At 43.2% G+C, this 130439-nt stretch overlaps 2 protein-coding genes, 2 long non-coding RNA genes, 3 other non-coding genes and 1 pseudogene across 14 annotated transcripts; 4 read left to right on the top strand and 4 right to left on the bottom strand.

The window, feature by feature from the left end:
• Positions 1–10573: 10573 nt before the first annotated feature.
• On the bottom strand, positions 10574–18515 carry LOC125754569 (uncharacterized). 4 transcript variants are annotated; one of them, XR_007409186.1, is made up of 4 exons: positions 18266–18515; positions 16592–17327; positions 11565–12883; positions 10574–11056 (listed from the first exon to the last, which is right to left on the bottom strand). It is a non-coding gene; the product is annotated as an uncharacterized LOC125754569 (long non-coding RNA). The 4 variants fall into 4 exon arrangements; XR_007409184.1 differs by lacking the exon at positions 11565–12883; XR_007409185.1 differs by lacking the exon at positions 11565–12883 and having other exon boundaries at positions 16592–17097.
• A 16-nt stretch (positions 18516–18531) lies between these two features.
• TAF1A (TATA-box binding protein associated factor, RNA polymerase I subunit A) lies at positions 18532–50490 on the top strand. 4 transcript variants are annotated; one of them, XM_049106975.1, is made up of 11 exons: positions 18532–18669; positions 20341–20517; positions 24291–24460; positions 29195–29308; positions 34482–34680; positions 38765–38895; positions 40468–40626; positions 44139–44205; positions 44922–45045; positions 47315–47469; positions 50030–50490. In XM_049106975.1, the coding sequence occupies exons 2-11, from the start codon at positions 20397–20399 to the stop codon at positions 50140–50142; spliced, it is 1353 nt and encodes a 450-aa protein (XP_048962932.1). In that variant the 5' UTR covers positions 18532–18669; positions 20341–20396; the 3' UTR covers positions 50143–50490. The 4 variants fall into 4 exon arrangements, with proteins under 4 accessions (XP_048962932.1, XP_025276736.1, XP_048962934.1 ...); XM_025420951.3 differs by having other exon boundaries at positions 18533–18668; positions 20395–20517; XM_049106977.1 differs by lacking the exon at positions 18532–18669 and adding an exon at positions 19007–19137 and having other exon boundaries at positions 20395–20517.
• LOC112643277 (U6 spliceosomal RNA) lies at positions 36560–36664 on the bottom strand. Its single transcript, XR_003125753.3, has one exon. It is a non-coding gene; the product is annotated as a U6 spliceosomal RNA (small nuclear RNA).
• Positions 45675–47279, bottom strand: LOC112642821 (40S ribosomal protein S11-like; annotated as a pseudogene).
• A 9198-nt stretch (positions 50491–59688) lies between the features above and the next one.
• On the top strand, positions 59689–86259 carry HHIPL2 (HHIP like 2). Of its 2 annotated transcripts, XM_025420954.3 has the most exons (9): positions 59693–60069; positions 62815–63467; positions 64368–64511; positions 67458–67789; positions 68842–68968; positions 75633–75778; positions 79843–79924; positions 84647–84729; positions 85623–86259. In XM_025420954.3, exons 1-9 carry the CDS (start codon positions 59749–59751, stop codon positions 85841–85843), a joined length of 2109 nt encoding a protein of 702 aa, XP_025276739.3. In that variant the 5' UTR covers positions 59693–59748; the 3' UTR covers positions 85844–86259. The 2 variants fall into 2 exon arrangements, with proteins under 2 accessions (XP_048962931.1, XP_025276739.3); XM_049106974.1 differs by lacking the exons at positions 84647–84729; positions 85623–86259 and having other exon boundaries at positions 59689–60069; positions 75568–75778; positions 79843–79930.
• Positions 66087–66191, top strand: LOC112643278 (U6 spliceosomal RNA). Its single transcript, XR_003125754.1, has one exon. It is a non-coding gene; the product is annotated as a U6 spliceosomal RNA (small nuclear RNA).
• A 4700-nt stretch (positions 86260–90959) lies between the features above and the next one.
• Positions 90960–91032, bottom strand: TRNAT-UGU (transfer RNA threonine (anticodon UGU)). Its single transcript has one exon. It is a non-coding gene; the product is annotated as a tRNA-Thr (tRNA).
• A 5713-nt stretch (positions 91033–96745) lies between these two features.
• Positions 96746–99588, top strand: LOC112642886 (uncharacterized). The gene is made up of 3 exons (XR_003125483.2): positions 96746–97114; positions 98833–98941; positions 99169–99588. It is a non-coding gene; the product is annotated as an uncharacterized LOC112642886 (long non-coding RNA).
• Positions 99589–130439: the final 30851 nt, after the last annotated feature.

The following is a 130439-nucleotide window of genomic DNA, read 5'->3' as shown; positions in this document are numbered from 1 at the left end:
AATTTGATGTTAGTGGAATCATACAGTATGTCTTCTTTTTTTGTCTGACTTTTTTCACTCCGCGAAAACACTGGAAATACATCCAGAATCTGACTGCTCTCACCGTCTCCGTTGTTAACACTGGATGACCAAGCCACCATCATCTCTCACCTAAAAGGTCACGATAGCCTTACTGTTGCGCCTTTGCCTCCCTAAGGTCGACTGCGTCAACAGCGGCCAGATAGATCATTTCATGATATAAATTTGGTCATGTCAATCCTCTGCTCAAAACCTTCCTACGACTTTCCACTTCCAAGTAAAATGCAATGATTTATGATGGAATACACTGTCTTATTTGATTGGACCTTGATCATCCCTTTTACCCCCACTTCTCAACATTTTCATCTTGCCCTACTAGTTCTCCTCAAACTCACCAAGCTCCATTCTTACAGTAGAACATTTGCAGTTGCAATTCTTCATCAACCTGGAACAGTTCCCCCAAACAGTCCACCTGACTACTAACTAGTTCCCTCAATTCATCAAGTGTCTGTAGACAGCATTTCTTGTTAGAGAAGGCTTTCTTTACCACTCTACATAAAATAGAGCTCCTTCCATGAATATCTGTTCATCATCCAGCTTTGTTTTTCTTTAGAGTACTTCCACCAGCCTTACATTTGTTTATCTATTTGACCAAATATAAGTTCCAGGGGAGCAAGGAATTTGTTTTGTTCACCACTATAATATATATGCCTAGAAAAATGTCTGGAATATATGAGATACTCAACAAATGATTTGTGAGATGAACCCATGATAATTCACATATTATATTACATCATTAACCTACACAGAGCCTCCATATGTAAATAGTACCAAGAGGAAGTATGCCGTAAAAAAGCATTTTGTTTCTTTCCCTCAGCAGCATCCTCAACACCTGGAACAGAACCTGAAATACATTGATTGTTGATTGAGGGCATATTTGTTATGGAGGGAGTGAATGAAAAAATTGCAGTGTATATTTTCCCTATGTATTACCAGAATAGATAAAGCAGATAAAGGAAATTCTAATTTTTCTTATTTCTATTTAGAGTAGAATTAATGACAATTCATTGGTGGAAAAGACAAGATTCCAAAATGATCTAATTCAATATTGCTTGACTTTGACTAATATTCAGATATGCTTTTATATGAAGGAAGAAAGCTCTCAGTTTCTGAAGAACTGGCTGCTTATTTTGTTGATTTTCCAGGGTTTTCATTCATCTGCATCTATTAATTATTATTATTACTATTGCCTTAAAAAGATATTAACAAATTCAATAAACAGAAAAATCTCAGCTGACCACAATAAAGATGGTGTTTATATATACATATAATTATAGTGGATGAATCAGCATTCATTTTTAATAGCATTTAAGGATATGGCCCTGATGTTTAACATAAATTCTAATCCCGTGTGTTATTTCTTAACACCTCACATGGAATTTTCACTAGGTAAAGGTTAGTGAGAATTTTAAAAATTAACGTGTCTAGGGACGCCTGGGTGGCTCAGTGGTTGAGCATCTGCCTTCCGCGCAGGGCATGATCCCAGTTCAAGGATCAAGTTCCACATCAGGCTCCCTGGGAGGAGCCTGTTTTTCCTTCTGCCTATGTCTCTGCCTCTCTGTGTATGTCTCATAAATAAATAAATAAAATCTTTAAAAAATTATAATGTGTCTAGTTGGGGGGGGGCGCATAAAAAATTAGACTTGGGGGGCAGCCCCGGTGGCTTAGCAGTTTAGCGCCACCTTCAGGCATGGGTGTGATCCTGGAGACCCGGGATCCAGTCCGACGTCAGGCTCCCAGCATGGAGCCTGCTTCTCCCTCTGCCTGTGTCTCTGCCTCTCTCTCTCTCTGTCTCGAATGAATAAATAGATAGAGTCTTTAAAAAAAAAAGACTTGGAGGGTTCCTGACCTTAAGGAATTTGCAGTCTGCCAAGAAGACAAGACAAATACGTTTGAAACAAATAGGAGACAGAATAATAACATATATTATTATAAGCTTCCCATTGTGCCTGCCCAGGAACTTCTAGAAGGCCTAATACTGAAGTTATCAGAAATAATACAGTCTATTGCCAATAATGAAACCAATTCAGAGCTCAGAGAATGGTGTAAAATAATTATTGAGGACTATGGCTTCCAGGTGAGATGGAGAATAGGGGCCAGATTTACCCTTCCATGTTAAACATCTGAAAAAATTGGGCAAAATATATGAATAACTTTTAGAGATTGGACAACAAGCCGTACAGGGCAATAATCCCTAAGAAAAGTGTAACAAATGGGAGTGCTACGATTCCCTCACCTTACTCTCTGGATGAAGTTTCCAGGCCACAGTCAGAGAAGGGATGCTCAAACAGGTGATCTCCTTGAGTGGAGGAGACAGATTTTAAAGTTTGGGGAGGTCATAGAAGCTGGAATTTGCAGGGAAGAGTACAGGAGAGAAGAGAGCTATATGGAAAAGACAACTGCAGGAAAATGCCTGGGTGGCTCAGTGGTTTAGTGCCTGCCTTTGGCCCAGGGTGTGATCCTGGAGTCCCAGGATTGAGTCCCTTATTAGGCTCCCTGCATGGAGCCTGCTTCTCCCTCTGCCTGTGTCTCTGCTCTCTCTCTTTCTCTGTGTCTATCATGAATAAATAAAATATTTTTTAAAAAAAGAAAGAAAAGACAACTACACAGACAGAGCGCCAAAGATCTGTAGAGGGTTCCGTCAAGTCTCCAACTGAACAATGATAAACATCTTTACGTGTGTAAAGAACTACCTGAGGCCAGGTAAAGAACCACCAGAGAGGGCAGGAAGAACAATCGTTGGAGTAAAGGATAGATTATGCTGCCATCAGCTGGAATGGAAAATCTGAATAAACAGAGCATCAGGTAGATTGCTTAGTAAAGGGGAGAATGTCATACAAAGATTGAAAGCTACTCTAAGAAAGCTTTTAAAAAGCCTTGAAAATATAAAAAATGTGGGGGCCTGGGTGGCTTAGTTGGTTAAGCATCTGACTCTTGGTTTCAGATAGGGCTGTAATCTGTGGGTGGTGAGATCAAGCCTTGCATCAGGCTCTGTGTTCAGCAGGGAGTCTGCTTCTTTCCCTATCCCTTTCCCTCTCCTACTACCCCTGCTCATGAGTGCACACACTCTCTTTCTCAAATAAATAAAGCTTTAAAAAGAAAAAAAAAAAAGAAAATGTTTCCAAGTAAATTCAAGAATAAAGCTGAAGAATATTTAAAAGAATACAAAACATCCAACACCCAACATGGTAAAGTAACAATGTCTGGGATCCAAGAAAAAATTATAAGGCATGCAAAGAAGCAGGATAATATCCATGTTGAAAAGAAAAATCAATGAACAGAAACTTTCACAAATGACACAGATGTGAGAATTATTATACAAGGACATTAACACAATTCTATTCCTTATATTAGAGATGCTATAGAAAAGCATAAGCATGCAAAGTAGAAATATAGAGGATATAAAAGTGATCGAAATTAAACTTAGGGGATCCCTGGGTGGCGCAGCGGTTTGGCGCCTGTCTTTGGCCCAGGGCGCGATCCTGGAGACCCCAGATCGAATCCCACGTCGGGCTCCCGGTGCATCGAGCCTGCTTCTCCCTCTGCCTGTGTCTCTGCCTCTCTCTCTCTCTGTGACTATCCTAAATAAATAAATAAAATATATTAAAAAAAAGAAATTAAACTTAGGTGAACAAAAAAATGGTTGAGATGAAAAATACAATGGTTGGGATTAAGAACAGATTAGACACTGCAGAAGAAAACATTACTGAACTTGAAGACATGGCAGTATAAACTCTCCAATAAGAAATGGAGAGAAAAGAGACAGAAAGAAATGACTAGGGCATCAGTGTGCATGCATTAGTTCAGACATGTGTAAATAGGGGCCCTGAAGGAGGTGGGAGACAGAAAATATGTTTGAAGAAGTAATAAAAGTGTTCCAAATGTGCTGAAAACTCACAGATCAAGGAGTTCTAAAAACCTCAAGCACAAGAAACATGAAGAAAACAACACCAAGTCATATTAAATTGCTTAAAATCATTTAGAGAAAGCAGGCACACTGTGTACAAAGAAGCAAAGATAGTGACAGGAGGTGTCTCGTTGGAAAAATGGAGGCAAAAAGTCAGTCATTTGACATATTTAAAGTGTTAGTGGAAAAATGACACTCGAGTTGTATTATCAAGTGAAAATATATTTTTCTTTCTTTTTTTATTATTTATTTACTCATGAGAGATACAGAGATATGGACAGAGACATAAACAGCGGGAGAAGCAGGCTCCTCATGGGGAGCCTGATGCGGAACTCAATAGCAGGACTCCAGGATCAGAACCCGAGCCAAAGGCAGATGCTCAACCACTGAGCCACCCAGGTGCTCCTGAAAATATTTTTCAATGATGATGCTGGGATATCTGGATATCCACATGCTAAAGAATGAAATTGAACCCTACCTTACACCACAAACAGAAATTCAAAATGGATCACAGACCTGAATGTAAGAGCTAAAACTAAGTCTTAGAAGAAAACATAGGGAGAAATCTTGGAGTAGGCAATGATTTCTCAGATATGACATGAAAAGTGCAGCAATCAAAGAAAAAATAGATAAATTAGACTTTATCAAACTCAAGACTTCTGTGCGTTGAAGGATATTGTCAAACTAGTGAAAAGAACCACACAGATGGGAGAAAAATATCTGCTATTCATATGTCTGATAGGGGATATGCACCTAGAATATATAAAGAACTCTTAAAATTCAATAATAAAAAGACACATAATATAATTTAAAAAATAAAAAACCAAGGCAAAGAATTTGAATAGACATTACTTCAGAGAAAATATGCAATGGCCAGGTGTGTAAAAGATGCAGCCACCTTGGAAAACAACCTGGCAATTTCTCAAGAGGTCAAACATAGAGCTAACATATAACCAATTAATTCCACTCCTAGGTAAACAAACAATAGAAATAAAAACACATATCCAAACAAATATGAATAACAAATATTCATAGTATCATTACTGATAATAGCAAAAATGGTAAACAACCCAAATGTCCATCAAGTTAATAAATGAATAAAATGTGATACATCAATACAACAGCAATAAAAAAGGAATGAAATATTGATACATGGTAAAACAGAAATGTCCCTTAAAAACATTGTGCAAAAAAAAAAAAAACATTGTGCTAAATGAAAAATCTAGCTACAAAAGACCATATATTATATAGCTCCATTTATATGAGATGCCTAAAATATTTAAATCTAGAGACAGAAACTAGATTATTGGTTGGCTAGGGCTTGAAGAGATAGGAGTATTGGGAGGAAACAGATAAAGAGTACAGGATTTCTCTCTGGGGGTGATAAAAATGTTCCAAAATTGATTGCGGTAATGCAGAAATCTGAGAACATATGAAAAACCATTGAATCATACACTTTAAATGGATGAACTGTTTAGTTATGTTAATTATATGTCAGTAACACTATTACAAAAAAAGATTCCAATCACAAAAAGCAAACTTCTAAATATGGAAACCAAAGCAAAAAGATGATTGAATATATTTTCAGACACACAAAATCTAAAAGTTCATTTTCACTGTATTTATACTGCAAGAAATAGTGAAGCTCTTTAGGCAGAGAGAAACTACTGGATGGAAACTGAATCTATCAAAAGAAAAATATAAGAAATGTATATATGTGGGAAAATATGGAATATATATCTATTTAAAGTACATAAAAGCAAATAATGTAAAATAGTTTTTTCTTATTTAAAAAATCTCTTTAAAAATAATCAAAGCAAAATTAAATACATATTGTGAGGTTCATAACATATGTGCAATTAAAATGACTTCTCAGATATGACATCAAAAGCACAGCAACCAAAGAAAAAATAGATAAATTAGACTTTATCAAACTCAAAACTTCTGTGCTTCAAAGTATATTGTCAAACGAGTGAAAAGATAATCACACAGAAGGGAGAAAAAAATATCTGCTATTCATGTCTCATAGGGGATTTGTACCTAGAATAAAGAACTCTTAAAATTCAATAATAAAAAGACACATAATCTTTCATGGAATTGTAGTCATACAATTGACTACAATTGCATGAAAGTAGAAGAGGAGAAATGGAAGTATACTGTTGTAAAGACCTAAGGCTACAAGGGAAGTGATAAAATATCACACGAAGGTATACAGTAATAAGCTAAAGGTGTGTATAAGCTAAAGGCGCTATAGCGATACAAACAATAACAAAATCCCAGAGAGAGAGCTAGTAAGTCAACAGAGGCGATAACACATAATTAATCAAAAGGGAGACAGAAAAAGAGTAAAGGGGGAACATAAAACAGAAGATACAAACAGGAAGAAAAATGGAAGACCACAGATTTAAACCTAATCATATCACTAATCACATGAAATGTAAATGGTCTAAAAATTCCTTTAAAAGGCATAGATTTTCATATTCAATTTTGAAAAGGCAAAACTCGGGGTGCCTGGGTGGCTCAGCTGGTTAAGCATCTGACTCTTGAGTTTGGTCTGGGTCATGATCTCAGGATCATGAGATTAAGCCTCCCACTTGGCTCCATGCTCAGCAGGGAGTCTGAGATTCTCTCCCTCCCTCTCCTTCTGCCCCTCCCCTACTGTCTCTCCCTCTCAAAAATAAATCTTTTTTAAAAAATAAAAAAGCAAAGTTCAACTATATGCTTCCAATGAGAAAACACAAATAAAAAAGATAAGCCAACCTAATACTAATCAAAAGAAAGCTAGAATAGCCATATTAATATCAGACAAGGTAGGGATGCCTGGGTAGCTCAATGGTTGGCCCAGGGTGTGATCCCAGGCCCGGGGATTGAGTCCCAAATTGGAAACCTGCTTCTTCTTCTGTCTATGTCTCTGCTTCTCTTTCTCTGTCTCTGTGTCTCATGAATAAATAAATAAAATCTTTTTTAAAAAATCAGACAAGATAGATTTCTTTTTTTAAGTTTTTATTATAATTCCAGTTGGTTAACATACATTGTTATACTAATTTCAGGTGTACAGTATAGTGATTCAACAATTTCATACATCACCTGGTGCTCATCACAAGCGCATTTCTTAGTCCCCATCACCTTTTAACACATCCTCCCCAAACCATCAGTTTGTTCTCTATAATTAAGAATCTGTTTCTTGATTTTACTATCTCTCTCCCCCTTTAAGTAGGCAGTTCTCATTTTCCCCTTTGCTCATTTGTTTCCAGAGAAAATAGATTTCACAGCAAAGAATGTTTATCAAGAGTAAAGGGAAACATTTCATAATTTAAAGAAATCAATTCATCAAGAGAATATAACAATTTTAAATGTTTATACACCTAATAGGAAAGCTTCAAAATACAGGAAGCAAAAACAGAACTTATGAACATACTGCACAAATTCACAATTATAGTTGGAGACTTCAATATCCCTTTCTCAATAATTGATAGAACAAGTAGACAGAAAGTCAATAAGACGATAGAAGACTTAAACACCATCAGTTGACTTAATTGATGTCTCTAGAACACTCCACCCAACAACAGCAAAATATACATTTTTTTTGGACTATGGAACATTTACCATGATCATGGACCATGAAACAATACATTTAAAATTTTTCCAAACAGGTGAAGTATGTTTTCTGACCACATGAAATTAAATTAGAAATCAATAACAAGGATGCCTGGGTGGCTCAGTGGTTGAGCATCTGCCTTCGGCTCAGGTCATGATCCCAGGGTACTGGGATCTAGTGGCACATCAGGCTCCTCACAGGGAGCCTGCTTCTCCCTCTGTCTATGTCTCTGTGTCTCTCATGAATAAATCAATAAAACCTTTAAAAAAAAAAAAAGAAGTCAATAACGAAAAAACATCTGGAATATCTCCAAATTTTGGAAATTAAGTAACAAATTTTTATTTTTTTAAGGATTTTACTTCTGGGTCACCTGAGTAGCTCAGTGGTTGAGTGTCTGCCTTCAGTTCAGGGTGTGATCCTGGGGTCTTGGGATCAAGTCCCACATCAAGCTCCTCATGGGGAGCCTGTTTCTCCCTCTGCCTGTGTCTCTGCCTCTATCTGTGTGTCTCTCATGAATAAATAAATAAAATCTGTAAGAAAAATATTTTATTTATTTATTATTTGAGAGAGAAAGAGAGAAAGTGGGGGAAGGGGAGGGGGAAGAGGGTCAAGCAGACTCTGCACTGAGTGTAAAGCCCAATATGAGGATCAATCCCATGACCTCAAGATTATGACCTGAGCCAAAATCAATATTCAGACACTTAACTGAACCACCCAGGCAACCCTAAGTAACACACTTTTAAATAACCCATGAGTTAAAGAAGAAATCAAATAGGAAAATAGGAAGTATTTCACAGTGAATGAACGTGAAAACACAACATATCAAAATTTGTGGGATACTATGAAAGTACTTTAGAGGGAAACTTAAACCTAAATGTCTATATTAGAAAGCCAGACACGTTTCTAAATTAACCACTTCAGTTTCTACCTTAAGAAACTAGAAAAAAGGGCAGCCCCGGTGGCTCAGCTGTTTAGCACTCTCTTCAGCCCAGGGAATGATCCTGGAGTCCCAGGATCGAGTCCCACATCAGGCTCCCTGCATGGAGCCTGCTTCTCCCTCTGCCTGTGTCTCTGCCTCTCTCTCTCTCTTTCTCTCTCTCTCTCTGTGTCTCTCATGAATAAATAAATAAAATTAAAAAAAAAAGAAACTAGAAAAAGGAGAGCAAATCAAAACCCAAGCATAAGGGGCGCCTGAGTGCTTCAGTCGGTTGAGCATATGCCTTCAGCTCAGGTCGTGATCCCAGGGTCCTGGGATCAAGCCCCACATTGGGCTCCCTGCTCATTTGGAGCCTGCTCCTCCCTCTCCCTCTGCTGCTTCCATTGTTTGTGGTCTCTGTCAATACAATAAAATAAAACTTAAAAAAAAAAAAAAACAAGCAGAAGAAAGGAAATAATAAATATCAGGAATCAAAAAAATAGAAAACAAAAAGAAAATAGAGAAAATCAATGAAGCCAAAAGTTTATTCTCTGAATTTCAATATTAACTGATGAACCTCTATTCAGAGTGAGTAGGAAGAAAAAAAAGAGAGATGACACTAATTATCAATATCAGAAATGAGAGAGAAGACAGGCATTAGAAGAATATGAAGGGAATATTATGAATAACTTTATGCCAATAAATGATACAACTAGGATGAAATAGACAAAGTCCATTAACCTAGACCCTTACCACATAACATATACAAAAATTGATTGGTAATACATTATAGGCCTAAATGTAGAAACTAAAGCTATAAGACTTCTGGAAGAAAACATAGTTCTTCTATGTTTCTATGTTTCCTATGATCCTGACATTGGGCTTGACAAATTTCTAAATACACAAAAAACATAAACTCTAAAAGAAAATCAATAAATTGGGACTTCATCAAAACCAAAACTTTTGCTCTCACTCCTATATTCACTGTTAAGAAAACAGAAAGGTAAGCCGCAGAGTAGGAGAAAGGTTTGCAAAACATGTATCCAAAAGAAAGAAACCTAGAATATCTAAATAAGTCTTACAACTTACAAATGAGAAGATAACCCAATTTCAAAAAAGTGGATGAAAGATTTAAGTAGACACTTCACCTTAGAAGATACACACATGGAAAACATGTATATGAAAAGATATTCAACATCATTAGTCATTAGGAAAAAAGCAAATCAAAACCACAATCAGTATCATTGCATATCCACTAGAATTACTAAAGAAGGCTAATCATGCAAGTGTTGACAAGGATAAGGACAGTTGGATTTCTCATGACACTGCTGGCTATAATTGCAATTGGGCAGTTTCTTTAAAAATTGAACCACATCTACCATATGAACCCAGTTTTTCCACTCCTGGGTATTTACTCAAGAGAAACAAAAGTTATTTCTTCACCAAGACTTTTCACAAATGTTCTTATTAGCTTCACCTGTAATAGTAAAAACAAACAAATCAACCAAAACCCAGGTGTCCATTGAGAGATACATAGGTATTAAATTTTGGAATATTGTTCAGCAATAAGGAGTTCCTGGGGTTCCTGGCTGGCTCAGTCGATTAAGCAGGTGACTCTTGATTTTAGCTTAGGTCATGATCTCAGGGTCCTAGCATCCAGCCCAGCATCTGGCTCTGTGCTCAGTGCTCTGTGCTCAGTGAGGAGTCGGCTTGGAATTCTCCCTTGTGCTCTGTCCCCCACCGCACCCCCACTTCACACATGGGCGCTCTCTCTCACTCTCTCTCGAAATAAATAAAATCTTTTTTAAAAATAATAAAGGAGCTATTGGTACTACTAATGGCAAGGAAATTCTGAGTGAAATAAACCAGACCAAAAAATATATACTTATAATTCAATTTACATAACATTCTGGAAAATTCAAACTAATCTATAATGACAATTGTTGCTTGGTAACAGGACAGGGAGGCAAGGAACACAAAGAAAGTTGTGGATGATGGTTATGTTCCTTCCCTTGTGGTGATGGTCTCAGGTGTGTAAGCATATGTCAGAACTCATAAAACTGTATCATTTAAATACTTAAATAGAATTTATTTATTTATTTATTATTATTTATTTATTTATTTATTTATTTATTTAGTTTGAAACAGCATTTACAACTCAAGAAAGTTGTCAAAAAATTATATGGGGAAAAGTAATTTGCAATCATTGGCAGAAAGAGATAAAATATGGTTATCCTTAAAGGTAACTGAAGAGTTATAAGTCAGGTTAAACATGAAAACACTATGATTGGTTACAATATAGTGAGAAGAGCAAGAAACACATTTTTGTTTTACTCCATCCGGTCAGCCTGCATGGTATCATTTCCTGCTGGGCACCCTGAGATCTTCTCTCTTGCCAGATTTCTGACTTCTCGTGTCTAACGTCATCCTTTGTGGCCAGTGTCTGAGAGATAGGTCCACTTGTTATACCTGTGCTAAAGGAGGCCCAATCTTGGCTCCTACCCTCAAGAGTGCAGGAGGACTCTGGATTCTATTATATTCTTCAGAGTGGAAACTCCTAAAAGATAAACAAATCTCTCTTGTTAATGCCAACCACTTCTCTCTGTAACTTGGGGGTGCGGGGGATGCAGACACAGAACCCAGCTACACAATAAGTGCTAAAATGAAAATACATTTTCACATTCAACACAGGTACAAATTCTAAGCACTAAAGATAATGGTAGGATTTGAGTTAGGGCTGGGTGAGTAGATAGGAGTCAGATTGTAAAAGGAAAAGGAAAGGGCAGGGACACCTGGGTGGCTCAGTGTTTGAGCATCTGCCTTTGGCTCAGGGCGTGACCCTAGGGTTCTGGGATCAAGTTTAGCATCAGGCTCCCCACAGGGAGCCTGCTTCTCCCTCTGCCTGTGTCTCTGCCTCTCTCTCTCTCTCATAAATAAATACATAAAATCTTAACCAAAAAAAAAAAAAAAAGGAAAATAAAAGAAAGGAAAGGGCAGGTGAAGAAAGTGACATAAGAGAAAAGAGAGCAGAATGTTCAAAGGACAATAAGGGGATCTAATCTTACCACAGTGAAATGATTCTAGTAAAGAGTTGTGGGAGATAAATTCAGGCAGCTAGAATAAGTCAGGTTATATAAAGCCCTTGAAAATCAAGTACAAGAATTTAGACTTAATAGAGTAAGAAACAGAAAGCTATCAGATTTTAAGTAAAGTGATCATATAACTGAAGTGGAATTTAAGCAAATATCCGGTTCCAAAAGCCAAGGAGGATGGAGTTCTGTGTTGGGCATGGACAGCAGGGTTAAATTCTTCTTGACAATCAAAAAGCCATGTCAAGGTCATGTCAAAGGGTATGTTGTACGGGGAGTGAGTCATATACAAGGTTCTATATCTATCAGCATGCACTATTTGTCTAGTCCTGACAAATATTATCCCAATTTCTACTGTACAAAGAAAGAAACTCAAACATCTGAAATTGCCACTGGTATACAGACTGATATATAAGTTCCTGTTTCCGGTTATGCCTAATTTACCTTGGCACTATATTCACAGAAGTCAAATATTTGAGCTTTGAAACAAATGTGTAACAGATTCTAAGGTGAGGTGGGTAGAACTCAATATCCACAGTGTAGACTGTTCGGCTTTATCCATTTACAGTTTTCAGATATGAATTACTTCCTTGCTAAGACAACAGCAGAGGCAAGGAAAGTAATCAAAAGCACTAACCTAGGTACCAGAGGTCCAATTGTGTGACCTTAGGCAAGTCATTGATTTTTCTGAATCTTAGATTCTTCATCTATGAAATTGGGGCAAATGTTAAAACCAGAGTGTTCCTTTAAAAAGCAAATGATATATTAAAAGGTTACCCATTCGTGTTGTTTAAATAATTAAACAGCAATGTATCTGGCTCTTAGCCAACAGAGATGGTTAATGGTACAAAAGTCTCAGTAAGTTAATGACTGTCACAAAGGAGACCTTTTTGTTTTTTAAAAGATTTTATTGATTTATTTGAGAGAGAGCGCGAGAGTAGTACGGCAGCTGGCACACAGACAAGTAGGGGAGGGGGTGATGGGGGAGGGTGCAGAGAGAGGGGGGAGGGTGCAGAGAGAGGGGGGAGGAGAAGGGGAAGGGGTAGAGGGCGAGGGAGAAGCAAACTTCCTGCTGAGCAGGGAGCCCAACATAGGGCTCGATCCCAGGACCCCAGGATCATGACCTGAGTGAAAGCAGTCGTTTAACCGACTAAGCCACCCAGACGCCCCAAAGGGACACCTTTTTTTTTGACAACTACCTTCCCTAAAAACTTCCCTTTTAGTATAAATCAGCAGAGCAGGTAACATCTTCCTAAGCTATGCCTGGTAGGTTCAAAGCGACTCCTGGAGGTAACCTTAAAAATTAAGAAGAAAATATATTCTTCAGGATAACATACGATCACAGTAGACCTCTGTTACAGATCACACAACAAGACAAAGCAAATTTCCTGAATCTTCAGTATTTTAAATAATACATGTAGTATAGAATTAAGAACAGGAACATAAGTACCATTATGAAGACTATTCAAGTGTGAAAACCGATCAATTGTATACAGAAAGAGTAAGAGTTCCCTGCACATATGAAAGCTCGTTCCATTGAAATCTACATGAGATGTGAAAGGTATGGAATACATAAGAGGATGAATTAATGATATTAAACCAGAATGATAAGGGCACCTGGATGACTTAGTGGTTGAGCGTCTGCCTTTGGCTAAGGTTGTGATCTGGGGGTCCTGGGATCAAGCCCCACATTGGGCTCCCTGCTTGGGGCAGAACCTGCTTCTCCCTCTCCCTCTGCTGCTCCCGCTGCTGTGGTCTCTCTGTCTCTCTGTGTCAATACATAAAATCTTAAAAAAAAACCTGAAGGCACAATAGACATTTTTAGGTAAATGAAAACAGAAAATTCAACACTAATAGACCTGTATCATAAGCAATGCTAAAAAAAATTCTTCAGGATTAAAGATGATGACATACTTTATGGAAACTAAGAGATACAATGTTTTAATTTTCTTTACTGTGTAATACATTTAGTGGTTTTTTTTTTTTTTTAAAGATTTAGTTTATTTAATCATAAAAGACACAGAGAGAGGGAGAGAGAAAGGCAGAGGCACAGGCAGAGAGAGAAGCAGGCTCCATGCAGGGAGCCCGACGTGGGACTCGATCCTGGGTCTCCAGGATCACGCCCTGGGCTGAAGGCGACGCTAAACCGCTGAGCCAATGGGGCTGCCCTATTTAGTGGTTTAAAATTATAGTCATTTATTATTTCTCCCTATTCTGTGCCTTATCTAGACTTAACTGGTTGGTTCTTCAGATTTGGGTGTTATTGACCTAGGTCACTCATGTGGCTGCACTAAGATGGGAAGTTAGTTAGGGCTGAAACTTCCAAATTGGTTTCATTCACATGTCTGGTGACTCAGATGTGGTTCCTGCCATGGCTGGGATGGGCCTTTTTCATTCCAAGTATTTTTTGATATTTAGTAATCTAGCCCAAACTTACTTAGTTGCTGGCTATATTTCTAAAAGATAAAAGTACAAAATGCAAGGCTTCTTAAGGTCTGTGTCTAGAACTGGCATGACATCACTTTTGGCACATTTTATTCACCAATGCAAGTCAAAAGACCCACCCAGATTCAAGGGATGGAGAAATAGACTCTACCTCTTTTTTTCCCTTTTTTCTTTTTTTTAAAGATTTTATTTATTTATTCTTGAGAGACACAAGAGTGAGGGAGGCCGAGACACAAGCAGAGGGAGAAGCAGACTCCATGCAGGGAGCTCGATGTGGGAGTCCTAATCCCCCAATGTAGGGCTCAATCTCATGATACTGAGATCATAACCTGAGCTGAAACCAGTTGATGCTTAACCAACAGGACCATTCAGGCACCCCTGGACTCTATCTCTTAATGAGAGAAGCAACATGTACATTCAGGCAGGAATGGGAAGAATTTCTGACAGCTATTTGAAAATAATCTATTAGAAGGAATGATAGTGCTAAAAATAGTAAACAGGTAAATATAAAAGGCAATATATAGGGATGCCTGGGTGGCTCAGCAATTGAGCATCTGCCTTTGGCTCAGGGCATGATCCTGGAGTCCGGGGATCGAGTCCCACATCAGGCTCCCTGTATGGAGCCTACTTCTCCCTCTGCCTATGTTTCTGCCTCCTTCTCTCTGTGTCTCACATGAATAAATAAATAAAATCTTTTTTTTAAAAGGCAACATATTGGGGGATCCCTGGGTGGCTTAGTGGTTTGGTGTCTGTCTTTGGCCCAGGGCATGATCCTGGAGTCCCGGGATCAAGTCCCGCATCGGGCTCCCTGAGTGGAGCCTGCTTCTCCCTCTGCCTGTGTCTCTGCCCCCTCTCTCTCTCTCTCTGTCTCTGTCTCTCATGAATAAAAAAAAAAAAAGGCAATATATATGTTTCTTCTCTTAATTTCTTTAAAGTACATTATGACCATTTAAAGCAAAAATGACAATGAATGTAGATGTAGCACATAAGACAATAAAGCACAAAGGACTTAGGAGTGGTGGTAAATAAAGCCATACAAGGTAAGCCTCTTTTATTTTATGTGAAGTATCACAATTTTAACTCTAAGTAGATATTAGTAGATATAACTTAAATTACCAAATTTAAGAATGCATATCATAATTCCTTACAACTTTGCTAAAACAATAATGCAAAAAAGGCATAGTTAAAAGCCAATAGAGGAATTCAAATGGAATACTAAAGCATTTGATTAATCCAAAGAAATGGCAATAAGTGAAGAAGAGAGGAGAGGAACATAAAACTAATGAGACAAACTGGAAAAAAACATCAAAATGATAAACTTAAATTTGACAATATAAATTATTACAATTAACACAAAAGGATAAAGCACATCAATTAAAAGACTGGAGATTGTCACATTAAATTAAAAACAGGAAGATCCAACTAAGTACTGTCTATAAGGGAATCACATTTAAAAAAACATATATAGGTTGACCACATAAAGATGGAAAAAATATAAAACCTACAAACAGTAAGCTAAGAAAGCTGCAATGACTGTATTAATATAAGAGAAATTTCATTTCAAGATAAGAAGGGTTATCAGAGGGCAGCCCCGGTGGCGCAGCAGTTTAGCGCCGCCTGCAGCCCAGGGTGTGATCCAGGATCGAGACCCACATCAGGCTCCTTGCATGGAGCCTGCTTCTCCCTCTGCCTGTGTCTCTGCCTGTGTCTCTCTCTGTGTGTCTCTCATGAATAAATAAAGTCTTTTTTTTTTAAAGAAGGGTTATCAGAGACAAAGGATTTTTCATAATGATAAAATGGTTATATCATCAGAAAGACATAAGAGCTATCAGTTTATTTTTTTATTTATTATTATGATAGTCACACACAGAGAGAAAGAGAGAGAGAGAGAGAGAGGCAGAGACACAGGCAGAGGGAGACATAGGCTCCATGCACCGGGAGCCCGACATGGGATTCGATCCCGATTCTCCAGGATCGTGTCCTGGGCCAAAGGCAGGCGCCAAACCGCTGCGCCACCCAGGGATCCCAGAGCTATCAGTTTAATGTGATCAATAAAACTTCCAAATATGTAAAGGAAAACCTGATAAAACTAAAGAAGAAACGAATCCACAGAGTGTATGCATTTTTAACTCCCCTATCTCAGAAATTAATAACAGCACTATATGTGAAGTCAGTGATAGAAAATTTGAACAAAACTATCACCTACCTCAACCTCATTGACACTGATGCTCAACAACAGCAGGGCACATTGCTTTTTCACTGCCCATGGAACGTTTACCAAGATAAATCATATTTGGGGGGATAAAATAAGTCTCAACAATTCTTATAATATTGACATCTGACAAAGTTTGTTTCTGATCACATCATAAATAAATTGGTAATCTCTAACTAGACTGATGGAGAAAAGAAAGATGGAAAATACAAATGGCCGATATCAGTATTTTAGATATCTATTGCCATATAACAAACTATTCCATAATTTAGTAGCTTCAAACAACAATTTTATTGCTCATATTTTGGAAGCCAGAAATTTTTAGAGTTCAGTGGGAATAGCTCACCTTTCCTTCATGTTGTCAAGTAGACTCACTCAAGCAATTGCATTCAGCAGTAGACTGATCTGGGTCACAAGGTCCGTGAAAGTTTGCCTCAGATGTATGGAATTAAGATGTAGACTGTGGGCTTCATGTGGCCTCTCTCCATGTGGTTGTTTTACCCATTAGGAACTTTTTTCTTCATGTGGCCTTTCCTGTACAATTGCTTGAACTTCTTTATGAGGGATTTGGGGCATCAAATGGGCAAAAAAAATGGAGCCATGCCTTTGAGAATACAGTTGCTTGTTTTTTTCCTCAATTCTGAGCCTGGGGTGGGATCTTCATCCATGTACTTTATAGAGAGTTTATAGTTAGATAGTATCTTCCTCTATATTATTATGTAAGCTGCCTTTGTTTTATCTTTTCATTTTTGCTACTTTTTTATCTCGTCCATATTATCAGCTGTGATCTAGTATAGACTGTTTATGATGATGTCTTTCCAACTGGTTGTCTAAAGCTTGTTCTTTATTAGACTGCGGGGAATAAAATAGAGTGTTTGTGGCAATCACTGAAGGGTTTGTGGAAACAATATTTTCTAAATAAGTTTGCAGTTTTTCAAAAATGTTATTTTTAAAGATTTTATTATTTATTTGAGAGAGAGGAAGAGAAAGCACAAAGAGGAGGATAGCAGAGGGAGAAGCAGGCTCCCAGCCCAGCAGGAAGCCTGATGTGCGGCTCAATCCCAGGATCCTGGAATCCTGACCTGAGTGGAAGGCAAATACTTAACTGAGCCACCTGGGCTGCCCTTAAAAAAATGTTATTATTATATTAAGTTGTTCTTCAGCATAACACAATTGTAAAGATATCTTTATGCTTCTTAGAATATGTTTTCTTCTAGATTGGAGTCTAGAAACCTTCTGTATGCTTCATTTTGTTTTATATTTGCATTTTTGTCATCTTTTTTTTTTTTAAATCTTGTTTAACTATTGGATGAGTTGTTTTCATTTTACTGTCTTCATCTTTTTTGTTTTTTAAAGATTTTATTATTTATTCATGAGAGACAGAAAGAGAAAGAGAGAGAGGCAGAGATACAGGCAGAGGGAGAAGCAGGCTCCATGCAGGGAGCCCGACGTGGGACTCGATCCGGGGACCCCGGGGTCACACCCTGGGCCGAAGGCGGTGCTAAACCGCTGAGCCACCGGGGCTGCCCTGATCGTCTCACTTTTGACGCCTCTCTGCCTCTCTCCCGTATGTTCATCAACATTCTTCAGGAAAAATGACCCCAGACGTGTCCCCAGAGCCATCTCTGCCGAGAGGGCAAAAACACATTCTTGCCCAAAATTTGGGGACATATATAAATTCAAAGTTAAAACTTTAATCAAAGAGAAAAACAAGATTTCGAGGAAGCGGTTAAGAGGTTATGCAGATTAGGGGCTGCCTGGGAGGCTCAGCGGTTCGCCCCCGCCTTGGGCCTAGGGCGTGACCCCGGGGTCCCGGGATCGAGTCCCGCGTCGGGCTCCCTGCGTGGAGCCTGCTTCTCCCTCTGCCTCTCTGTGTCTCTCATGAATAGATAAACAAAATCTTTAAAAACAAAAAAACAAAACAAAAAAAAAAGAGGTTCTGCAGGTTTATCTCGGTCAGGACCCCGTCCCTTTCTCCGCCCCCCCGCCCCGCCCCCGCCCCCGCCCCCGGCCTCCTAACCCTTAGGCCGAGCAAAACTCTAAAGGCCCCGGTTCCGTGAATCACTCGGTGCGGTGCAATTCCGCTCCTCTGACTGCTCCCCTCGTCCATCATCGCGTCGTCCCGGTCTCCAGAGGCACTTAGAGTCCCGCATTCCCCCACCGGGACCCACCCCGAGGGAGGGCAGCGGCCCGCAGCCACTTCCGGGGTCGAGCCGCCGAAGGCGACGCCTCCGCCGCGGGAGGAGGGGTTAGGGGCGGGGCCGCGTCTGCGCACCGCCTGAGAGCGCAGGTGTGCGAGGGGGCGGCTTTGCGCATGCTCGCAGCGAGGCGTCTCTAACTCCGCTTCCGGTGGCGGTTGGCTCTCGCTGGGCCCCAGTCGCGGGGCTGCGTTAGAGCCGCGGAGAAGTGTGGGCGTCGGGCAGGTGAGTGCCGCTGCGTTTGTCCGTCCGTCCTCGCCGCCGTGCAGAGTAGCACCCGAAGGGCTGCGCTAGGATTCACCCTTGTTCTGCTGATGTTTTTTTTTCTTGATGTTCTGAAACCTTTATTGCTGAGAACGAGGCGGAAGGGGTGGAGAAACTATGATGGTTACCGTGGCAACTGCGGGGGGCACCCACTTAGTTTTTGAGAATTTGGGAAGGGAGAGTTTCTTCTGTAAGGGCTCGTTAAAATACACGTGTTTCGGGTGTTATTTCAAACCCATGCTCCTAAACCGCAGAATTTGATTTTTTTTTAAAGATTTTATTTATTTTTTTCACGAGAGACAGAGAAAGAGGCAGAGACACAGGCAGAGGGAGAAGCAGGCTCCATGCAGGGAGCCCGATGGGGGACTCCACCTGGGACCCAGGTCACGACCTTTGCAGAAGGCAGACGCTCAACCGCTGAGCCACCCAGGTGACCCTCAGTCCTGTCTTCCTACCCCCTCCTCTACATGGACCCAAGACTATTCATGCCAAGTAGTTTGATGCCAAGTTTGATGTCCTGGAATATTGTCTTCACTTTTCTTATGTTGGCTTAACTTAATTAAGCCCCTCAGTTTTTTTTCAATATGAACGTGGAAGAAAATAATCGTAGTTTCCTCTGGATTTTTATAGGAATTAACGAGATAATTTAAAAGCTTGGTGGTATAGATAGAGACAATACATATTAACCATTACTACTGTTATTGTGGGTGTGTGGTTTTATTATTATGTATCATTTTGCTGTTTCTTCCTCTAAGCTTGAGCTGTTATTTTTATGTGTGTATTTATTAAGGTGCACTATCTTATCTATCTTTGTTCTTGTAACATAGTAAAGATTAAAAAGTTTTTTTGAATGGATCATTTTTTTTGGCTGTTGCTGGCATAATTTTACTCCTTTCTTTAAAGGAGCTACCTGGGGATCCCTGGGTGGCGCAGCGGTTTGGCGCCTGCCTTTGGCCCAGGGCGTGATCCTGGAGACGCGGGATCGAATCCCACGTCGGGCTCCCGGTGCATGGAGCCTGCTTCTCCCTCTGCCTGTGTCTCTGCCTCTCTCTCTCTCACTGTGTGCCTATCATGAATAAATAAAAATTAAAAATAAATAAATAAATAAAGGAGCGACCTGGGGGTGCCTGGGTGACTCAGTCCGTTAAGCATCTGCCTTCAGCTCAGATCGCAGGGTCCTGGGATCCAGCCCCTAGTGAGGCTCCCTGCTCAGTTGGGGGGGGGGGTCTGCTTCTCCCTCTGCCTCTTCCCCGCTTGTGCACTGGCTCTCTCTCTTTCTCTCTCCCTCCCTCCCAACCCCCCCCCTTGCTCTCTCTCAAATAAATGAAATCTTTTTTTTTTTTTTTTTAAAGGAGTGACCTAGGGGATCCTTGGGTGGCACAGCGGTTTGGCGCCTGCCTTTGGCCCAGGGCGCGATCCTGGAGACCCGGGATCGAATCCCATGTCGGGCTCCCGGTGCATGGAGCCTGCTTCTCCCTCTCCCTGTGTCTCTGCCTCTCTCTCTCTCTCTCTGTGACTATCATAAATAATAAATAAAATTTAAAAAAAATAAAGGAGTGACCTAGTAGATAATTAATTTTGCAGATTGAGTGTTATTTATTAGATAAAAAGATGGCATTTTTTTCTGTTTAAGAATTCTGTGAAATAAGATATACAGAAAGGAACTGATAATCTCAATTTGGAGCAGGTATGAGTGATTTCAGTGAAGAATTGGTAAGGTCCAAGACAGAGGACGAGCAAGAGGAATCATGCATGTTCTCTGGTACAGGAATGTCCTTTCCTTGGCTCCAGAAGCATATAGAGACTGTGGGTAAGTAAAATCACATACAGCCATTTTAATTGTAATGCAGAGAGATGATAAAACTCTGGATACAAAGTGAATAACCAAACTGGTTTACTCAGTTTTCAGGATGGGACTATATAAGGGTTTTTGAGGCTGTAAGAAAAAAAAAATAGATCCTTTTTTCTATTTTTCCTTTGAACTAATAGCAGTCTGTATTATGGTAGGTACACTTTTTGTTTGTTTGTTTTCTCTAGCAATACTTACTAGGAACTGAGCAGATAGGTGTAAGTCCAGAACTTACATATTTAGAAATGTTTCATAAGTTATGGATAGCCTGTTAAACCCAAAATACATTATGTCTGCAATGAGAAAATAATTTCAGGTAATATTGACATTGTAGAGATTTAAAAAAAAATAGCCATAATAGGAAAACAGAATTGCCTAGCAATTGCTTATTTTTTATTCTAGTAGATATCTTTTGGGGTTTTGAAGGGTATGCCCCCTAGAATAAAAACTTCGAAGACAGAGGCCAATCTGGATTAAAACTGAATGTTGAGTACCTTAGAATAGTACTTGGCTCAAAATAGTGCTCAAAAAATATTTGTTGACTGACACATTTCCAGGTTTTTTCAGGGGCATTAGAGATAGGTTGATGGCACTTGTTCTTTATTGTACCTCATTCTGTACATTTTTGTACCTCAAAATTTCTTTTCCTAGGCAATTAGTTTTGAAAGTGTATTGGCAACAAATAGGATAATCTTTTGCTCATAAAGAATGAAGTGAGAGATATTAGTAGGGTAACTAGGCTAATTTGGAAGACAGAAGGAGAATTTTCCAAGGATGTAAGGACACTAGTCTAAAGTCCAATTTCCATTCTGAGTAGTGAAAACTTGAGGGGTAGATGGGAGCTTGGCCTGAGGTCAGTCCTCCTTTATGTGAATAAATGAGTTTTTTTTTTTTTTAATTTTTATTTATTTATGATAGTCACACAGAGAGAGGGAGGCAGAGACACAGGCAGAGGGAGAAGCAGGCTCCATGCACCGGGAGCCCAATGTGGGATTCGATCCCGGGTCTCCAGGATTGCGCCCTGGGCCAAAGGCAGGCGCTAAACCGCTGCGCCACCCAGGGATCCCAATAAATGAGGTTTTAAGGGAGAGGTGTTTTGTCATTTTCCCAGACTACCTCCCTGGTGTTGCTATTAGTCCTGGGCAGCTTGTGTGTAGATCTTGCTAAATGTAGCTTCTTATTCAGAGAGCTGGGTGGGGCATATTATTCTGCATTTCTGATAAGATCCCCAGGGATGGTAAGGCTTTTGTTTGTAGGAGCACACACTGAACAGTAAGCATCAGGATCGCCAGGTGATCTGTGTGTATTTTTTTTTTTTTAAGATTTTATTTATTTATTCATGAGAGACAGAGAGAGGCAGAGACCCAGGCAGAGGGAGCAGCAGGCTCCATGCAGGGAGCCTGATGCAGGACTCGATCTGGGGACTCCAGGATGACGCCCTGAGCTGAAGGCAGGCGCTAAACCACTGAGCCAGGCAAGGATCCCAGATCTGTGTTTTTTTTTTTTTTTTTTTTTTCTGTGTGTATTTTTAAAAAGTTTGAGAAGCACTATTGTAGAGCAGTAGTCTTCAAATCTGTTTTGCTCCCATATCCTCTTTTTTAAAAAATCACATATTGCTTTGCACGGTTTTGAGATACCATCTAAAAATTGTAAGTTTAAAAAAAATAAAACAAAAAAAATAATAAAAATTGTAAGTTTAATAGTCGCAAAAGATATAATTTCCACTATAGGTTGCCATTTTTAAATGAAATTCATTTACTACTTTTACAAATATATCCAGTGAAATCTAAAGAACATAGGAATGTGATATGCCTTTCATCATCCATTTAAAAATATTTATGAAAAAGATTTTAAGTGATGGAGATTTTATACTAGTTTATTTTCCTTTCATATTTTTATCTTTGCAATAAAGCTATGTATCTACTTTTAATTATTTTTTGTTAATATCCGATAAGGCTTAAAGTATTAAAATTTTGTCTGGGGTGAGACATCGTAATTAATAATTGTACACAGCTGATGAAAACATAAGTATTAAAAGTTGTGTTAAAATTTGATTAAAAGTAAATTTTTATTGCTTCTTTATTTTAATAAAATAAACAAGGTTGGGATGCCTGGGTGGCTCAGCAGTTAAGCATCTGCCTTCGGCCCAGGGCATAATCCTAGAATTTCAGTATCGAGTCCCACATTGGGCTCCCTGCATGGAGGCTGCTTCTCCCTCTGCCCGTATCTCTGCCTCTGTCTCTCCATGGCACTCATGAATAAATAAATTCTTTAAACAAATAAAAATTTAAAAAATAAGGTTATCATTTTTTTCCAATTATTTTAAATATCTGTGAAGGAATATATGTATTTCCAGAGTGAGAAAAGATTTAGCTCTGGTTCTATTTTGTTTTCATTGATACATTTCTGAGAACTCTTAGTTACATAAGTAAGTAGATGGCACCAGATAGAGTGTAATCATAGCAGTGTATAAGGTTTTTGAATTTTTGAAGAACTCATGATGAAATTGTGTAGGGATCTATTATAAAGAATTATTCGGCCCTTCCACACTTAAAAAAAAAAAAGATTTATTATTTTAGAGAGAAAGAGCGAGAGAGAGCGAGCTGAGCGTGCACCAGGAGAGCAGGCCAGGGAGAGCCTGAGGAGAGAGGGAGAGGGTGAGAGAGTCCCCAGCTGAGGGCAGAGTCTGATGCTAGGTTTGATCCTAGGACCCTTAGATCATGACCTGAGCTAAAATCAGGAGTGCAATGCTCAGCTGACTATGTGCTCGACTATGCCACCCAGGTGTCCCCCACACTTTTGATAGCAAAGACTTGGAAACCACCCGACTTGCAAAAGGGTGTGTTGTAGTCATTCACTTTCTCAATATTTACCCTTATATTCTCACCTTAAGGTAATATATAATGATTTCAGTTGTGCAGCCTTGACTGTAGAACAATTCTCTAGGAGATTAATTTTAGGAAAGAGTATGAGGAAAGTGAAGATCTGCAAGTTGATTTCTCTCAAACTATCTTTGCACAGTGCCTCTATGTGTCTGTGTATTCCCAGGGGTCAGGGTACCCTTGATGGAAGACCTGCTGGCCTATAGGGGTCCTATGGTGGTGTGGAAAGAGAAGAAGAGGTGGCAGTGTGCAACCAGTCACTCCTAAAACGGGGTTGTAACTAAGTCCAAATATTCTTAACATGAAGATTGTCCATACTTTAGAGATATAAATGCTAATGTCTATAACTGTTAAATCCCATTTGTATTTAATATCATTAAATGTTAAATATCATTTCAGTTACTGGGAACTTGAAAAATAAAAACTCTACCTTTTGGAGTTTTTAGAACGCTGCTAGGTAGTAAAGACCATGCTTGTCTAGGATAACCTAATGATTTTTACCCATTCAAAATATTTGGGTCTTGCTTTTGGGGCCCTCTTTGGGAGATATTATACAGATTGTTGAGTGCAAAGATAAAAGGATGATTGAGTCAGATTTGGAGCCTCTGGTACTCTGGTAGCCCAAAAATATCAAATTAGGTATCTCCAAATTAGACATTTTTTTTCATTTGCTAAGACTAGTCAAAATAGTGTGGAAAAGTTTGTTTCAAGTAAAGCTTGCTTTGATATTAGGGATGGCCTGTTAAGTTATAACTGCTGTTCCACTCGATAAAACTTCTGCTTATCAGAAGTAAGTTTTTTAAACTTGAATTGGAATCACTGTGGTTAAAGACTTTTCTCTTTAATCTGTAGCAACTGGAGGGAAAAAAGAGAAGGATTTTGCTCAGACAACAAGTGCTTGTTTGAGTTTTATTCAAGAAGCTCTGCTGAAGCACCAGTGGCAGCAAGCTGCAGAATACATGCACAGTTATTTTCAGATCTTGGAAGATTCAGATAGCTACAAGAGGCAGGCCGCACCTGAGGTAAGTGAAGTGTGAGTCTGCTGGAGGAGATCACAGATACTTGAGTTTCTGCCTAAGCTGGTCCCTGAATGGCATTTGCAGGATCTCAAATTCTTCTAAAAGCTATTAAAAGTAGTTTTGGGTGGAGAGTTTGTATTGGAACATTGTTTCTCACACTTCTTTTACTTATCAGGATTTTTTTTTTAAAGATTTTATTTATTTATTCATGAGAGGCATAGAAAGAGAGGTAGAGACAAAGGCAGAGGGAGAAGCAGGCTCCATGCAGGGAGCCCGATGTGGGACTCGATCGGGGGGACTCCAGGATCACACCCTGGGCCGAAGGCAGGCACTAAACCGCTGAGCCACCCAGGTGTCCCTACTTATTAGGATTTTTTTTTTTTTTTTTTTTAGATTTTATTTATTTATTCATGAGAGACACATAGAAAGGGAGGCAGAGGGAGAAGCAGGTTCCATGCAGGGAGCCCGATGCGGAACCTGATCCTGGGACTACAGAATCATGCCCTGGGTCAAAGGCAGGCACCAAACCACTGAGCCACCCAGGGATTCCCAAAATATTAAGATTTTAAAGGAAACTCAAAAGTGTGAACTCTAAACTCTCATATTCCCCACTATTCATATCTTCCAATAATTCTTCTCTCCCTGTATCATTTCCCCCCCTCTCTGTAGAATGTTTCCTATCCCCATACAAACATATTATGTCTTCCATCTTAAAATCATCTCTTGACCCCCACTTCCTCCACAGGTGTGCCCAATTATCCCATTTCCACTTTCAGCAAAACCCCTTAAAAGACTGAATACTTGTTCTAAGCCCTCTCCAGTTAGGCTCCCCTGATCACCAGCATCAACACTTCTTCCAGATTACTTTGTCAAGGTCAACAGTGCCCAGTTCTCAGTGCTCATAGAACTTGCTCCATCAGCAGTATTTAAGACTGTAGATCACTCCCTCCTGTGTGATAAACTTTCTTCATCTGGCTTCCAGTACACTACAGCATCTCTCTCAGTTTTCTCTCACCTCACTGGCTTTCCTCAGCCTCATTCTGCGAATGCTCTTTGTCTCTCGGCCTTTTGACTCAATCTTTAGTCTTCTTCTCTATCTGAACTCACTTCTGATGATCTCATTCAGTTTCATGTCCTTAAATTTAGTCTATATGGTGGACGATTCCCAATTGTATATCTGGCCCTGACATCTCTTCATGTCCATGTTCCCATATCCCAGCATTCATATCCCACATCACCACTTGGATAGTGAACAATCCTGTCACAATAACATAAAATAGGTCTTCTGATCTTCACCATCAAACCTAATTTTCCTCATCTCAGGTGATGGTTATTTTATGTATCTAATCACTGGGGCCAGATTCTTTTTATTGTTTTGTTTTTGTTGCTTTTTTTTTTGGGGGGGGGGGAAGGGCGGCAGATTCTTAAGTTCTCTTTCTTTTATGCCCCCTTATCCAAACCATGAAAAAGTCCTGTTGGCTCTACTTTCAAAATTCAGTCTGAGGGGTGCCTGGGTGGCTCATTCAGTTAAGTGTTTGACATCAGCTCAGGTCACGAGCCCAGGGTCCTGGGCTTGAGCACACACGTTGAGCTCCCTGCTTGGTGGGATGTCTGCTTCTCCCTCCCTCTGCCCCTTCCCTACCTCATGCGTGCTCACTCACTCGCTTCTCATTCTCTCTCAAATAATAAAATCTTTAAAAAAAAATTCAGTCCAAATACCTCTCACCCCTGCATTGCCGCATGCTGATCCAAGCCACTGTCCCCTCACTTAGATGACTGCTTGCCATCCTGTGCCCCCCCCAGTTTCTTTTCAACATAGTGACCAGGGTGATCCTTTTAAAAAAACGGTTTTATGATTAACACATACAGTTCACACATTTAAATTGTACAATTCAGTATTTTTTCATATATTCACAGAGATGTGCAGCCATTACCACAATCTGAATTTCAAACATTTTTGCTCCCTCCCACCCCCAAATAACCCTATGCTCACTTGAGGTCACTCACTATTCCTCCCTTCGTTACCCCATTCCCTAGCCAACCACTAATCTACTTGCTATTCTGGATATTCCATGTAAGTGAATTTTATAATATACAACCTTTGTACATGACTTTTTTCCTCCAGACATAATGCTTTCAAGTTTAGCTTCATTGCAATATGTATTAGTATTTCATTCCTTTCATTTTCTTTTGTAATTTATTTTAGAACAAGAGAGTCCATGTGTGTTGGGGTGGGGGGAGGAAAAAAGAGAGAGAAGCTTACTTCACTCTGAGCAGAGTCCAGTGCCGGACTCGATCTCATGAGAGATCATGGTCTGACCCAAAATCAAGAGTTGGATGCTCAACTGACTGAGCCACCCAGGTGCCCCAGTATTTCACTCCTTTTTATTGCAAAGTAATATTCCATCACATTTTATGTATCGCTTCATCAGTTGTTAGACATCTGAGTTGTTTGCACTTTTTGGTTATGATTAATGCTGCTATGAACATTCACGTGCACACTTTTGTTGGGGATGTTGGTTGAAATTTCTCTTGGGTATGTACCTGAGAGTGGAGTTCTGGGTCATACAGTAATTGTGTTTAACCTCTTGAGGAACTACCAGATGGTTTTCCAAAGTGGCTGCACCATTTTACATCCGCTCCCTACCCCCCAGCAATCTGTGAGGGTTCCAATTTCTCCACAGGCTTGCCAGCTTTTGTTACTGTGTCTTCCTGATAAAGGCTGTGCTAGTGGTTGGGGAGTGGTATCTCATTGTGGTTTTGATTTGTATTTCCCCAGTGGCTAATGATGCAGCATGATCCTTTTAAAACACAAGCCAGATCATGTCACTTCTGTTCTGGAAACTGTAATGACTTCCCATTTCACTCAGAGAAAAGCCAAAGTCCTTATGACTGCCAGCAAGTTCTGTATGGTCTGCTCACTCCCTGTCCCCCTTTGACCTCTCTGACCTCATTTCCTGTTACTCAGATATTTGTTTTATTTTTTCCTCCAAACTCACTAGCTCCTTGTTCTTGCTTGAACAGGCCGTCTGTACTTTTGTCTGATTGCCTTTGCCTTAGCTGTTCCTTTACTCGGAAGGGTCTTTCTTCAGATACCACTATTGGTTATCCATCAAGTCTCATTTTCAGCAAGGCCTCCAGGGACTGTTTAAAATTGCAGCTCCATACCACCTCTCTCCACTTTCCAGCAGTCACTCCTGATTCCTTTTGCCTGCTCCATTCTTTTCCCACAGTACTTGCAATTTAATTATTCTATTTCTTGGTTATTGTCTCTCTACAATAGAATGTAAATTTCATGAGAGGAGGGATCTAGAACAGGGCCTAGAATACACTTATAAATTTCTTCAGTAATACACAGTTTACCCATAAATAACTTCACATGAATATCTCAAGTAGCTCTGACTAGTACAGTAAGCATTGCATCAATTAGATAATTTAGTGGAGCCAAAATAAAATCTGAGAGAAAAAAAATTAATTATTGGTTAAAAATTTAGTTTATGGACAAAGCTACTGTGCATCTATTAAACACTGGGCAAGTTTATAGGTTAGGTTCTTTTCAAAATTGTATTATAAAATGAAGGATTTGAATCCTTGGTTTTCAGACACTTGTCTGCCTCTTTTTTTTTTTTTTTAAGATTTTATTCATTTTGAGAGAGAGGAGAGAGAGGGAATATGAGTGGGGGGACAGGGGGAGGGAGAAGCAGACTCCCTGCTGAGCATCATGAATTCCCCCCCACTCCCCACCCCACCAAAGTGGGGCTTGATTCCAGGACTTTGAGATCATGACCTGAGCCAAAGTCAGCCACTTAACTGACTGAGCCACCCAGGTGCCCCATCTGCCTCTTTTTGAATTAGCTAGGGCTTTTGTTGAAAATACAGATTCTTGATACTGAATCAGAATATTTATATTTAACAAGTGTCCTCGGTAATTCTTACACATAACTAGGTTTAAGAACAGCTGTGGTAGAAAATCTACAAATTTTCTTTAAGCTCCAGAGACTATAGTTTGGTTATTCTACAAAGGAAATCTTAACCTCTTTTTTTTTTTCTGAGTTGGGAAGGTAAGTATTATGATTATACCAAACAACTATTATGTCTGTTCACAGAAAGAATTGATTTAAAATTCTCTTAAATTTACTTTTAAGGTCAATAATGGAATACTTTAAATTGGGGCAAAAGAAATAGACTTTCGCCCCCATGAAAAAGAAGGGCTCCAAGTTCTATCATCAAAGTTCTGGTGCTCTGGAGAGAAAACATACTTTATTAAAATTTGGCTGTAGCCGATGACAAATTTTAAGTTGTAGTTCTAAATATAGGTTAAGTATAGTCAGTAGTTACAGAGCTTAATGATGTCTCAGGAAACATCTAGTCTGTTGCTCTCATTTTGTGGATAATAAAGATGAGACCAAGAGCAGTGAAGAACCAAGTTTTCTGACCTTAATATTCTTGCCCCATACTAATTAAAAATTCTGTCTTCAATAGACTACCTTCTTTAGACTACTACCTTTAAAGTGGCACTAGTATAGCCATCTGGTATTTTAATTTAATTGGAAAAAAACTTTCTTGCGTAAGATAAAGTATTTAGTTTTATTGGGTGAAATAAAAAACAGTAAAATGTTGACAGGAGTGTTATTTGGGAAAATGAATTATAGGTTGTAAACAGAACAAAAATAGCATTCTTAGAAATTTGTTAAGGTACGGATTTTACATTTTTATTAGTAACTTCTGTTTTGATAGATTATTTGGAAGCTTGGAAGTGAAATTCTGTTTTATCATCCCAAAAGCAACATGGAGACTTTCAATACCTTTGCTGACAGGATGAAGAATATTGGTGTCATGAATTACTTAAAGGTGAGAATGCAGGCTTTGTGAATTTACATTTGCAATGTTCATTTTTTAAAAAATAGTTTGAGGGATAGGTAGGTAATAATGTAAAAGGCATGGAAATGGGTGAGACACCTGGATAAATAAAGGAGGCTGAAAGGAAGTCACATTTTAAAAGCCATTTGCATCTCAATTTCCTGCTGCCTACCTTGTTCTCTGAGAGAAAATACCTTCTCTTTGTATATCTCTGGCTGCCAAAACCAGTCCTTGAGAGATGGCACTTGTGTTTCATTATGGCGCTGGGCCAAATTCTAACATCTCTGCTTACGTCATTTCATTTCTCTAGGAACTGATGCCTTTGCAAAAAGGAAAGAGCTAAAATAAATTTGGAATTTGAATTTGGAAAATAGTATATATTGTGTGAGCTTAGGGTGTATAGTGTGATGACTTGATCCATGTGTATATTGTGAAATGTTTACCACATAAGGTTAACACGTCCTTCACCTCATGTATACCACTTTATTGTTGCTATGGCGAGACCATTCAAGCTCTACTGTTACAGTAACTTTCAAGTATATGATCCATTGTTACTGATTATGGTTACCATTCCATACATTAGATCTCTGGAACTTACTCATCTTTAACTGTAAGTTTGTACCTTTTGACCTACATCTCCCATTTTCTCCACCCCTTTACCACCATTCTACTCTCTCGCAGTCTGATGTTTTTAAATTCCACATGTAGGTGGTGAGATCATACAATATTTGTGTTTTTCTGACTTAATTTCACTGAACGTAATGCTCCGAGGTTCCATTCATGTTAAAATGGCAGGATTTCCTTTTTTTTTTAAATTACTGAATAATATTCCATTGTGTTTATGTAGACCTATATGACATCTTATAGACCCCAAGTTTGTTTCCATGTCTTGGCTATTGTGAATAATGCTGCAGTGAACATGAGAGTATAGAAATCTCTTCAAGATACTGGTTTCATTTCCTTTGGATATAGACCCAGAAGTAGAATTGCTAAATGATATGTAGTTCTACTTTTAGTTTTTTTGAGAAGCCTGTATATTATTTTCCTTGGTGGCTGTATTTACAGTCTCACCAACAGGGTATAGGAGTTATATTTTCTCCACATCTTAGCCAGCATTTGTTACCTCTTGTTTTGTTAATAGTGATATCTGATAAATGTGAGCTGGTATCTCATTCTGTTTTTTTTTTTTTTTTTTTTTTTTTTATTTTTTATTTATTTATGATAGTCACACAGAGAGAGAGAGAGAGGCAGAGACACAGGCAGAGGGAGAAGCAGGCTCCATGCACCGGGAGCCCGATGTGGGACCCGATCCCGGGTCTCCAGGATCGCGCCCTGGGCCAAAGGCAGGCGCCAAACCGCTGCGCCACCCAGGGATCCCTCTCATTCTGTTTTTGATTTGCATTTCCCTGATGGCTGGTGATGTTGAACAGCTTTCTATGTACTTGGCCAATTGTGTTTCTTTAGAGAAATCTCTATTTAGGTTCTCTGCCCATTTTTTAAATTGGATATTTAAAAATATATATTTAAAAAATTTTTAAATTTAAGTGATCTCCACATCCAACACGGGGCTCAAACTCAACAACTCTGAGATCAAGAGTCTCATGCTCCACTGACTGAGGCAGCCAGGTGCCCCTGGGGTTTTTTGCTGTAGAATTGTATGAATTCCTTACTTATTTTGGATATTAACTGCATATCAGATATATAACTTATAGATATTTTTTCCCGTTTCATAGACCACCTTTTCATTTTGTTGATTATTTCTCTTGCTGTACAGAAGCCTTTTAGGCTAATATAGCTTCATTTGTTGACTTTTGCTTTTGTTGCTTTTGTGCTTTTGGTGTCATATTTAAAAAAAAATCATTGCCAACACCAATGTTGAGGACCTTTTTTTCCTGTTTTCTTCTTGGAGTTTTATGATTTCATGTCTTAACATTTAAGTCTTTAATTCATTTTGAGTTAGTTTCTGTGAATAGTATAAGATACAGGACCAGTTTCATTATTTTGAGAATATCCCATTTTCCCAGCACCTTTTATTAAAGAGATTTCTTTTCTCCCTTGAGTATTCTTGGCTTCCTTGTCAAATATTAGTTGACCATAGATGTGTGGTTTTATTTCTGGGCTTTTTATTACAGGCTTTATTTGTTGGCCTGTGTGTCTGTTTTTATGTGAATGCCATACTGCTTTAATTACTATAGATTTATGATATAGTTTGAATCAGGAAGTGTGATGCCTCCAGCTTCTTTGTTCTTTCTCAGGATTGCTTTGGCTATTTGGGGTCTTTTGTGGTTCCATACACATTTTAGGATCGTTTTTTTCTATTTTTGTGAAAAATGCCACTGGACTTTTGACAGGATTATGTTGATTTTATAGATGGCTTGCATAGTATGAATATTTTAGCAATATTAACCCTAATCCATTCATAAAAATGTGTTAATATTCCTAAGGTGTAGGTGGAACTTCGTCTCCTAATTTTTTTTTTTTTTTAAATTAGAGTCTCATCCAAAAGCATTGAGATGTTTCCAGTGTTAGATATCTCCCTCTTTATGGTATATGTTTGACTAAAAGAGCACTTTTTCAATAAGATTTTAAATGCTTTACTTTTTTTCCCCCAATATCTCTACATAAAGTTATTGAAACATAGCCACACCCATTCATTTCATAGCTGCTTTTAGCATGACAGATAACTGAGTTGAGTAGTTGTGACAGAGGCCATATGGCCTGCAAAACCTAAATAGTATTCAGTGGTTCTTTTTTTGTTTTGTTTTTATTTTTCCTATTTTCCAATTTTTTTATTGCAGTAAAATACATATAACATAAAATACCTTATTTTAACGAGTATAAGTGTACAACTCAGTGGCACTAATAAACTCACAGTGTCATGTGACCATCACCAGCATTTCCAAAACTTTTTCATCATCCAAATGTAAACTTTGTACCCATTAAGCAATTACTCCCTGTTTCCTCTTCCCAACCCCTGGTAACCTCTAATCTGTTCTCTGTTTATGAATTTACCTATTCTCAGTATTTTATGTAAGTGGAATCACGTAGTATTAGTTCTTTTATGTTTAGCTTCTTTTGCTTAACATAGTATTTTCAAGATTTATTTATATTTATATTGTACAACTTTTTATGGCTTTTTTTATGACTTATTAGCATTCTGTTGTCTGTACCTATCACATTTTGCTATCCATCTGTGGTTGGGTTGTTTCAACCTTTTTGCTATTGTGAATAGTGCCAGAGTGAACATTGGTATACAAGTATCTGTTTGAGAGGGATGCTGGGTGACTCAGCGGTTGAGCACCTGCCTTTGGCCCAGGGCGTGATCCTGGAGTCCTGGGATCAAGTCCTGCATCAGGCTCCCTACATGGAGCCTGCTTCTCCCTCTGCCTCTCTCTCTCTGTGTCTCTCATAAATAAATAAATAAAATCTAAAACAAAACAAAGCAAAAACAAAAGACAAGTATCTGTTTGAGTTCCTATTTTGAATTCCTTTGAGTATATACATACCTAGGAGTCGAATTGCTGGGTCATGTTTTATACAAAAATGTATATAGAAAGATGTATATAAGTAAATATAAAATATAAAAAGATTAACTCTACATTTAACTTTGCACCATCTTACATTCTCACTGCTTGCTTAATTTGAAGAAAGGTTTCCCCCAGATTAAGATTCTTATTAGAAGAAATTTTTCTGAATTTCCACTTATGTGTCACATGCTCTCTTATGATCTTATTCTCTAGTAGCCCAGGTATACTATAAGTAGAATTTAAATGGAAGCGGCTTAAGGTTCTGCTTAACGAAGAAATTTCCAACTGAGCAGTTGGAAAAAGGAATGGCCTGTCTTAATGTATGTTCCCTTCTGTTCTTTCAAGAACAAACTGGGTAGCCATTTGACTGGGGAGGGAGGGTCAAATCTTAACTATATTATTGGTTGGGTTCTTTGAAGCCCATACAATCTATTCAATTGAAGTGAAGAAATCTGAAAGGAACCTTACTTCACACTTTAGGGTCTGAGGGTGATAATTAGGATAGGCAATGAAGCATTTCTTGTTAATAGTTTTAAAAAAAACACTTACTGCTATTTTCCAGACATATTCCTTGCTGTAGAGGGAGACAGGCATGTACATGGAATAAATTGTGGGTACAGAGTAGAAATGCCAGATGCAGTGAGAAGGCAAAAGAGGGGAATGATCAGCTCTCTAGAATCGGGAGAGTGCTGTGAGCAAATGAGTGATGCTTCAGATGAGGCTGAAAAAGCAAGTGGGTGTTACCTGGGCCTATTAGGAAAGAGGGTGAACAGGCATGGCAGGCATTGATGAGAGTTTGATAGCCCTCTATCCAGTGCTTTCGTTACTTTAAAAGTCGATTGAGTAGAAGCCAGGAGGAGTCAGCTGGACCCTCTGTGCCATCCCTATGGAACTTAAGATTTTATCCTGTAGGCAATGGGAGCCATTGAGGGGTTTTATATAAATGAGATTTCTTTGACAACCACGTGGAAGGTGGATTGTAGGGGGGACAGGGTTGAAGAAACCAGTTGAGAAATTGTTGCATTGGTTTGCGATGAAGGCCTTGAACTCTGACTTTACTCACATGATTAGCTGTACTTCCATTATTCCCCTTCTAAGTGTCCTCCCGACCTTTGTGTATTTAATCTTACTGCTTCTGTATCAGGCATTCACTTTTCCATCTGAACCAGTGCCATTCTTTGGTACTCCTTCTTAAGATGTTTTCTCTGAGCTTATGTGACATGTATAAAATCAGTCATTGATCACCTGCTATGGGCCAAAGTAGGTACTAGGTAGTATGCAAATATTATCTCATTTAGTCCTCATAACAGCCTTCTGAAGAGTTAATAATTGTTCCCTATAACCCATAAGACTCACAAAAGCAAGTAACATACTCAGGTTTATTAACTTTAGGTAGTATCTGAGCCAGGACTGTCTGTCACCAGATCACACTGTCTTCTGTAAATTTATGTAATTTAGCTTATTTACATAATGTTATTTCATGTATCTTTCCTCTTTGCTAAATTGACATTTTTGATGACAGTGTTGTTATATCATCTGTGCCTTACCAAGGTCTTAGCCTAGCATATATATTCACTGAGTTTTTGGATAATGAATATCTAATGACCTATTTGGGCTTTTTCTTATTATTGTTTCAGATCTCCTTACAACATGCATTATACCTTCTGCATCATGGAATGTTTGAAGACGCAAATAGAAATCTCAGTCATGCGGAGACATGGAGATACGGTGAAAAGTCAGCTTCCCAGGAAGTGTTAATCAATCTTATTCAGGCCTATAAAGGGCTTTTACAGTATTATACTTGGTCTAAAAACAAGATGGAATTGTCTAGGCTTGGTGAGTGAAGAGGAGTGTGCTTCTTGTGTCGATGAGACTGTTAGGATTTTTTTTTAATTAATCATCCAGTTACCCCATCCCTCCACCTCCCTCCCACAGCCCTCAGTTTGTTTCCTAGAGTTAAGAGTCTCTTATGGTTTGTCTCCCTCTCTGATTTCATATTGTTTTATTTTTCTCTCCCTTCCCCTATAATCTTCTGGTTTGTTTCTTAAATTCCACATATGAGTGAGATCATATAATTATCTTTCTCTGATTGATTTATTTCACTTAGCATAATTCTCTCTAGTTCCATCCATGGTGTTGCAAATGCAAGATTTCTTTTTTCTTTCTTTCTTTTTTTTTTTTTTTTTTTTTTTTTATGGCTGAGTAGCATTCTATTGTGTATATATACCACATCTTCTTTATCCATTCATCTGTCAATGGATATTTGGGTTATTTCCATAGTTTGGCTTTTGTGGACATTACTGCTATAAACATTGGGGTGTAGGTGCCCCTTCGGATCACTACATTGGTATCTTTGGGGTAAATACCTAGTAGTGCAATTGCTGGATCATAGAGTAGCTCTATTTTCAATTTTTTGAGGAATCTCCATACTGTTTTCCAGAGTGGCTGTACCAGTTACATTCCCACCAGCAGTGTTAAGAGGGTTCCCCTTTCTCCAAATCCTCACCAACATCTGTTGTTTTTCCTGACTTGTTAATTTTAGCCATTGTGTGGTAGTATCTCATTGTGGTTTAGATTTGCATTTCCCTGATGCTGAGTGATGTTGAACATATTTTCATGTGTGTTGGCCATTTGTATGTCTTCTTTGGAGAAATGCCTATTCATGTCTTCTGCTCATTTCTTGATTGGATTATTTATTCTTTGGATGTTGAGTTTGGTAAGTTCTTTATAGATTTTGGATACTAGCCCTTTATTTGAGAAGACATTTGCAAATATCTTCTCCCATTCTGTCAGTTGTCTTTTGGTTTTGTTTGCTGTGCAAAAAAGCCTTTTATCTGGATGAAGTTCCAATAGTTCATTTTTGCCTTTGTTTCCCTTGCCTTTGGAGAGAGATCCCTAGTAAGCAGTTGCTGCGGCTAAGGTCACAGAGATTGCTGCCTGTAGTTCTCCTTTAGGATTTTGATGGATTCCTGTCTCTACATTTAGCTAAGTCTTTCATCCATTTTGAGTCTATTTTTATGTATGGTGTAAGAAAATGGTCCAGTTTCATTCTTCTGCCTGTGGCTGTCCAATTTTCCCAATGCCAATTTTCCCAATTCCATTTGTTGAAGAGTATCTTTTTTCCATTGGATATTTTTTCCTGCTTCATTGAAGAATAGTTGACCATAGAGTGGAGGGTCCATTTCTGGATTCTCTATTCTGTTCCATTGATCTATATGTCTGTTTCTTGTGCCAGTACCATACTGCCTTGATGGTTACAACTTTATGATAGAGCTTGAAGTCTGGAATTTTGATGCCACCAGCTTTGGTTTTCCTTTTCTTTCTTTTTTTTTTTTATTTTTTTTTATTTATGATAGTCACACACACAGAGAGAGAGAGAGAGAGGCAGAGACATAGGCAGAGGGAGAAGCAGGCTCCTCGCAGGGACCCCAGTGTGGGACTTGATCCAGATTCCGGGATCACGCCCTGAGCTGAAGGCAGATGCACAACCGCTGAGCTTCCAGGCGTCCCTGATGTAAAATTCTTGATCATCCTTTGTAGTATTTCTGTTTTTATCAAACTTTTCAGACATAAATTAGATAATTCATAAATTAAGTCCATCTTAGATTTATTGCTTTTTAAAATTATTTCTAAGAAAGATTGCAAATTTGTTTCATTAGATATTGCATATAAGAAGTATTTCTTCCCATAAGTTTAGAATGGAGTTTAGTTTATGATTTTTTTTTATGATGTTTATTTATTTGCATGTCATCCTTGTACAGGGGCCATGCTAATCTCTGTGTCATTCCAATTTTAGTACATGTGCTGCCGAAGTGAGCACAAGATGTTTATTTATTTTTAAGTAATCTCTGCACTCACTGTGGTGCTCGAACCCATGACCCTGAGATCAAGAGTCTCATGCTCTTCTGACTGAGCCAGCCAGGTGCCCCTGCTTTATAATGTTATTCATCAGAATAACATGCTTAGAGAATAGGATAAGGTAAAATTATTTTATTTCTATACAAAGGTCATAACAGTTTTCTTGATTGACCACACCAAGATTGGTTGTGTGTCCTTATTTCTCAAACAGAGTTCCTTTTCTCTTACTTCCCATGGTGGTGTTATCCTCCTCTATCCACAGATTTGTATTTGATTCTCTGCATTTTCCTTGTTTTGTATAGTTTTTCTCCATTGCATCTCTAGAACGAACCCTTTTCATTTTCTCATCCTCCATCCAAATCTCAGTCCCTATATATATTGGGTCATAAGTATGAGCAGTGATTCCATATTAACCTTATGTTTGATAAGTAGTATTTCCTCTGTCTCCTGGGCATGTAGCTTTACTAATCTTAAAATTCCTTTCCCTCTGAGTAGGCTCTCTCCCAGGACACTTCTGATATGCTATCTTATGATAAGCTTGCCTCCTCATCTAGAATGCCATCTGCCCTGCAGGACTCATTAGACCTGTGATTTCCATGCCACAAACCTCATATGTCAGCTGCATGTTCAACCCATATTGTTCAGCTCTTTCTCTCTTTTTAATTATCCAAGTTTTTTCATGTCTATTTTATGTTGTATTTCTTCTAGATTAATTGGTCTTCTGAGGTCACAGATCTCTCATGTCTTCTGTTAACATTCTGTTAACCTTTCCATAATGCTTGGTGTAATATTTCTTTTAAAAAAGGCTTGTTGATATATTTTTTTTTGGCTTGTTGATATTAATTGATTGGATGAGTTTTAAAATCAATATTTACCTTTTTCTTACACCTGGGTGGGTAGAACTCAAGCAAACATTGATGACTAAAGCAGTTGGAACATGGCATTTGTACTGTCTCTTCCATGGGCAGATGATTCAGTACCTTTCTGCAGCTGACACTTTGTTCTGTAACAAGAGATAAAGATGGAGTAATGTGTGGAGCCCTTTAGATGATCTTTAACCTTGAATGTCTGTTTAATAAGAGAAAAAGGTTAGGACTAGTTCTGTATAACCAGACTCATGAGAACATAACACATGAATGTATGCTCAGTGTTGGCTTGGGATTTTTCTCATGGCTATGGCCTGTCCTGCTTGGGTTTCATGCACTTGGTGACTGGAAATCCCCCTTCCATGGTAAATTCACACTCAACTTATTCTGACTCAGGGGTCTGCCTTTTTTTCTTTTTTTTTTTTTTTAATCTCTTTCTTTATAGTTCCTTACCTACTTTCCCTTTATGATTTCATTTCCAAATCCATATTTATATTTATTTAGTTGAGCCTCTGGGAAGAGAACACCAGTGCCTTTCATGGGAGGGGAGAGCTGGGTTTTTTTGGCCAAAAAGTGGCCAAAAATAAAAAGATTTTGTTTCTATCAGCTGTCTCTTTTTTTTTTTTTTAATTTATTTATTCATGAGAGACACAGAGACAGAGAGAGAGGCAGAGACACAGGCAGAAGGAGAAGCAGGCTGCATGCAGGGAGCCCTACATGGGACTCGATCCTGGGTCTCCAGGATCACACCCTGGGCTGAAGGCAGTGCTAAACCGCTGAGCCATCTGGGCTGCTCTATTAGCTGTCTCTTTTGAAGGACTAACTTTCCTTCTAAACCTTTAATAGTGTGAAACATAACACGCAAAAAAGTATATAAAACAAATGCGTGATAAGATGAATAATTTAAAACAAATATCAGCGTAGCTACCAGCTAGATTCATCCTTGAATTTCCCCGTGTGTGCACTTCCTCCCGTTCTGTCCTTTGGGGGGCGGGGAGTGGGGAAAGTTTGTGAAGAATTAGTTTTATTCTTTAAATATTTAATATTATAAATTATTCTTTAAAAGTCTCTGTTAGAATTTATTAGCAAAGCCATTGGAGCCTGAACTTTCCTTGTGGATAGTTTGTTGATTGCTTTTACCGTCAGCAAAGCCCTCAGTACTGAATAACTTTGAAAAATCTTTTATCTTTGGACAGATAAAGAGGATTATGCTTACAACACAGCATTCCAGAATATGCTCAACCACAGCGGGAAGATGTCTGTAAACCTTTGTACATTGATTCAAACTCCTGGAGTTTGGGACCCTTTTGTGAAGAGTTATGTAGAGGCAAGTAGGCTTCGTATAAAGTTTTCTTAGTTTCATTTTGTTGTAAACCGTATCTTTATTGATCAAAAGGCAACTAAACGGAGAAAATTGTTTTTTTTTAAATTTTCTATTTTTAAAAGATTTATTTATTTATTCGTGAGAGACTTACAGAGAGAGGCAGAGACACAGGCAGGATCCCCACAGGGAGCCCGATGTGGGACTCGAACCCGGGACCCTGGGATCGTGCCCTGGGCCAAAAGCAGACGTTCAGCTGCTGAACCACCCAGGCGTCCCGAGAAAATTGTTTTTAAAAAAGAGAGAGGGATCCCTGGGTGGCGCAGCGGTTTGGCGCCTGCCTTTGGCCCAGGGCGCGATCCTGGAGACCCGGGATCGAATCCCACGTCGGGCTCCCGGTGCATGGAGCCTGCTTCTCCCTCTGCCTGTGTCTCTGCCTCTCTCTCTCTCTCTCTCTGTGTGTGACTATCATAAATAAATAAAAATTAAAAAAAAAAGTCATGATCAAATACAGTTTTAAAAAAAAAAAAAATAAAAAAATAAAGAGAGGGGCGCCTGGCTGGCTCAGTCAGTGGAGAATACAACTCTTAATCTCTGGGTTGTGAGTTTAAGCCCCGTGTTGGGTATAGAGATTGCCTAAATTAAAATCTTTAAATAAATAAATAAACAAAAATGTTTTAAAAATTAAAAAAAGAAACTATGTCTCTTTTTGGTCTGAATAATTTTTATTTTACTAATATACTGTAAATGTTACTGTTTTTTTTTTTTTTCCTTCGCCACTGGGTAATGTGTCATGGTCAAATAGTTATAAATAGCAATATAGTTTATAAATATTCATCCTATATAATTCTTAATAAACTTAGAAGAAAAGCAGGGAGATATTTTATGATTTAGTGGAATAGAGAAGACCAGGGGCCAAAAATCTGAAAATAGGTCATAATTTGTGGGATGAAGACTAATGGCTTTTAAGAAGTTTAGAGTGCGCTGCCGTGTCATCCCCGAGTTCGTGTGAAAGGACAGGGAGCCGTGGCAGGGGCACTAGGCATAAGCCTTCAAAATAATTGGCTTTCTGGAAGTTTCATGAATGCTACCATGATATTTATGTTGTCAAAAGATAATCTCTGAAACCACATGCCAGTGAATTGGAATTCCCACGTACGGATGGGAACGAAAGGAGAGGGGTTCTAGTTCCCATGCACTCCGTTTGTGGCTGCAGTTTTGTCGGGCCTGAGGTCAGTTGCTTCATGTGGTCTTTTTCAGTTGCTAGTGTGCCCTGCTTGGAGGACTTTATTTCTTATAGGAATAGTTCCTAGGTTGAAGTTGCTGCATTTTTCAGTAACAAAAATGTGGTAAGGAAGAAATGGAAACCCATGTAGGCCTTTGTTGTAAGTAATCTGTGTTCCACAGAAGTTGTAACATTCTGGTGAAAGCAAAAACTGGCATGACTGTTGTTCCCTTTATAGTAAGTACTGTTTGTCATTTTAATGAATTTTTGTACCCCTCAAGAAAGTTGTGTATTATCTTTCATACAGTTGTTTTCAAGAATTTAGCCAAGACCTTATGACTTATTTTATATAGATGCTGGAATTCTATGGAGATCGAGATGAAGCCCGAGAGGTACTCACCAATTATGCCTATGATGAAAAGTTCCCATCAAATCCAAATGCTCATATCTACTTATACAACTTTCTAAAGAGAGAGAAGGCACCGAGAGAGAAACTGATAAGCGTGCTTAAGGTATAAAATGTTCATTTCAAAGTTTGAACAGGGTTGGGGATCTACTTTAAAATATCCTTAGGGCTGCTTGGCTGGATCAGTTGGTGGAGCATGAAACACTTGATCTCAGGATCATGAATTTGAGCCCCGTGTTAGGTGTAGAGATTACTAAAGAAAAAAAAAAAGTAAAATTTGAAACATCCTTAGGTCATGCTTTCCAACTTTCAAATTCTAGCATTCATAGAAAATGACTGTGTGTGTGCCCTGAGGTGGACAGAGCAGGCTGGCTCTGGGTGGCCCTCCACTGTCATTCTCTACCACTCTGTCCAAGTGAGCCTGAGAGCAAAGGGTCAGAATTTTGGAAACCCTTTGCCACCCTTGTGGGAAAGTTCTGCTTTGATATTTTTTGAAAATCAGCTTTATTGAAATTTAATTTACATATAGTAAGACTTATTTTAAATATACACTTGAATGCATTAAAATTTTTTTTTAATTTTTATTTATTTATTTAGAGAAGGAATGGGGGTAGGGAGAGAAAGAATCTCTCCCTGTGTGGAGCCTGATGTAGGGCTGAATCTCACGACTCTGAGACCACAACCTAGGCTGAAATCAGGAGTCAGATACCTAGGCGACTGTGCCACCCCTGGGGCCCCAGGAAAAAAAAAATTTTTTTAAGACTTTATATATTTATTCATGAGAGACACAGGGAGACAGAAAGAGACACAGGACAGAGGGAAAAGCAGGCTCCATGCAGGGAGCCCGATGTGGGTCTCGATTCCGGGTCTCCAGGATCACGCCCTGGGCTGAAGGCAGCATTAAACAGCCACCTGGGCTACCCAAAAAATTCTTATCTAACAGTCTTCTTTTAAAAAGTCCATTAGCTGGGGTGCCTGGCTGGCTCAGTTGGTGGAGTATTAGGGTTGTGAATTTGAGCCAGACACTGGGTATAGAAATTACTTAAAAATAAAGCCTTAAAAAAAGATTCCATTAGCTCTAACGTATACTTATGTATTTATAAAGTTGATGTTATCAAAACTTCATATGTGGAAACTATACATTTTAAAGTTTTCAACAGGCTTTATTTCACTGGATAATATTTTTAAAGTTGGTATTTTAATGTCCAAGACTTATTTTTACCCATTTTGCAACAAAATATTGAGTATAGTTATTAACAAAATAAAAAGCAAGTTGGTGACTTCCTAAATTTAGATTGTAAATCACTAATGGTATTTTTGAAAATATTTTAATAAAAAATGTAACAGGGGCCCTGCTGGTTCAGTCAGTAGATAGAGCCTGTGACTCTTGATTTCAGGGTCGTGGGTATGAGCCGTACATTGGGTGTAGAGATTACGCAAAAATAATATCTTTAAAAAAATGTAACAGAAAACAACTATATTGAATACTTAATTAGGTTCAAGATAAAATGGATTTAGGGAACTTCTGTTTTCTTTTTTTCTCTTTCTTTTGTATATTTTTTTATTGGAGTTCAATTTGCCAACATACAGTATAACACCCAGTGCTCATCTCCGTTTTCCTATTTTAAAATGCAGTGTTTGAAATTAAGAACTCAGTAGATGGGTTTGATAGCTGATTGAACATAGCAGAAGGGGGTAAATGAACTGTATAAAAAATATCAGGCCAAAGCCCAGAAAGCAGAAAGGATAAAAGGGTGTACAGAGAACTCGGTTAAGGTTCCAGGGAGAGGAGAGAGAACAGGGCAAAAGCAGATACACAGAACCAATATTTGAAGAGCTAAAGGCTAAGAATTCTCCAAAACTAACTAAAGACTATTATGGTTCTGATAATGTTCTAGTTTTTGATCTGGGTGCTGATTATATGAGTGCGTATAACTTTTTAAGAGTGTGTTGAATGGCACACACAATTTATTTACTGCAGAATTCTATAAATCATAAGACAAATGTGATTTCATAGGAACTGAGGTTTAAAAATACTCTTTGATATTGGTATATTGATTGTGATTGATCTTCACTTAAAAGAGTAATTAATAAAATTAATAAAATTTATCTTTCATTTTGTAGGAAATAATTTCACTCTAAGGTCAAAGGAGCCCAGCAAGCAGACAGAATAAATTGATTTCTAATGAGAAATATATTGAAATGAAAAATATGATTTTACTTTAAATCATGTTTTATGTATTCATAAAAATAGTCTTTCTTGGGTTGCCTGGGTGGCCCAGTTGGTTAAACATCTGCCTTCAGCTCAGGTCATGATCTCAGGGTCCTGGGAATCGTGCCCTGTATTGGGCTCTCTGCTTAGCAGGGAGTCTGCTTCTCCCTTTCCACTGCTTCCTCCCCCTGCTCATGCTCATGCTCTGTCTCTCTCTCTCTCAAATAAATAAGTAAATAAAGAAAAATGAAATATATGTGTGTATGTGTATAGTATTTCTTATTCTTAGAAGAATAAGAATTTTTTTTAAAGATTTTATTTATTAATGAGAGACAGAGAGAGAGAGAGAGAGAAAGAGAAGCAGAGACATAGGCAGAGGGAGAAGCAGGTTCCATGAAGGGAGCCTGATGTGGGACTTGATCCCGGGACCCAGGACACGCCCCGGGCCAAAGGCAGGTGCTAAACTGCTGAGCCACCCAAGGATCCCCCATAAAAAGGTTTTAAAAACCTTTAATTTCTCCCTATTGTGTAAAATGATAAATGGTAGAATGGTGAAAATATTTTCTTGAACACTCTTACTGGGCTGTGTTCCTGAACACAATCTTCCAAAGTAGCCACCCCTGCTTTTTTGGGCTTTTTTTTTTTTTTTTTAAGATTTATTTATTATTCATGAGAGACACAGAGAGAGAGGTAGAGACACAGGCAGGGGGAGAAACAGGCTCCATGCAGGGAGCCCAACGTGGGACTTGATCCCGGGACTCCAGGATCATGCCCTGGGCTGAGGGCAGGTGCCAAACTGCTAAGCTACCCAGGGATCCCTTTTTTGGGCTTTTTAATTTATATAAATAACCTGTGACATTTTGTGATCAATAAATATTTATTGTCTTTTCTCTGTGATTTTGATTCTTTCTTTCCTTTTTTTTGCTCTCTATCTAGGCTTCTCAAATAAATTAAGTTTTTAATGTGGTAGACAATATAAAAATGTATAAGGAATAAATAAAAAGTTCCTGTCTACTTCTCCTACCCTCCCCCTGACTATCTTGTTATTAACAGGGATTTTCTTCTTTTAAAGATTTTACTTATTTATTTGAGAGCGAAAATGAGAGATCACAGAGGGAGAGGTAAACTCCTCACTGAACAGGGAGCCCAACATGGGGCTCGATACCACTACACTGGGATCATGACCTGAGCCCAAGGTAGATGCTTAACCGACTTAAGCCACCCAGGCACCCCTAGAACACCTTTCTGTACCCAAGTTAAAGGTGGACAAAAGCAAGATATCTTTTTAAATCCTTGATTGATTTACTGAGGGTTTATTAGATAGTAAGAACTATATTTGAAAGTAAAATGAAATTTGGGAAATGCTTTTATAACGTATCAAAATTATGATTATTTTTTTCTTTTAGATTTTGTATCAGATTGTACCATCTCATAAACTGATGTTAGAATTTCATAGGTTACTGAGAAAATCAGGTAAATAGTTTTTGTTTTATATCTCTTTGTGTAGACAAGCTATAAACTAGCAGACTGTGTCCAGTGGGGCAAATCCACCCGTCACCTGTTTTATAAATCGAGTTCTATTGAAGCATTTTTGTGTTGTCTATGGCTGCTTTTGCACGACAACAGCAGAGTTGTGTAGTTGTGACAAAGACCATATGGCTCACAGAGCTGAAATGTTTACTTTCTGTCCCTTTATAGGAAGAGTTGGCTGACCCATGCTATAGAAATTAGGCAATAGTTAGCACAAGATAAATGGCTTCAATTTATATAATTCACCTTTGAATCTCTATTGCATTTCAGTTCAATATAAAAAAAGAACATACTTGTTCATAGAAGGAAGTCAGCTTAAGTCCAGTGGTACTCGGGCTACGTCAGTCCGTCTCCTGTTAGAAGAGAACATATATGAAATGCCCAAACAGGGCCGGTTCCTTAAATAATGTCCTCCCTCAGTAGAATATAGTAGAATGATTTAGAAATCAGACCCACCACTCTAACTTTCATTAGCAGGGACTAAATTACTGAATTTTCAGATTTATCACAGCAAAATATGAGCATAATGAATTATTTTAAACTGTTAACCAAACTAGAAGGCTTACAACTCAGTAATATTTTATCAACTGAATATGTATTTTTAGCCTTGTGCACTTCAATACCTCGTGTAAACTCTTTAATTGTTCTGCCCATTGCAGACAAAGAAGACCACCGTAAACTGGCATTGGAGGTATTATTTGGAGTCTTAGATTTTGCTGGATGCACGAAAAATATAACTGCTTGGAAATATTTGGCAAAATATCTGAGACAGACTTTAATGGAGTAAGTAAAAGACACAGTATTTATTCCTGGATCAGTGTCAATAAAATTTCCCAGTATTTTAGCTAATATTTCTCAGTGTTTAAGTTCTTTGCTTATGTTTTTAGATTTCTTGAACTGTGTCTTCAGCTGTTCTGAGTATATCAGAAGCAAGAAAATACAGTCCCAAGTAAAACATGCAAAAATTCTATTAAGATATTTTATGCTGTCAAAATAAGTACTGTACCTTACCGCTGAAGTACTAGGGAATATGTATGTTTTCAAGTTGGAAATAGTGGCAAAAACCGGTCATTCCCAGTCTTCGCTAGACTCTTTGTAAAGCTCTTGGTGACCTGTGTGTCGTCATCTTACAAGACCACATAGGAAGCAGCTTTTCTCCCAGCTGTTTTTCAGTAATTTTTAGTGAGGCTTTGAGGGCCCCAAAGATCTTTGTAGGTTATTCATTCAGCGAATATTTGTTAAGTCCATTGTGAGCTAGATACCTAAAACTATAGCTGTGATCATAATATTATTAGTGTCACATTGCAAGTGAAAGCAGGAGTGGTCCTTGACATTTTTACTTTGAGAGAAGAGAGATCACAAAATTAAGTTTCATTTATCATATCTATCTTAGTTGGTTAGAAGCTTCCTCGTCAGTGGGAACTTGGGTCAGGCTTCAGATCTGACTTGATCTTGGAGACGGAAGAATGCTGCTGATAAAATGTTTTTGGTGTGGTAACTGTAAACCACCTTCCACATTTACAGCAGCGTATAAACCCCAGCTAGCTGCAAGATTCGTGAAGGCAGAGAAGTTTACTATTCAGTTTTTTAACCTCTGGAAGTTCTGCCACAGGGTCAACATGGGTGTTAATAAATATTTGCTCAATTAAATTATTGACGAACACATAGTGTTGTCTGGGTTCAACTGTCAAACCTGTGTGTTAACAATTTGTGTAATAATGGCATCTTAATTTGAGTGGTAGAATTCTTTGTGGCATATAAAGTAAGGTTTTAAAGTAACTTTTAAGTTACTTAATAATCATAATAGCTAATATTTATTGAACAGTTACTATGTACAGACAACATGCAAAGAGCTTTACATGAGACCCCTATACTCTTGGACCAGTTTTGTTTTTTTTTAAGATTTTATTTATTTATTCATGATAGACATAGAGGCAGAGACACAAGCAGAGAGAGAAGCAGGCTCCATGCAGGGAGCCCAATGCGGGACTCGATCCCAGGACTCAATCCCGGGACTCCAGGATCACGCCCTGGGCCAAAGGCAGGCGCTAAACCCCTGAGCCACCCAGGGATCCCCTCTTGGGCCAGTTTAATAACAATGCTGTGAGATGGGTACTGTTAATAGCTCTATGGAAATTGAGGCTCAGAGACGTTAAGCAGCTTGCTCAGGAGCACATAGGTAGTAAATGGAAGATCTGAGATTTGAATCCAGGATCTTGAGTTCAGACTGTGTGCTGTTAATCACTATGTGTATCCAACTGGCTATTTATAAATGGATAGCAGAAATCAAAGAGAACTAAAAAGAATTTGCTTTCATGCATGTGCCATACCATGGATAGCGGCACTCAGAAATTACTTTGAGAACATCTTCCTTGTCATCTTTCCACGAATTCTTTTTTTTTTTTTTTTTTTTTTGACTGGGGAAAATAAACTGTTTTCTTTTGAGGGTGTGGACAAATGTCTGTCTAGTCTCAGAATTTCTGAACTGCTTCCTGGTGCCGGTGGCCTTGGTGACTTTGAGCACATTGAAGCACACAGTCTTGCTCAAGGGTCGGCACTCCCCCACTGTGACCATGTCACCTATCGGGACGTCCCTAAAGCAGGGGGACAAGTACACGGACTTGTTCTTGTGGTGTTTCTCTAATTGGTGGCACTTTTGGATGTAGTAGACATAGTCTCAGCAGATGATACTGGCCCTCTGCATCTTCATCTTGGTCACCCACCACCCCAGACAGAATCTGTGCTTGGACAGAGATATTACCAGGAAAGGGGCATTTCTTGTAAGTAAAGGTGCCCTCTGTGGCCTCCTTCGGCATCTTGAAGCCCAGACTGATGTTTTGTAATATTGTAGGAGCTTCTCCTTGCCAGTTTCTCCAAGCAGGACTCTTCTCATTTTGAAAAATGGTTGACTGCTTTTGGTAGGCCCGCTCAGTCTGTCCGCCATCTTCTCAGCTGCCTGAAAAAAGGACTTCACAGACTCTTAGGTTCAGATTCTGGCAGTATAGGTTCCCCTCCATCATTGACCTTCCCTTTTGATATTTTTCTTTTCTAGGAATCACCTTGCTTGGGTTCAAGAAGAATGGAACTCCAGGAAAAACTGGTGGCCAGGCTTTCACTTCAGCTTCTTTTGGGCAAAAACCAATTGGAAAGAGGATAAAGCTTTGGCTTGTGAGAAAGCTTTGGTAGCTGGAATATTGTTAGGAAAAGGTACCAGGTTTTGTTTTCTTCTTATCTAGACACAGCTTTTGGATGATTTCGAAATTACAAATTGTGACCATTCATTCATGCCACAGCCCAAGGACATTAGAGACTGGAGACATAACTGGCAAATGGGAAAATGAATCTTGAGTTTGGCCAGGTGATCTGCTTGTCAGGACTGTCCGTAGGCTAGAAACAGTGATTTTGTCTTGTTGATTGTGGTGGTTGGTTTGTATGCTGTAACTTGAGTATCCTCAGCAGCCAATCAAGGCAGAGGATGCAGACTGTTTTCCCAACAACGATGTAGAAAGTTTCCTGACATTGTCTACCTTACAGTATTAGAAATAGAAAAATACCCTTTACCGGACTTCATTGTTTTATAATCACTCTCTATAATATATACTTATCTGTTCCTATTGGATGAAACATTTCTTCCTGTAAAAAAAGTATACTTCCTATTAATTTATTTAAAAATCCTCTTTTTTTAAAAAAAGATTTTATTTATTTATTCATGAGAGACACAGAGAGAGGCAGAGACACAGGCAGAGGGAGAAGCAGGTTCCCTGTGGGGAGCCTGACACAAGAGTCCATCCCAGGACCCCAGGATCACGACCTGAGCTGAAGGCAGACGCTCAACCACTGAGCCACCCATGTGCCCCTTAAAAATCCTCTTAAAACAAAGGGAAATTGATCTTTTCTTTGTGGATTATTTTGGCTGTTAAGACTCTGATTGTGCCACTGCTATATGAGGACAAAGATGGGACCACTGCTGGGTCTGCTCAGAGATGAACTGAATGTCTCCGTGTCCATGAGTAAGGAGTCTGTTGCTAGTGAATTCAGAGTATCCTAAACAGATTCTTCAGTGTGGTTTTAAATATGGGTGCTATTATTGTGGAATTAGTATTCTCAAGTGAGTGTTTCAGGTGGTTACTAAGGTTAATAAAATGCTGGCCTCTAAGAGGGACAATTAAATATGAAAGCAGTTGTAACATTTCTCAACCCACACCAAGGAATAGAAATAGGATTCAGATGGTGATTTCTCACTTAGGAGCAGGGTAGATGCATCTAACAGATATCTAAAGGTGTTTGTATTTGAGCAGAGTCTGGAGACCTGGGCTGATCTTCTGGTTCTGTCACCTTTCCCTGTCACTTAGGTCAAACAGTTAACCTTTGGGAGCCTTCTCTGGGAGTGGGGTTTGTTAACACCTGTCCATGTTGCTTACAGGATTCTTGTAAGCATCACGTGAGCATCACATCAAAGTGCTTCATAGATTCAAAACTGCTCTATGAATATCAGGCATAATCATGCCTGAAAGTGGGTACATCTCTTCTTTGGGGCTGTAGTGTTGGTTGAGTCAGTCCGTTCAGGAGTTGAGCTGGGTTTTGTCTGGGCTCTGGTTACCCTCTTTAAATCACAGGATTCAAATTCTGGTCATGGCCTGCCTTTGCTTCATGCTAACAGTAGGGCATGGTACCTGCCTTTCTTCCCATGCTCTTCTAAGGCAAGCCAGTCCCACCCCTCGAGACTTCATGAGGTCTGGTGGCTCATGATAAGGTAGGAGTTCGTAGTTACTTGGCTTTTTCTCTGTGTTAGGTGGGAGCGAAGTTCTTTTCATCTTTCTGTATTCTAGATAGAAGCAGAGGTCTGGGTACAAAGCATTTTATTTATGCTAAAGTAGTAGAGATGTGTTTAGAAATACAGGTTATAATATTAACACCACAGACACCACTGCTTCCTAGCTAATGAAATTTTAGTGACTCTGGCACACTGTTTTCAGGGATAATAAAAATGGTTAGTAGGTACAGTATATGTCCTAGCAATTTCCCAGAGAAGATGGATTTATACATGCTGAGATTATGATGAAATTAGTTTTTCTTATGTGATTTATGGTCTCGTTCATTTATCAAATATAAAAAAAATCGCTTGTAATACCCAGTTTACATTTTTTTTAACAGAAATTTGATTCATCTCTGAAATATTTAACCAGTGATCCGCTTAGCGTTGTAAGATTATGAAAAGCACTTCTGATGAGCACTAGGCGCCCTGGTCAGAGCTGCACGCTCACCACCCAGCTGCTCTGCTAGGTGCTAGAATGACTGATAGGTTCTGCTCTCTTCTGACCTGTGAGTTGTTTATTCTGATCCTTCACATCGAGGTTTCCTTATAGAGAACTTTCTTATTGTTACAGATGCCTCTTTGGCTGTGTGACGAGCTAACATTGAAAGAGAAGCTGCAGTTGTTTGCTTTTGGGGGAGGGCTCATATAATATATGAATGTGTGTATAATACTCATATCACCAGGGCTTGGGAGGCAGGTGGAAAACCAGTGGAGGTATATGCTCTAATCATGACGGATCAGAAACATTTTCATATATAGGAAGCGTACATTTCACTGGAACAGCTCTTAGAGTGTGTTTAGGACATGTTGGTATACATAATACAGATCCCCCCATTTTCATGATCATTGGTGTGCCAGAGTTGAAGCAAAATTTTTAAAGTGTAGAAATCTACTTGAAGAATTGAAAAGTAGTGAAACTTACCATTTATTTTGCTTTGTTTTGTTTTTTAGGTTGCAGGTATTTTCGATATATTTCCAAGCAAGATGATCAAGTCATAAAGAAAAAAATTAAGCGGATAAAGAAATCAGTGAAAAAATACAGTATTGCAAATCCCGGACTGTGATCTTGAATATTAGTTATCTCAGATGATAGCCACAGAATAGTAGCTCTGGGGGTAATTATTGAATGCATTTATTTACTGGATGTTTCTAGGAGGTCGTTTATATGGCTACAAAAAAGTTATTTTTATATTTTTCTATATTTTATTATAATTGTAGCTAAAGAAACAGTCTCACCGCCTTTGTCCTTTGTAAATACATTTTTCTTTTTTTTGTACTGTGAAATATATTTATTAAAGAATAACTCCCATGTAAGAAATATATTTGTTTAATCAGAGAATACAGTTACAGAGCAGTTATTGCCATTTCCAGATAATTTGCTCTATGTAATAAAACATAACTTGTAGTATTAAGTGAATCTGTATTCTTTTTTTGAGATTCTGAATGATCTGTGTTAGGTTTACCTTCATAAAGAATACATTGAGGGGTGTCTGGGCGGCTCCATTGGTTGAGTGCCCAGCTCTTGATTTTGGTTCCGCCCAGGTCATGATCTCAGGGTCGTGACATCGAGCCCCTCAGCAGGCTCAGTGCTCAGCAGGGGAGTCTTCTTCTCTCCCTCTCCCTCTCCCTCTGTCCCCTCCCCCATTTGCAGGTGCATGCAAGTGCACACGCTCTCTTTCTCCAATAGATAAATCTTTAAAAATGTATATATATTGGTCATGAGTCCTGTCAAGGAATTTTGGGAACAGAGAAGGAATTAAAGGACTCCTCTTTCTTATTTGATATTAAGACATGGCAGTTTGGGGCCAAGTGACCTTCTGCCAGAGAGCTACCTTTGACTCTAGAAGACTCATTTGGGTCAGAGACAGTAGAGGGGTGGCCTAACTTCAAAGGGCTCTAGTTTGTTGTTGTTTTGCTGAGCACAGCAATAATCTAAGACATACCTTGAATCCTGTGTCCCTCACCTTTCTTTTGGAGCCTGGGATGTGGCAGTAGGCAGCTGGGCAGTGGAGGAGATTGTGCCAGTGAAATAGTGTCCCCAGGTCACCCAGTCAGCCCAGTGGGAAAGCGTGCTGCAAAAGCCAGGAACGGCCTTCCTGGAATAGAAGCCGGAGCTTTATAGTACGTTGTGGTAACTAGTAGAGCGAGTGCTTCTTCCAGACTGTCTCAGCTCTTACACCTTTATGGTGCAGATAACTTGTATTTGAGTTCCAGGAAGGCCCACTTAGCCTTAGAGCAACTCCTGTATGTAGATGACAAACCACCCATTTTCCCTGTTGCTTATGTTCTCTCTAATTAGAAACCATCTGCAAGAAAATTGAGGGACGAGTGATGCTTTGTCAATAATTTGATTTAGTATTTTGTACTTAGTGAGATGACTATCAACAAATAACCACTCATCCTTATAATATACATATGAAACTGGTAGGTTCCCTGCAGACTAACGTAAGCCAGGTTCAGCTACCACATGAGTAGGGCCAGCTTTACTGCTGGGAGTTGGTGAGTGGATTATGTAAGTTCTGTAGAAGACCAGCACTGGGAATGAAATCCCCAGACAATGTGGACAAAATCTCAAACCACAGGCTGAGTTTGTCAGGGCATCTGCTCCCTGAAACCTTTAGTCAAAAGCTATTAGATAGGATTTATGAGTTCTCATGATCTCTGGCAAATGGAGGTGGGAATGAAAGAGAAATGAGTAGATACGATTCTTGGTGTCTACGGAAAGCTTAGTTTCCTATAGTTTTTATATCAAATGGTCAAATTTCATTAGGCAGAGCAGTGTAAATCAGCTGTGAAATTTGCTTGAGGTCCACTAAAGTCAGTTTCATGAATAATAATGGCTGAAGCTGATCAAGTACCTTGGGCTTTACATTTCGTCTTAGTATCACCACAGTTCTATGAATTAGCCCTATTTTATCTAGAAAGAAAGTGGGGGGTCTCACAGATTAAGTGACTTGACCCAGGACCTCAGCCTGATGTGGATTCGAAAGATCACACTGTCTCTGTCCTATCTGTACCTCCTCCTCACTTAATGTTTATAGCCTGCAGAGCACTGAGCTAGGGAGCAAGGAAAACAATAGAGGGGGGTTCATAACCCAGAGCCTGTCAGCTCAAGCAAAACCTGTCCTCCCTGCCAGGCTTGGTAGGTTCCCTCTCTGTATCCTCACTGGTCCCTCCCTATACAGCCTCTTATTAAATTACTACATTGTTACCTTGACTTTGTACATTTGTCTTTTTTAATAGTATATTATCTGGGCTTGATAATCTATTGTCAGCCCCTACCTATTTACCAATTTCTAGCTCATTAAATAATGAGTAGAACTAAATGAAAATTCATGAAACATACTGACCTAGTCTGCCTGTGTCATAGGGAGTGGTATCTTGGGGTGCCTGTGCCAAGTGGGAGGCCTCGGGAGACTGTTAGGCTTGAATTCTGGGTTTATCATTAGGTAGTTCTGTGACTTCTTGGGCAGGTTACTGAGCTTTCATAGTTCGTTTACTTGCAGGTGAGGGAGAGTAGAATTTATCTCATTGGATTGCTTTGAATAATGAAAGATATAATGAATGCCTAGGAGTAATTCCTACTTAACAAATCTTAAGTGACCATCCATCATGATTGGTCTTTAAACACTAAATAACAGGAACTAAATAAAGATAATTTAAAATCTTGTTTTCTCCTAGAAACCTCTGAAATATAGAAATTGTGTAATAGTTGAGTTAATACTTCCCATGAAAACATACCCATCTTTCAGTCTGTGTACCATCTAGCCATTAACCATGGACTGGAGGGCTTCACACATATTTGAGATTACTCAGTCTGCATAGTTCTCTCCTCGCTCAGCTGCCCCAAACTCTGATCTTGGGCTCACCAGCTTCGTGGGATTGCCATGCTTTGCTTGGACTCCTCCTCCATGCACTGCTCATGAGAAGTTGTCCTGAGATAGGGAAGTTAGGCTATTGTAGAACTTATTTTAAGAGATTCACTTCAGGGACGCCTGGGTGACTCAGTGGTTTGGTGCCTGCCTTCAGCCCAGGATGTGATCCTGGACTCCTGGGATCAGGATTGAGTCCCACATCGGGCTCCCCACAGGGAGCTTGCTTCTTCATCTGCCTATGTCTGCTTCTCTTTGTGTCTCTCATGATAAATAAAATCTTAAAAAAAAAAAAAAGATTCACTTCAGTAATCCCTGTCTTGTGTTGTCTGTCCACTACCTTAAAAACAGTTGTCCCATATATTCTATCTAGATTAAATGATATGTAAACTAACTAAATTAAAATTAGGACTTTTTGCCTATCAAATGTTACCTTTAAGAAAATTAAATACAGTCTATTAAAAGAAGTATCTGTGGGTCACCTGGCTGGCTCAGTCAGTAGAGCATGTGATTCTTAATTTCCGGGTTGTAAGTTTGAGCTCCACTTTGGGTATAGAGATTGGTTTTAAAAAAAAAAGTATTTGCAACATGTAAACTGACAAAAGAATAAGATAAATTCAAAATAGAAAGAAATGGGCAAAGCCCATGAACAAGTATTTCACAGAAGAGGGCAAATATGGACCATAAGCACTTAATTCAGGGAAATGCAAATCAAGAGTGTAGTGGACTGCCAGTTCAGACCCATTCAACTAGCAAAAAGTAAGATACTAAGGTTCAGGAGGATGTGGGTCCACAGGGTCTCTTGTACATGGCTGGTGAGATATAAAATATTGTAGTCACTAACCTATCTCTAGTTCTCTTAAAATGTTTGAAAATACGGATCTCAGTTTTCTTTATCTGAGGAATGATTTGCTGCTGCAGTATTGAAACTGAAGAATCAATGCTAGAAGAAAAATAAAGTGCTGTTGGAGGACTGGAATCGGCAAGCATGTTGTGAGCCAGTGCTTACTTGGTTCTAGAACGCTGTTGTCCTCTGAAGTAGAGTGTACTTACCCACGTTTGTTTTGTTTCTTTTTTTAAACATTCTATTTATTCATGAGAGACACAGAGAGAGAGTCAGAGACACAGGCAGAGGGAGAGGCAGGGTTCCCACGCAGAGCCTGATGCGGGACTTGATCCGGGGACTCCAGGATCACACCCTGGGCCTAAGGCAGACACTCAACCGCTGAGCCACCCACGCATCCCCATACCCATGTTTATTTATTTATTTATTTTAATTTTTATGTATTTATGATAGTCACAGAGAGAGAAAGAGAGAGAGGCAGAGGGAGAAGCAGGCTCCATGCACCGGAAGCCCGATGTGGGATTCGATCCCGGGTCTCCAGGATCACGCCCTGGGCCAAAGGCAGGCGCCAAACCGCTGCGCCACCCAGGGATCCCCATACCCATGTTTAGTACGTTTAGTGTGTTGATGTCAGAAATCAATAAAAAGGGGAAATTGTGGGGGGAAAATTGTTTTAGGGAACACTTTCTTTACCATTTTCTAATACTCTCCCTGAGTATTCACTTGAGAAATGCTTGTACATGTATGCCAAGGGACAGTCGCACTGTTCATAATAGAAAAACTAGAAAAAAACCCACAAATGTCCATTGGTGTGTGACTGGATAAATTGTGGTAGAATCATGTAAAGAAAAATGAATAAACCATAGATTTATACACCAACATAGGTGGGTCTCAGTAACATACCAAGTGAAAGAAGGGAGTCCCAACTTACTACTTTGTGGCTACGTAGAGATCAGACTTCATAACGTTCAAACTAATGACTAAAATATTTGTAAATGCATACAGGTTGTGATGAAACTGCATATAAAAAACCAGAGAAGAGTGAACACAAGTACTTACCTCTGAATGGGAGAAGCAGAGCCGTAGGATGGCAGAGAAACACAGTAGGGACGTGAATTACTGATAGTGGTCTAGTTTCTTTTTTTTTTAATATTTTTTTGTTTTATTTTATTTTTTTAAGATTTATTTATTTATTTATTTATTTATTTATTTATTTATTTATGATAGACATAGAGAGAGAGAGAGAGAGGCAGAGACACAGGAGGAGGGAGAAGCAGGCTCCATGCCAGGAGCCTGACGTGGGACTCGATCCCGGGACTGCAGAATCGTGCCCTGGGCCAAAGGCAGGTGCTAAATCGCTGAGCCACCCAGGGATCCCCTGTGGTCTAGTTTCTTAATTAAGCAGCAAGCTCTTCATGGACTAATGTTGACAGTGAATTATGAGCCAGGGATTGTGATTTATCCCATCCTGTGCAATTCAGGTCACTTTATTTTATTTATTATTATTTTTTAAGATTTTCTTTATTTATTAATGAGAGAGACACAGAGAGAGGCAGAGACACAGCAGAAGCAGAGGGAGAAGCAGGCTCCATGCAGGTAACCTAATGTGGGACTCGATCCTGGGTCTCTAGGATCATGCCCTGGGCTGAAGGCAGACGCTTAACACTGAGCCACCTGGGCATCCCTACTTCAGGTCACTTTAAACAATAAAAAGGACTATACAATATATGATTCCATTTATAGGAAATGTCCAGAATAAGCAAGTCTACAAAGATGAAGAAAGTAGATTAGTGGTTGCCTAGGATGGAGGGGGGTGGGGGGTAGGCGGAAAGAAGAGGTGGGAGTGATACCAAAGGGTACAGGGCTTCTTTTGGGGTGATGAAAAATATCCCCAATTTGGGGTGATGGTTGCACAATTCACTCTTGAATATACTAAAAAGCATGCACGAAATGAGTCAGTTGTATATTGTCTGAATTTTATCAATGACGCTTAGCAAAAAGAACCAACCAAAAAAAATAATCAGCAAGCTTTATGGAGTCAGAAAGGTCTGGATTCAAACAAAGCACCTCAAGTTTGTGCTGTAATTTAGCCTCAGGTTTATGCTGTAATGAGGTGATCTGAGGAAAGGCAAAGAATATTTAGCATGAGTCTTGGTGTATTGTTTTTCTCTCAGTAAGTGGTAATATTTACTATGAACAAAAAAAAGGTAAAGAAACTAAGAAATGAATACAAAACCAGATCATTCTTTAATGAAGGGGTAAGTGGCCTCTCTGGATTGAGTTATTTATCCATGGATGCATCCATGCCTTGTGCATCCAAAAAAGCACAAGGGCTTTTTCTGCTGGATTTAATTAGAATATATTTTAAATATTTCAAAAATAAGCAGACCCTTGATGGATGTGACCTACAAATCCTAGAGCTAGCATCTCCTAATAAGTTCATTTTTAAAAATTCATCTATTTGGGATGCCTGGCTGGCTCAGTTGGTAGAGCATGTGACTCTGTATCTCAAGGTTGTGAGTTTGAGTTCCATGTTGGGCTCCAAGGTTGGAGCTCAAGTGATTTCAGATACCCAGTCTGGTCCTAGCTTGTAGCTCCAGACTTCTAAGTTCATCTAACAGCCAAAACTTGTTTCCTGTTCTCCACCTGTACCTCATCTGAACACCCTGGGCAACCCTTATTAGGATTTTCTTAGCCACTCCAGCCTGATGCCATCTTTCCCTTCGAGGGATTTCTAGTGGCAAGTTTGTTCCTTATTGTTATCCTAATATCATCTGCCTAGTATTATTTGGACTCTTATTTTTAACCTTTCTTCTCAGAGCACAAACTCCTTGAAAAAGTGTATTTTGTGCATCTGTTTTCTGTTAAACATTCCTCTTTCAGCATAATGCTTTGAGCATGATAATAACATATCCGTGGTAAAATTAGTAACTGCATAATTATTATATAATCACATGTATTGGGGATCCCTGGGTGGCTCAGCGGTTTGGTGCCTGCCTTTGGCCCAGGGCATAATCCTAGAGTCCTGGGATCGAGTCCTGCGTGGGGCTCCCTGCATGGAGCCTGCTTCTCCCTCTGCCTGTGTCTCTGTCTCTCTCTCTCTCTCTCCCTCTCCATCTCTCATGAATTAAAAAAAAAAAAACTTAAAATCACATGTATTATGTAATTATATCTAAAATATTATGTAGTCCCACCTGAAATATTGCATCTCTTAATAGTCAGAAATTTATGCCATCACTGTGTCTGATGGGACCTGCTTGCTGATGTTTTCCTGCTAATTTTGAAATCCCTTTTTGCCTAAAACAAGAAGATCTGATTTGAATTTACATGTCCTGGGTGGATAGAAATTATTATGTCTAATATTTTGTTTTGTTTTTTTAGTGCTATGCTGTATTTTTTTTTTTTTTTAGGATTGGGTTGTTTTTGGTTTTTAAATTTTATTTATTTATTTTAGAGAGAGAGTGCTTGTTCGAGCATGAGTTGAGAGAGGGGCAACGGAGAGAGGAAGACAACCAGATTCCCTGGGGAGCCGGGAGCCTGAGCCCCTGAGCCAGAGACAAGAGCCAGACAAAGGGCTCAATCCCACAACCCGTGAGATCATGACCTGAGCTGAAACCAAGAGTCTGGTGCTCAACCGACTGAGGCAACCAGGCTCCCCTGTGCTGTATAATTCTTTTTTTTTTTTTTTAAGATTTTATTTATTCATGAGAAAGCCAAAGAGAGAGAAAGAGAGAGAGAGAGAGAGGCAGAGACACAGGCAGAGAGAGAAGCAGGTTCCATGCAGGGAGCCCGATGTGGGACTCGATCCCGGGTCCCCAGGATCACACCCTGGGCTGAAGGCAGACCGCTCACCCTCTGAGCCCCCCTGGGCCTCCCTAATTCTTTAAACACAATCATTAAGAATTATTTTCCAAGAAGGAAGCATTCCTTTTGAACTCATTTTTTGTGGCAAAGGGAAAACAGACATAAATGTCAATAAAATCTAAAAGAGGGGCACCTGAGTGGCTCAGTCAGTCGGTGAAGCATCTGCCTTCAGCTCAGGTCATGATCTTGGGGTCCTGGGATCCAGCCCTGCGTCTGGCTCCCCGCTCAGTGGGGAGTCTGCTCCTCCCACTGCCCCTCCCCCGGCTCATGTTTTCCCCCTCTCAAATAACATGTTTAAAAAAAACATCTAAAAATACTTTCAGGTCCCACATGGAAGGAGAGAATGCAGTCATTCTTATGCCTCACAGGACCTTTCTGAGAAGGCCGTGGAACGTCAATCTGCAGGCTGTTTGTGACTCCTCCTGCCCAAGGCTTCTAGAGTGATGACATTATCTAACCTTTCAGCAAACAATCCCATGGAAACAGGAGAGTCACCAGTGACTCATGGGTGCTGTATTACATTTAAAAAGCAATATTCACGTAGGGATGATATTGAGCAGTACAAATAGGAGAGCAGGGATGTGTTGTCAATTATTCTTAATGACTAAATCCTCCAGACTTTTCCCTTAGTTATAAAAATGTTGTTTGTTTGTATTTTAAGAGCCATTTGGGGCCTTTGTAACCCAAAGCATTGTGAGGACCCACTTGACTAGATTGAGGCTCCTTGTGCTCTCTCTCTCGACACAGTCTGGAAAGGCTATTTGGGATGGTGAGCAGGAGCCCACCTTTGATTTCATCTGCATTTCAAAGGGCAACTCCCCCTCCCCACCCCAGGAGATCTCAGGGTGGAATAGAACCATGGAAAGTACCAGAAGTGAACTCAGGTACCTGATGCTTCTGCAGGCTTATGCCCAGCTTCATGCCTCCGTCTGGGTTTGGGGTTGTGTGAGTTTGGAACTCCATGTCCTTCCTCCACTCATTAAAGAAATATATATATATATATATATATATATATATATATATATACTTTTTTAAATCTATTTTTTGAAACAGCATGAGCAAGGGAAGGGGCAGAAGGAGAGGGAGAGACTCTCAAGTAGACTCCACACCCAGCATCAAGGGTTACGACCCTGAGATCATGACCTGAGCCGAAATCAAGAGTTGGACACAAGCGACTGAGTCACCCAGGCGCCCCTCATTTAAGAAATATTTATCAAAGGACCATGTGTAAAGTGAAACACATTCTTAAATGCTAATGTTGAAACATCTATTAAGTGAGGAGGTGCCCCGGGGGGGCAAGTATAGATTTGGCAAAAAGAAAGAGCCCGGAGGTTCCGTGCTTTCTGATGGCACTGTCCCCAGTGGCCCGCGCTGACTCCTTGCATGTCCACCAGGCCAGGCTCCCTCCTTTCTTCTTGCTCCTGGTGTAGACGCCAGATTCACAGGATGTCCTCTCTTCCCACCACTGCAAGGATAGAACTTTCCGGATCACAGAGACCAGACAGTCCCCCTGCCTCCCCCTGCCTCCCCCTGCCTCCCCCTGCCTCCCCTGCATCTTTCCAGGTCCACACCTTTCATCACTACAGGAGCTCGGGGATCCTTGCCCTTTCACACTCGGATTGGGCGGCTTCAGGCCTGCGAAGAAAGTGTAAACAAAGTGTGAATTTCCTCCCCCTCCCCCCAGCACGGCAGGAATTCTTTGCAGTTTTAATGAAATCACAGCACGTCTGCCAGGGACTCTATCCACTGTACCTTTTCCTAAGCAGCCAGGCACCCCGAAAACTCGGCAGTGGGGGGTCAGGACTTGCACCAGCTTCCTGTTCAGATGGGATTAGCCGGGATGGTTACCTTCCCCAGTTATCAGGCTGCTCAGCTACCCAGACCGCTGAAGGGACACAGCTCAGAAACCACTTCAGGGAACTCGGTGGGGGTGGGGGCAGAGGGAAGGAAGAAAACACCCTGGGGCTGGGGCTGGGGCTGGGGCTGGGCCTGGGGCTGGGGCGGGTGGGGAGTGAGGAAGGGAGCTAGAGCACCTCCCGGAGCCAACCTGAGCACACGGCCACCTGCGGCTTCCCAGCCCCAAGACCCAGATGCGGAGGAGGTGCGTTCCTGGGGGGGGCCTGAGTGGCTGGGCCCCCAGGCTCCTTGCCTCTAATGCTGTCTCCCACCTCTGCCTCACATTCTTGCTGGGCCAGCTGGGCTTGCTGCTGGGACACCCCCAGTGCCTGGATTTCGGGCCCCCCTTCCAGCCTGCGCTGCACCTCGAGTTTTGCTCCGACTACGAGTCCTTCGGCTGCTGTGACCAGCGCAAGGACCGTCGCCTCGCCGCCCGCTACGAGGACATCATGGATTACTTAGACCTCAAGGGCTACGAGCTGTGCGGCGGCTACGTTAAGGACATCCTGTGCCAGGTGGGCCTGGGCGTAGCCCTGCAGCAGCGAGGGAGCCCGCCTAGCAAAGTGCGGGTGCCGGGCTGGGTGGCGTGGGTCCCTTCAGAAGCTCACCTGGCAGCTGCCTCCCCTGGAGCTCTGGACGGACACACGGAGACGGGGGGCAGGGGGTGCTGGGTTTGCTTTCTGCTGGGAGACCCAAAGGTGGCCCCCATCCCCGGGCTCTGCTGGCCCTTGTGCTTTCCCAGGCAGAAGGCGGAGATGGGTGTCCGTGGAGCTCCCAGAGCGCGTTGGCTGGGTCCCCCTGGGGCACCGGGCGCACCTGTGGTGGCTTACGGAGGGCTTGGGGGCAGAGGTGGCACCTGCTGGGGCCCGGTCCTCATCTGGCTCCTCTGTGCTGGGGGCTCTGCGGGGTCGGGGCCCCCCCAGCATCTGGAGCTGGGGCTTTGGAGCTTCAGGCCCCTGGTGGCAATGACTCACAGGGGTTGTGCTTCTCTTGGCTCTCCAAGGGCCCAAATTCACCTCCCTGGCAGGCGTCACCCCCCCCCCCCCACCATCACCGACTCTGGGACAGCAGCCCAGGGCCCAGGGGAGAGAGTTGCATTGGGGAGCCGATCAAAGAGGCTGTTGCGGGTGGGGGTGCTCGAATGAGGTGTTGGGGGCGAGGAGGCGGGAAATCCAGGCCGACCTGTGACCCGAGACCCCCCGCCCCAACCACCACCACCAGCTCACGACCCGGAGCGAGTGCAGCGGCCCTTCGCAGGGAACATCGCAGATCCCGACCCAGTCACCTGGGTGGCATCACCGGGCTGGACTACCCCACCGCCGGCGCCACCCTCCGCTGTCAACTGGAGAATTAACTCTGGGATGACACTTAGGGCAGACGCTGGGCTCTCAGGAACAACACTAAGACTGTGAATTTCTGAGACACCCCTCTGGTAAAAGTGTCTCCACCCTCCTTCCCACTTTGCCTACTGGGTGAAGGTTCCAAAAGCCGAATTCAGCAGCTCTCCTGTTTTAGGGATTTGAGGAATCAGAATAACCTAGATGAGTCTGTTTATTAGAAGCCCCTTCCCTTTCTTTCCACATGCTCCCCTCTTTCCAACAGCAGGGAGTTTGCTCTGCAAGCTGCTGAGGCCAAGGTTGGCATAAGAGTGAGCAGGGAAGTCCTGCACATCTGAGAAATGCTGCTGCCCCTTTGTGGTGGGGAGAGCTTGGGGGGTGGGGGGTGTCAGGGATGGTCCTGCCCCTGCGGCCCCTGGGAGGGGTGTCAGTGATGAGAAGGGGCTTTGCAGGCCCTGGGCTCCATCCGAGGCCCACAAGCGTGCCCCTTAAACTGGCCTTTCTTACTTAGTCCCGGTTGCTTGTCTTTCATGACTATTGGGAGTTGGTTGTCTGCCCACAATATTCTATTCTCCTCCTAAAAAACACTGTAGTTCAGGGAGCCCCGAGCAGCAGGTCTTGTGTGTTTGTGTCAAGAGCAGTGGTGTGACCCCGTAGCCACAGCTGAGATTTGTCTAACTCCCAGCGTGGTGCTTTGTGTAGATGAAGCACTTATTTTATTTTATTTTATTTTATTTTATTTTATTTTATTTTATTTTATTTTATTTTATTTATTTTATTTTTTTATTTTATTTTTTTAGCACTTACATATTTTTAATTAGTAAGTGAAGAAATGACTAGATGCCTAATCTATGGAAGTGATAGATCACATGTCCAGTTGGTAATTTTACTACTACCGGTAAACTATTTCAAACATACGGAAAAGCACAGAAAATTAACTCATTAAATGTACCATATATCCAACACCCAGATTCAGCAAATGTGGAACTTTTGCCACGTGGCTTCAGATTTGGATAAAGACATAAAATCTTACGGATGCAGCATTTATCGGTGGGGTAATCAGTATTCTTTTAAAAAAGTCATTGCTTACTAAAATTTTAAGTGTCTGGCAGCCTGGGTGGTTTAGTGCCGCCTTCAGGCCAGGGTGTGATCCTGGAGACCTGGGATTGAGTCCCGCGTGGGCTCCCTGCATGGAGCCTGCTTCTCCCTCTGCCTGTGTCTCTGCCTCTCTGTGTGTGTGTCTCATGAATAAGTAAATAAAATCTTAAAAAAAAAAAAATTAAGTATCAAGAACTAAGTTGAAATGCTAGAGAAGGTATTGTGAACATGAAAGATTTCTCAACCCTTTTTGCCTTCCAGGAGCACTAACTGGCTAGAAAATTTGGGGCGTTGAGATGCCTGGGTTTTGGCCCAGGGTGTGATCCTGGAGTCCTGGGATCGAGTCCCACATTGGGCTCCCTGCAGGGAGCCTGCTTCTCCCTCTGCCTGTGTCTCTGCCTCTCTCTCTGTGCCTCTCATGAATAAATAAATAAAATCTTAAAAAGAAAAGAAAAAAGAAAAGAAAAGAAAAGAAAAGAAAAGAAAAGAAAAGAAAAGAAAAGAAAATTTGGGGCGTTGGTCATAGTCACTCCAGAATTCTGATTCTTTCCTTTAATTATCCTTTTTAAAGATTTTATTAGAAATCTTTAAAAAATCTAAATCTAAATCTAAAGAAGCGGGCTCCATACAGGGAGCCTGATGCAGGACTTGATCCCAGGACCCCAGGATCACACCCTGAGCAGAAGGCAGACGCCCGACCGCTGAGCCACCCAAGGGTCCCTCTGATTCTTTCCTAGACCACTTTTCCTTCCCCTTGCTCAAAGCTTGGGCCCAGCCCCCCTGCGGCCGGTCTGACCACCCAGCAAGCCTCTTTTCCTTTCCCAGGAGTGCTCGCCCTATGCAGCTCATCTCTACGACGCCGAGAACCCTCAGACGCCCCTCCGGAACCTTCCTGGCCTCTGCTCTGACTACTGCTCTGCCTTCCATTCTAACTGCCACTCTGCCATTTCCTTACTGACCAATGACCATCGCCCCCGGGGGCCACAGGAAGTGGACGGCGCCCATTTCTGCCACCTCCTGAACCTTCCTGATGAGGACTACTGCTTCCCCAACGTCCTGAGGAATGACCATCTCAACCGCAACCTGGGTGTGGTGGCCCAGGACCAGCAGGGCTGCCTGCAGCTCTGCTTGGCCGAGGTGGCCAATGGGCTGAAGAACCCGGTCTCCATGGTCCACGCAGGGGACGGCACCCATCGCTTCTTCGTGGCCGAGCAGCTGGGGGTGGTGTGGGTCTATCTGCCTGACGGGAGTCGCCTGGAACAACCCTTCTTGGACCTCAAGAGTATCGTGTTGACTACCCCCTGGGTAGGGGACGAGAGAGGCTTCTTGGGGTTGGCTTTTCATCCCAAATTCCAGTGCAACCGCAAGTTCTATATTTATTACTCATGTCTGGGCAAGAATAAGGTAGAAAAGATCCGGATTAGTGAGATGAAGGTTTCTCGGGCTGATCCCAACAGAGCTGACCCCAAATCAGAAAGGTAAGACATGCCTGTAAGAACAGGCACCTCTGTACCCTGCTCCAAGACAATGCCAGCCTGTCCTCCAAGATGATAAAGGGAAACGTTTCTGGTTTTAGAGCCACTGGCTTATAATATTGACCAAGGAGTCATTGTTGATTAATAAGGACAGACAAATTAGATTTTTGAGTGGGGGGTCTTCATGGGGTATAGCCATCATCACCTTATAGTTACCTAATCAGAGCTATGCTTACTTGTTTTTATAGAATGTAAGCGATGGCCAGCAGCCATAAGGGTTTGAGAAATGATTATAGATAATATCAATATATTAAACATAATAGCAGCTTCTGTTTATTGTGTGGCCTTTGGATTCCAGGCCCTTTGCCTTGAACATGGGTATTATCCTCACAGGAGCCTGTGGCACAAGGCCATAGAGCTATGGATGCTCAGTCTGATAAGGACTTAATTCTATCAAATCCAAGCTCATGGTCTTTCTACTCCACCATTCTGCCCTTTTCCCTTCTTGTCCTTTCTGCCGCGTCTCTCTTTTCCCAAATAGCTAAGTTGGGGGATTGAAAAGAACATGGTGAACTGATACATTAACCCCTACTGGGTTGCTCAAAGGAAGGGATTAAGAATTCTGGTAGAGCCAGGAGTAAGGCCCAGCCCCAGAAAAGGGTGATTGTTAGTCTGGCTGTGTCTACAGCTCATGGAATCATGATATGAAATGATATGGAATCATGATATGAAAGAAAAATGAAGGCGACATCCTGGGAAACAAGGAGTGTCATAGAGCTCCAACCTTTGTGACCTTAGAAACTCCGAAGCAGGACTGGCTTGGACCAGTCCTTTCTGGGTGTCTCAAGAGGATGCAGTTTTAGCTTGTATCAAAGCCCAATGCATGGTTTCTTTTCCTTCCAGAGTCATCCTAGAGATAGAAGAACCAGCCTCAAATCATAATGGTGGACAACTTCTTTTTGGTGTGGATGGCTACCTGTACATCTTCACTGGGGATGGAGAACGGGCTGGGAATCCCTTTGGCAAGTTTGGAAATGCTCAGAACAAGTAAGCTGGATGGATCTAGGTCCCTGTCCCTGTAGGGGTGAGCCCTGGTACATTTTTGCTGAGATGAAGTCTTCAGAAGGTCAAACCCAAATCACTTGCTGCAAGATGTAACCCCCTTTGTTGAACCAAGTGGGAGGAACGTTTAGGTTTTCGGTCCTATACATTTCAGGCACAGTGTATTTGGTAAGTAATACTTTGGATGCTCACCTGAGAACACTATGTAGAGATGAATTTAGAGTTGGATATATATTAGCAGAATATTATTTACCACACCAAGGTCTAACCCATTTCATTCTTTAAAAAGATTTTATTTAGGGGCAGCCCTGGTGGCGCAGCGGTTTAGCGCCGCCTGCAGCCCGGGGTGTGATCCTGGAGACCTAGGATCGAGTCCCACATGGGGCTTCCTGCATGGAGCCTGCTTCTCCCTCTGCCTGTGTCTCTGCCTCTCTCTCGCTCTCTCTGAATGAATAAATAAATCTTATTTATTTTAGTTAAGTTAATTAATTAAAGATTTTATTATATTAATTATATATTAATATATAATATAATATATATAATTAATTATATTATATATTAATTAAAGATTTTATTTATTTATTTATTCATGAGAAATACAGAGAGAGAGAGAGAATGTAATTCTAACATCTCACAAGGGCATCATTTGTTCATTGATGTATCCCCAACACCTGGAATAGAGCCTGGCCTGGGAGTCCCTTCAGAAATACTTATGGAAGGGACGACTCCTATGAAGTGTAGATATTATGATAGTCATTTTGCTGACAAAAGAATAGAGGCACAGAGGAGTAAAGTAGCTTGTCCAAGGCCACACAGCAAACAAATGGCAGAACCAAAATTCAAACTCAAGCTGGTGTGGGAGGGAGCCCAGTGAAGGCCGTGCTAACCTTGATAAAGGTCATGTGATCCTTCTGCCCTTTGCACCAGCAAGCACTTGAATCCCATTATCCCTGGTAACAAAATATTGAAGTTCTAATAATCAAGAGCTAATGGGTGCCCAGGCGGCTCAGTGGATTAAGTGGGCAACTCTTGATTTTGGCTCAGATGGGGAGTCTGCTTGTCTCTCTCCCTCTGCCCCTCCTCCCATTCTCTCAAATAAATCTTTATATTTACTTATTTATTTTAAAGACTTTATTTATTCATGAGAGACACACACAGAGAGAGGCAGAGACACAGGCAGAGGGAGAAGCAGGCTCCCTGTGGGGAGCCCGATGTGGGACTCGATCCTGGGACTCCAGGATCATGCCCTGAGCCAAAGGTAGACGCTCAACCACTGAGCCACCCAGATGCCCCAATAAATGAATCTTAAAAAAAATAATCAAGAGCTAACATTTGTCAAATGCCTACTGTCGGGAATTGCCTCACCTGCTGCGTGCAGAGTAACTCACACCACAACCACACTTCGAGGTAGTGTTTCTCTCCTCTGTTTTACAAATGAAGAAACTGAGGCCCAGAGATCACAGTTACTGGCAGAGCCTCACCAAAAGCCCTGTTCTTTCTGTTTTTGTGACCACAGTGCTGTAAGAGGAAGAATCAACCTTTTAAAAATTTATAGTATTTGTGCCCACTTTAACAGCACATATACTAAAATTGGAACACTACAGAGAAGATGAGCATGGCCTCTGCAAAGATGATGTGCAAATTCATGAAGTGTTCCAAATCCCCCCCCCCCCAAATTCTCAGTATTAAACCAAATCTGAGAGAAACCATCCCATCGAAAACATTTTAAAAATTGAAGCTGCATCTTGCTTGCTCAGGGTCACACGGGCCAGGATCACATCAAACTTTTGCCTACCAGTTTTCTTTGAGCCCAAACTGGGTGAGCCTTAACATTTTGCCTAAATCTATACACTTATCCATCTATCTATCTATCTATCTAGTATAGACATGACTTCATGTATATATCTTGTGTACATATGTGTGTGTGTGTGTGTATATATACACACACACACACACACACACATATGTGTATATATATATATATATATATATATATACACACACACATAAATATCGTGTGTGTATAAAATCATGTCTCCCCATGTGATTCCTGGAGGTTGTTTGGCATTGACTATCAGTAGGCCCTCCTGGGCAGTCTCTGGTCTGGTGCCATTTTATTTTCTCTTATATTTTCTTTTTTTAAAGATATTATTTATTTATTCATGAGAGACACAGAGAAGCAGAGTATCATCTAACAGACTGGAACTGATTGAGAATCAATATCAATATTGAGATCAATATCTCAATCATATGAGAACAATATGCCTCACTTTGTATACAGTGAGGCACGCCACCCCTCTGCTCACATTCTATACTCAACAGTTTTTACTAAGACAAATGATAAGCTAAAAGGAAAGGTAAAACGTATGGGGTCCACTTCCACTGATGGAAGAGGGAGAAGCAGGCTCCCTACTGGGCCTGAGGCGGGACTCGATCCCAGGACCCAGGGATCACGACCTGAGGGGAAGGCTGACGCTCAACCACTGAGCCATCCAGACCCCCCTATCTTATATTTTATTATTTTAATTAGTTTTAAATTTTGAATACTTAACACAAAATCTACCCTCTTAAAAAAGACTTAAGTATTAAAAAAAATCGTAAGTACAATATTGTCAATTATAGGGACAAGTTACCCCAGATCTCTAGAACTTACTCCTCTTGTAAACAAATGTCCAACAGGCATATGAAAAGATACTGAGTGTCACTAATCATCAGGGAAGTGCAGATCAAAACCACGATGGGATAGACAGCAGGTGTTGCTGAAGATGGGGAGAGCTTTGTGTGCTGTGGGTGGGAATGCAAAATAGTGCAGCGGCTATGGGAAATGGTGGAGATGCTTCAAAAACATGACAAATAAAACTAGCCGATGATGCAGCAATCCCATTTTGGGGTATTCATCCTGCACCTGTTGCTTGGGCTCCTTTCTTTCAGAAGTTCCCTGCTGGGGAAAGTGTTGAGGATCAATGTGAACAGTGCCGGCTCAGAGGGCAAGAGGTACCGAGTGCCCCCCGACAATCCATTCGTGGCTGAGCCGGGGGCCCACCCTGCCATCTATGCCTACGGGGTCAGAAACATGTGGCGCTGCGCCGTGGACCGAGGGGACCCCGTCACACGCCAGGGCCGTGGCCGCCTGTTCTGTGGGGACGTGGGACAAGATAGGTTCGAAGAAGTTAACATCATTGTGAAAGGTGGGAACTATGGTTGGAGGGCAAAGGAAGGATTTGAATGTTACGACCGAAAGCTTTGTCACAATGCCTCTCTGGGTAAGTAAGATGGTCTCTGGGTGATTTCTTGAAGGAATCGTGGGAGTTGGAGGTGGAGGTGGGGGATACAACCTGAGAGTGTTGTGCCCTGCAGGTGGTCCAGGTGTCCTGGCTCATGGCCTGTGGGATCGGACTTCTCAGCTTGGCCCTCCAGCCACTGGCACCAGAAATGCATGAGTGGTGCCTGTTGACCTGATGCATTTGAATCTTGGGTGTATTCAGGGACTGGGATTGACCTAGGGATCTATAGTTCAAATAAATTACCCACATGATCTTTAGGCATGCTATTTTGAGAACCACTAGCAGAGGAAGATTGGTGGTTGTGTGTTTTAAATTATTCCCAGTTGGAACAGCCCACTGAAATGACATTCCCATGTAGAGTCAGGTGGTATAGTCCATGCACAATCCCTCAACGTCAGTAATCAAGGTGTGCTTTTCAGTTGTGCTTTATCACCAGTGTGTTTCGGTCCTCTAAGTTACAAAGGCGTCCTTGAGACCCTCAAAAGGTTTTCAGATCCTTAAACCTGAGTATCTGCTGTGTCAGCCTAGGGGATAAACATAGGTGTGTGGATTCTGAGGTCACTGCCTCACAGGTGGGGGAATTTTCGGCTTCTTCTCTGCTTGCAGAGACCAGTCAAATGGGAAGCTCACGAATACTGTGGCTGGTCTGTTGGGAAAAATAAATGTGATTCTCTTGGTTGCTTGCCCTACTGAAGACAAAGAGATAAAACATTCTCCACTCAATCAGGCAAACTACATTTGAAAGTCCCCATCTTCCTCCCTGAAGCTCTTACTTTTTTTTTTTTTTAATGAGACAGAGAAAGTGCACGTGCCTGCATGAGCAGGATGGGGGAGTGGGGCAGTGGGAGAGGGACAGAGACAATCCCAAGTAGGCTTCATGCTCAGCATGGAGTGTGACAGGGGGCTCGAGCTCACAACCCGGAGATCATGACCTGAACTGAAATCAAGAGTTGGACGCTTAACCAACTGAACCACCCAGACACCTGCAGGCCTCAGTTTTTAGCTGTGACCCTCTCTTTGTTCCTGGACAGATGACATTCTCCCAATCTATGCTTATGGCCATACAGTGGGGAAGTCAGTCACTGGAGGATATGTCTACCGTGGGTGTGAATCCCCAAATCTCAATGGCCTCTACATCTTTGGGGACTTCGTGAGTGGGTAAGAGGATTGATGTCTCCTTTCATTTTTCTTCTATTTTAACCTTTTTATTGAGATATAGATTACATGTGGTGAGATAGAATCTCTAAGAGCACGGTTGGATAAAGTTTTACAATATATACTTGTGACAATGTCAAGATGCGGAACATTGCCATCACTCTAGAATACCATCCTGTCCTTTCCTGTCCTTTCTCACACTCACACACACAAGCCAGAGACAACCACTCCCATCACACACTAATTCTACTTCTAGAACTTAATATAAATGGAGTCATGCATATGTATTCTTTTCTTGTACATGTATGGCTTCTTTCATTCAATAATGTCTGTGAAATTCATCACTGTTGTCACATGTGTCAGTAGTTTTTCTCTTTTATTGCTTTGTAATATTCAATTGCATGGATATACCACAAATTACTCATGTATTCTCCTGGTTTGACTGTTTCCAGTTTTACTATATATTTATATTTATTATACATTTGTTATACATATTTAAGTGTCTGTGTGTGTGTATTGAGCTTGTAACCAGCTACCTTGCCAAACTCTTATTAGCTCTATTAGCTTGTGTGTGTGTAAATTCTATTGGATTTTCTATGCACAAGATCATTTTACCTGTGAATATAGATACTTTGATTTTTTTTCTTTTCCTGAATTGCAATGCCTTTATTGTTATTCTCTTGACTTATTGCTTCATCTTAAATTTTAGTACAATGTCGATTAGAAGCCTTTCATTTTCACCAGTTAGTATGATGTCAGTTGTGGGTGTTTGTACATGCCCTCTATCAGGTGAGGAAATTTTCCTTCCATTCCTAGTTTACTGAGAGTTTATATTAAGTATGGATGTCAAGTTTAGTCAAATGCATCTTTGCATCTAGTGAGAGAATCCTGTGGTTTTCTCATTTTTCGTTTTTAAGAAATTTTTTCTCCATTTTTTAAAAAAAATTTTTATTTATTTACTCATGAGAGACACACAGAGAGAGGCAGAGACATAGGCAGAGGGAGAAGCAATCTCTTTGTGAGGAGCCCGATGTGGGACTTGATCCTAAGACCCTGGGATTATTCCCTGAGCCAAAGGCAGGTGCTCAACCACTGAGCCACCCAAGCAGTTTGCCAATTTATAGTATAACACCCAGTGCTCAACTTCATTTTTAGTTTTTAATATAGTGAATTACATTGATTTTTAAAAAAATCACTGCATTTGCATTTCTGGAGTAAATACCACTTGGTCATGATGTATTCTCCTTCTAATATATTGTTGGATTTGATTTAGTAACATGTTGTTTGAAAATTTTGCATTTGTGTTCATAAAAGGGATTTCTTTCTTGGAATAACTTTGCAAGATTTTGGCATCAGGGTAAGGCAGGCTTTAATAGACTGAGTTGGGGAAGGTGTTCTCCTCTTGACTTGTCTGGAAGAGTTTGTGTAAAATAGTTATTATTTCTTCCTCATATGTTTCTTCCAAGTGAAGTCATTCAGGCCTAAGTTTTCTTGTAGACAACATATATATAGTTGGGTCTTGTTTTTTGATCCACGCTGGTGATCTTTGTTATTTGTTTGTTTATTATTTCTTCTTAAAATAAAAAGATTTTATTTATTCATTTATTTGAGAGAGAGAGAGCAAGGGAAGGAGCAGAGTGAGAAGGAGAAGCAGACTCCATACTGAGCGTGGGCCGACGTGGGCCTCAATCTCAGACCTTAAGATCACAACCTGAGACAAAATCAAGAGTCAGAGGAGAGACTTAACCAACTGAGCCACCCAAGCTCCCCTTTTATTTTTTCTGTCTTCCTTTTTTTAAAAAAATATCTTATTTATTTATTTATGAGAGACACGCAGTGAGAGAGGCAGAGACACAGGCAGAGGGAGAAGCAGGCTCCATGCAGGGAGCCCAATGTGGGACTCGATCCTGGAACTCCAGGATCATGCCCTGAGCCAAAGGCAGACACTCAACTGCTGAGCCACCCAGGCGTCCCTTCTGTCTTCTAATTGGTGCATTTAGACCATTAACATTCAAAGTGTTATGGACATAGTGGGATTAATATCTACTGTATTTATTACTGCTGCTTATTTGTTGCCCTTGTTCTTTATTCTGTTTTTGACTTCCACTCTTCTTCTGTCTCTTGTAGATTTAACTGAGCATTCTATAGAATTCCATTTTCTCCCCTGTCTTAACGCCTCAGTTATACTTTATTTTTTTCCTTTTTCAGGGGTTGCCTAGAGTTTTCAATATACATGTACAACTAATCTGTATCCACATTCAAATAACATACTACTTCAGGATGGAAACTGAGATCACTGAGTTGAGACTGTCATTTTCTTTACCTTTTTTTTTTCTTTAAAGATTTATTTATTTGAGAGAGAGAGAGAGAGAGAACACAAGCAGGAGAGGAGGGGCAGAGAGAGAGGGAGAGGGAGAAGCAGACTCCCTACTGAGCAGTGAGCCTGACATGGGTCTCAATCCCAGGACCATGGGATCATGACCTGAGCCCAAGGCAGACACTTAACCAACTGAGTCACCCAGATGTGCCAGGAAGATAATCTGTTAAGCAGACTCCATGTTAAACATGAAGCTGGACACAGGGCTTGATCCCATGACCCACAAGACCATGACCTGAGCTGAAAGCAACAGAGACCCAACCAAGCCACTCAGGTCCCTGGAGACTGTCATCTTTTCTAATACATGTGTCTAGTGCTATGAATTTCCCCTCAAATCCTGCTTTAACAGTATCCCATAAATTGTGATACATCATGTTTTCGGTTTCATTCAGTTAAAAATATTTTCTAATTTCCCTTTGACTTATCTTCTCCCAAGTTATTTTGAAGTGGGTTATGTAGTTTCCAAATATCCGAAGTTTTCCTGGATCTTTGTGCTATTGATTTGTGATTTAGTTTGATTGTGGTCACAAACAGACTGTATTTGATTTGGGAGATTACCCTGGATTATCTAGGTGGGTCCTAAATGTATTCACAAATATCACTGGAAAAAGGAGGTAGAGGGAAACTTGCAGAAGAGATGGAAGTCAGTGTAACAACAGAAGCAGTGTGATGAGCCCGAATCAAGACATGAGGACAGACAGCCTTTGGAAGCTGGAAAAGGCAAGGAAATTGATTCTCCTCCAGAGACTCTAAAGGGGGCACAGCCCTGCCAACATCTTGATTTTGACCCAGTGGAACCAATTTCAGGATTTTGGCCTCCAAAACTGTAAGAGAGTAAGTGTGAGTGTTTTCAGCCACCAAGCTGTGGTGATGTATTACAGTGGTGGCAAGAAACAGAGTTACCCTTCTCAATACTCCTCATTGCCTTGTGCACATTTCCTTCCCAGGATGTCCTTTTTTTAATGCTTGAAGAATTTCCTTCAGCATTGTTTGCAGAATGGATTCATTGGTGATGAATTCTGCTTTTGCTGTCTTTTTTATCCCTTCCTTTATGAAAATATTTCTGCAAAATATAGAAGTCTGTGTTGATGTATTTTTTCTTTAATTCTTTAAAAATGTTGTCCATGGGCACCTGGGTGGCTCAGTTGGTTAAGTGTCTGCCTTCAGCTCAGGTCATGATCTTGGGGTCTTGGGATGAGTCTCGCATTGAGCTCCCTGCTCAGCGGGGAGTCTGCTCCTCCCTGTCCCTCTGCCCTTCCTCTGCTCTTGCTCACACATGGTCTTTCAAGTAAATAAATAAATAAATAAATAAATAAATAAATAAATAAATAAAATCTTAAAAAAAAAAAAACTTCTCCATTATCTTCTTCTTTGCCTTAATTCCAGTGAGAGATCTACTGTCATCCTTATATTTTTCCTCCATGTTTAACATGTCTTGTTTTCTCAGGCAGCTTTTGAGTTTTTAACATTGGTTTTGTGCAATTTCATTTTGGTATATATTGGTGTAGTTTTCTTCATATTTCTTGTGCTTGGATTTGGTTGCACTTAATGGATTTGAATTCTAGTGTACGTCAAATAAAGAAAAATTTTGACTATAATTTTTTCAAATATTTTTTGATTCTCCACCCTCTTTTTTTGTCTCATTTGGATACTTTTTTTTTTTTTTAAATTCTATTTATCCATTCATGAGAGAAACAGGCAGAGGGAGAAACAGGCTCCCTGCAGGGAGCCCCATGCATGACTCGATCCCAGGACCCCGGGATCACAACCTGAGCTGAAGGCAGACACCCAACCCCTGAGCTACCCAGGCGTCCCTTATTTGGATACTTAAATTATGTGTATATTAGGCTGCTTAAACTTTTCCCACAGCTCATTGATGATCTATTCATGTTTAAATTTTATGTCTCTGTATTTAAATTTGGGTAGTTCCTATTGCTATGTCTTCAGTTCACAAATCTTTTCTTCTGCAGCTTCTAATGTGCCATTCATTTCATCCAGTGTTTGTTTTTAAATCTTAAGCACTGTATTTTTCATCTCTAGAAACCTGATTGGGGTCTTCTGTATATTTCCCATTCTCTACTTAGCTTTTTGAACATACGGAATCAGAGTAAAAATCACTATTTAATGTTCTCTGCCGAAGTTAACATCTGTGTCAATTCTTTTACAGTTTTGATTGATTTTTCTCTTTATTATGGCTTGTATTTACCTCTTTCATTACTGCCTAACAGTTTTTTAGTGGATGCCAGACATTGTAAATTTAACGTTGTGGGTGTTGAATATTTTTGTATCTCTAAATATCCTTGAGCTTTGTTTTGAGACATAGTTTTAAAAAAAATTTACTTATTTATTCATGAGAGACACAGAGAGAGAGGCAGAGGCATAGGCAGAGGGAGAAGCAGGCTCCCTGTGGGGAACCTGATGGGGGACTCGATCCCAGGACCCGGAATCACGCCCTGAGCTGAAGGCAGATGCTCAACCACTGAGCCATGCGACATCCCATGTTCTGGGACATAGTTAAGTTACTTCAAAATAATTTGATCCTTTCAAGTCTTGCTGTTAATATTTGTTATGGAGGATCAGTGTGGTGCTTATTCTAGAACTATCTATTCCTCAATATTGAGGCAAGAGTTTGCTAGAAACTCTTCCCAATGCTCTCTGAGTTATACTTAAACTATGCCTGATCCTGAGGAAGTTCCAGGTACTTTCTTTCTAATTCTTTCCCCTGTTTTAGGTAGTTTCCTCACATGTATATGCTATGAAGTAGTGATGGATATTCAAGCGAGATACTTTGCAGATCTCTGGGGCCTGTTCTTCCCATTATCTGTGCTGCAGGTTCTTCCTGCTTAGTCTTCCTGGACTCTCATCTCTGTCTTTTCACCTTGAGGAGTCTGCTGGCTCTGCCTGTGTTTTTCCTCCTCATTCTGGAAACTTTTTTAAGGCAGTAAGCTGGGACGATTTTAGGGCTTACCTTGTTTGTTTCCCATCTCTTAGGGATTGTAGTCCTTTGTTTTCTGATTTCCAATGTCTTTTAAAAATTGTCATTCCCTTTTGTCTAGGCTTTTGACTGTTTAGGGTGTGAGGGTAAGTCTAGCTCCTGTTACCCCATCTTTGTTAGAAAGGGTGGTAATATTTTCATACTGCAATTCTTGGTTCCAGAAATGGGGTAAAACTAGTAATTGGTCAGTTCCTTTGTCATCACTTGTTAGATCTTTGGGGTTTAATTGTTCTTTAGGTTTTCCCCACAACTCTCATCCACAGTTCCACCTCCTTACATGTCACTTGGTTGATATTCAGTGATTCCTAGTCGAAGCATACACACCAGAATCACTGGGATTGAACATCTCTGTTTCTATAAAATGTTTCAGGTGATGCCCTAATTTACCCCTCTTCCTTTTCTTTTTGTTCTAAAAACCTGCTTTTAGGTCAGACAGATGATGGAGGGAGATGAAGCATCTACCTGCTACTAGGCATAATAGCAAAAATAGCTTCTAGTTTTTGAGCCCTTACTATGTGCCAGGCACACTGGGCAGCTATTTGTGTATATTATCTTACATAACCTTTGCAACTTTTGTCTGCGGTAAATTCATTTTACAGATGTGGGAAGTGAGGCTTAGCCAGTTGAGCGATTAGTGAAGGTCACAAACTAATAGAAATTAGATTAGTTGGGCAGCCTGGGTGGCTCAGCAGTTTAGCACCTGCCTTCGGCCCAGGGCGTGAGTGATCCTGGAGTCTCGGGATCAAGTCTCATGTCGGGCTCCCTGCATGGAGCCTGCTCCTCCCTCTGCCTGTGTCTCTGCCTCTCTCTCTCTCTCTCTCTCTTTCTCTCATGAATAAATAAATAAAATCTTTTAAAAAATTAGATTAGTGTTTTGAGGGGATCTCTGGGTGGCTTAGCTGTTTAGGGCCGGCTTTTGGCCCAGGGTGTGATCCTGCATGGAGCCTGCTTCTCCCTCTGCCTGTGTCTCTGCCTCTTTTTCTCTCTCTGTGTCTCTCATGAATAAATAAATAAAATCTGTAAAAAAAAAAAAAAAAAAAGATCAGTTTTTTGTAGTGATGCAACCTGCACAGGGCACTGGACTCCTCCTGTAATATAAGAGGAGCTTCTCTATCTGGGGCCAGCGGGTGACTGAGGTAACTCTGAAGCAGCTTTCTGATTCCTGGGAGAGACTAGGTGTTGATCTCCTAGGGGAGACTCAGTTCTAGTACTCAGATTCTCTGTTTCCAGGAGGAAAAATATCCTGCACGGTGAAAATATGGATTCCTATAATAAGCGTTTTGCTTTTCATCTAGTCGACTTATGGCTTTGCAGGAAGATAGAGAAACCAAGAAATGGAAGAAACAGGACATTTGTCTGGGCAACACTGAGTCCTGTGCCTTCCCAGGGCTGATCAGCACATACAGCAAATATATCATATCTTTTGCGGAAGATGAAGCAGGTAAGAAATATACAGGGTTATTCTGTTTCTGCTTATGGGAACTTAAATCATCACAGGCATTGTGAACTAAACATTTGTCATAATTATTATTACTATTATTATTGTTATTTAAATAGCAACTACACTTGTATTTTCACTATCATTTAGTCAACTTTTTTTTTTTTTTTGAGAGAGAGAGAGAGAATGTGTGATGGGGGAGGAGCAGAGGGAGAGGAGAGAATTTTTTTAAAGATTTTATTTATTTGTTTATAAGGGACACACAGAGAAAGGCAGAGACATAGGCAGAGGGAGAAGCAGGCTCCCTCCGGGGACCCTGATGTGGGACTTGATCCCAGGACCCCAGGGTCTGAGCTAAATCAAAGGCAGATGCTCAGCCACTGAGCCACCCAGGTGCCCCGAGAGAGAATCTTAAGCAGGCTCCACACTCAGTGCAGAGCCAGATGTAGGACTTGATCTCATGACCCTGAGATCATGACCTGAGCCAAAATCAAAAGTTAGACGCCTAACCTACTAAGCCACCTGGGTGCCCCATAGTCAACTTCTATAATATACTGGATACTGTTCTAAGCACTTTATATTTTTCTTTATGTTATTTAGTACTTACAACACCCCCATGATGTAATTATGCTTATTTCACCAGTGAGGCAACAGATCAAATATCCCTACTTCTTGGTTGAGGCCCATACCTCACTCTATGGGGCAAATCAGGCTTTATATTCTGGTCTTTTGTTCGGTCTTTTGACCATGAAGGAGATCCGTGTCCTGATTTTATCTAATCTGCAATCACAGGAACGTGGACAGGGCCAGTGGTGGGGCCGACCTGGTGACACTGATGTTTATCTTACTGGTGCTGCCTGGGAGGAAGCACCTCTGGTGATCCTCCCTTTCCTGACCCTGCCAGGAGTCTGGGAGGCCAGTGCTATGAGTGAGCCAAGGATAATTTATTTCCTGAGAGATCTGGGAAATGGGTCGACAGCCAGCTAGGACGCTATTCACTAGACAGATGAGGTATTTGTTAAGGGCATCGGCAGAGCAAAGCCTGTGTGCACGTATGAGAGACAGCCTCAGCTCTTCCAAATTTCCTCAAATTCTGTAATCAGAAAATGGATTTTTAATTTGTGCTTATTACATAAGTTATATTGCATTCTGAAAGATACAGTTTTATTTTGGGAGGAGGATGGGGCCTATGATCTCTTTAGTATTTGGCACTGCATCCTAGCCATGCTTGGAGTCTCAGAAGAGAATAAAATGCTCTCTCAGGGTCCCTTCCAGACCTGGGCTTCTCTGTGAGTGTAAACTAGAGCCCTGAAGGTTTCCTCAGTACTGGGTTTCTTTCCACGCTGAGTCATGGGGTGCCTGTGCCAGACCTTGACTTGAGCAAGACATAAGGAGATCCAGTCGGCTGCTGGACCTTTTCCTAGCTTATAGTTTGGGATGAATATTTTAGAGGAGCAGAGGATATTTTAGAGAATTCAAGCATTCTTAATAAAGAAAAGTCTAAATAAATGAGTTCCAAATTGGAAGTCCAAACATACAAAAAAGGAGAGAAACCACAGGCTGGCAGGGTGATGCTCAGTGGAAAGTGGATGATGTGAAAGTGGATGGATGCTGGGGTCTCAGCCCTGGTGGAACCCCTCAAGCCTGGTGCCCCAGGGAGGCTGGAGTCCTTGAAAGCTGGAGCTTGCTGTCCCTGGAGGCTGGAGCCCTGGAGCCTGGAGCCCCGGAGGCGGCTCTGCCCTGGGATCCTGGGCTGCTGTGTTCTGTGGCTTTTCCTTTTCGGAGGCCTCAGAACCCCTGGCTTTGGTGGTTTGGTTTGCTGTGCCTGTAGGCTTCTCGCAGGAGAAAACAGGCAGCTTTTAAGTATCAGTCAGTACATCTGGCAAACAAAACTAAGTGTCCTTGGCTGAATTTTATCGAGTGGACTTGCCAGGGTGTTCCCAAGCCAGACTTTGCCCGATGGTCCTAAAGCCAGGAAGGCTCTTTTTAAGGCAAGTTATTTTCTTCCAGAGTTGCTTGCTGTTGTGTGTTTGTGCAGAGTGATTCAGACTTTTTGCTCATGTCATAGCCTTTGCCACTTAGGGACATATTTTTAGATCTGAGCATTTTATTCTTTTGTTATCAGCCACCAGCCATAGGCCCGTCCTTTTTGGTTGAACCCCCAGTACTGCTGCGGTGTATTTCCAGGTTTTTCTAGCTGACAGCTGGTGCAAATAAGTGACTGCAGAGGGAGGGGTGGGGACAGGGCTGCCCATTGCTGGCTGGGCTGGGTCCCTTTGGGTTGGATTTCTGCATGTCAGTCACATTCTCAAGAGGGCTGGCTTTCAAAGTATTACTGCTTGCAGTAAATTTGCATCACACACATTTCGTTTTACATGGCATATTACAGTGTTTTGGGGTGGTCTTTTTTGATCCTAAAATATATTTTTAAAATTTTCGGTTGAACTTTACAGATGAAATTCGCTTCCAGCATTGTTTTCCCCTAAAAATACAATGAGAAGTCTGTGGCATGTTTAGGACATACTTCTTACATAAACTGGTGGTGTTGGTGCAGGGAATATGCCACAATGGGGGGTTTTCAATTAAAGCAGGAATTCTCTGTATGGCTTAGAGGGGCTTCTGTATGATGGCATTGTGTACATGCAGACACTTGGTAAGTCCCTCATTTATCTAATGGGCAGTGCCCGAGTTTCCAATCAGAGGAGGCAAACTGGCTTTAGGGTTGGGTGTGTCCTAATGCCTCAGACCTCATATAGGGCAGGATGATGATATAGTTCATGACTACACAAAATCCAGAGTTTATTAGGCGGCTGTGCACAGGGGCTCTGCGAAGCCTGTAAGCCTTGCATTCAGAACGAGACAAATGTTGGTCACTGTCCTCCACAAATTCAAGGAAGAAAGTTGTGGAAATAACTCAGAGCTGCCTGAAGTTCTAGGTTTATTCCAATTAGCCATTTGGTAGACATTAACTTCCATGAAATTGAGAGAGAGCCTACAGCAAATGAGTTCCATTCAGTGCATTGGCACAAATGTGACGGCGTAGAGATAAGAAGGTAAGAGTAACGGCTGATTATCACTTTCTAGTATTTTTTTTAAAAAGATTTATTTTTTTATTTGAGAGGTGTGGGGAGGAGCAGAGGGAGAGGGAGAGAGAAAATCCTTGAGTAGACCCCCACTGAGTGTGGAGCCTGATGTGGGGCTCAGTTTCATGACCCCGGGATCATGACCTGAGCCGAAACCAAGAGTCGGATACTTGACTGACTGAGCCCCCCAGATGCCCCATCACCTTCTAGTGTAATCCCTAATAATCATGTGACGTATTTTGCAAATGAATTAATCCACAACATCAGGGTTACCCAGGTTGAAAGTTTGCCCAAGACAACACAGCCAGCAGCTGGTGGTGTCAGAATTCAGTCAGACGGCCCCAACTCCAGAGTTGGGCTTGTCCACCCTATCCCATCCTGTCCCTCACAGGTAACCAGGAGAAGAGGTGGAATGAGGTAGTGACCGTGGGCAGAGTGTGTTCAGACAGGGGTGAATGGGAGGAGCAGGAGACATGGGTAGAGGTGATTTCTGGAGGTGTGGAGAAAGCCAGCAGGAAGCCTGAAGAGTGGGAGGGTAAAGGGAAACCAGGGCTCCAGGGACCAAGGAAGGAAGGTGCAGATGGAGAGAAAAGTGAGGCCTGAAGAAAGGGCAATAGAAAGTGATGGATACACTGTCTTGACCTACAGTGATCTCAGGGTTTTTCAGAGAATCCTTATCAGTAGTAAGGAGATGGGGAAGGAAGGGGAGATTCGTTAAGGTGACGTTTCTAAGAGCAAAGTGATGATAAAGGGGGAGCCAGTTTAGTTTGGTGCACAAATGGGCCTCTATGGGGTGCACTCTGAGGTAGCCTTTGGGGGTCCAGACAAGGGTTTCTTCTGTAGGGGGCTCACGGCCCAGTGAAGGCCTCGCTGTCAGGATTCCGGGGTTCCCTTCCTGGGGCTCTAACCCCATGTTGACAGCTTTCTCTGTGCATCAGCTCTGTGCCTCGACCATGTTCTTGATCGCCTGTTCCTGTTTCCTAGGGGAGCTCTATTTCCTGGCCACGTCTTACCCCAGCGCCTATGCACCGCACGGATCGATTTACAAATTTGTTGACCCATCCAGGTGAGCTTTGGTCTCATTTTTTCTTAGGCGCATCTACATCAGCCCGATCTTCATGGCAGATCATAAGAACAGCCCTGGCTCCCTAGGAGTTACCAGAAATGATCAACTGAAGCAAATCTCTGCTTTCGATAAAAAGCAGATTGGGCAAATGAATGTGTAGGACAGTGTTCTAGGAATTATGAAATATTTGGGATACAGTCTCTTTGTGGTGGGAAATGAGGACTGTGAGCTTTTTTTTAGGATGACTAGCCTAGACCTTTGGCTCCTGTTTTTTTTGTTTTTTGTTTTTGTTTTTTTTTTTGTTTTTTTAACATGCTTCTGGAAACTTCTGTCTGAGATCATCTAACAATGGGTGTATGGTTGTGACCACCTAAGTAAGGACTGTGGCCCTATCCCCTGGGTTTGGTTGAGGTCTCCAGGTCCTAGGCAAACATCTTTTTAATTTATTTTTTAAAATTAAAAAAAATGTTTTAAATTGTTATTATTTTTTTTCTGCAGGAGCTAGCTTTTTTTTTTTTTGGAGCTAGCTTTTTTTTTCATTTATTTATTTATTTATTTATTTATTTATTTATTTATTTATTTATTTACAGGAGCCAGCTTTGAAGGGCTCCTAGTGGCCAAATCTGGGACAACTTATTTATTTAAGCATTTTTAAATTTAAATTCAATTAATTAACATATAGTGTATTATTAGTTTCAGAGGTAGAGGTCAGTGATTCATCAGTCTTATATGATACCCAGTGCTCATTACATCATGTGCCCCCCTTAATGCCTGTCACCTGGTTACCCCATCCCCCTCCAGTCACGCTGTTTGTTTCCTAGAGTTAAGAGTCTCTTATGGTTTGTCTCCCTCTCTGATTTCATCTTGCTTTTCTCTCCCTTCCCCTATGATCTTCTGGTTTGTTTCTTAAATTCCACATCTGAGTGAGATCATATAATTGTCTTTCTCTGATTGACTTATTTCACTTAGCATAATGCCCTCCAGTTCCATCCACATCATTGCAAATGGCAAGATTTCATCTTTTTTTGATGGCTGAGTAGTATTCCATTGTGTATATAGACCACATCTTCTTCATCCACTCATCTGTCAATGGACATCTGAGCTTTTTCCATAGTGTGGCTATTGTGGACATTGCTGCTATGGACACTGGGGTGCAGGTGCCCCTTTGGGTCACTACATTTGTATCTTTGGGGTCAGTTCCTAGCTCTGTAATTGCTGGGTCATAAGATAGCTCTAGTTTCAACTTCTTGAGGAACCTCCCTACTGTTTTCCAGAGCGGCTGCACCAACTTGCATTCCCACCAGCAGCGTAAGAGGGTCTAGGCAAATTGTTTTTTTTATTTATTTTATTTATTTATGATAGTCATCAGAGAGAGAGAGAGAGAGAGAGGCAGGGACACAGGCAGAGAGAGAAGCAGGCTCCACACACCGGGAGCCCGACGTGGGATTCGATCCCGGGTCTCCAGGATCGCGCCCTGGGCCAAAGGCAGGCGCCAAACCGCTGCGCCACCCAGGGATTCCCGGCAAATTGGTTTTAATGGGTTTCTTGGTGTTTCCACCTGAGCCTTTTTGGAATTCAGTGGCAATAGTTATTCACTTGGTAGATTCCATTCGGTTTACTTCTGCTCTTTTGCCAACCTCTGTCAGAGGCTAACCGACTGCCCAGACCAAGGCTACAGTACAGCTTCCCATCTGGGAAGGTGTCGAGTGTGTGGTTGGGACCCTCCTGAGAGGGTGATGCAGCGTGTCCCTCGTGAGAGCCTGGGGCTGTGCATGGATTTATCTCAGGATTTTTCCCCAAAGCAAGAAAGTCTGCCCCACGATTCAGCTTGAAGACAGGCCCGCAGAAGAAAACTTCCTTGTGAGGCTACCTGACTCCTGTCTCAGGTGATGTTCAGAAGACGTGTGACAAATGGGCTGCACGTGGGTCAGGGCTCAGGGCTCAGGAGCCAGGCCCAGCTCAGCACTGTTTGGAAGCTGAGTTTCAGTGTTCTCGAGAGTTCCTGGAAGAAGCTCAGTGCCCGAGGCGGTGCCTGGGGTGCTCTCCTAATGGCACGTGCAGAGTTCCTAAGGGACGAAGCAGGTACTGGGCTGGCTTCTCTATGGGCTCTGCATATTTCCTGTGTTTAGGGGGAGCAAACCCAGCACCCAGTTAAAGCACCTCAGGCAGCAGATAATGGCTGGGGCCGGGGGCAGTGCTGTCCTTTCCACTCGAAAGTTTCCTGTGTGAATCACTTTGCCTTTCCTTTGACAGTTTCCTGATTTGGCTAGGGGACAGTCTAGCTCCCTTCTATCATCAGAGCAGCCATAAAACAAGTGTAAAGCCTCTCCACACGGAAGACATCCCTCCTCGCTCACCTTTCTCTCAAGATGACAGTTACTGAGTTGTCACTGTGTGCCAGGCACTGTGCTGGTGCAGGGGGGCCTCTCTCTCCCAGGGACAGGCTCACACTGTCACTCTACAGGGAAGGTAGGAACTGAGCCTGACCACATTAAGTTACTTGCCTGAGGGACAGCTAGCAAGAGGGGGCCTGGGATGGGGACACTGTTCCCTTTGTGGGTCAGAGTCCTTTCAGCAGCTCTCATTCACTTGGGCTATAATCATGTTGAGCTGTACAGACGTTCTGAGCTTCTCCAGTAGTGAATCCAGTTTTTTTAAAAAAGATTTTTATTTATTTATTCATGAGAGACGGGGGGGGGGGGTGGGGGGGGAGAGAGAGAGAGAAGCAGGCTCCATGCAGGGAGCCCGACATGGGACTCGATTCCTGGTCTCCAGGATCAGGCCCTGAGCTGAAAGCGGCGCTAAGCCGCTGAGCCACCTGGCTGCCCTTCTTTTCTTTTTTTGAGATTTTATTTATTTATTCATGAGAGACACAGAGAGAGAGGCAGAGACACAGGCAGAAAGAGAAGCAGGCTCCATGCAGGGAGCCCAATGAGGGACTCGATCCCAGGATCACGCCCCCAGCCGAAGGCAGATGCTCAACCACTGAGCCACCCAGGTGCCCTGGGTCCAGATTCTGCTCTGCTTACTTATTCAGCCTATTTTGCACTGCATGCACCTGTGCCAGCTTTCTGAGGAACAAATGATTTATTTCTGTGTGATATTTTACCCCTTCCTTTCATCATTTCTTCCTGCCCTTCCTTGAGAGCCCGGGTTTGAAACTTGACTTTGCTACCAACTAGCTTTGTGGCCTTGCATCTGTTTCTTTTTTTTTTTTTTAAAGATTTATTTATTTATGATAGACAGACAGAGAGAGAGAGAGGCAGAGACACAGGCAGAGGGAGAAGCAGGCTCCATGCACCGGGAGCCTGACGTGGGACTCGATCCCAGGACTCCAGGATCGCGCCCTGGGCCAAAGGCAGGCGCTAAACCGCTGAGCCACCCAGGGATCCCCTGCATCTGTTTCTTAATCGTTGTGTGGCTCCGTTTCCCGTGTGTAAAATGGGGATCATGATGGCACCTAACTCATAGATTTGTCGTGAGGTTTCAGTGAGTTGGATTTATGAAGCATTAGTGCAGCGCCTGAGCACTCGGTGTCCCTTATATAAATAAAATTACTTTTTTTTCCCACTTGGGTTGAGGATGATAGCAAGGAGAGACTGAGCTGGAGCAAGGACAGCAGAAGAGGAGGCAGTGGGACTGACTGGAAAGTTCTATCTCTGCTCTGAATAGCGAGTGCTCCTAGTCTCCAGGGTCCATGTTATTTCAGAAGATGCACCTAGGGAGTAGCAGTTATGAAATTCTAATTCTAGTAGGCAGAGAGGCTGGCAATCCTTCAGGGGCTGTGCCGTGAGTTCTTTTTTTTTTTTTTAAGATTTTATTTATTTATTCATGAGAGACACACAGAGAGATGCAGAGACACAGGCAGAGGGAGAAGCAGGCTCCCTGGGACTTGATCCAGGATCCCGGGATCACGCCCTGAGCCGAAGGTAGACGCTCAGCCACTGAGCCACCTAGGTGCCCCTGTGCCATGAGTTCTCGATGGAATTCTCTTTATAGAGAATCACCAACCACCATCACCACCATTATCACCATTGTTGTCATCTCTGGGGCACTCATTATGTGTTGGGCACTGTTCCAAGTGTCGTTTTTTAAATCTCCTTAAAGAATAATTTTAGAAGTGACTTAATCACTTATAGTAGGCCAAGTACACAGTTCTTATTTTTATTTTCTTTTTAAGATTTATTCATTTATTTAAGAGAGAGCAAGAGAGTGTGTGCATGGCGGGAGGGGAAGAGGGAGAGAGAGAGAGATCCTCGAGCAGACTCCCCACTGAGCACGGAGCCCCACATGGGGCCTGATCCCAGGACCCTGAGATCATGACCTGAGCTGAAATCAAGAGTTGGCTGGCCACTCACCCGACTGAGCCAGCCAGGCGCCCCACACAGCTCTTCTTTATTCCTTCTCGGATGGGTACTATTACTTTTTCTGTTTTATAGATGTGGAAATTGATGCCTAGCAAGGTTACTTACCCCAGAGTTTGAACCCAGTTCTGTTACTGTGCCGGTGCCCCTGACCTGCTCACTACGCTGTGTCCCCAGAGCCTGCAGTGTCCCTGTTCTTTCTCCCTCTCTGAGCTCATCACTTATTTCCTCCTCCATCTGTCCCATCCCCATGGATAAAAGAGAGCTGAAGCCAGCTCTTGCCGATGTGTGCCTTGTGGTGATCTTTTTTTCCTGTCCCGTCTTCAGAATCTTGTGTCCTCCTCTTTTCTGTTTTTAGGCGTGCGCCCCCAGGCAAGTGCAAGTACAGGCCTGTGCCAGTGAGAACCAAGAGCAAGAGGGTCCAGTTCCGGCCGCTCGCCAGTGAGTCCGTCTCTGTCTCAGGCTCAGGCCTCAGAGCCCTTGGCAGAAGCGCTCCAGTCCTCCCAGGGTGGGAGATCTGTTTCCCACCCCAGCAAGGTGCTCTGCATGAGGACCGTAACCGTGGCTTGGTCTATACAGTCCACACACCGGGCAGTGCACGCTTCCTCAGAGACCTGCTGTCCTCTGTCCATTCATCTCTTCCTCACTGGACACCGTTCCTTTAGCACTGATTTTGCAGCCGTCACTGTGCTAATCCCTGGGGCTAACAGCCGTGAACCTGGCTTGTAGCTCAGAGTTAAATGTAGCGTGCAGGCAAATGAAACATATATATAGCACTGAGGTTCTGGTAGAGAAGGGTGTCCTGGGGAACGAGGGGCCCTTCGAGTGAGCAGAGGCAGGGTGGGGATTCAGGAAAGGCTTAGAGAGGAGCAAGACTATCTTAAGGGAACTATTCCAGAGCCATGGATCCCTGGAGTGACCCTTTAATCTATTTAGATCAAGGCCGGTCATGGGGCTTGAGCTCACAACCCTGAGATCAAAAGTCACATACTCTATCACTGAGCCAGCCGGGCGCCCCTGAAAAGAATTTATGTATATATATTTTAAAGATTTTATTTACTTACTCATGAGAGACACAGAGAGAGAGAGAGAGGCAGAGACACAGGCAGAGGGAGAAGCAGGCTCTATGCAGGGAGCCCGACGTGGGACTCGATCTGGGGACTCCAGGATCACGCCCCAGGCCGAAGGCAGGTGCTCAACCGCTGAGCCACCCAGGGACCTCGAGAATTTATATTAAAGAGCCCTCATGTAGTTGTAGGTATCCGGGTGGTGCTTCCTTTAGAGTTTCCTTTCCAGGATTTCTGTTTCTCACTAAATAAACGTTTGTTTCCCAGAGACAGTCTTGGACCTGCTAAAGGAGCAGTCGGAGAAAGCTGCTAGAAAATTATCCAATGCAACTTCAGCCTCCAGCCCAGACCGGGCCTCACCCAGGAAAGGCCTCTCCAAGAAGCTGGCTTCTCCGACAAGCAGCAGGAAGATGTTTCAAAGGCCTGGTACAAAGAAGAGAGCCCGAGCAAGGTCCCTAGGCCCCCAGGGCAAGAGGAAGCGAGCCTGAAACCCCACCAGGGCAGGGCCAGGCAGTCAGCACAGCCCAGGCGAGCTGGCAGGAGTCTCCCTTGGCCTTTTCTGTCCCGGTGGCTGACCTGGGGACGTGCCAGCGGAGAACCACTTCTCCGTGTGCAGGCTGCTGCTGCTGTTGAACTCAGGCCTTAGCAGTATGTGAGCTGGAGGTGGAGGTGGAGGTGGGGGCAGGTGGAGGGAACTGCACCCCGGGCCAGTGTGGTTGTCCTCTGCACGGGAATCTTGCTCTCTGAATGGACGGATGCTCCATATCTGCTTCTGCCGGGAGACCAGATCCCACATTGCCGACGCACCTGGCTAACCTTGTGCGGTGGTCTGGAAGTCCCACTGCGCATCTCTGCTGTTTTATAAATCTCTACAACCTAATGTAATAAATCAGTACTTGCACAATCAGGTCACGTATCCTTTGATCTCTTGGATGTTTGTCTGGCGTTAAGAAATCTGGTGTGCTTCATCATTTGGCCTACGAACCCCGTCTCCCTCTCTGGCCTCCATCCCAGGTCTAGGAGGAGGCCCATAGAGACGTGTTTCCAAGGAAAGCGTCTCTAAAGTGGTCCCCTCCTTTCCCCAGGCTGCCACTCACTGGCCGGCTCAGGGTGGGCTCCCGTCGGTAACTCCAGCGCCCACTAATTTGCCCTGGCAAATAGCACCGTGGACGTAATGACATTCTGAGTCCCTATGATGTGCCAAGATTATATACATTATCTGAAACCTCAAAACCTTGCTGTTTATGTGTTGCCATGTAATGCCTTTTGAAGAGGAGGAAAGTGAGGGGTCATGAGCATAAGCCATCCGTCCTAGACCACAGCAGGAAGGGAACAGGGAATTGTTCAGCTGAACTTCAGCCAACCCCCCTGTCACTATCTTGTGCACCTGCCCCCCAGCAGGGCCCTCAGTGAGGGTCTCTGTGGCCTTTAACCAGGTATTTGAGGAATAAAAGAGCTAAGAGAGGAAATGTTCCCCATCTTTAGGAAGTTCTCCAAATCCTGCAAATCATCCAGAACAGTGTAGGCAATTTGGTTTTCTAAGAACAAAAACACAAAACGCCAGGGTTGTGGAGGACGTTCCGAGGTCACGTAATCACTGCTTTCCCCACAGTTGGATGTACCCTGCGCAGATTCTTTTAGACTTCCAGAGAGGCAGATTCCATTTTTTTTCTTTAGCAATCTTTATTTGCAGGCTAACCTAACCTAATCTAAATACATGAGGCCTCTTTTTCATTCTTTTTCTCTTGTCCTGGGTTTATGAAAGATGCAAAAAAACACTGGTCATCATTTTCTCAAGATCACTTCTGGATTTTTTTTTTTTTTTTTTTTTAGCTTTTTCCTTTGCCCTTTCTCATAGCTTTTGTTTTTCTTTACTTTTGCCTACCTTTGTAACTCATATGAACACTCTAGGATAGACGTGAACTTTGGGATCTAACCAGCCCTGATATTTTACACTGTTAGCGTCTTCTCAGATGAAGACACCACCATAAACATGGGAGGAATTCTAACCTGGACTGTTTTGTTGAAAGATGGCTAAACATCCTGAGTCCGTTCGGTTGGTTAGACCCACCTCTTGAACAAATACTTGAACTCACTTGTCACGTTTTTTCTGTACACTTTTCCTTCAAAGACGTGGCAAAAATAGGGTGGGGCCTGGAAGAGTTTTGAGCTCTCAGAGGAAGGTACTCAGAATTCATGTGTCCTTCAGGTTCTAGGCCGTCTGAACACAGGTTCTGAGTAGGAGGGTGTCGGGTCTAGAGAAGGGAACTGGATGGGTATCCCTGAAACGCCAGGAAGCCGGGGGACAGGAAGCACAATTCCTCTCTGCCAAAGCGGTTTTCTTTTCTGGAAGATGGCTGGCAATGCCCGTGGGCTGTCTGGTACTATGAGAGAACAATCACTTAGGTCGCAGCTTGAGTGTTCTTGGCTTCCATGGAGGCTAAGGTGTTGAGAAGTTCAGAAAAAGGCACACAGGCTTGTGTTTGTTCTTTTCAGAGACTGGTTGGAAGAAGGGGAAGGGGGAGGAAGTGTGAGGAGTGGTTATGCTGGAGGGAGAGGGGATGGGGATGCTTCAAAGGCATCTTTTTCCTGCTATGTTATTACTAATAGTATGGTATTTGAGGATCTGCAATGGTTTTGCAAAAAGGCATTCAGTGTCAGTGAAGCGCTGACCCTTCTGTGATCACTATGGATCTTGTTTTTGCACCAGTGGGGCCTATTTCCTCGGCACCCTGAGCATTTCACCTCCACAGCATTCCCAACAGCAGCTATCCTGATTACAGAAGGGCCAACAACCAACAAAAGTGTGAGTGTTTTTCCAGACCTAGAATCTTGCAAGCCAAGATGGAAAGTCTTAACAATTGCATCATTCCCAAAGCTACCTCAACTGAGGAAATACATTCTCTTAAGACAAATACCGTATGATTTCACTCATCTGTGCAATCTACAAGACAAATGAATAAACAAAAAGCAGAATCAGGGGATCCCTGGGTGGCTCAGTGGTTGTGACCCTGGAGTCCTGGGATCGAGTCCTACATTGGGCTCCCTGCATGCAGCCTGCTTTGCCCCTCTGCCTGTGTCTCTGCCTCTCTCTCTGTATCTCTTATGAATAAATAAATAAATAAATAAACAAACAACAAACAAAAATCTTAAAAAAAGAAAAAAGCAGAATCAGACCTATAAATACACAGAACAAAGTGATGATGCTGCAGGAGAGGAGAAGAGGGAGCCTGGGCAAAATGGGTGAGGATGAGTGGGAGGTGCAGGTTTCCAGTTACCAAGTAAATCAGGACAATAAAAGGCACAGCATAGGGAATTAAGTCAATGATACTGTCATAGTGTTGTATGGTGACAGATGGGAGCTACACTGGCGCTGAGCACAGCACAGAGAAGTTAAATCACTATGTTGTACACCTGAATGTAACATTGCCAACGAAACTCAAGAAAAAAAAAAAAGAAAAAAAGAAAGAAAGACATTCTCTTGCTCCTGTGGGGTTCAAGATTAGGCCGGGAAGATATTTCATATTAACCGATGCCATACATCCTGCCTCCCCAACACGGGACTGGCTCTGGGAAACCCACACACCAGGGAGGCTAGGCTGCCCACCCGTTTACCTGATGGGAGCCCGGGTTAAGAATCACCTTGAACTCTAGGTCCCAGGCTCTCTAAAGCTGCACCGTCCAACAGAACTAGGGAAGCTGCATGCACACGGGAGCCTCCGGTGCGATGGGAAGTGCTCCGGTAGCCACACACGCACACACACACAGGTCAGATTAATGTAATCATGTATTTTATTTAATCCAGCCCAGCTACAATATTACTTGACACGTGATCAGTTAAGAACTAGAGCCGGAGAGCGCAGCGCTCTTGCAGGTGCGGTGCCTCCCGGCTCCCGGCTCCCGGCTCCCGCCCGCGCGCCCGCGCCGAGCCCCACTGCAGGCCGCCGGGCCCGGGGCCACGCGCTCCTTCGCGGACGGTCCGAGGTGCGGGGGCGGGAGGCCTGGGCTGGGCAGACCGCGCGGGCGGCCTTCCGGGAGGCCGGGCAGAGCGGGGCCCGCAAGCTCCGGCTTCCCAGCGGCCCGCGGCTGTTTGCTTGCGGAAGCCGCTCCCCCGCCCGGTGCGGAGGGCCACGGCCCCGGGAGCTCGGCCCGGCGCGCGGCGCGGCTGCCACGTGGCGGTCACCGCGCGCTCCCGCCCCGGCCACGCTGGCCGCGCTCGGGACCCGGCGGGGCGCGGCGGGGCGGGGCGGGGCGGGGCGGGGCGGGGCGCGGGTGGGAGCCGGCGCGGCAGCGCCACCCGCCGGCCTCGCGGCGTCACTGCAGGCGCAGCGCCGGCCCCGCCCCCCGCCGGCGCTCCAGGCCCACCCGCCCCGCCCAGCCCCCGCCGGCAGCGCCCCCGTCGGTCGCGCGGCGTCACTGCAGGTGCAGCGTCGGCCCCGCCCCGGCCCCCTCCCCCGCCGGCCACGCGGCATCACTGAGGGCGCAGGGTAGGCCCCGCCCCGGCCCCGCCCCGGCCCCGCCCCCGCCGGCCACGCGGCATCACTGCAGGCGCAAGGCAGGCCCCGCCCCGGCCCCGCCCCCGCCTCCGAGGCCCGCTCGGGCATCACTGCAGGCGCAGCGCCGGCCCCGCCCCCAGCCGGCGCTCCAGGCCCACCCGCCCCGCCCAGCCCCCGCCGGCAGCGCCCCTGTCGGTCGCGCGGCGTCACTGCAGGTGCAGCGTCGGCCCCGCCCCGGCCCCTCCCCCGCCGGCCACGCGGCATCGCTGCAGGCGCAAGGCAGGCCCCGCCCCGGCCCCGCCCCGGCCCCGCCCCCGCCTCCGAGGCCCGCTCGGGCATCACTGCAGGCCCCGCCCCCGCCCCGCCCCCGCCCCGTCCCCGAGGCCGCTTGGGCATCACTGCAGGCGCACCCCGCCTCCGTCCCCGCCCCCGCCCCGCCCCCTAGGCCCGCTCGGGCATCACTGCAGGCGCACCCCGCCCCCGCCCCGCCCCCGCCCCATCCCCGAGGCCGCTCGAGCATCACTGCAGGCGCACCCCGCCTCCGTCCCCGCCCCGCCCCCTAGGCCCGCTCGGGCATCACTGCAGGCCCCGCCCCCGCCCCGCCCCCGCCCCGTCCCCGAGGCCGCTTGGGTATCACTGCAGGCGCACCCCGCCTCCGTCCCCGCCCCCGCCCCGCCCCCGCCCCCACCGCAAGCGCCCCAGGCCCGCCCCGCCCGCCGCCCCAGGATCCCGCGGCGGACGCCCTCCCGCGTCCCCCCAACCTCTCGGGATGCGGGGCTGGGGCTCGGCTTGCACAGGGAATTGGAAACGAGCCCCTGGAGCCTCGCGTCTCCTCTGCCGGGGCCCGGGCGGCAGGTCCCGGTGGCACCGGGGTCGCCGAGGGCGGCTTTTTTGTCTTTTTCCTGCTGTTTGTGTAGGTCCAGGATTTTCTCTTCCGGGTCACCTCTAACGCCCTCGAGGACGCCCATCATTTGCATTTCAGGAGGAGTCAATTGTTAATCCTGCCCGAAGTAACGTTTTCGGAAATGGCTTTTCCATTTTGGAGCTTCTGTTCCGAGAAGGGGAGGGTTTCTTAAAAAAAAAAAAAAAAAAAGCAGGCGCGAGCAAAAGGCCCCAGCGAGGATCGAACTCGCGACCCCTGGTTTACAAGACCAGTGCTCTAACCACTGAGCTATGGAGCCTGCTCGTTACCTGGGCTGCTCCCGTTCAGGGACTTTAGAAGCAATATTGCGTTAGCTGGCAGCCTGTGCAAACCACTGACCTCATGCATCCATTATCAGTGATGATCCGAAAGACTATGAATTGCTAGAGAAAAGTGCCTACAGTTTGACAAGCATTAAAAAAAAAATCCCAAAGTCAAGGTCCTATGTCTAGGATTACAAAACACTAAGTTATGCCACTGACAAGGGCTGGCAGGGAACATGCAAAAATTGAATCGTGTTCTGGTCCTAGTCTGAGTGGTTCTTTTACGTGTGAAAAAAGCCTGGGAGCTGTTGTTTATATGACACATTGTATCAAGTTTAGTACTTCCAGGGAAGTTATGGGGAGTGTCTTTGCTTCTCATAAATTAGATAAGCTATTGATTATGGATGAATTAATGGGGTTAACAGTATTTATGGAGTCCTGGCACACCCCTGGACTTTGGAGATAGGGTGGATGAGTAAAGCTGCGTCCCTGCTCTTTCTTTAATGGCTGGGATCATAAAACTATGCCTCATTCTTTTTTGCTTATTAATGAACTGTTTGCCCAAAGAATGAAGTTATGGTTACAGCATGACCCATTCCTGCAGGAAGGAGAGAATGGAGGCCGTGCGGCCCAGTGCTCTGCGGGCCTCTCTCCTACAAGTGTCTGCTCACCTGCACTTGCTCAACAAAACCCTTCCTGAAGGGTTCTGTTTGAAACTGCACCATGGTCCTTATCCTGTCCCTTTTACCCCGTACTACGTTCCCATTAGGTAATGTGCTTTATTGAGGCCTAAGGGTTTTGTTTTATAACCAGAATAGTGTGTAGCACATAGTAGGTACTCAATAAATGCTGAATGACTGACATCTATGTTAATTTTGTAAGCTAGGAGAAATCAGGAAAGTGCTTGGGGAGAAGGCTTCTCATCTCAGTTCCACTTGCACCGCCTCTGCATCCAAGCTGGAATTTGGCTAACACTCTTTGCATTGCCACACGGTTCTGGAGGCTACGAGTCCGATTCAAGATGTGGGTGTGGGCAGGGTGGTTTCCTTTGGAGGGCTCTGAGGGAAGGACCCATCTCAGCCTCTCTTCTTGGCACTTATAGACGGCTGGCTTCTCTCTCTGTTTCTTAACATTCTCTCCCCTCCGTGCGTGTCAGTTCTGTGTTCAAATTCCCCCACTTTAGGGGGATCTCTGGGTGGCTCAGCGGTTTTGTGCCTGCTTTTGGCCCAGGGCGCGATCCTGGAGTCTTGGGATCGAGTCCCGCGTCGGGCTTCCAGCATGGAGCCTGCTTCTCTCTCTCCTCTGCCTGTGTCTCTGCCTCTCTCTCTCTCTATGTCTATCATAAATAAATAAAAATAAATTAAAAAAAATATTCCCCCACTTTATAAGGACGTCAGATTAGATTAGGACCCCCCTCGCTTTAACTTGACCACCTCTGTGAAGACTCTGTCTTCGCATTGGTCACATCCTGAGGCACTGGGGTTAGGGCTGTCACTTGAGAATTTTGAAGGGACACAATCAGTAACAAATGCAGGCAGGCATTCAGTTAAGGCAGGAGCAAGGCCTCCTTCATTCCCTGACTGCCTCTGTTAGCAGAACTCACCAGCAACCTTCACTTGCCTCCCCCTCTCTTTCCCCAGACAAATGATAAATCCCCAGCAGCCCCCCAGCAGGAGGAGGGATGTGATAGAAAAATGGAACCTCTCCTTCTCTCATCTCTAACTTGTGAACTGTAGGATAAAGCCTACAAAGATGAAAGGACAAGGTGAAAAAAAGCTAGGCAGGGTGGACATCCTATAAAGACTTCAGTCTGCTTTTGTGTAGCACGGCCTTAAAGAAAAAGTCTGGGAGAGCTTTACATTGAATCCTAGGACTCCTCTTTCTTCTCCCTGTCCCCTCTTCCCCCCTGTGGGGGCTTATGGAGCACTTAACCATGCATCCACCACCTTCGAAATGGAGGTGATCATTTTGGTTCTATCTCACAGCAGTCCAGGAAATTCAACCCAATAATGAACTTGAGAGTGCTGGGAAATTGTGAAGTGCCAGAAGCAAACACGATAGGAAGGGGAGGCATCCTAGGGTCCGGTTTAGGTGGAGGGAGAGGACAAGATGGAAACAGAAGTCTCAGCAGCATCCCTTTGCTGTTCTATTTCTTTTTGCTTGAAGGTGAGAGTTTCCTTTGCTCACCCCGGCCCTCATTTTCTCCACAGGAGTCTGCTGTAGCCCTGGGGCTCCAGGAAGCAGGACAGACAGCTCCCCCACTCCCCGGCTTGGGGCAGGGGCTCCCACCCTCTCTTGCCCTCTCCTTGGACTCACTGTCCTGTGTCTTCTCCTCCTGGAAGCAGGCCATGTTCTGTCTCCAAAGTCAAACTCAAGGTCAGAGGGTGTGAGGGTGCAAGGGCCAGGAAGGACTTCCAAGCTTATCTAGCTGGGCTTCATTTTGAAGACAGGGAAGCATTGGCCCAGCAGTGGAAGGGGCTTGCCACATGGTGCAGTGCAATGGTCACAGAAGGCACATCGCAGTTGTGGGGGTTGGGACTTTCCATGGTTTTTGTTTCCTACTCAAAGGTTGGCCAAAGAAAGTTAAAAAACAAAACAAAACAAACGAAGCACAAACACATGTATTATCTAGCCAGCCAACCCACCACCCAAAACAGAGGGCAAAGGGGCTTTCTAAAATCATCCAAGAAAACGGAAGGCTCTTTAGTGCAGAACCTGGGGATGGGGGTGAGGTGGTGGTGGTGGTGGTGGGTCAGGACGGGGAAGGAGGGAAGGAGGTAGAGGGTCCTTCCTCTGTTCTGGTCCCTCCCTACACCCACCCACAACCCAGCTAGAGGTGGAGGGTAGAGGATAGGACCCCTGTGGCCAGCAGAAACCCAGAGGGAAGGAGGACCAAAGCTAAAGAAGGAGAGGGGGCAGGAAGCAAGTTGCTCTTCATGTTGCTTTATAAACCCAACACAGATTTACATGAAGCCAGCCACCTGGTCCAGTGTCTGAGCTCTTCCACCCCACTCCCCGCCAAGCCCCTTTCCCACTGTTGGATGGGGAGTCCAGAAGGAACCCAGGGCACAGACGGGGGGCTTTAGAACTTGGGGTGCTGGGGTCAGGGACTCTGGTTCCAGCTGACCCTCTCCTCCCAATTGCCTGGATACTTGGCAGGAGGGGCTGTAGCATCCTCTAGAATAATTCAGGGCATAACCCTTCTCACCATCCCAGATGGGAAAGTCTTCGGGTAGACAGCTCAGAAAGTGGGTGGGCAGCTCAAAGGTGAACACCTGCCAAACTTAGGTGGGCCCAATGGAATGCACTCACTTATTAAAATCATTGTACCCAAATTCATCTCCTGGATATTGATCCTATCCCACACCAAATAGCCCTCTCTTGGGTAGGTTTTTAGTAAGATTGCTGGGGTTTTGGGTGGAATTCATGAAAGGACTACAATTTTGCATCCGGAGATAATGTGCACCAGTCGTGCAGGGATGGCATTGGGTGGGAGTGCTCAGCCACTTGGCAATTGGACAGGGGCAACCAGTGGTGTTTAGGTTGTTCTGAAACGGAGGAGTCGGGAGGGGTGAAGACTGAAGAGAAGGATGGAGAAAATGCACCCCCAGCCCCACCACCTTGATACCTGGCTTGCAGAACGAATTTACTAGCTCAAAGTCCTGTTTGGTGGGCTCCCCCAGCCTTGCGTGTCCTCACTTCCAGATCCAAAGAAGGAAGCCGGCGGGCAGGGGAAAGATCTCGGGCCTTTGAGGTCTAGTAGACCTGAGTTCTAATCTGGGGACCTGTGGAGACACCTGGTCACTGCAGGGGGTGACCGGCCACTCCTGGATGGACCTGGTTGCCAGCCCAGCTCTGCGCCCTGCTGGAGGCACCGGGGTTTCCGTGCTTCCAAGGCTCCCGGTCTTCACCGGTGCGGTGGGGCCAACAGGTGGATGCGGCTGCGAGGGAGGTGGTCAGCCCGGTGGCCTGGCCTCCCCGCCAGGTGCTGCCCACCTGGACGTGCGCGGCCCGGTCTGCTTTCCCGCCTTCCCTCAGGTTGCAGTAGCGGGGCTGTCCCTGGCCCCGGACCAAGCCATCCCTCCTCGTTCTGTCCTCATCGGGATCCCAGCCGTCCCCTTTCTGCCCTTGATCCCGGGGACATCCAGCCTCTCTCTGTCCCCTGGACCCTTCCCATCGGCTTTTAGCACGCTCCAGTCTCTCCCACAGAAAGCATCACATGAAAGAGAAGGGAATACGAGGCCTCCACTCCAGTGAGTTGCTTGCCCTGGTTCCCTCCCTCAGCTGCCACTCACTCAGCTGGGCCTCTGCTCCCCACCCACCCTGGCTCTACGTGTGTAAAACCTTGGTGAATTGGCTGCACTTGACCCCACTGACCACTTTCTCCTCCTTGAAGACTGTCTTCTGTGTCCCTTATGGCCCACTTCCCAGGAAGCTGCTTCTCAGCCCTCCTCTCCCTGGGGCAGGGGTAGGTGTGCAGGGGCCAGCCTGCCTGCCTTGAGCTGTGCTGCTTCTCCTGCCAGTTTGTGAGCCAACGCAGATGTGGTCTCTGCTCTTGCAGAACCCCAGGGGGCCAGAGGGGGGAAGCCACTGTCATTTGGAGAATTGTTGGTATCATGGGGTCCATGGCCGGTGGGAAAGAGGAACAGTGGATACAGACAGCCCGGTTTCCTCGCATATAAAACCAAATGATGATGATGACGATGATGATGATGATGATGATGATAAAATGTGAACAACAATAATGTGAACAACAATAGCCTCTCATGGGGGTACTTGGGAAGAATAAATGAAGTGATGTGTGTACACTTGATCTTAGCCAAAAGGCCGAGAAGCGATTGTGATGTGTGTAAATGCTTTACCCAGGACCTGGCATCCGGGAAGTGCTTCATGATGCACACTGCTTGTACTCCTAGTTGTACCTGGAAGTACTGTGTGAAGCACCCCCTGTCGTAAGAGGGTCTCTCCCAGAAGGCTGGGTGGCAGTAGGCAGAGGAGGGGATACAGAGCATGGGGCTCACGGGGCCCAAGAGCCCCTTCTCTGCAGCCAAAGCTCCTCTCAGGCACCCGCTGAGTGAGACGTTATCACTCTCCTTTGGGAGCTGACACAGGAGTGGGTGAGTCATGTCCAGAAAGGGGAGCTTCTCTCACCTCTTGAAAGACCATGGATTAGAATGAACGTTATTAAGGTCAGACAGGGCAAGGGCTCAACGAAGCCAGGAAGAGGATCGTCTTTCAGATGACGCAGCTGTCTTTCCCCTGCTCCCTGCACTCCTTTGGAAGAGTTTCCGGCCCCTGGCCAGTGGGGTGGGGGAGCCCTACTTGCCTACTTCCAGAATGGTACTAGAAATGGTTAATTCTGGGGCCAGATGGCAGTTGAGACCCTGAGGGCCTCTCAGAAAATTGTTCAAAGCTTTTGGGGCAGTCTTATGAGACCGAGAAGCTCTCTTATGTCCCATGATCCTGGTGGGAAGGGGGAGAAAAAGCCATCCAGCTTAAGGGGAGTTGGGCCTGAAGGCAGAAACACAGACCTGGAGAGTCTTAGAGTCCATCCAGCCCCATGGGTCTCAATTCTGGCTGCACATTGGTTATCTTGGGGCTTGAGAAATGTCATTGCCCAAGCCCCGGAAATTCTGGCTTATTGGTTTGGGGTGAGGCCTAGGCATTCCTCTTTCAAATGTCCCCACGTGATTTCCGTGTGCAGCCACGGCTGAGAGCCTGATCTAACCAGTCCTTTTTATCTTGTAGATGAAGATAAAGGGATTTTGAGAGCTTAAGAAATTGACTCCAAATGAGGACTGTACAGTCAGTTATTGGCTCCAGAGTCTGAACTCATACCAGGGCTCTCACCATTATCCTATAGCAACATCTCCTCAGCATTAACACTTAGGGTTGGTGTTCTTACAGAGAATAGCCATGATGTTTATGTCTTTAAAGATAAATCTGGATGTAGTATCTGAACAGTGTGAGCATACTTTACAAGGACCGTTGAGAACCAAGACTCTTCTGGAAACATCTGTGATCTATGGTCCGAGGATCTGAAGACGGTGATTAGCTCAGGTTGTGGAGTGACTAAAGGTTGGTTTTAAATGGTAACTCTTCCACTACGAGCTGTGTGACCTTGGCCACGTTATTTAACCTCTCTGAGCTTCTGTTTTTTTTTTTTTAATCTAACATGAATATTTCCTTAGAGAGTTAACACAGCTTGGTTTCTTGAATGCAAAGATTAAATAGAATATTGTCATCAGGCTCTTAACATACAGTTTATGCCTTTTAAGTGGGAGCAGTCATAGGAGTTGTTATTAGTATTATTTTTATAATCCGATGTATTTGCCTTCTAGAATAGCAGTTCTCAAGCAGGGAGATTTTGTACCCCCGGGGAGCATTTGGCCATGTTGAGAGATATTTTGGTTGACATAATGGGTGGGGAGAGAGATGCAACTGGCGTCTAGTGGGTGTTGGTCAGAGATGCTACTAAACATTTACAGCACGCAGAACAGGTTCCCCTCCCTCCCTGGCCACCTCCAAAGAGTTATCCCACCTTAGTGTACCAAGGATTAAAAAAAACCCTGTTCAAGGTATCTGAAAAGACTTGGGATTTAAATTTTTTTTTTTAAATTGGAATTCAATTTGCCAGCATATAGCATAACACCCAGTGCTCATCCTGCCAAATGCCCCCCTCAGTGCCCATCACCCATCACCTCCTGTCCACCTCCCCTTCCACTACCCCTTGTTCATTTCCCAGAGTTAGGTGTCTCTCATGTTTTACCACTTGGGGTTTTGAAGGCCAGAGCTGTTGGGTGGTATTAGGATCACAATTTTTGGTTCTTGCGCTGATGACGAAGCAGGGGCAACGGCGAGCCTAGGGGACAGTGAGCAGCTCCATCTCTGCTTTCATCTTCCACGGGGGGGATAGATTTTCTACCTCCTGGCGTATGGGTTCCTGCGGCAACCTGCAGGCAGTAGTAACACTGGTGTTTATACCCCCTGAGAGGTGCTGTGAGGATAATCCCCAAACCTAGAGCTTGGGGACGCTGGTATGAACGGGCGTCAGTAGCGCCAAGACGATTGCATCAGGTCCCACGGGAGGGCTGTCTTGCCCCATGGTTGTGCTCTGGGCACCTGGGCCTTGCATTCGGTCTCCTGTCTCATGAGCTCATCATTTATAAATGACAAACCACCCAAATTAGAAAGTATGACACCAAGCTGGCAAGTGGGAGCCTTACTCAGCTTTCTCGCTGGAGCCTTGTGTCTTAACTTATTTATCTTCAAAATAAGATAAGTGCAACCCTGCCAGGCCAGCTGTGTTCTGCGAGGAGAGGAGAAGGCCTGTAAAAAAGGCTCCCGAGGAGCCCCGAGCGGTCAAGGTTACCGCGGGGAGGGACGTGGGCTGCAGGGGGCGCGCGTGGGCACTAGGTGGCGCTACGTCCTCGCGGCGGAGGGCAGCCCTGCCCGGGACCCAGGGCCCCGCGGCTGCAAGACACCCCGAGTGAAAAATAGGGTACCAGGCAAGACTTAGTTCTTAAAATAAGTCAGCAGCCCAGTGAAGCAAATACTGCCATGGCAGGTACATTTTCTTGCTTGAACTGGTGGAAAAGGGCAAGAACTGCCTACAGGCATCTGGCTACCGCTATCAAACGATAAAAAAAATAAAAATAAAAATAAAAAGATGCAATTAAATGAAACCATGCAGCAGGCCCGGCCTCCGAAGAGGAGCAGAACCAGCCAGGCTGGGCCATACATAGGTCTGGGATCTGCCGGGGTTCCTCCCCGATGACTGTCGTGCAAATGTGCAGGTGCCACGTGGAGACCCTTCTCATGGCCTGGCTGGCTCTGCCCCGAGGAGGCCCCGGGCATCAGTGTCCGCAGGTGGGATGGGAGCAGGCTCGTTGCCCCTGTTGGAAGGTAAGCGAAGTGAGGATCGCAGGAGGGAGGCGGTGCATGGGAGTGAGGATGGGGAGGCGCTGAGGGTTGTTGTGGCATCGGGCCATCAAGCTGCTCAGGGGACCAAGTGCAGTCCAGTCTCCGCAGGGCTCTCCAACTCCCCTGTGGGTGGGGGTCGGACTCACTGGGTTGGACCAAGTTCACAATCTTCTTGACCTGTCCACCCTCTTGTCGCCTTCCCCATGGAGTCTCAGGGAGGCCGTGCTTTCTGAAGGGCCCCAGCGACAGGACGGAGAGGGTGGCTCTGAGCCCAGCAGTCTTGCGTTCCAGCTCTGCCGCCACCACCAACTGGCCCTTTGACCTTGGATATGTCATTTCACTCAAGCCTTGGTGCTGTCATATGTAAAGGGTGGATAAAATGGCCAGGAAGCTCGCAAGAACCGCTCCAAAGGAGCTCGCAGCAGTGGGAAACGGAGAAGATTTGCAGATAAAGGGGCCAAACAGCCCCGAGTGGCATCGTGGGAGGAAATGTGACACCCAGCGGAGGGGCCTCCAATGGACACGGGCAAATGCCGTTTTCAACACTTTAAGCTCTTTTTCATCTTTGCTTGTGGCTGCCTAGCCTTGGTCCCTACCCATGCTCAGTAAATTGTTGCAGTTCTTCTGTTTCTTGGCCTCTAATGATGGAACAGTAGCTGTTACGGTCGGAGAAGCGAGCACAGAGCACGAGCACTTTAGGAATACTCATCCCCTCAGTTTAATGTGTGCAAGCACCTGTGAGGCAAGTATTCTCACACGCAGGGGACGTGTGAGTCACTGTGGACAGCCCTCTGGCAGGTGGGCAGGAGGGCCTGGAGGCTGACTCAGGTCTGCCAGAGGAAGCAGCTGGGCACACGACTCAGCTGCCGCATATGAGAAGCACAGGTTCCGCCTTTTTCCTCAGATTATAGAATGTCTCAAAGCTGCCCTGGAAAGAATATACCATGAGCTCCTGTTTGATCATGAACAATACTTCAAAGGACATACAGACGCACCCCCCCCCCTTCACGTAGGTGCAGAGCTTTGTTTCTATCCCCAGTTGCACACCTTCATTGTGTTATAAACACCCATGGACTCAACTGGGTGTCCTGCAGAGTGGCTCTCCTCATGGCCAGCTAAGACATTTGCCAACATGTGAGGGGACATGAGCCTGCTGGTCCAGGTCCAACCAAGGGAGCTCCTGTCTGCTCCTTTTTGGTTTAGAATAGGCCAGACTCCTAACCCTGGGATATTAAACCAGGGCTGTCTGGGCCAGTGATGCTTCAGGGTTGAACACTCACCTTCCTGCAGTGACAAAGTGGTAGAGGATCTTAGCACCCTTTTGAGGTCAAAGCTTTGGGTTGGAAGTGGTTCTTCAGATAATCTTGACTTCTAATTGGTTAGTATCTCGCTGTCACATAAAACTCATTTCAGGCCCCTTTTTTATTTTTATTTTTATTTTTATTTTTTTATATAAATTTATTTTTTATTGGTGTTCAATTTGCCAACATATAGAATAACACCCAGTGTTCATCCCATCAAGTTCAGGCCCCTTTAGAGTCAAGAATCACCTTGTCTTTCACACTTTGTCTAAAAGTCAAGCCTCTTGGACCTGATATCTGAGCTTTGCCAACTTGCTTGTGCCCTAACTGATGACACATTTGCCACCAAATGTGTCATCAGTTTCAAGGAGGGTGCCTTGGGGAAGGGAACTAACATTTATTGAGGGCACACTGTGTTTCAGGTACTTATTAGGTGCTTTATATGAATTTATTTATGTAATTAGCCTGATTTAGAGATGTCTTCAACAATTAGCCGATTTAGAGATGTCTTTAAGGATGACCTTGTCTCTAATTAGGCAGCTTGCAAATGTACTTGGGTTTAAAGCTCAGATCTGAGCTTTTTCCCAGTGCATTGAAGTGTATGCCTTAATCAACACATATTTAAGTATCTTTTCTGCAAGAAGTACTGTCCTGGGTAACCTTGAGCAATACAAGGACATGTGGGCCACGGTTCCTGCCCTCGGGGAATTACCACACAGTGTGGGAGGAAGATTTACATGGACAGGAGTTCATGAGTAATATCAAGTATCACAAATGCCCAGTAGGAACAGATGAAGTGTTCACTTGAGGGAGAGACACCTGGGTGGTCAGTGGAGGTTCATGAAGAAAGTGGGCAATGAGTTAGTTCTTGAAATAGGCATAAGATTTGGCTGGAGCCAGATTGGGCAGATTACAAGTGGAGTTCACAGGATGTGCCCCAAGGACCCAGAGTCAAGTGGTTTCAGTGCTATTGATTCCTCTGGTGGAGAGATGGTTGACCCGAGCAAGGTGGGGACCCTTCTTCCCACAGTCTTGTTTAGAGCTTGGTTTCCACATCCCCAGAATGGCTCGGGGTGGGGGTTCCCTAGAGAGGGACAGTCAACTGGATGACCTCAGTGACCCCAACTTGGTCTCCCAAATCCAGGAGGACTGGTAGGATTTTCAAGTCTCTCTCTCAAACCACAACACGGTCATGTTATTGCCTGCAACTCCCTGTCCCTGGGGGGACAGAGGATCTAGTCTGTGGACGTCCGTGCTTTCTTTCTCCCAATTGTCCCTGTGGCCGTGAGCCTCTTATCCTGCAAATCCCGGGGCAGCAGAGTGAGAAGGACACAGACTCTGTATCAAGCAGCCTTATCACTTACTTGCTGTTTCACCTTGGCCGAGTTGTATACACTGTAGTCTCCTCATCTGTAAAATCCAAATTAATACTAGTTTCTGCTTTTTAGGGTTACCCTGAAGTTTAGGTTGGATCACACGTAAAACCATTTTATACAATCCTGGTCACCTTAGCTCAGTTAGCTCTTGGCTGCTCTGATGAAATGCTTGTTGTTTGAAACAAGTCCTCACAAGATGGCCTCAGTATCTGAATTATTCTCTTCCCATTGACTTATTGAGAACAGGTTGACCATCTTTGCTTGTAGACTTTCCAATTTCTTTATTCAAATGACAAACCGAGAGCCTTACAACATCACTGGGTGTCCAGTGATGAACGATCCTTGTGAGTGTGCCCTTGGGTGCACACCATGGGCTGGGCTGGTAGGCTGTTCCCAGGTGCTCTACAGAGGGGTGGGGAGCAGAAGCTCTTTCCATGTGGTGGCCAGTGACTTCCAGGATGACCTCAGAGCTGGTGAACTGGTGGTTTCTGGGAGTCTTCACCTGCGGCTGCCTTCTCTCTGCCGTGGACTTACCTCTCTGTCTTCTCGGTGCCCAAACATCAGCCACCCACCCATACACCTTCTGTTTGTGAAGGTGCCCCAAGAGACCTAATAAGAACACAACACCCCATTCCTGGGTGTGGCTCCCTCCTTTGGGCTGCGGTTTGGGAATGTTCTCTATGGACAAATCCTTCCTGCTTTGAGTGCCATATATCAGGGCTCAGCTCTGGCTACGTGTTAGAACCACCTGGGACCTTTGAAAAGCTGCCGATGTGCTGGAGCCCACCCTGGACCACAGGATCAGTGTTGGGGTGGGGCCTGGGCATCCGTGTATATTTGACTTTTCCCAGGTGGTTCTAGCAGCATCAAGATTGAAACAAGTTCTTGTCAAAACCTTAGAGGAAAGAATCTCCTTAGACTTTGCCTTTCAGCAGGCAGTTTGTTGGTGATCGTTGGTGGGATTGTCTCAAAATGATTTCCCAGGTTTTTTCCTTAAACTTCCCCCCGAGGGTTTGAAGTGTTTGGTTCAGAAGACCTTATTCTCAGATACAGCTTCTGGCATTTTGTTGCAAGTGAACTTGCTTTTTATTTTTTGATGAGTTCTGAAAGCTCTGCAGAGATGTAAGAAGTACTTGCCTGTAAAATGGGACCAAAGTAAAAGACGATTTCTCACCCATAAGACGGGAACATAAGAGAAAAAATGAATGGGGCTAATTAATGGAAGAAATCAAAATTTATTAAGTACTTATGTGCCGTGTATTTTGCTTAGTGTGTGTGTGTGTGTGTTTATGTACACACACATATATACAAGATGAATAGGATTTGTTACTACATTGAAGGAAAAAAGTCCACCTGCCGGGAATTCACAAGCAGGCCAGTAGTAAACACTGCCGGCTTGGAGTTTGTGTGGCCTCTGCAGCCAGCCTGTCTGGTCTGGTTTTGATTTCTGTCTCTTAAACTTTTGAAAAGGCATCAGATCTTGATGTACCTTAATTTTTTCATCTGTAAAATGGGGGACAAGACTCAGGGCTTGTCAACTGGGTTGTTGTGAGGATAAGGTATGTAACATATATAGATTTTGTAGATAATGCCTGGTAAAGAGGAAGCCCTAGGTGCAGGAGAGTAATTACCCTTGGGGGGTGACAACACGAGCCAGGACCACATCTCCCATTTTCAACGATATTCAAAGACTTGGAAATGGCAGCACAATGATGAGTGAGGTGGGCGCCCTGCATTTCAGATGTAGGGAGGTTGGTGGTTCTTTTCTTTTCTTTTCTTTTCTTTTCTTTTCTTTTCTTTTCTTTTCTTTTTTCTTTTCTTTTCTTTTCTTCTTTTCTTTTCTTTTCTTTTCTTTCTTTTCTTTTCTTTTCTTTTCTTTTTTTCTTCTTTTTTCTTTTCTTTCTTTTCTTTCTTTCTTTCTTTCTTTCTTCTTTCTTTTCTTTCCTTCTTTTCTTTCTTTCTTTTTTTAGATTTTATTTGTTTGTTCATGAGAGACACACAGAGAGAGGCAGAGACACAGGCAGAGGGAGGAGGAGGCTCCCTGCGGGGACCCTGGGATCACGACCTGAGCCGAAGGCAGATGCTAAACCACTGAGCCACCCAGGTGCCCCTTGGGGGTACATTTCTTTCACCATCCCTAGCCTACCTGTGATTTAGATGCTGTGAGAACCTCCTTGGGTATGTTTTTAACCTTTGTGAGTCTCGATGTTTTCATCTGTTAAATGGGAGACTGTCTTTCATCAAGCTGGCATGAGGATAAGACCTCCACACGGGGCTCCTCCACCTAAGTGCTCAACAGACGGGTCTTTATTCTGCAGCGAGGAGCGTGTGCCTCCCTGGGGCCAGGCCCTGCCCTCCACGTGGGGGTGTTACTAAGTGTGGAGGAAGGCTGCTGGAGGCAGCTGGGGTGGGGGTGGAGGGTGGGGAGATGAGGCTTTTGACATTGAAACTGCGTAACATTAATCCTTATTTTCAAAGCTCTTTCTCCAGTTCATCTACCGCTCCCCAGTTGATACGATTGTACTTTGCGTGTGACTTGGCAGGATTAAGAGTGCCACTGGATTCAGGGGACAGTGGTGAAGGTGAGCCGTCTGACATTCTCATCTGCACGACGGGATAAACTGTCCTTGAATCTAATCCACACTCTAAAGTGTAAAGCTATTAGGCAGGTCTCTAGGCAGAGCTTTATTGGACCGGAGTGTCTAGAGTGGCTCTCCATACCTGATAGATAGTCGGGAAAGACTGAGCGTGCATATTAATTCCCTTTTTCTGCAAAACGAAACCCACATTGGCGTGGTCCCAGCTTCTTTCAGGACAACGCAGGATCTATGGCTGATGTGCGGAAGCGATCGGGATCGCACAGTGCACTTTTCAGGCTCACCGATGGCCTTGGGGACCCCGTGCCCTCCTCCCAGGGCGGTTGCTCTCCGGCTGAACTGCTCTAACTGGCTGTTTCTAACTCTGCCCTCTGAGGGCCCTGGGAGTCCTCAGCCTGCTTCCTCTATGGGGCTCTGCAAAGTTGAGAGGATGGCTGACGATCTCTCTGCAGCTACGAATGGGCTCAAAAATCTCTATAAAGAGTAAATTGGATGAAAAGCATAAACTCAGAGAAGATCCTAAACACCATGCTTAACCATTCGCCCCTCTCTTTTCTTTAGCTTTTGACTCCAATTCCTCCCTGAGACATAAGCACTGAGGGACGTCAGCAGAGATGTGAGCAGTGAAGGCTGAGGCAGTGGGTACCACGTCTTGGAAAAAGTCAGGGTTGGAATGAACAGTCATTTTCTGCAGCAGTTTAGGGGAAGACGGCCTCGTTTGGATTCTCTGTTTTTGGTGATGGCTTCTCTGAAGGGAAATGGTGGCCATTTATAGACTCCAGAGGAAGGGGGCATCTGTGCCCTAGATGTGACATTTAATTGCTAATTTCCTTTAATTTAAAATCTCATTTCCTCAATGACAAGCCAAGGACCTGTGCCCTAGAGTGATATTCCAGGAAGAGAGTTTTGTGGTCACAGGGGCCTGGGAAGCCTGAAGACTACAGTGCCTCTTGGAAATTCACAGCTCCTGTTGGCTGTTAAGGCCCTGAGAAGTCCTGCAGAGAAGAGAAGGGTGCTAATTTGTTTCACCAAGCACTTCACAAACTTCTTTGAGTACAAAACCCATTTTACATGTTATCATACCCACACTTTGGGAACCTGGATTACAGTGAAGGGAGTAGCATTTCCCCGAGGTTTTTCCTTCTCAGGAAACATGCTGGATGTTTTATAGACATTGTCTTATTTATGTCACGTATTGGCCTTCTGAGCTGCACATTTTCATTTCCATTTTACAGATCAAGAAACTGAGGTTTAGCGAAGCCAAGGAGCTTGCTCACAGTTACGCAGCTAGCGAACGGCAGAGCTGAGATTTGAACCCTGCACCGTGTCACTCCAGATGACAATCTTTTTTTACCTGGTCCCTCTTCATGACGCCTCTTGCCTTTTTAACCAGTGAGATGGAAACAGGTAGATACAAACAGTAAAGGACTTAGTTAGGGGTCAGTCAGGTCCAGGTTTGGCTTTGTTTTGTCTTCCCCATGGCTACAGTCAAGATCTTCCACCTTGTAGGGCTCTCTCTCTGTCATGAGACGTAGTTGAGAGGTGGCCAGATCCCACAAACCCCGGGACCCCTGTGAAGAAGGGGCAGCTGCCCTTGGGCCCAGAGTGCAGGTGGATCAACCAAGTCCCACGGCTTTTATAAGGATCCTCAAGTAATTTCACCAAGTTGCTTCCCTTTCCCATCTGCTGAAACTGTGGGTTATGAAACTGTGTCCCCAAGTTCTGCTAAAGAATCACTTGCCAACATGAGCCAGGAGGATAAAGATGTTGGATGAAGCATCCTGCTCCTGCCAGGGGTCTGTGATTGCCGGGCTTGGATGCCCTGCGTGGGGGGGTGCTCCTGCCTGCTGGTGCTCGGGGGAAGGGGCTTGTGAAGCAGGCAGCCGGGCTGGCAGGGTCAGGCTGGTGGCCAGAGGATAGGGGACATGGTTGCTGCTAAGCCAGGCTCTGAGGCCCTTCTCCTGCTGTGCAGGGGGCTCTCTGCTCTTCCTGGCATGTCGTTGACCCCTTGCCCCCCACTGGTGTTATAAGGGTTTTTAAAAATTTTATTTTATTTATTTATTCATGGAGACACACAGAGGCAGAGACACAGGCAGAGGGAGAAGCAGGCTCTATGCAGGGAGCCCAATGCGGGACTCGATCCCAGGACCCCAGGATCACATCCTGGGCCAAAGGCAGACGCTCAACCACAGAGCCACCTGGGCGCCTGAAGCTCATCTTTCACCTCAACCCCCTTCTGACTGTACCCCTCCGGCCTGGGCAGCATGGAAGTGATGGGCAGGATCCTTACTTCTTCCCGAACCTTCGGGGCAGGCAAGCCCTCAGGTACGGGCTGCACCAGATGCCCCCACTGTTTGGGGAGAGGCCTTCTGCAGGGCTGTCAGGGCCCAAATATATGCAGTGTCCAGAGTGGCCATCGAAAGCAAAATAAAGGAGATCTCTATGTGTGCCAAGATGTCACACCTCAGAGATTTAAAGCTGGACAAAGCGACTTGCTGACCTCCATATGCTCACAGGGGGCACATCCATCTTCCCCTAAGTAATTCTCTGGTCTCTCCCTGACACTCCAGCTGGGCCCGGCTCTGTGAATAAACACCGGCCCGAGCCTGCTGGTCACTGAGAGGCTCGGCTTGCTGCAAGAGGCCCAGGCTTCCCTGGAATAGGATGCATGAAGATTTTGCTTGCTTTTCCCCCCTATTTGTCTTAATCACACAGAGTGATTAGGGAATAATAGGTTTCTAGGGAATAATGGCAGGGAAATGTCATGGGAGAGAACCAAGGGAATGGGAATGATGGTGACCCATGCTGGCTCAGTGGCCTGTGGGGTCCTTCTGGTGCTCTTCACCAAGACCTCTGCAGAGCCAGTGGGGTCAAGCAGGCGTTTGTGGTGGGTGGACTGGGGAGTGAGACAGCCTGAGAGACAGACTGGGTGAGCAGACCTGACAAGCTTGTGGACCAAGGAGCACAAGCCAGGAGAGAGGCAAGGTCCCGGGTGCCAAGAGGCCCAGGGAGCAGAGCAGGGGAGGGGACCTGTGTACCATGGGTGCGGCCCAGAGGCCAGGCTGTGGGGTCTCAGGGTGGTGAGATGAAGACAAGGCTTCCAGAGAACCAAGGGCAGGGAAGGAGCTACACTTTTCCTCCTAGAGCCGTTCTCAAAGCCCCTAGAAGCCAGACTATGGAGGAAGAGGATGGTCGTGAACTTGTGGAAAGAAGATTGGGCTGGGAGCTTGACCCCAAACAGCAGGGTTTTATGAACCAATGCTTTTCTTTTCCTCCTGTTCCCTCCTCCTCTTTCCAGGTGGCCCCCACCCTTTCTGGCCAACCCACATGACTCCCAGCCTTGAGGGAGCGTGGGGTTGTGTGAGTTAGGGCTGAGGTGCTAATGGAGACAGGGCAAAGCTTCTGACGTTGGGCTGGACCTTGTGCCTGCTTCCCTGCGTCCGGGAGGTGGTGAGGATGGACGAGGGGCCTTCTGTCGGCTGCCTTTTCGCCTCCAAGTTGTCCACCTCTGTCTGGGGGGAGCTGAGGGGTCGCCACAGCCATCAGTGAAGTGTGATCGTCGTAGACAGGTTTGGAGAGGGTGAAGCCTATGTGGGACATTGAGTCAGGCTTTTGTCCTGCTTCCTGTGGGGACGGTAAGACACTCTGAGGTCACAGCAGAATTCTGGGTGACAGGGCTCTGGGTCGTTGGTGATCTGTCCCCACCTGGAGGGATCAGGACGTAGTGGCCGCCTGGTTGTCTGAGAGGCAAGGAAGGGGCCCAGGTGCCTCCAACGACTTGCTCCCTATTATGGTTTGGCAAAGGGAAGCTGGTCTGCAGCCCTGAATTCGAGGGATTCACTTCTCTCTTGGCATCACTGAATCACGAGGTCAGGGTGTTTATCTGGTGGGGTGATCAATCACACAAATCCTTTCTCCCTCCCATCGCTTGCTTTCTTCAAAAGCAAGCAGCAAACTGGGAAAACAAACAAAAGACAAGCCAAAACAAACAAACCAACAAACAACCCCACAGCAGCCTGGAGGCAAATCATTAAGCACTCAAGAATAGAAATTGTCTTCACAGGACCTCCTCCTTTTAACTGCCACCCCCATCCTTTCCATATTAAGGAAATTATTTTGAAAGCCGGAGTTTTCATTGTAGGAAGCCCCAGTTGGTGTTGCGATGGCTTCGCAAGACAGTTAGGAATAGGGTAATGCCAGGGAACACCTGCTTGGGGGGGATGGAGACCATTCTTTGCCTCCCACTGGGAGAGCTGCATACCCTGAGCTCAGAAAGGGGCCCTGGGGCAAATGGGGGTCCCTGCCCTTAACCTTGGCTCTCTGGTTCCATTCGTTTCTGCTACTGTGTAAAATGCTTTTGGAAGCACAGTTTTTGATTTTGAGATCCTTTGTATTTTAAATTTTATTTTTAAAAAAGATTTTATTTATTTATTCATGAGAGACACAGAGAGACAGAGCAAGAGAGGCAGAGACACAGGCAGAGGGAGAAGCAGGCTTCCTGCAGGGAGCCCTATGCAGGACTGCATCCCAGGACCCCGGGATCACGCCCTGAGCTGAAGGCAGGTGCTCAACCACTGAGCCACCCAGGTGCCCCTTCTTTATATTTTTTAATGCTGGGTAGACCCCGGTGGCCTTGTCCTTGTAAGAGCTCCGGATGCAGGAATAAAGGATCTATGCAAGGGAGCTATATTATTTAAAATAACAACTGAAAATTGTCAAGAAACATTTTATATTAATATCAAATCCTTTAAATAGGTCTTGGGTCCCTAAAAAGTCCTATATTGGAGTCATGAACTTCTAGGAATCTCACATCTTCATCCATCACTAGACAATCTGTTTCCATGGCCTTGGTGCCTGTAGATGCAGGCTCTCTGCTCAGTCATGGTGTCTTTGGGCAGGAGGGACTAAGAGTTGTTTATTCCTGCCACGCCTGAGTGCTTTGCATTTATCATCTCACGAGGTTCCTCTGTCCTGTCTCCCCACCCTCGACACAGTTTGGTGTCTCTCCCTTTTGTGCAGGTGAGGACAGGGAGGCTGAGTCTGGGTCCTCTGTCCAGTATAGTCAGAGCAAAAGGGCAGGAGTTAAGAAGGGTCAACGCTGGGATTTGAGCCCAGGCTAGTCTGACTTGGAAAGCTTTGCTCTTTCCATTACACCCTGCCATCTTTCTATGGCTTTGGTTCCTGTTTTAAAGGTCACAAACACAACATATTCCACCTTTTCAGGTCAGGTGTGCCAAAATTCCAGGTTTGGCATTGGACCCTTGGACTCTGTGAATGCCTTTGAGGTGGAGCCTGTGATTTGCGTAAATGCTCCCCCTGCCTCTCACAGCTGTGTGCTAAGTTGGGTTGATAGGGCAGGTGGCACATAAGGTGGATAATTGATTTTCTTCTTATGAATATTCATGTGAGGTTACTTCTCCATCTGCTCTCCTTCTGCAGTTTCAAAATGGCCACTGGGTACTGAACAGGAGCATGTCTGTCCCTCTCCTTCTAGGTCACTCTTCGTACCACTGGAGGAACAGGGCTGAGCCAATTACTTTTGGAAGGCCAGAACAGAGAACACTGGGTGAATTGCCTGGGCTTGGGGCTTTTCCAGATTGTATATTCTTAATTGTATTGAGCTCTTTGGAGCCATCTGATGAATTGATTCTCAGCATGGCCATCTGTACAGAAATGCAGGGCTGCTTGCAGGACCGGGAGGCAGTTATGCCCGAGTTATGTGGCTGAGCCCCTGGGGCAGCTCTCAGAAGGGGAGAACTCATAGGTCAGCCGATAATAGTCTATGATGGAGAAGAAGAGCCATAAAGTGCAGAGGCCTCATTAGTTTTGATGGATCTGGCCCAAAATAATATAACATATTAGTCCCTTGTGTAAAAGCCAGGCTAAGTACCAAATAAAAATGTCCCTTTGGGCCTGTAGGAACTGACTCTTGGGGGAGGAAAAATTCGGTGACCCTCTTGCTATGGTTCAAGGGTTCAGAAGTGACTAAGTTTGTGTTGAAGCCATGTCTTTGCCTCACAACAGGGTGTTTACCTGATATCCTGTCAACAGGACTGAATATTGAATGACTCTTCCCCCATCAATGATATTCCTAATAATGACCCCTCAAGATAGAAATACTTGAAGAAGCCCCTCCTCTCATTACATATGGACAAATCTTGTTCACTGAAGTTTTAATGTAAAATGCATTTCATAGGTCCAATTCTGGGGAGGATTACAAAGTGTGTTTTTCTTCCCTCCATATCACCAAGCAATTCGTGGACACTAGCTGGGGGTCCTACAACTCAACTCAATTCTGGAACTATCTACCTGGAGATAGTATCAGATCCCACAGGTTGAAGGCTCAGTCTTCCACTCCAGGTGCCAATTTCAGGTCCATGTTGTCACCTGTACATCTGACCTTCTCCATAGGTTTGATTATTTTGCTAGAGTGACTCATAGGACTTAGGACACTAGTGTACTTGCTAGGTTATCAGTTTATTACAAAGGATATAAGGATATGAATGAACAGCCAGGTAAAGGATAGGAAGGATGACTCTATGTCCTTTGAAATTTGGGACCCCATACAATGGCACATGGAAGCATTCTGGTTCATCAACCTGGAAGCTTTTCAAACCCTGTCCTTTTTTTGGGGGGGGGGGGGTTTATGGAGGCTTCATTACACAGGCAAATCATTGGCCATTGGTGATTGATTCAATCTCCAGCCCCTCTCCTCTCCCCAGACATCAGTGGGGAGAATAAAAGTTCTAATCTGCTATTCAGGTTGGCTCCCTAGGCAACCATCCTTGGTTCCAAAAGTCACATTATTAAAAGAGAGAGAGAGAGAGAGAGAGAGAGAGAGAGAGAGAGAAATCATTAGAGACTCTTAAGGATAGAGAACAAACTGAGGGTTGATGGAGGGATGTGGGTGGGGGATGGGCCAGGTGGGGGATGGGTATTAAGGAGGGCACTTGATGTGATGAGCACTGGGTGTGGTATATAAGTGATGAACCACTGAATTCTACCCCTGAGACCAATATTATACTGTATGTTAACTAACCAGAATTTAAATAAAAATTTGAAAAGAGGGACACCTGGGTGGCTCAGTGATTGAGTGTCTGCCTTCAGCTCAGGCCATGATCCCAGGATTCTTGAATCGAATCCTACATTAGGATTCTTGCGGAGAGTCTGATTCTCCCCTGCCTCTGCCTCTGCCTCTTTCCATGTCTCTCATGAATAAATAAATTAAATCTTTAAAAAATTTTGAAAAGAGGGATCCCTGAGTGGCACAGCGGTTTGGCGCCTGCCTTTGGCCCAGGGCGCGATCCTGGAGACCCGGGATCGAATCCCACGTCGGGCTCCCGGTGCATGGAGCCTGCTTCTCCCTCGGCCTATGTCTCTGCCTCTCTCTCTCTGTATGACTATCATAAATAAATAAAAATTGAAAAAAAATATTAAAAAAAATTTTTGAAAAGAAAAAAACCCCCCAAACAAAAAACAAAAGTCACCTCATTAAGCATAAACCCAGTCATGGTAGAAAGGAGTTTGTTGTGAATAACAAGACACTCATTTTACTTTTATGGTTCTGAAGGGATTTCAATAACAGAGGGTAAAAGACCGAATAGAACAAAAGATATTTCCAGGGTGCCTCAGTGGCTCATTCAGTTAAACATCAAACTCTTGGTTTCGGCTCAGGTCATGATCTCACGGTCCTTGTGACAGGCTCCCACTGGGTGTGGAGCCTACTTAGGATTCTCTCTCTCTCTGCCCTTCCCCTCCACTCCTGGGCATGCCTTCTCTCTCTCTCCCTCTCTCAAGGAAAAAAAGATGCTCCCATTGCTCTTCTCAGGAAATTCCAAGTGTTTTGGGAACTGTGAGCAAGGGATCATAGACAAAGACCAAAATATATATTTATTATAAATCACAATATCCCACAAGGATACAAATTCTTTGGAAATTGTTAAGTTTTACATTGTATTTAGGAATACTCTCAGTATTGAGATAATTAGTACAATTTTGACCATGATTGACAATGTATAGCTTATTCTATATTTCCCTTTCAACGTTCATTCACTCCTCATTTACAATGAACTCTTTCATTTTTTCTTTACCCTTTGCCTGGCAAAGGGCAAAAACAACCAATAAAATTTAGAAGTTAGCATTATGTAAAAAAGAGCATTAATTGAGAATGAATCTTAGGCACTGTGATAGGCAGAAAAGATCTGGAGTCCTGGGTAAGAAACAGTTAGTGCTGGAATGGAACATACGTCTAGTGGGGGCACAGGCCAGGAAACCAAGCAGTGAATGCCTCAAAAAGGGGTACGTGGAAGGGCTTCCCACACTTGAGGAGCTCAGGGAATCTGAGGGATACGTGGATATTATCCAAAGGGGAGGGGTGCCTGAGGGTGAGAGAGAGTGCACTGTATTCCAAAAGAATGCTCTTAAGGAGAGTGATGACTGAATTGCCTCTTTCTTTATAGGAGTCATCTTTGTGAACTTTTGGTCTACACCAGTGTTTCTCAATTGGGTTTCGCTATGCTCCTCCACCCCCAATTCCAGAGGCATTTGGCAACATTTGGAGACATTTTTGGGTTGTCCCAATTGGAAGGGTTGGACGCTACAGTCATCTAGTGGGTACAGGCTAGGGATAGTGGTAAGCATTCTATTCATGCAAAGGACAGTCCCCCAACAAAGGGTCTCAGGACCCAAATGTCAATACTGCTGCTGAAAAATGGCAATCCAAGTCTCTGCACCAATTCTCTACCTCTGATCTCCCTGCAAGAGCACTTTTGTAAGGAGATGGTAAGTGTGCCCCCTGGCTGGTAGTGGAGGGATATTGAGGCACCTGCCAAGAGCCTTTTCACAAGTTTGCCCCGCTAGATGCTGGAGGAGGGATTCCTCTCTGTCATTCATGTTCCTCTCTCTCCTAATATAAAGTAGTTAGCTAACAACTATAAAATGAATTGAAGTACAAACCACTGCCTTACAATGGCATTTTAACCAATAATCACTTGAAGAGTCTGTATAAAATGAAGATAATAATATCCCTTCGGGTGGTTGTGGCAAGTGGAGGAGAGAGCATATGCAAAGTGTTTAGCATGGACTACACCAACAGTGCTGCTGCTTCTCATTTTTATTATGGTGTGATGGCTTCCTTGATGTGTCAACTTGGCTAGGCTCTAGTCCCCAGTTATGCAATCAAACTAACACTGATCTAGGTCTTTCTAGGAGGGGCCTGGCTGGCTCATTCAGTAGAATGAGTGACTCTTGAACTTAGGGTTGTGAGTTTGAATCCCATGTTGGGTGTAGAGATTACTTAAAAGACACATTGATCTAGCTATTTTGCAAATACAGTTAATGCCTCTAATCAGGTGACTTTAAGTAAGGAAGATTATGCTGGATCACTTGGGTGGGCCTGGCTGAATCCGGCAGAAAGCATTAAAAGCAGGACTGAGGCTTACCCATGGGAAAGCCGGAAATCTTCCCTTGGATGACAGCATCAGCCTGTGCCTGTGGGTTTCAGCCCAACTGACATCTTTCCTTTCTGATTCCTTGTTTGCCTTAGGGATATCAGGCATGCTCAGCCAGCCGTCACAACTACATAGGTAATTCCTTGTAATAAATCACTTAATATGTGTAGCTCCAAGGGTTCTGCTTCTCTGGTTGAACCGTACTGAGACAATTAGAATTCATAGTATTTTATGTCCACCTGGTAGGAGGTATTTCAAAGTGCTTGAAACAGTTTCTGCTCAAATCCCTGTCCCTTCCCATTTCTGAGTAGACAGATTATTGTCACAGAATCCTCAGAATAAAATGAAAGATCTTTTAGTCAATCTCTCAGGAGTTGAGGCTGGGAAGGTAGACTGGATATGGAATTGGACAGTTAAGTGGACATGACCTCTAACACTGTATAAGCTTACAATCTAAAAATAGGATTTAGGGGGACACCTGGGTGGCTCAGTTGGTTGAACGTCCCACTCTTGATTTCTGCTCAGGTCATGATCTCAGGGTCATGAGATTGAGCTCTGCATTGGGCTCTGCTCTCAGTGGGGAGTCTGCTTTTTCTCCATCTTCCTCTCCCTTTACCCCTTCCCACCACTCTCTCTCATAAATAAATTCTAAACAATTAAAAAATAGGATTTAGGGAAAAAGAACTTATTTTTGTTTAGTTCAGTTAGTTAGTTTGGCTTTCTAATGAGGGTGGATCTCAAGGTTAAATGTTTATGTGTTGGGCTGGGTGATGATAGGGCAGAAGCAAATTACAGTGATCATTTCCACCTAAAAATGGAGATGGAAGGACACTGAGTAAGGGCTGGTGAGGAGATGGGCTTGACCAGGGGGCTACTGAAGCTGCAGAGGTGGCCTGAGAGAAGAGAAGGGGGTAGAGTGGCTGTGCTAGGAGAATTTTTATGGGAAAGAATAGAAAAGTATCCAAAGGATTTTATTTTTTAAAAAGTTTTTTTATTTATTTAAGTAACCTCTACACTCGATGTGGGGCTCGAACTCATGGCCCTAAGATCAAGTGTTACATGCTTTTCCAACTGAGCCAGACAGGTGTCCCTATGCAGGGTTTTTAAAGAAAGTTTTGCTTATGTTGTGAGAATGTAGACCTTTTCTCCTGCTTTCCCACAAATCTTCAATGAACTATTCCTTTGTATTAATGAATTATGAAGTTTGATCAATATCTGGGAGGTACTAAAAGTGCTGCGAGAATGGAAGTTGTAATGGTGGTTCATGTGGGATGTGACCATGTGTGGCTTAGAAAACCACTAAGGTTGTGCATGATCTAGTTTTAGAACCACCAAGGAGGCACATGATCTAGTTATAGAACCACAAAGAATGCACATTTAATAGTTTTGTTACAGCAGGTAAAAAGTTTGTCATTTATGATAAAGTGGCTCATCCTTGCATTCTTCATAAACTTATTACGCTGTCTGGGGTGCCTTGCTAGGTACCAGGCACATGTCTGAGAAAAGGACTGCCGTAGGACTTCAATCTGGGTTGGAGGACATGCTGCAGATGAACAAAAGGCAATTATAATACAATGTGGTGTGAAGAAAAAGCAATGAGAAGTTGCTAGGGTAGTCCATGAGAGCATACAACCTCTACCTGGGAGCTCATGGGGGCTTTCTGGGGGAAGTGACTTAAACTTCCATCTTAAACTAGAGGATGGATAGGAGGTGAGGAGAACAAAATATGACCCCCAAATATGCCACTTTGGCATATTGATTACTTTGAGCTGAAGGCAATCAAGAACTGGTAGACACAAGAAGAACTTTTAGCTTTCCCTAAACTTTCTAAAAGAATTTATATAGAGGGCTTGGCCCAGAAAGAGAACTGTTACAAAAGATAACTTTTATCTGAAAGACCTCTCTGTATGGCAGGGCAAACAGCTGATTGCCAAACATCTGATCTTATTGTTCTGTGAATGACTCCTCCCTTTGTAGACCCAGGCACTTATCCTGTTCCTTAGCTCAGGATGGCATATAATCCTCAACTGGCTCACTTCTCCTTGGGTCTCATATTTTTTATGAGGCTCCTGTACATACATAATCGATTTGTTTTTCTCCTGTTAATATGTCTTATTCCAATTTAATTAATAGACCAGACAAAATAACCTAGAAGGGTAGAGAAAAATTTTTTCCCTCCCCTGCAGAGGTAAGAAGATAAAGAGCTAGAGACAGTGATTAATGCTTTTAGTCTGGCAGGCAATTTGTTGAATAGGTGCTATGTTTCTTATAAATACTCTTCCATTTTGAATCTTGCTTGGAAATTCCATATGGACATAATACCTTGACATGAAATGGAAACTTATTTGGGGCTAGGGCTCTTGAAGCCTCTTTTTTTTTTTTTTAAAGATTTTATTTATTTATTCATGAGAGACACAGAAAGAGAGGCAGAGACACAGGCAGAGGGAGGAGAAGCAGTCTCCATGCAATGAGCCCAATGTGGGACTCGATCCCGGGAATCTGGGATCACACCCTGAGCCAAAGGCAGAGGCTCAACCACTGAGCCACCCAGGCATCCCTTGAAGCCTTTTTCTAACAGAAAATCTTCACTGTGCAAACCTTCTAGGCATAAGAACAGTCCAATATGGCTGGTTTTCTGGATGTCCTGTATATAGAGATTGAGGGTGGTACACTAGAATTTGAGTTAATTATAAAGGGAACAAACGTGGTACAAACATGGATTTGATAACAAGTCTCACAGTAACAGAATTTCGAGGCAACCTTCAAAGCCTGAGATAGACAGTTTAAGGACAAATAAAGCAAAGCCTTTCTAGAGTTTACTTTATGGAACTTTTATTCTCTAAAATGTAGCACAGACTGAGTTATAGAGATGTTCAAGACCTTGGATCAATTAACGTGTGATGGATTCATAATGGGCTGCTAAGGGAATCAAGAGCTATTTGGAATAAATCATGTTATTATCAAGTTTTGGCATCATGGAAGATTTAAATGGCCTCAATGACACTACCAGAAGGGGATACTGGGAGACATGGAACATGAGACCCCCGATGATTATGATAATGCTCTTTCCCTAAGTGGATGTTTTAAGTAATATATATCTAATAATGTTTTTATTTGTACAGCTTTTCTCTCTCTCTCTTTTTTTTCTGGAAGAGAGACTTAGCCACATAGAGCTATGACTAATTGCAAACAACAAACTACATGTCTGTTACACGTCTCACTACCCATTTACACCTTTCAGACTTCATCCATGTGTCCTCTGTTGGGCTTCTCTTTCCTTGCTTCCTTTCCTTAGACCTTGATTCCATACAGCTGAGATTATATATATATATATATATTTAATCACCAGTATCTGCTGATTTATTTCCTCCAGAACTCTGAAATTAAGTCTCAAGTTCACCATGGTGGGACTTTCTTTTACACATGTTAGCAGGAGAGTCAGCCAAAGAGAAAGACATTAGCTCATTATTTGATATGGCCCCTGGATGAATTGATTTGTAAGTAGAAGTCTCATTGATTTGCAGGACATGGAGAATAATCCTCTAGAAAGGACTATAGAAAAGAATTCCAGCAGAATGAGAAAAGGGCTGTCATGCTGTCTTTTTTTCCTTTTTCTAATTAAGATTGTTTTTTTTAGAGCAGTTTAAAGTTCACATACTATCTTGTTTTTAAGGGGCCTGCTTCCCTAAACAATTGGAATAAAAACCCAGTTATTTAGACAACTCTTGTTTCTAGTTAGTTTCCATGAATCATCTGAGTGATCATTTGTGTTTGGGGTATATTGTCAGCATTTTCAGGATTGTTGATACAGTTTTCCACATCACTTCACACTGTGCAAAGAATATGACACAATTTGGTGAATTACAGGAAAAGGCAGCAGAATTATCAAGGAGTGGTGGGGAGGGTAATCTTGGGGAACTAGCCCAAGACTTCCTTGAATTCCTTTCTCTAGCCTAGTCCCTTTCCACTGAATGGGCTTGGTGATCCTCATCTACCTTCAGAACTATATTGATACCATACTGTCTGCCTCCTATTCCTTGGAGTATCCCACAGCTTGGTCTCACTTGTACTTTTTTATTACTTCTGCCCTATTATTAATTGACTCTAAGTTCTGGAGCTTTCATTTGAACGTGGAGTGGAACCTTGGTCAGGAGGGTAGGCAGATGGGTTGGAATGGGATTCTTGGCACAGGAGTGAGGTTTCAGCACTGGCTGTATCTGATAAGATACCAAATGTCTACCTATCAAGGTGTGGTAGGAGAGTTCCTTTGATGGGGCAGAAGGAGGAGGTGACTTCTGCTTCCCTAATATTTTTTGATTTTAAGATTTAAATGACAACTCACTATTTTTCTACATAATCTCTAAACAACTTTGTTTTTGTTATTATGTGTGTTGAGTAAAATAGAAATTTTCTTTAATTTTCCTTTTTCCTGAAAGCTTGTGTCCTATCTAATTGCTGTATCAACTAAAATTCTCCTCTTCTTGCCCTACTCAACTCTTGCAATTTATTTAGTAGATAAAGAAAAACTACCAAATTAATATAGGATTATTGTAATGTGTGAAACAATACAAAGATATATGTAAAATAGCTAGTAACAGCTGGTCTGTAAAGCAGCCACCTTAAATCCTATCCTTATGAAATAATCAGTGTTAAAAGCCTGTTGTATAAAGTCATGCTCCTACCAGCCTCACAAACATACCTGACATGCATAGGTTCTTTTTTCCTCTAAACGTTATGAGCTCTTAGTGTCTAATATCCCCTTCCTTGCATTTCCCCCCTAAAAACACACCATGAATATCCCTCTGGATAAGTAGATATCTTTAAGCTTGCTCTGGTTAGTACAGAAGCCACTGGCAATGTGTGGCTATCAAGCACTTTAAATGTGGCTAGTCCAGATTTCTTTTTTTTTTTTTAAAGATTTTATTTATTAATTCATGAGAGACACAGAGAGGGGCAGAGACACAGGCAGAGGGAGAAGCAGGCTCCCTCCAGGGAGCCCGACCCGGGACTCGATCTCGGGTCTCGATCCTGGGTCTTCAGGATCACATCCTGGGCGGAAGGCAGCGCTAAACCACTGGGCCACCAGGGCTCCCCTAGTCCAGATTTCTAGGGCTTAGGACAAAAATAAAAAGAATGTAAACTATCTCATTAATAGTTTTTTTTGTTGTTGTTGTTGTTGATTACATGTTGAAATGATAAAATTTTGGATATTTTGAATTAAATAGCATATGTCACTAAAATTAACTTCACTTATTTCCTCTTGTTTTTCTTTTAAAGTAAACACTACCCACTACTTTCCATGGAAAACTACTTGAACTCATGATCCTGAGATCATGGGTCTCATGCTCTACTGGCGGAACCAGGCAGACACATCTATTACCTTATGCCTTAAAAAATTGTGGCTATCAAAAAAAAATTGTGGCTATCAGATTTAAAATTACTTGCATTGGGACACCTGGGTGGCTCAGCAGTGAGTGTCTGCCTTCGGCTCAGGGTGTGATCCTGGGTCCAGGAATCGAGTCCTACGTAAGGCTCCCTGCATGGAATCTGCTTCTCCCTCTATGTCTCCGCCTTTTTCTGTGTCTCTCATGAATAAATAAATAAAATCTTAAAAAACATAAAATTACTTGCATTATGTTTGTACTGGACAACACTGCTCTAACCCATTCTTTCAACAGGTAGTTATATTCCAAAGAACTTCATGTAAACTTAATAAGTTGGTGATCTACATCCGTACAAAAGCTTTTTTAAAAAAAGATTTATTCATTTATTTTAGAGAGAGAGTGTGAGTTAGGAGGTAGAGGGAGAGAGAAGCAAACTCCTCACTGAATGGGAGCCCAATGACCCAGGGCTTGATCCCATGACCCCTAGATCAAGACCTGAGCTGAAATCAAGAACTGGAGAGTATTATTATGCTGAGTGAAGTAAGTCAATCGGAGAAGGACAAACATTATATGGTTTCACTCATATGGGGAATATAAAAAATGGTGAAAGGGATTATAGGGGAAAGGAGAGAAAATGAGTGGGAAATATCAGAGAGGGAGACAGAACATGAGAGACACCTAACTCTGGGAAATGAACAAGGGGTGGTGGAAAGGGAGGTGGGCCGGGGGTTGGGGTGACTGGGTATGGGCACTGAGGGGGGCACTTGACAGGTGAGCACTGTCACCTGGGTGTTATGCTATTTGTTGGCAAATCGAACTCCAATTAAAAAAAAAAAAACAGTTGGATGCTTAACCTACTGAGCCACCCAGGTGCCCCTTTGTATGAAAGTATTTTGTTTGAAACTCTTTCCGTGGAGAACTAACATTTATGGTCTAGAAAAGTGGCTATTTTTCTTGAAGACCACACTGAAGCTATCATACCTAATGCAAAGTTCACATTTCTAATAGGATACTAAGCTATCAGCAAAATCACCAAACTGCATCTCTTAAACCAGCAAGTCCCCTGTCCTATTTTTCCTTGAATAGCTATCATATGTGTAAATAATTTTACAGAATTATATATATTCAGCACTGAGGCTGGAGGCACTGGACATGCCTGGAGGCATGTAGAACTGGGAAGATGTTAGGGAGGTTTTAATTTTTTAAAAATTTTTTATTGGAGTTCAATTTGCAAGAGGAGGGTTTAAATTTGAGATAGAGTTTGCTAATGAGATGGATGTGGCACTGTAATTTGGAAGAATATTCTAGGAGGGACAATAGTTGGAGAGACTGACTGACTGATAAGCTATCCAGAACCTGTAGCATTTTCATTTTATAGACCTTATTTGAATCAGAAAACCTGGGTTGGAATTTGTACTCATCTACTTAAAAGATATGAGACCTTAGATAAATCACTTAGCCTTTCTGAGCCTTGAATTTCTTGCTGAAATGAGGTGAAAGGACTCCCTTTTCTTCCACGCCATGGTATTTCTCAGGTTGATGGGAGGAGCTGATGATTTGAAATGAATAATTGTCATTAAAATTTTAAATTAAAAATAAAGTCCATTTTATAAATATTGTAAAAATATTTTTAAATATTTTATAAATATGCAACAGTAATAATATGACCTTATTGTCATATATATAATCCTTTTTTTCTAATTTTCCACATTGTAACCCTAGTTCTTCTTTAATTTTTCTCTCTTTTGTGGTCATGGTTACAGATGACTTGGACTTGTTCATCATCATACTGTTAGTTTTAGAGACAAGTCTAGATTCTCAGTCCTGTCTTTAATTTGGTTCCCTGTTCTTTAAAATACACCACTGCATGGCTTTCCAATAGCTTGAAACCTTCTTCATACATTCAGTGACTAAATCCTTCCAAGAAGAAAAATCTGAGGGTTGTATATCTTGGAGTGGAAAATCTGGGTGATATATATCTTGGACATAAAGTTTGGCTATGTTATAGGAAAATATTTATAAGTAGGAACTCTAGAACATGGCTCTACTCTGCTAATGACTATTACAGAAGGCCTCACATTCATTGAAAGGAATCTTCTTTGGGGGATTCTGGCCAACTCTATGCAGTGGTCCTCACTCTGCAGCTCCAGGGTATATCTCTGGATATTTGTGATGCTGGAGGCTAGAAGAAAAGGGAGTTGTCCTATAGCCAATGGAAAGCATCCTCCTAGTGATTCCTGCATTGGGTTTGGCTGACTGTCCAGGGTTAAAGACCTTGATGCAAAGCCTCTTTAAGTCACTGTATAGGTTTGGATGACTTCCACCAAGCAGGCCAGGCAAATTTCAAGGCTTCAGACTGAGCTTCCTCGGGAGAAATGAAAAAGCAGAAGAGGGGAGGGACGTCAGAGATTCTGGTTGGGGCAATAAGCTTGTGTGTGTGTGTGTGTGTGTGTGTGTGTGTGTGTGTGTGTCTAGAAATGCCCAGGATACCCTCAGCTACCAGGCAAAGGTCACCCCACTCTTTTAGGTTATCTCCCAAAGCCTGTTAAATCCTCCAAAAAGAAATTGATCTATTGTAACTCTGATAGTTCTGAAGCTGACTGTACTTTCCCAGAGTTTCACATTATTCATTTCCAGAAAGTAATTTTAGTTGATTGCCTTGTGGTCTTTTTGAATGAGGCATTTTATGAAATAGGAGAAAATTGAAAAGGTTGGCTCACCATCAAAATATATGCCTTCTGAATGCTCTTAAGGGCACTGCAACTGCCAATTTGGGATGGAAACTTGTTGGAATTTCTGTCCCTGGAGGTTTTTAATGGGAGGTGAGACAAGTATCTTTCTTGGTCCATTTAGTTGGATGCCTGCCTTGGACAGGTGTATCAGATGACCTGTGATCCTTCCCAGTATTGGCTTTTTGTGATTGGGTAGATTCATGAGACTATATTAGGTTCAGGATTTTACCCATCTGCTTTATTATTTGGCCCAATGTCTCTTGATCTTGTCTCTCCAAGCAGATTTTAAATTATTTGGAGGCTTGGATGATGCCTTGTGTTTCTTTCATTTTCCCCATGGAACAGAGAGAGCATGAGGATAACTTATGGGGAAGGGTTCTGGAAGAGACAGTGTCCAGGAAGACAGGAGCAAAGTCCAGGGTGGAAGATTGACCATTAATGAGAGGATTGATACCACATCTTCTGAGGTTGGAGGAAAGGTATCAGAACTGATAAAGGTGTAAATAAATTAATAGATAGTCATGCAACATGGTGAGGGAGATTCCATTTTATAATCTCAGTTCCACTGATGAAGGATGAGGAAAGATCTTTCACTAAAAGAAAAAAAATTAAGGGATGCAAACAGAATGGTAAATATTTGGAATAATTTTTGTTGGGGAATGGAAGAGGGGGCTGACCAACAACAGGTCAAAGGTTTGATGGAAAAAGGGGATTGGAGCATCAATTCAAGGTTGGGATTTTCCTGAACAGTGTGGTAGAGACCAGGAGATACAAGGTAATCAAGATTGGCAAGCAGAGGAGAGTTCAGATTACCCATCTGGGGATGTAGAACGGGCAGGGAAGGAAAAGCATTGCTGGGTGATAAAAGGGAGAAGCCAAGAAAGGGAACACACTATGAGGCCAGAAAGCAAGTGAAATAGGAGGAATTAGGAAGTGGGAAAACCTCAAGGGGTAGGTGAATATGGTCAGAGAGTAGAATGTTGGAGTTTAAGATTTTGGGGTGATGACAAAACCAAGAGTGTTGTGAGGATAGGTGGTCCAAATGCAGTGCAGTAACTGAGTAGAGTTAGGGAGATCCATGAGTTTCAAGATCACATTATTGGGGTTATCAGATGAGTGGTTTATCTTCAGAGACATGCATATCTCCTTGGATTTGGGTAGGAGTTGAGATAGGAAGGACCATGAATGAGGACTCAAAGAGCCATGATGAGAGGAGCATGCAGTGCTTTTGGGACTCATTGGAGGATTTCTTAACCCTGACCTAGGGAACAGACAGATGTCTGGGAGAAGTGATAGCTAACATGAGCCCACCAAAATGAGTAAGGTTAGCCAAGGGAGGGAAAATTAAGGCAGGGGAAAGGGTAGGATTCTTTAGGTAGAGGGAAGTAGGATGTTAAATAGATCAATATTTTATAAAATGTGTTGCTTCATAAAATGAAAGATAATCAGGAGACACAGAACTTATTATTAAATAACGTTGTCTATGTTTCTTTCTTTCTTTCTATAGCTTGGTAATCTTCACTTACAGTAGGCCTTATTTTGTTACTTTTAATTAAATTTTTTTCTTAACTCAGACTTCTGGGGGCTACATTTCACATCCTCACATTTATAACATATTATTATGTTAAAGGAAGGTGATGAAGAGTTCCTGAGGACCCATCCTCCTGATATTCGCTATGACTTAACCCTCTGTCTGCAGATTAATTTTCAATTATAGAACAAGTGTGTGATTTATTCTACATGATTGGGTTGGGAAAAAAGGAAAAAAAAGACATGATGCTAGCAAAGCAGAGAACAAACAATGAAAGACAGATAGTATACCCAAGAGCATTGTGACTTGTGCCTTTGTAATATGCAAATGAGGGGGCATTATTACTCTGTGCAAATGTTCACATGCTGAATGTGGATTAAGAAAAGGTGAAAGCACTCAGAGAAGAGAGCCAAAATGTCTGCAAGGAAAAAAAAGGAAAGTCAGAAAAGAAGCCAACTCTATTTCAACCAAGTATGTTGGGTCATAAATTATATCCAAGGAGATTTAGCTAACTGACACGTTGGACTTGGAACCCACGTTCCTTTTCCCACCTTGTTCTGACCATGAGAAAGGGTTGGTTATGGCACAGGAAGAACCCAGGGTTTGGACCAAAGTGCAGCTGGGCCTGTGTCCTGGCTCTGTCATAGTGCTGGCGAGCAATGCGACCATGAGCATATGCCCAAGCTTCTCTGAGCTTCCATTTCTGCATCAGAAGAAGAAGAAGAACAAGCAAAAAACATAAGTCAAAGGGTGGATGTGAGGATTGGGAATTATGTATGTGAAGTACTCAGAACAATATCTAATATGTAGGAGGTAGCCAGGAAGTGGTAGTTATTAGCTAGAAGTACTACTAATATGACTACTCCTATTAGTGCTCTCTTTGACAAATGAATCAGTAGAGTCTGTACGATGGAGAGAATGCTTGCTTATAAAAGGGATATTTTATACGTGTATGCTACACTCAACAAATAATTCAAAATGCAAATGGTACCTCTGCAGTGCCGCAGACAGGGTCATACTTCCTCCAGAGGCCAATACATGTTTGTCAGAGACCGTCTATTTGTGTGTGTGTTTGTGGGGAAGAGATGTCAGGAAGATGGGAAAGCAATTGCGAGGCTGGAAACAGCTTCCTTCCTTTAAATCCACCATCTAGAACTATTGCAGCACCAGAGGAATTTTCTTAAGCTGACTTAGAGAAATAACCCAATCCTTGCAGCAGTGTACAAATGCTGCTGTGATCCATTTTTCAGAGGGAAGATAGTAACTCTCTTGGCAGCATCCCTGGCTCTTTCTTTGAGCAGGACACCTAGAAGGAGCATCATTTGAGTAGTTGGCATAAGAAGTATGACCTGGTGAGAGGGGTGATTCAGTGCTGAGCCTCTTTGTAAGATCCATGTGTTACAGGTCTTGAAGGGCTCCATTGTTCACCTTCCTGGCTTATGCCAAGGCTCGTGTCCAGCGGACCAAGGACAGTGTACCTATCCTGAGCAAGATGCCAGGGAGCTGCTGTCAAATAAATTAAGTAAACTTTAGACTTGACCATTTACATAGTTCCTGGCAAACACATTTTCTAAGTGTATAATCTCCTATCTGATGTCCCTGGGGATAAGAAAGCAAATTTGGTGTATTAGAAAAGCTACACAAAAAAGGGTCATTAGGAAAATACAGCAAGGGATCAAGGTCAAATGTAGGAGCTAAAGTGAATGAACACTGGTGTGGTGATTTTAGAATAGAGAAGCACAACGCCGAGGGGTGGGGTTTCTTTCAGTAAACATAGTTAAATTTCTAGGAAAGTTACCTGGGAAAGTTATGGGGTTGCCTTCTTCGGAATACCTGGGGATGGACCTTCATCTGCTCGGAATGAGTGAAGGAAGTTGGGCTATAGGCAGAAAGATTGATTAGATAATTGCTACACCCACATCATACATTTTGATTCCATATTTAAAAGTAGAGCTGCACATTTTAAACAAAGCATTTATATGCAATGAAATGCCGGGACACCTGCACCCCGATGTTTCTAGCAGCAATGTTCACAATAGCCAAACTGTGGAAGGAGCCTCGGTGTCCATCGAAAGATGAATGGATAAAGAAGATGTGGTCTATGTATACAATGGAATATTCCTCAGCCATTAGAAACGACAAATACCCACCATTTGCTTCAACGTGGATGGAACTGGAGGGTATTATGCTGAGTGAAGTAAGTCAGTCGGAGAAGGACAAACATTATATGTTCTCATTCATTTGGGGAATATAAATAATAGGGAAAGGGAATAGAAGGGAAGGGAGAAGAAATGGGTAGGAAATATCAGAAAGGGAGACAGAGCATGAAGACTCCTAACTCTGGGAAACGAACTAGGGGTGGTGGAAGGGGTGGGGGTGAGTGGGTGACGGGCACTGAGGGGAACACTTGATGGGATGAGCACTGGGTGCTATTCTGTATGTTGGCAAATTGAACACCAATAAAAAATAAATTTATTATTAAAAAAGGAAAAAATAAAGCATTTAAAAATATTTAGATAAGCATATTTCTGGAACCATGCAACTAGTAAGGTATTACATTGTCTGAATTCACTTAAGTGAACCTGGCTCTTATTGGCAAATGTATGCTGGTAATTGTCAAGATGCTCCCATAGATATCGACACTGGGATTGATCCTCAATGATTGACCTTTCTTTATGGCCCAGTGCCCTTGTTCTGTTGCTGGCTGAAGCCCCAGGATTGACATCCTGGTTTGACATCCATTTCCAACCTGGCTCTGGCTCCCCCGCAGGAAGCATCATATGAATTTATTCACTCACCTCACCTCTGTGGCTGTCTTCTGCTCTCTGTGGGCTCAACCCTGGGCCCAAGGAACTGAACAACTGGGACCAGCTGGTGCCTTGTCCCCCAAAGCTCTACCGTGACAGAGGAGAGAAAGTTGCATTATTGCCTTGTGGTTACTATCTGTTAAGGGAAGAACAGTCAGAAAATTCATAGTGTCTATAGCTGTTTCCTAAAACAAGGGTATTCATCTTCTTTACAGTTTTCAGAAAATAAAAGTGTACTTGCAATTCTACAAGTTGCACTAAAATTTGCAAAATATTGCATATCAAGCCAGGGAGTCAGGCTCTACAAACCTCCTTTCAAAGCTAACAGTTTTTTTTCCCCAATATTTTATTTTATTTCTTTTCTTTCTTTTTTTTTTTTTTTTTTGACAGAGAGAGAGAGAGAGAGAGAGAGCGGCAGAGGGAGAGGGAGAAGCAGCAGACGCCCCACTGAGCAGGGAGCCCGACATGGGGTTCGATCCCAGGACCATGGGATCATGACCTGAGCTGAAGGCAGATGTAACTGACAGCCACCCAGGTGCCCCTCAAAGCTAACAGTCCTAATGACGAGTCTTTTTAGTTGAAAATTTAGCTTGGGAAAGAGGTAGGCAAACATGTGTCTAAACTTACTAGCCGTTCACAGCCATTAATGTTTAGCCAAGTGAATGTGGCATCAGACTCCTCATTACTTCTTGATGGGGCCTTGAAAAAACATGGGCCCCTCTGGACCTCCAGTCTCTTCCCAGTATGAAAGTGTACTGTGGGCTTATGACCACAGTCTCATCTTCAGAAAAGAAAGTCCTGTGAAGAGTAGATCCGTTTCACAAAGTTCTCATCATGGTTAACCTGTTCACTGGAAGTGAATATGGTCATGAGAATTGTGCTCCGTCTGGGAAGGATCAATCAACCCATCGTCACTATCTTCGTGTCACCGAAACCACCTTGATGCCTCATCTCAGAGTCCACCAAACACTGTCACGTGAGCGATCTTGTTTCATTCTCTCAGCAGCCTTAGAGGCAAGTCAGACAACATTTTCTCCATTTTGCAGATAAGTAAACTGTGGCCCAGAGAGGGGAAGAGGGTTGCCTGAGGTCTCACAGCTATAAGGTTGCAGGACTTGGACTAGAAAGCCGCTCTTGGAAATCTGAGTCTGTGCTTTTGCTGCTGTGCCACTCTGCACTGAAAGTGTGTATAGAGACACTGCAAGAGTCCCGCTAAGTGCTTTATAAGGCTGATTAATCACCATCCTAAGTGCCTGGGAATCATCCAGCATTATTAATTCTTTCACCTCCTGACCCTGGTCATCAGCCTCTTCAGAGAGGGATCCAGCCTATTAGCATCAGCATCCTTTGGTCATGCCCTGCGTTATGGAGATGGGGCTTCATTTCTTCTGATGTGGAGGCTGCTGCTTCAGGGTGTGGTTCCCGGCGAGCCGTGAGCTACCCTGGCCAGGAGAGGCGAGAACATAGGACCACGATCTATCAGGCTGCTCTGCCCTGGCTTCACCATCCATGGACCTTGTGTCTGCAGTGAATGACAGTGGCATGAAGACGGTGCTTCCAGGGGAATGAAGCCACTACAGGAAAAAGGAAAAACAGATTCACAAATAATGGATGCATGATACTGATAATGATGGTACATTTTGCTGCACTTTTTAGTTCAGACCAGAGATGATAGAACATGGCATTATGTGCTGATGCCCACTGCAGCTTAAAAACAAGTTTGTAAGTAGCTAGGAGGAGCCCTGAGCTGGCAGCCAGGAGCATTCTGGTTTTCTTTGTCAAGTGTCTTCAACTATAATTCTATCCATGTGGGCCTCACATGTTTTGCCCCTTTCCTCATCTGTAAAGTGGGGATAATTTTGCCTAGCTTCATCCTCCATTATGGGATGAACCAGGTTGCCGGTGTGACGTGTCTGAAGGAAGTGTCGCATAGACAACATGATAAGTACGTCTGGCTACTTGGGCACATTGAGGGAATATTTGGAAGATATCACTAGCTTGTATTACTTCGTATTTTATGCAATATTTTTTTTTTAAATTTTTATTTATTTATGATAGTCACAGAGAGAGAGAGAGGCAGAGACACAGGCAGAGGGAGAAGCAGGCTCCATGCACCGGGAGCCCGACGTGGGATTCGATCCCGGGTCTCCAGGATCGCGCCCTGGGCCAAAGGCAGGCGCCAAACCGCTGCGCCACCCAGGGATCCCTATGCAATATTTTTTTTTATTGGTGTTCAATTTACCAAGATACAGAATAACCCCCAGTGCCCGTCACCCAATCACTCCCACCCTCCTCCCCTTCTACCACCCCTAGTTCGTTTCCCAGAGTTAGCAGTCTTTACGTTATGTCTCCCTTTCTGATATTTCCCACACATTTCTTCTGCGTATGCTGCAAATTATTATTCCTTCCTGCCTTCCAGACATCAGATAATGAAGCTAATGTTCAGATCAGATCATTGCTAAAAAGCAGAGAGTTGCAATGGTTTTTGACACTGGAACACTTACCTTTTTCTCTGCAGGATGCTCCTCCACTCGTATGAAGTCCAGGTTAGGTTTTGGGCTTTCCTCCAGATTAAGTATTCTGTGTTTTGGCCAACAGCTTGGGTGTTTTATTTCTGTGTTCTCTGTTGTCCTGCAGCATTGGGAAGGTTTATTTTCTACTTTTCTTTTGGTGGTAGGGACAGCTCTCTGATTGGAGCCGGCATCCCTGCATTGGGCGGAAACACAGATGCACATGTTTCTTTTTTTTTTTTTTTTTTTCACTTTTTTTTTTTTTTTTATTGGTGTTCAATTTACTAACATACAGAATAACACCCAGTGCCCGTCACCCATTCACTCCCACCCCCCGCCCTCCTCCCCTTCTACCACCCCTAGTTCGTTTCCCAGAGTTAGCAGTCTTTATGTTCTGTCTCCCTTTCTGATATTTCCCACACATTTCTTCTCCCTTCCCTTATTTTCCCTTTCACTATTATTTATATTCCCCAAATGAATGAGAACATATAATGTTTGTCCTTCTCTGACTGACTTACTTCACTCAGCATAATACCCTCCAGTTCCATCCACGTTGAAGCAAATGGTGGGTATTTGTCATTTCTAATAGCTGAGTAATATTCCATTGTATACATAAACCACATCTTCTTTATCCATTCATCTTTCGTTGGACACCGAGGCTCCTTCCACAGTTTGGCTATCGTGGCCATTGCTGCTAGAAACATCGGGGTGCAGGTATCCCGGCGTTTCATTGCATTTGTATCTTTGGGGGATGCACATGTTTCTTGCGTAGCATCCCTAACACACTGCTAGAGCACATCCTCCGATGCTGTCCCGTGGCTAATATTGTGATGGCATCTGTGATTCTACTACACTCTTGGGTGAGGCATGAGGAGTAAGCAGGATGCTGGTTTTGAGACCCAAGCCTTGGAGTCTATTCTCGTCTTTCACTCTAATGTCATTTTATTAAGACAAAATTGGAAGCATTCCCAATACCCATCAAGAGAGGATGGATTAAATGCATTATTATATGTCATTACAGAGAAAGAAGTAAATTTGTATAGCTGATGTGGAGAAATTTCCAATTAATAGAATTAAGTGAAAAAGGGATATATATTAATATATATTAGTAATAATTATATAATATATATTAGTAATAATTAGTGATATATATTACTATGATTCCATTTTTATAAGAAAGGGTCTATCTATCTATCATCATCATCATCTATCTTAATATCCTTACTGATGAATAAAACACTCTGGAATGATATTCTTAAAGTAAGGAAGGATTCACAAGAGAATTTTAACAGTTATTAATTTTAACAGATAGCCTGAGGGTTGGGAGGGAGATTTTACTGGGACTTAATTTTTTAAAAAAATATTTTAATTATTTATACACGAGACACACACACACACACACACACACACACACACAGAGGCAAAGACAGGCAGAGGGAGAAGCAGGCTCTATGCAGGGAGCCTGATGTGGGACTCGATCCCGGGTCCCCAGAATCACACCCTAGGCTGAAGTCAGTGCTAAACCGCTGAGCCACCCGGGCTGCCCAACTGGGACTTAATTATTTATTTTTAAAGATTATGTTTATTTATTTAAAAGAGAGAGAGAGAGCAGGGATCCTTTGATGGCTCAGCCGTTTAGCGCTGCCTTCAGCTCTTGGAGTCCCGGGATCAAGTCCCATGTCAGGCTCCCTGCATGGAGCCTGCTTCTCCCTCTGCCTGTGTCTCTGCCTCTCTCTCTCCATCATGAATGAATAAATAAAATCTTTAAAAAGAGAGAGAGAAGCATGAGTAGG

Source organism: Canis lupus, chromosome 38, assembly GCF_003254725.2.
Source record: "Canis lupus dingo isolate Sandy chromosome 38, ASM325472v2, whole genome shotgun sequence".
In the NCBI taxonomy this organism is placed as follows: domain Eukaryota; kingdom Metazoa; phylum Chordata; class Mammalia; order Carnivora; family Canidae; genus Canis; species Canis lupus.
This window is presented reverse-complemented; position numbering and strand designations above follow the sequence as displayed.

Coding starts and splice junctions, on each gene's coding strand:
- TAF1A (XM_049106975.1), top strand. CDS start 20,397: ATGAGTGATTTCAGTGAAGAATTGGTAAGGTCCAAGACAGAGGACGAG. Junction 38,896..40,467: donor TTGTGAAGAGTTATGTAGAG/GCAAGTAGGCTT, acceptor TATTTTATATAG/ATGCTGGAATTCTATGGAGA. Junction 47,470..50,029: donor TGGAATATTGTTAGGAAAAG/GTACCAGGTTTT, acceptor TTTGTTTTTTAG/GTTGCAGGTATTTTCGATAT.
- HHIPL2 (XM_025420954.3), top strand. CDS start 59,749: ATGCGGAGGAGGTGCGTTCCTGGGGGGGGCCTGAGTGGCTGGGCCCCC. Junction 68,969..75,632: donor TTTGGGGACTTCGTGAGTGG/GTAAGAGGATTG, acceptor CTTTTCATCTAG/TCGACTTATGGCTTTGCAGG. Junction 75,779..79,842: donor TTTTGCGGAAGATGAAGCAG/GTAAGAAATATA, acceptor CCTGTTTCCTAG/GGGAGCTCTATTTCCTGGCC.